Source organism: Pituophis catenifer, unplaced genomic scaffold, assembly GCF_029215685.1.
Source record: "Pituophis catenifer annectens isolate HBS135680 unplaced genomic scaffold, rPitCat1.0.hap2 SCAF_13, whole genome shotgun sequence".
Taxonomy (NCBI): Eukaryota; Metazoa; Chordata; class Lepidosauria; order Squamata; family Colubridae; genus Pituophis; species Pituophis catenifer.
In genome coordinates this window covers 15,412,965-15,556,290 of record NW_027256893.1, presented here as the reverse complement: position 1 = coordinate 15,556,290, position 143,326 = coordinate 15,412,965, and the positions used below count along the sequence as shown (strand labels likewise).

The window sequence follows — 143,326 nt, the reverse complement described above, 5'->3', positions numbered from 1 at the left end:
CCAAACAACCTGGGCAAGAACACTTCAAATGATGATAAGATGTGATTTGCCTAGAACATTCTCCCCCCCCTTCCCCTCCTCCCTTTCCCTCTCTCTCTCTTTCTCTCTCTCTATGTTTAATGTTAACCTAACCGGATCATGGAACATGGGGTGATTTTTATTTTTAATTTGCTGGTTGATTTTCTCAGTTCCCTAAAGGCGTTTTTGCAAATCACTCAATCCAGTTAACTGTTAGTGCCAGGCCGTGGTTGGCCTTCTCCGTCTGGACCTTGTCCAGGCTGTTCTGGAGCTGTTTTATGCATTTCTAGAAGCCCTCGGCTTCATTTTTTTTTTCTTTCCTCTGTCTAGAGATTTTTTTAATTGTAAATTCAGACTCAGGAGGGTTGTAAAACTGATATTGCATTTCAGTTTTTGCTTTTTCTTACCCGAACCCATTCCTCCCCGGCACCACATCAGCACTGTAGGTTCAGCATGCTTCACCACCACCCCGTCTCTCCCAGATGCTTTGCTGTCTGCAGGGCATCTTTGTAATGATCGAGCTTGTAAATAACTTTTTTTTTTTTTTTTACATTTTAATCTTCTTCTTTTTTTTCCCCATTTAAGAGGTTTTTTTGGGGTGGGGCGGGGCTTATAGTTTAAAAGGAAAAAAAAAAAACCCTGTCATTTTTAACTATTGCAACTAGGAATTATGCAGGAATTGGTACCGAATAAAATACTGGAACCTATCAAGTCAGTGGGAGAGCGCTACCTGGGTTAAAAGTGGTAGACTTCCACACCCCAGCTCACTTTCTTAGTACATGAACTTGGTCTCAAAGCGTGTGTCCCTTAAAAAGCGCCCTTTTGAGTTTCAAGTTGTCATAACTCTTTTCTTTGCTCTCTTTCTCTCTCTCTCTCTCTCTTTTTTTCAGGTGTGTGTGTGTTTATGAATTCTGTGTTTAAAAGCCAAGGTGTTAATTTGTAATAGGGCTTCCCAGCCCGTCAAAACCCAGGGCAGGAAATTTTACTAGGTCAGTGATCATAAAATTTGGGGGTTTAATTACAATTTAAAAAAAAATAAAATGAAATAAAGAATAATGTGAAATTTAAAAAAAATAAAATAAAAATGATGCCTGTATATCAGACCATCACATGTTAAAAACGCGTAAGCTTTTTATAGAGCCTCAAGTCTTGCTGATTTCAGAACCAAGAACTTTTGTTCTATGTATCGCTTTTAAGAGAGCTATCAGGTTAGCTATCCAATTCTAGGTTGATGCATTTTTGTACTTAGCTGTACTGTGTGATATTTTTCATTATTTTAGGAAACCAACATGAAATAAAACATCATAAAACGTATAATGGGGTTTGGACTATGGGAAGGAGAATATACTGCTGTACAGCTAATAAATAATAATGATTATCCTCTGGGTTCGTGAGTTTGTGTGTGCTTTCTAGTTTTTGTGGGCACTCAACAGGTGTGTGCGTGTCAATTTTAGCAAACATGGGACACATCTTGTTTTATTTGGGGTGGGAAGGAGAAGGTTTTTTTCTATTAAAGACACTTGTTTTTTTTTTATACATCTCAGTTTGTTGGCAGTTGCTTGTGCCTTTAGGGCAGCTTTGTATCTACAGTAACATGAATAAGAGCTGTGTATTTCTAGTTATGGAGATGTGCAGCGTTCCATGATTGCATGATATTCGTGCCAAAATGCAATTTTATATATAAAAAAAGAATACCTTAGTATGTAGGGATCGGCCATAAAATATCCGAAACCACCATTGAACCTGCAAACATCCTTGAATAACACATGTGAATCCCCGTTTAAAAAATACTGGTAGTTTAAACATCGACAAAATTTTGAGAGTCTCTTTCATTCCTACCCAAAACTTGCTTGAGAGGGCCAAAACCTTGCAAGATGATAAAAGTATAATAGGGTTCTTGAAACCGCGAGAGTGAACTGGTAGCAAAGGTAAGTGAAACCCACCCCTGCTACACACAGAGAGACTTTGGTTTGGGGCGATTATATCAAAACTTTGCTGTTCTTCACAAAAATCCAGTTGCAATTTCTATGCAACTGAAGCTTGTCTGCTTTATGGCTTCTTCACTTAAAACTGCTTTCAAGATTTCCTTACTTGCAGTGCATTGGACATGTGTTAATACAGAGGTCTCTAAATTGTCAACTTTAAGATTTACCCCAGTATGGCTGGCTGAGGAATTCTGGGAGTTGAAGTCCACAAATCTTAAAAGTTGCTAAGTTTGGAGACCCCTGTATTAAGAGATTGCCTATTTGAAGAATTGTGCTGCAGCTTCCGTTTTTTGCTGTCTGGAAGATCTGAGCTTTCTATTTGGTGGGTGGTGAGCTGGTCGGAAGAAATAGGCAAGATCTGTTGTGAACATCAATGTTGGACTTTTCTGAATTTCGTCATTTTATTTAAGAACCTGGTGGTATAGAATAGGATTAAAGTGGAGATACCATCATCGTCATCATTTTAGCTATTGTTTATCCACTGCAGGATGAAGGCCTCTTCCGCATATTTCCAACCAAGCTGTCGTTTACCAATTGGGCCTGGAATACTTGCTGACGTTGTTCCATCTTGTTTTAGGTCTCTTATGTGGAAATTATCAAGTGGGATCCATTCTGCAACTGCCTTGGTCCACCTGCATCAATCCTTGCTATGCGACCAGCCCATTTCCATTTCAATTATCTTAACTCTCTTGATATGTATACTTTCATCTCTTAATTCATGTGAAGATCTTTCTATCTTGTCTTGTAATGCCAAGCATGTATTTTACCATGGCTCTTTGCACTTAAGATATATTACTAGAATATTCTGGATCATTGAAAGTTAATTAACACTGTTTTCTAACGAGGTCGAAGTCTTTTAAGTCTGAGCCTTGCAAAACTAGAATGAATATGTTCCACAGATTTTATTCCCTGCATGCTTTTTGATACTATTCCTAATTCAAAAAAGGGTTGCATTTTTAGGCTTCTGCATTAAAAATCAAACAAGAACCCTAGGCTTAGAAATTTTTGTGCAAATTTTAAGATCGTGCTTGTTAATTTATTAATAACAGAAAATAAATATGCTCTCAGGACAGCTTGTGATTTGTTTCTATGAGTCATATTGTTGGGGAGCTTTGCAATAATTCCGTAACGGAAGATGAAGCTCAAAAGTAATCTTAATCCACTCCTTCACATTAGTTTATCATGTGAACCCCAGCCATTACAATTAATTCAATAAAGAGTGGTTAAACTTTTCAGAGCTGAATAGGATCTTTTGAGCCCAGCCTGTTCTGAGATTATGAGAAAAACTCTTCAGAGCTTTCCCTCTGGCTCCATGTAGACCGATGCTGAATGTTAACAGACTTGAGTGATGTATTAAAATTCACAATCTCTGTTCACTGGTTGTGTGAGGTTTGCAACTTAGCAAATTAAACATTCCATGTATCACCCACATTGGGGCTCAGCAAGTTTTTCAATAGACCTGTTGTGATTTCCTGTTTTGAACTTCAAAAGCAAATGTTTGGTTTCTAAGCATATATTACTACGCTGGGTATATAAGCATGAAATATAATCTTGCTAGATCAGACCAAAAAAATAGAATGTATTTTTCTACATTCGATCGTATGTCCTGGTTCTTGTATAACTAAGGCAAGGTAAAATTAATTAGCTTCATAGACTTATCAGTTGAAAGATCTCTTCTGGATTAGTCCACAGGTGTCCAAACATGGCAACTTTTGAAAGTTCTGGACTTCCAGAATTTCCCAGCCAGCCGTGCTGGCTGAGGAATTCTGGAAATTTAAGTCCACAAGCCTTAAAAGTTGCCAAGGTTGGACATCCCTGATCTAATCCAACATAAGGTTCAGTAGAGGAATTTATCTTGAGAGCATCTGGCTCCTGCTTGAAAATCTCCAGCAAAAGGGAGTTCACCACTATCTTAACAGACAGTTCCACTGCTTTAAAAAACATTTACCAGCATCAAATTATTTCATTTTCAGCCTGAATATCATTTCTTTTAAATTTACGCAAATCTATCCTGACTTTGGTTTCAGTAGAGTGGTGGTTGAGCCACTTGTGTGCCAACCACCTTTTAGAAAAATACAGACTAATGCAAAACTTTCACTCCTCTTTTCCAACTTAAAGGGGTCGTTTCTTCAACTATTATTTATATGGCTTGATTACCAGAATTATATACTAGATTACCAGTTTCCTCTGAGCTTACTCTGATTACTCTATCCTTTAAAAGGGTGCCATGAACTCTGCAGAGTTGAATGAAATTAAAACAAATTGTGTATTTGTAGGAATAATTTGTAGGGACACGGTGGTTCAGTGGCTAAGACGCTGAGCTTGTCTATCGAAATCCCTAGTGCCGCGTAACGGGGTGAGCTCCTGTTACTTGTCCCAGCTTCTGCCAACCTAGCAGTTCGAAAGCATGTAAAAATGCAAGTGGAAAAATAGTGACCACCTTTGGTGGGAAGGAAACAGCGTTCCGTGCGCCTTTGGCGTTTAGTCATGCCGGCCATACGACCACGGAGATATCTTCGGACAGCGCTGGCTCTTTGGCTTTGAAACGGAGATGAGCACCGCCCCCTACAGTCGGGAACAACTAGCACATATGTGCGAGGGGAACCTTTACCTTTACCTTAGGAAGTCTACAAAACAGTCAGGAACTAATTACTTTCCTATATTGTTCCCAGAGGTTTTCTAGAACTGTGACTCCCTAATTGTAGAAGCAGGTAGCCAGTGCTTACAGATCAACATCCCAAATGTTCTCCAGAAATGGAGTATCAGAACTGCCAAAAAAAAACATTTAGGGGAGGGAATGAAAGTTTGTCTTATTTGTTAATCTCTCCAAGCAGAACTAGGAAGCCTCAAATTTAAAAGGATTGAAACTGCTTTGTCAGTAATCCAGAGATCCACCAACCAGACCCTGAATCCAGATATGAGTTTTGAGAATTAAACAAGAGTCTACACCAACAGAACTATCTACGGTAGTAGCCAAAATTGTAGAAACCTTTTGGGAAAAGTGTATTTTCTAAAACTAGCTAATAACACCACTTTTTTTTTTTTTGAGTAGTACCATAAAATTATCTATCAATGGAAAGATAATTTAATCTGCCTCCAGGGGAAAACAAATTCAGTTGGAAGACAACAATCAATCCAGATTAGAATAGAATGGAATAACAGAGTTGGAAGGGGCCTTGGAGGTCTTCTAGTCCAACCCCGCTTAGGCAGGAAACCCTACACCACTTCAGACAAATGGTTATCCAACATCTTCTTAAAAACTTCCAGTGTTGGAGCATTTACAACTTCTGGAGGCAAGTGGTTCCCTGATTAATTGTTCTGTCAGGGAATTTCTCCTTAGTTCTAGGTTGCTTCTCTCCTTGATTAGTTTCACCCATTGCTTCTTGTCCTGCCCTCAGGTGCTTTGGAGAATAGCTTGACTTCCTCTTCTTTGTCGCAACCCCTGAGATATTGGAAGACTGCTATCAGGTCTCCCCTAGTCTTTCTTTTCATTAAACTAGACATAATTGGTAGTTCCTCGCTATGAATTTGGCTAATCTTACAAGGGCAAATTTCTGGCTTTCCAGAGGCTGTTGAATTACCTCAGCAACTTCCCTCAATAATGAAGGATGCTGGGACTTGTAGTTCAGCCATTTCTGGAGAGCCATTGCTCTTCCACCACTAATTGCTCTTGAAGCCTTCAACAGTTGGGTGAAGAAGAGTAGAAGGCAAGAGTTCATTCAGGTTGCTGTTTTGCAGGAGAGATGTGGGGCTTTCACAAGTCCTTGCTTTCATTCATCAAACGGGCTGCTTAATTAGTCATTTATCTTAATGCAATGAGCTTTTGACTTTTTCATAAGGTGTGTGGGAGGACAAGTAGATTCCCACCTCTGGTGCTCTGCTCTCCTTATTTGCTCTTACAAAATGCACCTGTGTTGTTTGCTTCCCTACTCAGGGCTTACTTTAAGTTGAAGTGACAAGAAGACAGGAAGAGGCAGTTCAAGGTAAGGGAAGGAAAAAAATTAAAAAAAAAAAGAGGTAGGCAACACGAACTGTCATCTTGTGCCCTGGTAACCTGCTGCCTGACGGAAACACCACTTCCTTCCAAGTAGGTCTCTGCAGAAGGTCAGAAGATGGCTGCCTCCTTCAAAGAGAGATCTGAAGAAGTGCATGGTAAGCAAAGTCCTCATTTCTTTGTCCTACTTAGCATGAGCCAAGAAGGCCAGGAGACTGCTACTCATTACTTAACATCTTCAGGATGCTTAGTCGGGCGCTTAGGAAAACTTCCCTCTATCTTTCTGGTGTCCCCGTTTGATTGATTTTTCAGAAATGGAGATTCGGAGCTTAGCTTTGAAGCTGACATATTTGGTGGGCCTGTTTATTAAGAAGTGTGCTCTTGTGTGTGTGTGTGTGTGTGTGTGTGTGTGTGTGTGAGAGAGAGAGAGAGAGAGAGAGAGAGAGAGAGAGAGAGAGAGAGAGAGAGAGAGAGAGAGAAGGAAGATGAGCAATTTCTTTCAAGCTAATCGAAGTAGTCCAAGAATCTATTTCTAATGTTCAGAAATGATGGTTGATGTTGGTTTCTCTTGTATTCTACAGCTAATAATTAACTCCGTAGAACTAGCTGGTTAGGTACTTTCCATAAAATATAAATGAACTAGATTAGGGGTCTCCAACCTTGGTAACTTTAAGCCTGGAGGACTTCAATTCCCAGAATTGGGAGTTGAAGTCCTCCAGGCTTAAAGTTGCCAAGGTTTGGAGACCCCCTGAACTAGATAATACCAAGGCTATCGGTTCAAGGCTGCCAAAACTCAGATGACCACTGGATGACATTAAAGAAATAATTCCAACTTTTTGCTACTAGCTGGTGGTCATTTGGATTTTTGTAAACTGGCTCCAGTAGCCACAGGCAACACAAATTTTCTATCTCTGTCTCTTATATGTACTGGGCGCTTGGCTCTCAGCCTTCAACAGCTCCTAGAGAAACTCAAAACAGAGAGATTCCGAAAGACTTAAGACCAATTCCATAATCACAAAAGGTATTTTAAGATCCCAGTGCAATGCCTTTCCCATAGAAAATATTCTGCTGTAGTACAACACCTGATTGTTGTCAAATTTACAACATGCGGGAGCGGAAAAAGAAATTGTGAGCAGTGTGCCAATTCCCTTTGATTGGCAATGGTTAATGTTCACTTGCATAAAACGAAGCAAAACAGGATATGGCGAATTACGGTGCATTCTCAGTTTGCAGCAGCTTTTATATCTTATGGTTAAATGAAGACACATAGTGTCCTGGTGGCTCTGGAAAGTCTAGAACAGGGGTATCAAGCCCTTGGGGTGCTTAGATCTGGCCCGTGGGGCTGCCCTGGAAACAGCGAAGGACTGGCCCGCAGTGCCTCTGCCAGTGAAAATGGAGGTCGGGAGGGCAGAGCTCCATTTTCACTGGCAGAGGGTTGCAGGAGGCCGTCGCATCTGAAAACGAATCTCAGGAGCCCATTTTTGCTGGCAAAGCACTAGGGCAGGGGTCAGCAACCTGCAGCTCTGGAGCCGCATGTGGCTCTTTCACCCCTCTGCTGAGGCTCCTGTCACTCAAAATATGTGTCACAACTGCCGATATGCGACACCCACTGACACACAATTTATTGAGTTTTTCAATAACCCTGGATATAATCGAAGAAAAGAAAAGTTTCAGAAGAAAACAGAACGTTTCATTCAACTACATAGGCTAGTTTTGTGGCCGCTCAAGAAATAGTCAGGCACGGGAAGGGTTTTGTGGCTCCCGGTGTTTTCTTTTGTGTGGGAAATGGGTCCAAATGGCTCTTTGAGTGTTTAAGGTTGCAGACCCCTGCACTAGCGCCACCACTGGTGCCCCCGACATTAGTGACGTCAAGCTGGCCATGCCCACCCTGACCACACCTACCCCGCCCCCCCCAACGTCAGACCCAACCCTGATGTGTGCCTCAATGAAATCGAGTTTGAGACCCCTGGCCCAGAAGCTCCTGATTCAGGTGGATCCCACCTTAGAGGTGTTTCAGAAGGCCTTTGGATAGGATGGGTATAATCCTCTTGAAGGACTAGGTGTGTTTTGACTGCTGCTGATTGTGCCATCCTTGCCTTGTCTTTTATTGCCTAGAGGTGGAGCTCTTGCCTCACAGACAGGAGGTTGTGAGTTCGATCCTAGGTAGAGGCAGATGTAAGGTCTCCTGCTTGGGCAGGGGGTTGGACTAGATGGCCTTCAAAGGTCCCTTCCAACTCTGTTAATCCGTTTTAGGTTTTCTGGTGAACCATCCAGAGCCATTGAGAACCAGGCAGTGTACAAACCGAATAATTTTTTTTTTAAAATGAAAACCACTCACTAGATCAGGGCATAAGTGGCAGGATTCTTATTTATGTTTTCTGACAATGTCGTGTGCTAACCGAAGGGAAGAAAGATAGCTCGAGATTTGTAGACCCAAATTAAGCAGGCTGCTTTTTTTAAAAAAATTTTTTTTAATTTTGCACATGTATTTGAATGCAAATTACATCCGCCTGAAGATTTGCAAGAATGAATTTTTCTCTCTTCCCATCGCTGCTGTTATCCTGGGATGCGTTTAAAAGATACGTGCAAGAGATAAACAGGATTTTGGGCTGGGCTCGCAAAACGCATTTCACCTGGTTCCTGAATTTGCATCCCACGCTGCATCAGCGTCTCCTAAACTTTCTGAACGAAGTCAGTCGTACAACCTGCTAAGTCACACCTAAAAGAACAGTTGTACAAAGGGCCAATTTTGGAGCTTGAACTTTTCAGGCTGAGCACAGCTAAACCACAACTCTATTCAGAATACAGAATAATAACTTTGGAAGGGACCTTGGAGGCCTTATGGTCCAACCCCCTGCTCAAGGAGGAGATCCTGGGCCTATGCCATTTCAGACAAGTGGCTGTCTAGTCTCTTCTTAAAAGCCTCCAGTAATGGAGCATCCACAACCTCTCAAGCAGTGGTGGGTTTCAAATTTTTTTACTACCGGTTCTGTGGGTGTGGCTTAGTGGGCGTGGCATGGCTTGGTGGGTGTGGCTTGGTGGGCATGGCAGGGGAAGGATACTGTAAAATCTCCATTCCTGTTGTGGCTCCGTTACCTGAGCCTGTGTCATCGGCAGGAGAGGACTCCGAGAGTGAAGGAGAGGAGCTGGCCAGGCCTCCCTCTCCAGGACCCTCCTCTCTGGCAATGCCTTCGGTGTCCGCCGAAGGGCAAGAGATAGGGCCGGGGCCAAGCACATCCACGCAGCCACAGATGGACAGTGATGAGGGTAATGAGTCTTGGCTGGATCCACGCCAGCGTCGCAGAGATAAGCGCGTGCAACAGAAGAAAAGGCGTGCCCGAGATTAGGCTGAGTCACTGGACCACACCCCACAGGATATAAAAGGGAGCGTGGTGGCCAGTCAAACCTTGTGACGAACAAAGCTGAAGGCTTCCACGCCATTCTGCATTGCCGGACTTTTTGCTATAGACTTTGCTGGATTATCTCTGGACTTGATTGACTCTGTAATTATTGAGCTGTTTCTTTTGATGTACCAGGAGTGGGGAGAAGTTATCTCTCCTCTTCGTAAATAATAAACTCTTGGCAGGCAGCCACTAGGTTGTTGCCAAGTTCCGTTATCATAAGGAAAAGGATTTTGCCGGCTGGTTTGGCCTTTAACTCTTAAACGTCTGTTGGTGTGTGTGCGTGTGGTTGGGGACAGAACACTGGGTAATGCAACATCTGTAAGAAAACAACCAAGCTCAGAGAGCACCAAGGACCCCACAGTTCAACTCTAAGCTATACAAATATTCTCTCCTATTAGTACTCAGAAAGCTGCCTAGGATTTAGCAATTTGTCTGTTGGTGTGTGTGCGTGTGGTTGGGGACAGAACAATTCCCTCCCCAATCCAGAGGAAGGTTACTGCAAAATCTCCATTTCCTCCAGATTAGCTGGGACTTCGGAGGCAGAGAATAGACGGGAGCGGGGCCAGTGAGAAGGTGGTATTTACCGGTTCTCTGAACTACTCAAAATTTCCGCTACCGGTTCTCCAGAACTGGTCAGAACCTGCTGAATCCCACCTCTGCTCTGAAGGCAAACATTATTCTTCCTATAAAAGAACAGTGCCTTCATACCATGCCTTCGTGACTGCATAATTGGGCTGCCACTGCATGATCTACCTGACCTACCTTTGAAGACCATTTGGGAGCTTCAGGCGGACAAGATGCAGCATCAGCGGGAAGGCGAGTTCCTTGTCCGCTTCTGAGCTCGATGCAAAATGGACATCTTTCTCAACTATGCAATGTTCCTCTTCTTTTTTCTCAAAACATTGAAAAATTGTGGGTTTTTTTGTATAGATTTAAAAATAAAATCCCAATTCCACTTGAGTTTATCTTTAAAGAAACTCAGTTGGCCAACTTTCCATGGCTGCTGGATTGTTTCCTTTGGAATAATTCTTCCACTTCTCTGAGATCATGGGTCTCAGAAGTGCTGTTCCCTCCAAATTCAGAATCTAGACATACATTTTCTCCATGGTAGCCCTTATCCTGGAGATACACCTGACCCCCTCACGGTTGACCTTCTACAAGGTCATCAAAATCGTTTTACTCTGACCTTCCTTCCTTCCAAAGGCTGGTGTTTGTGGCATTTGGTTGATTTTCTTCCTTTAAATTGCTGTTCTATGTCAGGTCTTTGTTATATGTTGACTTTTGGGGCTAGGCAGTATGCAAATAAGTGTCATAAGCAAAACATCCATCTAAAGAAGAAGAGGGTTGCCCAGCCCATTGTCCCATTCTTAGTTTTAGTTATAAACAATGACTCATGTTCTATGGTTATCTGTAAACCTGGCCACTTGATTTTAACTCAACCACGGTTAAAACAATGTAATAGCTTATCTTCGTATGAGAATTAAGAAGGTGAATTCTGTAATCCATACTGATTTCTGCCCATCTGAGGATTTTGGTTTTCAGTATGTAGGCAGTCCTTGATTTACGACCACAATTGAACCTAAAATTTCCATTGGTCAGCAAAGAAGTTGTGAAGTAAGTTTTGCCCCATTTTACGACCTTTTTTGCCACACTTATTAGATGAATCGCTGCAGTTGTTAAAGTGAATCATTTGGTCGTTAAGCGGATCTGGATGAGTGGTGCGGTGGCCTAGAGGCGGAGCTCTCACCTCACAATCAGGAGGCTGTGAGTCCGATTGTGGGTAGAGGCAGATAATTTCTCTCTCTGGGCACACTGAGAATATATGTGCTGGAAAAAAACTCTGCATTGGCAACAGGAAAAGGCATCTGGCCAGTAAATACTCAGCTCTATTTAGTTGTCCAGACTCCACCCCGCAAGGGATTATGGGGTTGTTAAAAGAGGATGATGATTAAGAATCTGGATCTCCCCCCCTCCCCCCATGGCTTTGCTTGTTGGAAGCCAGCTAGGAAGGTTACAAATGGACCCAGGACACTGCAACTGTCATAAATACTGTTGTGGCTTCGTTGCCTGAGCCTGGGCTATCGACAGATGCAGACTCTTGAGAGTGAGGGAGAGAGTTGACAAGGCCTCCCTCTCCAGGACCCTCCTCTCTGGCAATGCCTCCGGAGGACACCGAAGGCCAAACGATAGACTCAGAGCCAAGCACGTCCCTGCAGCCACAGGTGGACAGTGACGAAGAAGATAAGTGCTGGCTGGACCCGCAACAGAGGTGCAGGGAGAAGCATGCACAGCAGAAGGGAAGGCATGCCAGAGATTAGCTGAGTCACTGGACCACACCCCACAGGGTATAAATGTGGGTGTGGTGGCCGGTTCAGTTTGTGACGAGCAAAAACTGGAAATACTCCATGATCTCTGCGTTACTGGACTTTGCCTGCTTTATCGGACTGCATTTGGATTAATCCTTGTATTGTTGACACTCTGCCTGTTTTATCGGAATGCTTGCAATCTAATCTTTGTTTTGTGTGAGTAAAGTCTGAATTGGCAGCTAGCCACTGGGTTGCTGCCAGCTTTATCTTCAAAGAGTTTTGTCGTGTGGCTTATTAACTCCGGGCCGTCTGTGGGGGTGCTTGTGGGGTACGGGGACAGAACAAATACATGCCAGTTGCTAGTGCTCAAATTTTGATCACATGACCATAGGGATGGTACGACCATCGTAAGTGTGAAAAACAGTCAAAAACCACTTTTTTTCAGTGCCATTGTAACTTTAAACTGTCATTAAATGAACAGTTGTAAGTTGAGGACTACCTGTAGTTTATTCCTGCATTTCGTGTAAGTTTAGCCCGTTCTTCCAGGCCAGGTTTCTTTAGCATTAATTCCTCCATAAATTTGTTTTCAAGTCCTACTAGCTGCAGTTAGTTTGCAGAAGGCCTGATGAAGTTGTAGGCCCAAATAGGTGGAGGAGAACAATCACATTACCTAACCATACCATCAACTAGGTAAATTGTTGTGGTCCGCCAGCAGCCTGCGAAGCTGGCAGCGGAGTCGGACAGTGATGAGGCTGAGGAAGAACATGGGCCAGTCCTGGAGGCTGGGGAAGGCCCGGATGAGGGCTCTGCGTCAGAGGCAGAGAGGGGGCCAAGGCCATCGGGGAGTGATACACAGACTTCGGAGCCTCCAGAGGCTGACAGTAGAGAGGCAGAGGAACAGAAGGAGCCTGTTCCTAGTGCACATATGAGAAGAGCTGCCAGAAGGCAAGAGCAGTTAAAGCAGAGAGGACGACTCGGGAGTAGGGCCAAGAGATGATTGGCCCCTCCCATAAGGCTTAAAAGACCAGCAATGGCTCTTGGCCTCTTTGCCGGAAAACAACCGTTAAGAGATTTGCTTCGTGTTTGGCTGTATTTCTTTCTTGTCAGCGTCTTCTGTTCCTGAACTGTCGCCAAGAAAAGCCTTTGGCAGTTTGCCTAATTATCCCAAGGTCAGAGATAAACTAAAGAATGGTGTTTTGAGGACTTTGCTTTCATTTAATTTGGAATACGCTGAAAATGAGTTAATTCTCAGCTGTTTGAATAAAATCTGTTTGTTTTTTGGAACTGTTTTGCATTTAATATTAACTACGTGGGCCTGGATCACAACATAAATTTTAATAAAAGCCAATGCCGGATCTTCTCCCCTTTTCTAAGCCTTTTCTAAGAAGCCTTTGGAAGCTTATCTGTATTGTTTATTTGTAAGTGTTCTCCCAGTTCCATTTACCCCTTTATGTTTTTTTTCAGAAAGCATCACTAATTTCTTAGGGACCCAGGAGTTTGTCTTACTGGATGCTCAGTTCCACATCAAGTCCAAAGTAGAGGAAATTATCCTGGTATGTAAGCGTGGCTTATTTTTTTAATTCTTTGTCAGTTTGATGTGTGCATGGGCATAATTCCTGTGCGGAAACAGTCAACCCCATGGACTTTGAAGCCCTTGAAAAAATCGCTTTGGATTAACAGCAGGGATGTATAACGATTTTAACAGAAAGAACGAATGGGAAAAGCCCATTTGCATCTCACTGTTCAACTCTTGTTGCAATTCTGACACTTCTGTGGGTTTGTTTGTCTATTCCTGTAATATCTGCTCAGTGTGAACATGTGGTGGGTTTCGACTTACGACCGTAAGGAAGCCTGGATTTTCCATTCTAAGTCATAACGCTTGTAAGTCAAGACACCTGTGTGACTAGACCAGAGATGAAATGCTCCTGGTTTGGACCGGATCACTCGATCCGGTAGCGATAGAGCCAGGTGGTTTGGAGAATCGGTAGCAAAAATCCCCCCGCCCCCCCGCCCCCCGCCTGGCTGAGCCACGCAATCATCAGAGGCTTTTTTTTTAATTTTTAAAAGCATTTTTTCTAAAACCACTTCGGCAGAAAAAATGCTTTTAAAAGTAAAAGAAAAAAAAAAAGCCTCTGCCGATCAGGCAACTCAGCTGGGATCGTCAGAGCCTTTTAAAAGCATTTTTTTTACAACCTCTTCTCGATGAGGTTGTAGAAAAAATACTTTTAAAAGTAAAAAAAAAAAAAAGTTGGCCACGCCCACCCAGTCACATTACCGCCACCACCAAGCCACGCCCACAGAACCGGTAGTAACAAATTTTAGATTTCACCACTGGACTAGACCAGTGGTGGGTTGCCCCAGTTCGCACCGGTTCTAAATAACTGGTAGTAAAACCGGCAGGAGGTTCCGCCCACCGACCCTGGCGTCATCAGAACGCTTCTGCACATGTGCAGAAGAGCACGCGCGAAGCAAGCGCATGCACGCAGCCCCATTGCGAACCGGTAGTAAAGGTAAGTAGAACCCACCCCTGGATTAGATCTGATATTATTATTGTTATTGTTGTTGTTATTGTTATTGTTACTGTTATTTTGCAGTTATTAAGCAAAGCAATATATTCCTATGGGTGTTTTTAGCCAAAAATTAGCTGAAGAGGCCAGAACTGGCAAAAAAAAAAAAAAAAACCATTGTAAATTGTGGTCATGTGATTGCAGCAACTGGCCATAAAATTGAATCACTTGCAAAGTGCCCAAAATACAGTCGTGTATGGGTATTCAACGACCTGGAACTCCAGAACCAGTTTGCAATAGCTTGGCCGATAGGTGTCAAAACCTCAAATAATCACTCAACTAAGTTGTTGAGCGAGGAACGCCTGTGAATACATAGATTATTACAAAATTAACTCGTTTGGAAGTGATCCCCAAAATACCGTGCTGTATTTCCCCAGGTTTTTGTAAAGGGGAAACAATATTTGCAAAGTTTAAACATCCGGAATTCGAAAGCATCTACAAGGGATTCCTAGCAGATTTTACACGGAAAGTTAATCCGTCGCTCGATGGATTAACCAGCATGTACTGGTATCCAACGTAAGGGAAATATCGTGCCTAATTAAAACCAGGTGAAAGATCTTACTGTACCCTTTCCAATTTGATGGCAGTAAATTAGATTTGCAGGGAGACATTGGAATCTTCCTCCAGCGGCCCCAGCACAGACCAGGTTGTGAGTCACACCAAGCTCCGATTGTATCTGTTCACAAGGAGCCAATTACGTGAACACAATAGCTCCTATGCTACTGAGCTGTATAAATTATGGAGATACGTTATTAGGAAATATCACACCTTTCTCAGCTACGACTTAAGAACGGGGTGTCAAACTCAATTTCATTGAGGGTTGCATCAGGGTTGTGTTTGACCTCGGAGGGCTGGAGGTGTGGAGCGGCTTGGTGGCCATGGCCGTGGTGGCCATGACACGGGACTCGTGTCGGGGGCACCTGTGGTGGCCAAGTGCTAAGGCAGAACTTCCCTGAGACCCTGAGATCCTCCCTTACTCTTATTATATTCCTTCCTTCCTTCCTTCCTTCCTTCCTTCCTTCCTTCCTTCCTTCCTTCCTTCCTTCCTTCCTTCCTCTTCCTTCCTTCCTTCTTCCTTCCCTCTTCCTTCTCCTTCCTTCCCCTCTTTCCTTATTTATTCCTTCCTTGCTCTCTTCCCATCTTCCTTTCTTTTTCTTTGTCTTTCCTCTTTCCCTTTCTCCTTTTCTGTCCCTTCTTGCATGTTCAAATGGAAAAAGGGTAAACATTTCTCCTTTAGTTTTGTTTTTAGTTTGTTTTGATAGCCCACTGCCAACACAAATGGATCAGTAGCGGGTTGCTACTGGTTCGCCCCAAATCAGGCAAACTGGTAGCGGCGATGGCAGGACGCTCCACCCGCCCACCCATCCAGACACTTCTGCACATGCGCAGAAGCGTTGTGTGCATGCACGAGCATGCCCACGTCCACGAGCAAACCAGTAGTGATGGCTTTTGAAACCCACCCCTGAAATGGATCCTGTGTCTCTTTCTCTCTCTGTATAGGTTTTGATGCCTTGGCGAGCATTGGTGGTGATGGCAAAGCTTCCTGTCAAGGTACCTTAAGTCCTATTTTGTTCTTAGCCTTATTGACTTTTTTTTTTTTAATTTGATTTATATGCTGCCCTTCTCAGGGCGGCTTACAATGTGCTCAGCAATAGCCTTCATCCTTTTGTATATTTATACAAAGTCAGCTTATTGCCCCCACAAACTGGGTCCTCAATTTACCTACCTTAGAAAGGATGGAAGGCTGAGTCAACCTTGAGCCTTGGCGAGATTCGAACCTGCAGTAATTGCAGGCAGCTGGTCTTAATAACCAGCTTAATAACAGGGTGCCTTAGACCACTGTACTACCAAGGCTCTTCAAAGATTGCTCTTAGCAATCGGGTGCTGTTTTCTCAGCCTAGTCCCATGCAGCTGTTGGAAGGAAAATCCATCCGGTTCAGTTCCAAGCTGGGAGAAAGGTGCTGGAAACAACATGGAGGCTGATTAGAAAGAGAGGTTTATTGATGAAGCAGAAGCACATGTGATTCTGACAAAATGGAGTTGGGAGTGGGTGGGCTTTGTATTTGAGCTTCCTGTTCCTGTGCAAGAACATGTCCTTTAATATTCTATTGGCTGTTGTCACGTAGGGGTTATGTAGGGGTCATAGCTGGCTCTATAGGCAAAAGAGATGCAAATCCTATGTGTTTGTCTGAGCTAATTTTGCAGACCTTTTGTTTGTTGCTTATCTGAGTGTCTGTCTTGACCCAGTCTTTCTGAGCGGATTACCAAATCTGCATTTCTAAAAGCTGGCCTCCTCAGTTTTTGCTTGGGGCAGGGAAACTGAGGCTCTGAGTTTCTGTCTCCCTTAAGATTTTTTTTTTTATTGTTTCTCCTTTAGGGGAAATATTTTATCCTGCCTTTTTAATATTTCCCAAAATATTTCATTCTCCTAGGAGGGAGGTGTGGTTTCCCACAGAGTCACCTGCAGAAATACAGGTGCTGGCCCTACTATTAGTCAGGTGATCAATACAGTATTCCTTAGCAGAATAACAGAATTGGGAGGCACCTTGGAGGCATTTAGCTCAACAAGTGTAGACCAATATTAAACACGCTGCTTTTTTTTAATTCTTAATTTTGCACATGTGTTTTGCCTGAATGCAAATTACATCAGCCTGAAGATTTGCAAGAATGAATTTTATCTCTTCCCATCACTGCTGTTATCCTGGGCTGAGTTTTACAAGATACGTGCAGCAGATAAACAGGATTTGAGCTGGGCTTGCAAAATGCATTTCACTTGGTTCCAGGATTTGCATCGCACGCCGTATCAGCGTCTCCTAAACTTTCTGAATGGAATTAAGTTGCACAACCTGCTAAGCTGCACCTAAAACAACAGTTGTACAAAGGAAGATTTTGGATCTTGAATGTATCAGGCTGAGCACAGTTAAACCGCAGATCTATTCAGAATACAGAATGATAGATTTGTAAAGGACCTTGGAGGTCTTCTTGTCCAACCTCCTGCTCCAGCAAGAAACCGTATGCCAGTGCAGACAAATGGTGCCCAATTTCTTCTTAAAAACCTCCAGTGTTGGAGCACCCCACCTTCTGTAGGCAAATCAGTCCACTGATTACGGTATTTTTGGGAGTATAAGACGCACCTTTTTCCCCCCCTAAAAGGGGGTGAAAATTTAGGTGCATCTTATACACCGAATGTAGCCCCGCCCACCCACTGGCCCCCACCCTTTGGCCTCTGCCTCCCAGCAGTTTACCTCCTTGCAGCAAGCAGCAAGAAGAAACAGCTCGTTTCAGCTTCAGCACAGCCTCATTAGCACAAGTTGATTCTCCCTTGGCCTCCCGACTCTCAGCTGTTTTGCTCTCAGCTGTTTTGCACAGGCCTCTGCTGCTTGCTGCAAAGAGGTAAAATGCTGGAGCAGATTTTTTTTCCTTGTGCTAATCAAGCTATGCTGAAAACGAAAGTAAATCAGGCTGTTTGCTGCAAGGAGGCAAAATTGCTGGGAGGCAGAGGCAGATTTCTTTTTCTTCTTTTCCTCACCAAAAAAGGTAGGTGCGTCTTATAGTCCAGTGCGTCTTATACACCGAAAAATACAGGTAATTGTTTGAACTGTTAGGAAATTTCTCCTTATACATACAGGTAGTCCACGGCTTACAACCATTCATTTAGTGACCAAAGTTACAACAGAACAGAAGAAAATAACTTATGACTGGTATTCACCTTTATGACTGTTGCAGCATCACCCATGGTCATGTGATCAAAATCTGGGCACTTTTTTTTACAACCTCTTCGCCGAAGAGGTTGTAGAAAAAATGGTTTTAAACGTTTTTTTAAAAAATTGGCCACACCCACCCAGTCACATTACCCCCACCACCACCAAGCCATGCCCACAGAACCGTTAGTAACAAATTTTAGATTTCACCACTGTTCCAGATGGCTTCCGATAAGCAAAGTGAAGCCAAATTCTCTTAACAACTGCAATGATTCTTTTTTTTTAATTTTAAAAACAAACTTTATTCAATATAAAAAGATAAAAGATTGTACAAAACGTTCTTAACTCTAAAAAAGAAAATACAATTCTAAATTACATATATACTAAAACTAACAAACAGGATTCTCTATCTATAATATTTAAACATGTGAATATATATATACATTAACCTTGATTTCTTAATGACGGTGTATAGTATTACCAAATATGGGACAGATGGTATGAATGGACCAATCGATGGAAAAAAAAACTAAAGTCAAATACAGTAAGAAATTAAAGGTAACAAATACAAACAACTGCAATGATTCGCTTACCAGCCGTGGTACGAAAGATTGTAAAATGGAGCAAAACTCACTTAGCAACCGCCTTGCTTAACAACAGATATTTTGGGCCCAGTTGTAGTGAGTTGACGACTACCTGTGTAGGTTTCAGCTTTCTCTTCAAAATGTTTAGCTGTCTGCTTGTTACGCCAAAAGCAAGTATGGAATAGCATTCATACGTTTCTCTTTGCAGGTCCAAGTTAGCTTCAGCTTCCTAGCTGTGCAGTTGATCAAAATGAGAGAAGCTAAAAAGGTAAGTTGAGGTTGGGGGATGGACTGTGCCATCTGCTTCCTCCTCTATAAAATATGCTTTCCTCCCATCCCCGCTGGTTTATGCAGGGATGGGCTGCTGGGGGTTCACAGGGGTTCGGGAGAGCCTCTAGCTAAGATTCTGTGCAGTTCGGAGAACCCCCAAATCCCACTCCTTGCTGGCCCTGCCCCCCCTTCTCAGGAGTTCCCACACGGCCCGTTTTGGATGCAGGTAAGTGCAGGGCACACATGGAGGCTCGGGGAAGGTGAAAAATGGGCCTACTGGAGGACCTCTGGAGCCTGGGGAGGCTGTTTTCGCGTTTCCAGAGGCTCGAGGAAAGCCTCCAGAGCCTGGGGAGGGCAAAAATGCCCCCCCCCGGTGTTAAGGATGTTGTTGTGTTACCAACCAGCAGAGCGTAGAGCACAGAGAAACGTTGCTGAGAGCAATGAATAAGAGATATGCAAACTGGTTTATAAAAAGCTTACTTTATAGTAGAAAAACAATCTCATAGTCTTTAAACAAATTCCAAGTCTTTGCCAGTTAAATCAATCCAGTAGTTACAGAATCTTCTTACCAAACAAACATTAGTTGGTTAGAATAACAACCTCACTCTGGTTCACAAACCATGATGGTAGCAGATCCATCAAACAATGGCTTCGGTCAGGTCAGCTTTTTTTTTTTTAAATTTGATTTATATGCCGTCCTTCTCCGGAGACTCAGGGCAGCTTACAATGCGTTAAGCAATAGCCTTCATACTTTTGTATATTTATACAAAGTCAGCTTATTGCCCCCACAACTGTCAGCTTCAGGGTTGACAGTCACAAATAGTGATCACATGACAACCATCATCAATACATGTTGGTTGCAAAGCACCCGGATTTTGATTATGTGAGTGTGTAAGGATGCTGTAGCAGTTGATGTAGAAGGGCCGATCATAAGTCACAATTTTCAGTGGTGTTGTGACTTCAAACGGTCACTAAAACGAAAGGTTGTAAGTCAACTACGTGTACCTGCTTCTCATGTTTCTTCCCCTTCCATCATGTCCAGATTGTCATAGAAACGGATACCTCTTCCTTTGAGTTTGACTTCCTGTCATCAGACGATCTGGAACAAGCAGTCAGCCACATGATTACTTCCCTCAAAAAGGTTTTTCCGGGATCCTCACCTGGGTAAGGAGTTGTCAGGGATGATAAACCGGTAAAGATGTCCCAAAGCTGCTTTTTCCAAAAGGCAACTCAACTTCCTTGGGGTTTTATTTTTTTCCTTCTTCAGAACTTCTTCAGAAGCTTCTTGGATGAGAAGTTCTTGGATGAAAAAGCTTCTTGAGTTCTGAAGAAGTGAAGAAGCTCCTTGGATGAGAAGTGAAATGTTTTCAAGGGGGGGAGGGGAAACATGAAAGTCCAGTTGCTTTTTTAGGAAAAAAAACACCTTTGGGACAACTATGACCTGGATGATTGAGAACGTCCATAGACATAGGTAAAGGTAAAAGTTCCCCTCGCACATATGTGCTAGTCGTTCCTGACTCTAGGGGTCGGTACTCATCTCCGTTTCAAAGCCAAAGAGCCAGCGCTGTCCGAAGACGTCTCCGTGGTCATGTGGCCGGCATGACTCAATGCCAAAGGCACACGGAACGCTGTTCCCTTCCCACCAAAGGTGGTCCCTATTTTTCTACTTGCATTTTTTAACATGCTTTCGAACTGCTAGGTTGGCAGAAGCTGGGACAAGTAAGGGGAGCTCACCCCGTTATGTGGCACTAGGGATTCGAACCGCTGAACTGCCGACCTTTCAATCGACAAGCTCAGCATCTTAGCCCCTGAGCCACAGTGTCCCTTTACCTTTCTATAGACAGACAACCACTAAAAATGGAATCTAGGCGTTACCATTGATATCTTGGCTTTCTAGATCTTGCCGAATTACAGCTCTCGGCATATTTTAGAAAAGTCTATGCAAAAGCAATGGTTGAGATGTTGTGACTAAGATTGAATAGGATCGCTTTTTAATTGTTCAATACAATATTTATATATTCTGATATCAAAGCCATTGTGAAGGGATAGAAATATAAAAATAACATGTTTTTTTTTTTTTAAAAAGCAGTAGCTTCTGTCATCCAGCCAGCTCCCCTCTCCAAAGGAAGAAACTCTGAAATAAAATGTTATTTGGCACCTTTTTTTTCCCCTTTTGGTAAAGTTATTTCTTTAATGCTAATTTAATCACCCTCTTGATATTAAAGAGATCTCCTCCAGAACGCCTCTCCCAGCTTGCTTGCGAGAATTCAAGGGACGACCGATTCGTTGGAAGAAGCATGGAAAGAAAGTCCTTGTGGTAATTCAACTATATGGAAATTAATGGGGAGAAAACTATTCCGAGTACCGTATTTTTCGGAGTATTAGACGCACCTTTCCCCACCCAAAAGAGGGTGAAAATCTGGGTGCGTCTTATACTCCGAATGTAGCCCCGCCCAGCCTCGCAAATAGAGATTTCGGAGGCTGAAAGAAGCCTCTGAAAGAAGCTTCAGAAAAAAAGCCTCTGAAAGAAGCTTCAGAAAAAAAGCCTCTGAAACGAAGCTTCAGAAAAAAAAAGCCTCTGAAAGGCTTTTATCTAAAATAAGCAAGTGCGACTCTGAGATTCGAATCTATCTCCCAGCTGATCTTGAGACTATATCCGCTATATCCGCTACCAAATTGTACTTTTATTTAATGTGATTTTGTGGATTTTTAGATTAATTGATGGCTCTCTGTAAAGTTATGTCAACTCTTCCCCCGTCTTCTATAATATTTAGCATCTCCTCCTGCTTACAGGTGGATTCTCAGAGACTTACGCTGCCCTCTGCGATTACAGTGGCCTTTCTGTCCAAGAGGAAATCCAATGGGTAAGGTGGAACGCTAGGAAAGAGAGGAGTCATTTTTTAGCTCAGTTGCAAACATAAAAAAAAAAAAACTTTAGGCTTTGTAGAACCATCAACTTCAGTGTGTCGACGCACAATTCAGGCAAGGGCTGCAGCTAGTGAGATCGGAAATCCTACAAAGGAATCCTTATTGAGAATTTTTTTCAAAAGATTTGTTGTTGTTAGTTGCGAAGTCGCGTCCAACCCATCGCGACCCCACGGACAATGTTCCTCCAGGCCTTCCTGTCCTCTACCATCCTCTGGAGTCCAGCTCATTTCAAAAGATGGAGATGGTCAATTTGTTGCCTTTGGGTCTAACTGTGTCTTTACAACAAGTTCATTTGTCAACCAGTAAGTTCTTTGAAAGATTCTGTCAGAGTTTGTTGCAGAAAGCAAATCCAGAAAGCACACACAGGTAACCGATTCAGCAGGGTTCATTAACTTCTCTTTATATATAACAGAACATATGAAAATAAATATACAATGGCAACAGCAGAGGTGAGAACAGTTTTCAGTTCAGAGTTGCAGGCAGACTAGACTAGTTTCAGTTTCACTTCTCAGCACAGCACTCAGAGCTACAGAGCCACGCCCAGGCTCCTTCCTGTCTCAGCTCCTATTGGCTGACCTTGTTACTAAGCCCTATTCATTGGCTGACCTTGTTACCGTGTCTCTGCCAGTCATGAATTCTCTGACAAATTCAGGAATGGAAGATTTGTGGGTTGACGTTCCAAAATTGCTATTTTTTCCACAGATTTTTTTCGAGGTAAAGGTGGAGCGTTCGCTGCAAATTGCTGTGCTCGACCCAATAAGAAATTAGCTCCAGAATGTGTGTGTTTCACCCTCCTTTATTTACAGAAATATAAGGTGCTTGGTCTGCCACTTTTAGCACTTTCCCTACTACATTTTTAGCAATATGCCTGCAAACTAGATGTTCTCCCAGGCCTTCAGGTGGGTCCTTAAGGAACCCCGGCAGTTTTTACATTGTAGGGAGCTGGGATGTCCAAATGTATAAACTCTTCTCTTTTTGTTATTTTTAATTATTTTGTTATTTTATTTTAATACAAACAATCCATCTTCCATTAAACGGCGTGTCGTCTGGGTACAAATGTCTTGTGCAATAACAATTAAAATTTACAGCCATATTCATTATTTCTCTACTCATTCTCAGAGACTCTTCCCATCCTGCTTACAATCTTTTTGGACTGTTGCCTTCTGGCAGAAGATACAGAACAATTAAAACTCGGACCACACATTTTCTGAATAGTTTTTATCCCAGAGCTATAATTGCACTCAACAACGAACTAAAGGGCCACCATCAGTGAGCTGTTGGACAGCATTACTTGGTCTGTTGTGTAGATGTTTGGGTGGTTTAGAGGTGGGGAATTGTAGTGGGTGGGTGGGTGTTTGAGGATTGTTATGTGTGTTGGACCTGCTCTCTGAGTGTTAAGTGAATTTCGTTGTATGGGTATACTGTGTATACACGTACAATGACAATAAAGTTATTATTATTATTAATACTGATATGTATAGCATACAGTATCTAATACTGTAACAATCTTCCTCTTAACTTATCTAATTCTATTGATATATTTTCTATATTTCACTAATCTACTTTTATTTCTAACTTTCATATTTATTCTCTAACCATCGGTAGAATAGTTCCCATACAACATAATATTCAGTTTGTTCCTTCTCTTTAATTGCAAGTGTTAACCTATTCATTTCTGCACATTCTAATATTTTCCTAATCACATTCTCATCCGTGGGAATCTCTTCACTTTTCCAATTTTGTGCAAACACAATTCCATCTGCAGTTATTACATGTTATTTTTTAATTTTGAAGAAGGTCATGGGGGCAGTCATTTTCTCTCGGAAACAAACTTTGCCTTTAGAACTCAGGGAGGGAAGCATGGGCAGTATTAATGTAGAGCTGACTTGTATCTGGCAGCCGAGATGAGCCAGAGGAAGATGGAGAGAAAGTGACAAACAAACGATGGGATTCCACCTGACCTGCTTGAGTTCAGAACAGAATAACAGAGTGGGAAGAAACCTTGGAGGTCATCTAGTCCAACACCCTGGTCAAGCAGGAGACCTTATAGCACCCTTCCAGAAAAGTGGCTGTCCAATCTCTTCTTAAAAGCCTCCAGTGATGGAGCACCACTTCTGGAAGCAAACTGTTCTATTGATTAATTGTTGTCACTGTAAGAAAATTTCTCCTTAGTTCTAGGTTGGTTCTCTCCTTGCTTGCTTTCTATTCGTTGCTTCTTGTCCTGCATTCAGGTGCTTTAGAGAATAAATTGACCCCCGGCTCTTCTCTGTGACAGCCTTCCAAGTACCAGAACACTGCTATCAAAAGTCACAACTGGTCCTTCTTTTAAATAGAAAACTTTTTCTCAATTTTCCCTAGATCGTTTCAAAACACTTGGTGTCAGATTTCGGTGTCATCTCAAATAAAATAAATTGCACTTCCAAACAAATAGTCTTTGACGAAATATTTCATTTTATTAAGCATGACAATCTGTCCCCGATTGTGGTGTAGCCAACACTGACTTCCTGACCCCAAATCTTCCCTTTCTGTTCCCCAAATCTCTGCATCTCATTGGCCATCTTCCAAATCACTCTCCCCATATCTACTATTTCAGCTCCCAGGAATGTCCCCCCTTCCATCTCATCTCCTAGGGGATATTATCTTCAGGGAAAATAAGTAGGTGGGAAGTCAAGCGTCCTCTTGCCAACTGCCCCCTCTTCTCCTTCTTATGTCAGCACTAGAGTAAATGCAGGTTGAAGTGCTGACACTTGGGTACGCAGCAAAGATAGTGACCATTCACTAATCACAAATTCTTTTTTGTTATTGTTGTTAATTTTATGTATATATTTTCTCTTTGTATACAATAGGTGCTTAGCGAACAGCATACTGTCTGAGTCAGTTTGTTTACGTAACAATATTAAACTCCTAATTTCTACCTCTGATAGCCAACCATTGATAAAACAAATCCCAAGTTCAAAAATATTCTGTGTCTCCTTTTTCTTTTATCTTCAATATTAATCTGTCCATTTCTGCACAGTCTTAATATTTTCTTATTGGCCGTTAAAAGAAGACTTTTTTCCCCCCCTCCTAGGATGTGGATAATATTTATCACGCCCGGGAATGCAGAGAATTCAACCTCTTGGATTTTAACCACCTGCCCAGCCAGTGAGTTTATATAAAAGAATCCTGGGGGAGGGCTTGGATCTGCAAATTGTAGGCTGGAGTTTGTGTGACAGCAATCACGAAAGAGTGTTAAAATTGAAACACCTGGAACCCCCAATTCAGTGGTGAAATCTAAAATTTGTTACTACTGGTTCTGTGGGCATGGCTTGGTGGGGGGGTAATGTGACTGGATGGGCGTGGCCATTTAAAAAAAACTTTTAAAACCATTTTTTCTACAACGTCTTCAGTGAAGAGGTTGTAAAAAAATGCTTTCAAAAGCCTCTGACGATCCCAGCTGAGTTGCCTGATCGTCAGAGGCTTTTTTTTTTCTTTTAAATGCCTCTGCCGATCAGGCAACTCAGCTGGGATCGTCAGAGGCATTTAAAAGAAAAAAAAGCCTCTGATGATCGCGCGGCTCAGCTGGGCAAGGGGGGGCGGGGCAGGGATTTTTGCTACCGATTCTCCGAACCACCAGCCTCTTCTTAAAAACCTCCGGTGATGGAGCATCCACAACTTCAGGAGGCAAGCGGTTCCACTGGGTTAATTGTTCTCACTGTAGTTAGATGAGATTCTTCTTGAACTGCTATCTTAGCTACAACACTTTCCAACTGGCACTGAAATTATCTTTGTATGTTGCTTTTATTTTTCTGCAGAGATATCGCTCTTTGTGTGGCCAGCTTATCGTTTAATCAGTGGTTTACAAAGCTAAGTTGCAAAGACTTCAAACTGGTGAGTGCAGCAGCTAGCCAAGAGACCTAAAAAATCCCCTCCCATCTAAAGAGTAGGAACCAAAGCTGGAGGCAAGGACATAATAGAAATGGAGCATCGTGAATATGTTAAAGCATTCAGCTGTACAGCATTAAATGGGAGGAGTGTCAGGGTAATGATGATTTAAAACTGACCAGCCGCTGTAAGGCTGTGGACCGGGATGAGTTAGCGAGGTTATTGCCGCTTTAAGAAGATGTCTATATAAGGGAGGCCATGAGAGGGTGTATCTCTCTCTCCTCGTGTATCACTCTCCTCGTCGTGTTCTATCTGCATTGTAGCTCTCCGTGTAGAGGTGAAGAATGATTGCTTGCCTGGTATGTGCCTACCACTTGTATGTCTGTATATAGAAGTCTTGTATATAAACCACTGTTTGTAAGACAAACCTCTATGTCCTGTATTTTGCTCCTGGGTTGTCTCAACATATAGTCACGCTGTAAACACTCTGACACAGGTTTAACCCTAATCAAAATTTAGCACATTGTATAAAAGCATCTTAATGTGCTAAAATTATTGTGTGAGAAGCAGAGGTGAAATCCAATTTTTTTTACTACTGGTCCTGTGGGCGTGGCTTGGTGGGCATGGCAGGGGAAGGATACTGCAAAATCTCCATTCCCACCTGATTCCAGGGGAAGGATACTGCAAAATCTCCATTCCCATTCCACTCCAGGGGAAGGATAATGCAAAATCTCCATTCCCATCCCACTCCAGGGGAAGGATACTGCAAAATTTCCATTCCCACCCCACTCTGGGGCCAGCCAGAGGTGGTATTTGCTGGTTCTCCAAACTACTCAAAATTTCCACTACCGGTTCTCCGAACTGCTCAAAATTTCCGCTACCAGTTCTCCAGAACCTGCTGGATTTCACCCCTGGTGAGAAGGGTTACAGTCTGCTCTGGAATAAAATAGTTTTTAATGTTTCCATAACCAGGCCGGGATGAGATAATGGTCAGAATGGAAGATGAGAGAGAATAGATGAAGTTGGATAGAAATATAATAAGGCCTTTCAAAACTGATTATTGATTATTAACCTGCTGTAGACCACTAAAATGTCAAGAAGCGTCTGGCGATTCTTTGATCACAACTTTCATTCTTTTCCGTAACTTGGAAGGAGAACTTTTTCCCTCTGTTTTCGGTTTCTTATCTTTGTCTGTGTGTGGCTCTTTTCCTTATAACAGAATCAGGTTATTTTGGAGGAGATCCTTCTGGCCCTGAGAAAATCAGTGACTTTGAAAGAGTTGGAGCTGGAAAACTGTGGCTTAAAATGGTAAGCAAAGACCCTTGAACTACAGCTTCCTTAGAAATTTAAGAAATAAAATTCTAACTGTAGTAAAATGTGGAAGCTTTCTGACAATTGAGTTTGCATTAGAGTAGCCAACTATGAGCTCCAATAGTTTAAAGCAGTCTGCAGAAGAAACACTGCAGTTATTCAGAAGTGAGTAAACTATCTTGGAAAATAACCAAACGAAAGAACTCCAACCCACAAAAACAAAACAAAACAATTTAATGAAAGAGAATGAATCGTTGCTATTAGTAATGGTAGCAGTAAAATGTGTATACTGGCCGAGTCCCAATGACTCTGGGTAGTTCAACAAATTTGATTTGTTTTAAAACTACTACTTTTACATATAGTTACATTATAATTTCGGAGAAACCAAAATACTGTATTTTCAGTTATTCATATTGTGCACAAATGCAGCCCATCCACACCATTGAAAAACTCAAGCACTTATGTAGCCTTAGAAGGACATTCATAGTTCCAGATTGACTTTAGCTGTTTTTCTTTGTTGTTGTTATTTGCGAAGTCAACTAACCATCGACCCATTGCGATCCCATGGACAACGTTCTTCCAGGCTTTCCTGTCCTCCACCATCCTCTGGAGTCCATTTAAGCTCATGCCTACTGCTTTGGTGACTCCATCCAGCCACCTCATTCTCTGTCATCCTCTTCTTCTTTTGCCCTCAATCTTTCCCAGCATTAGGCTGTCCTTCTTTCTCATTAGGTGGCCAAAGTATTTGAGTTTCATCTTCAGGATCTGGCCTTCTAAAGAGCAGTCAGGGTTGATCTCTGCTGTTTTTCTAGGTTACATTTATACATTAATCAGAAGCCAAATCAGAAATCAGTCATATCCAATTGGACTGTGGTCAACAATTCTGCTCAACCTCCTTGTGACCACAAGTTCTCCTTCCACGTTTCCATTGAGTGTACACCAAACCGCAGGCTGTCTCTCAATCTCAAAGCTGGAAGGGAAGTCAGGGATAGTCCTCAAAGTTATACTTTATGCATGATTGTACGTTTGGTCTCCTTTCGTCCCTTTCTCTTCAACCCAGGCTGGGTTTCATAAATGTTTGATATACTTTGGAAAACCCATTAAATCCTGAATTGTTGTCAAACAGTTGAAATCAGAGGACTATCTCCCCCTCCATGGTGCTTGAGTTGTGTTGTGAAAAATATGTCATGGATAAGACACAGCACCTCAAAGGAGGGAGCAAACTCCAGACAACTACAAATATTTGCTCACAGCCTTGTTATATCTCTCTGCATGGATTCTTTGTTATTGTGTGAAATTGTCTTTTGTAGTGACTTTGCGCAGCAGATGGCCCTTGTCCTTCAAGAATATCCAGATTCTGCATTAAACAGCCTTAATCTCTCTAGAAACCTCCTGGAGGACCGAGGTAGGACATTCCCAATGTCTCAGCAGATGCTTTGAAGTAGGATTTCCCATAATCTGGCCATAAAAATTGGATTGGATTCATCATTATTGTTCAGTTTTTCAACTGTCATATGATTAAAATGGTATGATAGAAATGGATCTGAACTTACTGGTGGAATTATATAGCCAGGGCCATGGTGCCATCTTCCTGCACACGTTGGAGGGAGCCCACCATGGAAGAGACTGTGGAGAGTTGGTACCATGGTTAACATGTTGATCAGATCTAGGAAGATCCAGGTTCAAGCCCACATTTAGACATGGAAAGTTATTGGGAGAATTAGAATACAATATAATAGAATTCTTTATTGGCCAAGTGTGATTGGACACACAAGGAATTTGTCTTGGTGCATACGCTCTCAGTGTACATAAAAGAAAAGATACATTCATCAAGAATCATAAGGTACAACATTTAATGATATTCATAGGGAACAAATAAGCAATCAAATCATACTAGGAAATAGTCAATATAAATCGTAAGGATACCAGCAACAAGGTTACAGTCATGCAGTCATAAGTGAGGGAGATGGGTGGTAGGAGCGTTGAGAAGATTAATAGTAACGCAGACTTAGTAATTAGTTTGACAGTGTTGAGGGAATTATTTGTTCAGCAGAGTGATGACGTTCGGGAAAAAACTGTTCTTGTGTCTAGTTGTTTTGGTGTGCAGTGCTCTATAGCGTCATTTTTAGGGTAGGAATTGAAACAATTTATGTCCAGGATGCGAGGGGTTTGTAGATATTTTCACAGTCCTCTTTTTGACTCATGCAGTATAGAGGTCCTCAATTGAAGGCAGGTTGGTAGCCATTGTTTTTTCTGCAGTTCTAATTATCCTCTGAAGTCTGTGTCTGTCTTGTTGGGTTGCAAAACCAAACCAGACAGTTATAGAGGTGCAAATGACAGACTCAATAATCCCTCTGTAGAACTGTATCTGTAATTTAAGCCAATTATGGCAGAACCTCAGATGGGTGTATGCATCTGTATGAATTTGCTCATGAATCCTTCACAATAGAAACCTGTGATACAGTATAAGTGGAAAACTACTGGTATAAATGGTGGGTCACACCATCTCTATGACTTGTATATGGTTGACTTGCTCTGCCTACAGGTATAATTGCTCTAAGCCAGACCTTTGAGCAAAGGAACAAGGGTTTCCAGTCCTTGAACTTCGCAAGGACTTCTGTGACCCAGAAAGGTAAAATCCCATCCTTGTTCTTCTCTACAAAGTTTCTAATGATGATTCCACCTGTCTGAAATCCACAAACTCTTTTCTCCATTGGATCCCTATTGCTGTCCTACTGTGAGACCTATCACTGTGACTGGCGGCCTTTTACTTGCATAAACTATAGCTTGTTCAGTTTACGTCTAATCTAAATCCGACACTGTGCACATTCCTTCCCCAAGATTTTCTCTAAAATTATTTCTTTGAGAGGAGGACGTTCTGAAGGAAATTCTCTGTTGTGTAATTTGAATGAGGCCTGGATAATTTCTCTGCCCAGGTATACTCTTAACATTATATTTTTGACTATGTCTTGTTAGGTATGATGGCCTTATGTCAATCTTTCATCAACAATGGACAATTCAGAATCAGCTTATCCCACCTGGACCTCTCTGGAAATCCAGGAAGTTTGTTGGCTGAAGGTGGAAATGTAAGTGTGAATGACTTATGGCAGGGGTCAGCAACTCGTGGCTCTGGAGCAGCATGTGGCTCTTTCATCCCTCTGCTGAGGCTCCCTGTCGCTCAAAATATGCGTGACAAACGCATATTTTGCGATACCCAACGACCTGCAATTTATTGAGCTTTTCGACCTCAATAGGCCAACCATGGATAAATCCAAGAAAAGTTTCAGAAGAAAACAGAAGGTTTAATTCAACTACATATGCTACTTTTGTGGCCTCTCAGGAAATAGTCAGGCATGGGAAGGGTTTTGTGGCTCCCGGTGTTTTCTTTTCTGTGGGAAATGGGTCCAAATGGCTCTTTTGAGTGTTTAAGATTTCTGACCCTTGTATGGGAGCAGTTTAACGAATAACCCTGCCTTCTTCACTCCTTAAAACAGAGAGAAACAGATAATCCCAGTTCCCATGTGAGTTTTGTTAAATGTGTTAAGTGAGTTTTGCCCCATTTTATGACTTTTCTTGCCACATTTGTTAAGTGAACCACTGCGATTGTTAAAACTAGTAACATCGTCGTTAAGTGAATCTGGTTTTTCCATCGGCTTTGCTTTTCAGAAAGTCACAAAAGGGGATGCTGCAACCATCATAAATGTGTTATGTTATGTTATGTTTATTGTATTTGTATACCGCCCTTCTCCCGAAGGACTCGGGGCGGTGAACAGCCAGCAGATAAAATACAGAAAATACAAAATATAAAACAATATTAAAATCCAATTAAATTAATTTGGCCCACAGTTAAAACACCCCTATATTAAAACCCATAATTTAACAATTTAAAATTAAAACAATTTAAAAAGTTAGGTCAGGTCAGCTCGGCTTGATGAAACAGAAACATCTTTAAGGCACGGCGGAAAGTGCGCAGATCCGGGATCCACCGTATCTCCGGGGGCAACTCGTTCCAGAGGGTATGTGCCCCACAGAGAAAGCTCTCCCCCTGGGGGCCGCCAGCCGACATTGTTTGGCCGACGGCACCCTGAAGAGACCCTCTCTGTGGGAATGTACTGGTCGGTGGGAGGCTACTGGCAGCAGAAGGCGGTCTCGTAAATACCCGGGTCCTAAGCCATGGAGCGCTCTAAAGGTGGTAACCAATACCTTGAAGCGCACCCGGAAGACCACTGGGAGCCACTGCAGCTCGCGCAGGAGAGGTGTTACATGGGAGCGCTGAGTCACCCCCATCACCACCCGCGTGACCGCATTCTGGACCAGTTGGAGCTTCCGGGTGCTCTTCAAGGGGAGCCCCATGTAGAGAGCATTACAGTAGTGATGTGAACCTTTAGTCAGGCCATCTGAATGTAAATCACATGACCATGGGGATGCTACAATGGTCATTAAGTGTGAAAAATGGTCATAAGTCACTTTTTTCAGTGCCCAGACTGTTGTAAGTCGAGGACCACTTGTAATAAGGATTAGATGGGAAATGAAATCTGTGTGATGAAAAGATAAATTAAGTCTATGTTATGTGGTGATTTGCTTTGTTGGTGGCAGTTAAATAACTGATACACTTTTGTCTGGTTATAGCCAAAGGCTTTGCAATTCAAGCATGCGAAAGGAGTGTTAAAATGCAGAAGCATTTCAGTTTAATTGCTCTCAAACCAATAAAAGTAGATTTCAAAACATAAAGCCATTTCACATACTCATATCCTTTGCAGTCAACTGTATCCCACAAGAGAAAAATTGCTTTCCATTTTTCTGGCTATTTCAGCAAACTTTGCCACCAGCTCAGTGACTACATAGTTTTCACCCATCAGAGATTTTATGACTATCAGCATCTGAGGAGCCGTTCTAATTGTTGACAAAATGTTCCTTGTAGAATTGACACATAATTGGTGAAAGAGTAAATAAGGCAAAATATTTGCTGTTTCCCCCAATGAAAGAGATAACATTCACGGTTCACTAATTTTGCTTGTACTCCTGAAACAATTTCCCTACTAATTAAATAGAATTGTGGTGGGAGATATAACTGGCATGGATTTTTTAAATGTTATCTTTGAATCTGAATTTGGATCGTGAGTCGTTTGAGCAATGCTGTGATATTTTTAATATTGTTCCACCAGCTACCATCCTGCTTACCTAGGTAAGATAGTGGAGTGAAAGCCTACACTTTGTTGTGTGACACAGTCCATATTTAGTTCACTCCTTACAAGTAAAGGGGAATATTTTAGTGAACTAAAATAATGTTTTAAGGCTCCCTTAAAAATCGGGCTTTATAAGGCCAAGTGCTTATTTCAGGGTTCAGGGTGTCCTCCTGGATTCACAGCTATCTTTAGAAGAGCACATGACGGCCGTGGCCAGAGGGACCTTTTATCAGGTTCGCCTGATCCACCAGTTGTGTCCCTTTCTGGATCGGGACGCCTTGCGCACAATCACTCATGCCCTAGTCACCTCCCGTATGGACTACTGTAATGGTCTCTACATGGGGCTCCCCTTGAAGAGCACCCGGAGGCTCCAGCTGGTCCAGAATGTAGCTGCACGGGTGATTATGGGCGCAGCTCATTGCACCCATGTAACACCTCTCCTGCGTGAGCTGCACTGGCTCCTGGTGGTCTTCTGGGTGCGATTCAAGGTGTTAGTCATCACCTTTAAAGCGCTCCATGGCTTAGGACCTGGGTCCCTACGAGACCGTCTTTTGCCACCAATAGCCTCCCACCGACCAGTTCGTTCTCACAGGGAGGGAATACTCAGGGTACTGTCAATCAAAGTATGCCGACTGGCAACTCCCAGGGGGAGGGCCTTCTCTGTGGGGGCTCCAACCCTTTGGAATGAACTGCCCCCGGAGATACGGAATATCCCTGATCTCCGTGCTTTCCGCCGTGCCCTCAAGACCCTGATGTTCCAACAGGCGGGGCTAAACATATGAAGATGTGAATGATTTTTTAAAATGTTATCTAATTCTGGGTTTTATTTAATTGGCCAAACTAAGTAATAATTTTAATTAGCAATTTTATGATGTTTGTGTGTCTATATTTTTCTTGGCTGTACACCGCCTTGAGTTCTACGGGAGAAAGGCGGTATAGAAATATAATAAATAAATAAATAAATAAAATAAAAAAATATAAGACAGGGAAACACGGTAGAAGTTCTTGACAAGAGCAGAGTAGCAATTTCTCTCCTGACTCTTTTTTTTCCAGGGCTTGTTTTCCTTCCTGAGTCAGCCAAATGTTTTGGGTCATCTCAATCTCTCTGGGTCAGACTGTGCTCTGGATATGGTGAGCAACTACCATAGCAACCATTGTTTCCGATCCTCCTGGAATGTGTGACATCCTGTCCTTTCCTCTGCCTCGTTTTGGTGAAGTCCATCATGACTGCAAAGAATGTCATGAGCACCTGCAGTGAAAGGACAGGGAAGCCTCCTATGTTAAGCCAGGCAGCTGCTCCATGAGTTGACTTGTATCTCACAATCTTCCTGGCTATTTTTATTCCTCTTGCCAGCTCTTCGGTGCCTTGGCTGGTGGATGCTGTGTCAACCTGACTCATCTGAATCTCTGCAAGAATGTTTACTCTCACAAGTAAGAGCCTGAAATGTTTTACTAAACTTCTGCGGCTGCTGGGGAGGGGACAGGTTGGTGAAGGGGGTGGGAAAGCTAGGTTCTCTGCACTTGCAAACACACACCTGCTTTGGGATTGTTGTGGCCCCGCCCTCTGAGCCTATCTCATCGGAGGACGAAAGCTCCGAACATGAGGAAGAGGAGTCAGCCAGGCCTCCCTCTCCAGGCCCCTCCCCTCTGGCACTGTCTCAGGTGCCGGCCGAGGGAGAGGAGATTAGCCAGGAGCCAGGTGTCTCGGATGAGAGTGAAGGAGAGCCGTCATTCCTGGATGCACGCCAACGAAGGCGTGATAAACGGTTGCAGCAGTTAAGGAGGCGTACTAGGGATTAGAACTGAGTCACTGGACCACACCCCAGAGACTATATAAGAGAGGGTGGTGGCTGGTAAAACTCCGTGACGAACAAAAACAAACTTTGGCTAGTCACTTGAACAACATCTGAAGCTGCTGAAAGGGATATTGTTTTTGCTGGACTATTTGCAATGCGTATGTAATTTATGTTATCTGTTGCAGTAAAAGCTCTTGGCAGACGGTGATTATATTGCTGCCAAGTTTGAGATAACGACCTGTGTGCGTGCCAAGTACTTTCTTAACCCTCGGCTGGCTGTGTTTGTGTGTGTGTGGACGGGGACAGATCAGGGATTTGCTAGAGGAACAAACACCATTGGCACAGTGGTGGGTTCAGTCCGGTTCTATAGAACCGGTAGTAAAACCGGCGGGAGGCTCTGCCCACCCGCCACAATGTCATCATGGGTGATCTGCGTGGTCCTGTTGCAAACCAGTAGTAAAGGTAAGTAGAACCAATCCCCATCTGTCAATTGCAAAAGACAGCTCTATTTGGAACAGTTTACATCCTACAACGATACTTTTAATACCATTGAATGACAACATCTGCCTCTCCCAGATCCTTTGGGAAGGATGCGACAGGTGGATAATTCTGCCAAATCTAGTCTGAACATCCCGGCTGGCTGATGAACCACAGTAAATTTTCCTAAGGACTTGGAATCAAACCACATCTGCATATCGCAAGTCCTTGGGAAGGACTCTGTTGGGAAGGATACAAATGCCAGATTCACACGAAACATCTGGCTAACTGTGCAAACAACCACAATAATGAATAACGAATGAATAGTGAATAAATAGTGAATAGTAATAGGCGCCTCATGCAAGCCCAAAACATCTGGAGCATCACTTCAATACCATCAGCATTGACAAAATCCCCAACCGTCAATTATAAAAGGCTGCTTGACTTGTAACAGCTTAGATCCTGGCAACACTATTTTTAATACCATGAAACAGGAACACCTGCCTATTCCAGGTCCTTGGTTAAGGACTCGAGAGGTGGATAAAAATGCCAAATCCAGTCTTTTTGCAGTATCCTTCCCCTGCCATGCCTACCAAGCCACCCCCACCAAGCCACCCCCACCAAACCACGCCCATAGAACCGGTGGGAAAAAAATTTGAATCCCACCACTGGCTAGATCACATATGGTCCATAATTTTGAAGCAGGATGGAGGTGCTTTCCATTTTAAAATTACTTCTGGCTTCCGAGAGCTCTAAAGGGTTAAAACTGGAGATGAGGCCAAAAAATTATTTCGGAATTTTTAATCAAACTGGCTCTCTGCTGCATAAAAGATTTGCCTGGTTCCTGATGCAAGCTGAAGTCACGATCTTGAGGATGTAATCATTGTACGTGTTTGTAATTTAGATCTTGAGGATAATCTCTGCCAGAATTTGCATTTGCACATTAAATCTTGGGAGGCCCAGAATCATTTCTGTCCTCAAGACACAGCCTACAGTAGCAATATTTCTTCTACACAGCCTCACGCAATGAACATCTACATGGTTGTTACTAGCCTTTCGTGCTTCGCAGGGAGCTGTCCAGCAACAGTTGACAAACTGCCTTATTAGTGAGACCAAAAAAAAGGGCTGTTCTCTCCCCAGATTGTTAAGCTAGAAGCAACTCTGTGCAAGATACTGCAACAGCCACCAGGCTGCAAAATTTTAAAAAGTGATGGATGAATCTATTCGTTTTTATTTCCATCCTTTTTCCTCCATTCTTCTTTTGATCTAGTTAGAGCATCCGTTGGAGAATTTGTGATGTGTTTTTAAAAGAAGAGAGGGGAGGGGAGGGGAGGGGAGAGGAGAGGAGAGGAGAGGAGAGGAGAGGAGAGGAGAGGAGAGGAGAGGAGAGGAGAGAGAAGAGAGAAGAGAAGAGAAGAGAAGAGAAGAGAAGAGAAGAGAAGAGAAGAGAAGAGAAGAGAAGAGAAGAGAAGAGAAGAGAAGAGAAGAGAAGAGAAGAGAAGAGAAGAGAAGAGAAGAGAAGAGAATTCTTTATTGGCCAAGTGTGATTGGACACACAAGGAATTTGTCTTGGTGCATATGCTCTCAGTGTACATAAAAGAAAAGATAAATGCGCTTATGTCTGCAAGCAATAGAGAGCATTTTATATCATACTTTTCCTAATAAATACAAGGAGAGCTTTTTTTTAAAAAAGCCTTAAATTATTTTCACATCTATTTTAAAACAATTGAAGCACCCCACAAAATTTAATCCCAGTTTAAAAATATTCGGGATCTGCAAAAAATAACGAAATAAATTGTGGTTGCTGGTTCAAAAGTGCAAAATGCCTTTCGCTGGAGAAATATTTGAAATATTTGACAGAACCAGTGGTAAAGAAATTTGAATTTTACCACTGGTTTGTGGCACTCAATTACTGCCATTTCCTGGAAGAGATGTGATTGCTTTCCAAAATTTGGTGGGTCCTCACATAAAATTTAGGAGTCAACCTTTTTTTTTTCCCCCTCAGAAAATCCAGAGGTGATCCTTTTGCAATCGGCCAGTTCCTCAGCCAAGCCTCTGCCCTACAACACTTCTCCCTGTCTGGAACCAAGCTTCCACCAGAGGCTTTAAGGTAAAGGAGAGGGAGAAACGTTAAGCTGAGTCTTCCAAGGGGAGAGACAGAAAGATGAACTATGGCCACGATATGGGACAAAATACATTAAGGAATGTGTCAACAAGAGAGTTGGCTAATTCATTGCTTGTTTCCTTTTTGGTTTTCCTCAGAGCTTTACTTCAGGCTTTAGCCAACAACACCCAACTGAAGAATCTTCATCTGGACCTCAGTAGCTGTGAGGTAAACAGTGATTTAGAATAGAATAGAATAACAGAGTTGGAAGGGACCTTGGAGGTCTTCTAGTCCAACCCCCTGCCCAGGCAGGAAACCCTTCACCACTTCAGACAAATGGTTATCCAACATCTTCTTAAAAATTTCCAGTGTTGGAGCATTCACAACTTCTGCAGGCAAGTTGTTCCACTTATTAATTGTTCTAACTAATTTCCTAATTTCCTAGGAAGCACATCTGATTGATGGTACAAGAGCCAGTTCCAGAAATTTGAAGCGAAGAATCTGGAAATACACAGGGAACACAGTATTACAGTTCCCCCTCTCCCCTTGAGATTTCATCAAGGAGAACAAGGGGAAGTCGTTCTAAATGTCTATGGAGATTCTCAGTCCTCCAGGTCATGGTTGTCCCAAAGGGACAACCCACTTTAAGAGGCAACTGGACTTTCTTTGGTTTTTCTTTAAAAAACATTTCATTCTAAATGTATTTCCTGTCACTGAGAAGACTGGGATTCCAAGATTCCATTATGCAGATATAATTTTTTTGCAAAAATTGCATACCGATAGCCTTTTTTGCATTTAAACCAAGCCAAACAGAATAAGCTTGTTTAGAAAGATTGTGTTTTAGTCAATTTTACTAATTTTTTTTTTTAATTTGATTTATATGCCGCCCTTCTCCGGAGACTCAGGGTGGCTTACAATGCGTTAAGCAATAGCCTTCATACTTTTTTGTATATTTTTTTACAAAGTCAGCTTATTGTCCCCACAAACTGGGTCCTCAATTTACCTGCGTTAGAAAAGATGGAAGGCTGAGTCAACCTTGAGCCTGGCAAGATTCGAACTTACTAATTGCAGACAGCTGGAATTAAATTACAATGTATTAGTCTGCTGAGCTATCCAGGCTCCTGGATAGCTCAGCAGCTAATTAAAGCAACCACATCTTTTTTTCAGGTTGGTCTGAAAAAAAGTGTGCCTGCTTTAATGAAAAACAATAAAAAGAAAAGCTATGTTTATGCAAGGTTAAGAGCTTTGATGGTGCAGCGGACTAAGTGGTATTATGTAGCACTTAGCTGCCAGCTGCCTGCAATTAGTGCAAGTTCAAATCTCACCAGGCTCAAGGTTGACTCAGCCTTCCATCCTTCCGAGGTAGGTAAATTGAGGACCCGGATTGTGGGCCAAAGCTGTATAATTCTTTTAATTGGTTTTAAATTTTGTATTGGTATGTTTTTTATCCTTGGCTGTGCACCGCCCTGAGTCCAATAGGAGAAGGGCGGTATATAAATTGAATAAATAATAATAATAATAATAAAATCTCACCAGGCTCAAGGTTGACTCAGCCTTCCATCCTTCCGAGGTAGGTAAATTGAGGACCCGGATTGTGGGGGCAATAAGATGACTTTGTAGAAACACCGCTTATTAGGGGCCAAAAGCCCTAATAATCAGGTATATACAAAAGAATGAAGGCTATTGCTATAAGTGCATTCTAAGCCGCCCTGAGTCTTCGGAGAAGGGCGGCATATAAATTGAACTAATAAATAAATAAATAAATAAATAAATAAATAAATAAATAAATAAATAAACAAGGTCTACAACGCTTCATTTGAATCAATTGTAGGGGGCTACTTCTGCCATGAGAAAAAGAGACTAGTTGAATTTGGAACATCTGTTCTGTGTTTCCCCCAAAATAAGACCGGGTCTTATATTAATTTTCTCTCCAAAAGATGCATTATGGCTTATTTTACAGTTAGGTCTTATTTGGGGAAAATACAGTACTAAATGCCTCCGTTGCTGATGATCTTAACTGGGGCTTATTTTTGGAGTAGGGCTTATATTACGGACATCCTGAAAAATCATGCTAGGGCTTATTTTCCGGTTGGGTCTTATTTTTGGGGAAACAGGGTATTTTGTTCCTAGTCAATAATTCCGTGCAACCTCCATGTTGGGAGATATCTGTCAATAGATATAAGCTGCTTTCAGTAGCTACAGAGAAGATATATTGATTCTAGAAGCTTCTGAAGATTAAATGCGTCGTGGTTTTTCTGAATAGTTCAACGTTACTACAACAAAACTATCTGACCCTCACTACTATGATCTTTATTTCATAGCTGAGGTCGGCAGGAGCACAAGTGATCCAGGATCTGATCTCAGATGCCAGTTCGATCTGTGACTTGAATTTGTCAGACAACGGTAGGTCTATTTGTTCTCACCCAGCCTGTTGAGAAAAAGGGGAGAGTGATGTTTCCTACATTTGACATTAACCCAAGCAGTTGTCGCTGTATCTGGATAGTGGACAGTACAATAATCTCTCTGGCTTTCAATTAGGGATATTTGTGGGATATCCAGAGTGCTCATTCAGTTTATCACCAAGTTTGCGGGCACAAACTTCCCAAAAAGAAGCAGGTGGGGTCTTGCTAGGTTTATAGCATCTAAGTACTGCTTTGTTTGCAAGACCTACCCCTCCCCTTTTTGTTCAGCCTATGTCAGTGATGGCTTTTTGCTGTTGCGTGCCAAAAGTGGGGGGAACACATAGGGGTTGTGGGCATGCGTGCCCATAATTCAATGCGCCCTACCCATGCACACATGACCCCCCCACGATCCCCCCACTTGTGGCACGCGATGTGTGTCCAATCTCTTCTTAAAAACCTCCAGTGTTGGAGCATCCACAACTTCTGGAGGCAAGTTGTCCCACCGATTAATTGTTCTCACTGTCAAGAAATTTCTCCTTAGTTCTAGGTTGCTTCTCTCCTTGATTAGTTTCCATCCATTGCTTCTTGTCCAGCCTTCAGTGCTTTGGAGAATAGCTTGACTCCCTCTTCTTTGTGGCAGCCCCTGAGATATCGGAACACTGCTATCATGTCTCCCCTAGTCCTTCTTTTCATTAAACTAGACATACCCAGTTCCTGCAACCGTTCTTTGTATGTTTAAATCTCATCTGCTTACTTTCTGGGAATGGGAGGGGAAGGGAAATCTATTTATTTTTAAATGATCATGTCCTTTGTTCCTTTAATGTCTCTTGCTGGCTTCCAAAAAATTCAATAAAAACCTAAGAGTAAAATCTCATTTAAAAAACCCACCCTAAAATACCAATAATAAGCCTTGCCATTTTGCGAACAGTCCTTCTCCCATAAAAGCCATTGGTGAGAACAAGTCCATTGCATGCCCTCAGCATTTCCAGGGTGTCCAAGGGCTCAAAACATTTACCTCCTCCTGAATTAGACACCTGGGGTTCCTGTCTGAACGCCTCTTTTCTGCAGGCTTTGATTCTGACATGGTGACACTGGTTTTGAGCCTCAACCGAAGCAAATCCATTAAGCATGTCGCATTAGGGAAGAACTTTAACATCCAATCTAGGTAAGCATTCAACACTCTCTGGACATTAAAAAAAAAAGCAAGCCCAAAATAAGATAGCATTGCTCTGCTTTTGGTAAGAGTAGATCCATCTACAGGATAGGCATTGTAATTAAAAATGGTCTGCTGCTGATGAGAATTTGAAACAAAGATCCGATGCTCAACTGAACATCTGGTCACATCGCAAAAAAGTCATCTCTATTGCACTCAATTGTCCAGGGTTCTAAAAGCAGGGGTCGGCTTTAAAAATTTTAGCAAGGGTTCTCTACCCGGTTGCTGGGTGGGCGTGGCCATGGTGGGCGTGGCGTTTTCGGCCTCCTGCACCATGGTGGGTGTGGGGCATTTTTGCTCTCCCCAGGCTCCGGAGGCTTTTCTCGAGCCTCCAGGAGGGCGAAAACAGCCTCCCTAGGCTCCAGAGGCCCTCTGGAGGCCGGAAATGAGCCCGTTTCCAGACTTCCTGAACTTCCAGTAGGCCTGTTTTTTGCCGTCCCCGAGCCTCTGCATTCGCTCTGCACTTAGCTGCATCCAAAACGGGCCATGTGGGGACTCCTGGGAGGGGCGGGGTTGGCGGGACCAGCCAGGAGTGGGATTTGGGGGTTCTCTGAACTGCACAGAATCTTAGCTAGAGGTTCTCCCGAACCCCTGTGAACAGAGGTGAAATCCTCCTGGTTCTGACCGGATCGGGCGATCCGGTAGCGATCATGGTGGGTGGTTCAGAGAACCAGTAGCAATGGCGGAGCAAAGCTCCGCCCACCCACCCGAGTATCTTCATGCGCATGTGACCCCTGTCTAAAAGTGTAAGTTTTAAAGGCAGAAAGGTTACAGCACTTGGAAGATTAGAACAATTTCAGTTCCTCTAGTCCAGGCAGAAGATGTTTTATAGCACTTGAAGCTTCTCCGTGAGATCAATCTACTGAGGCAATTGGAGACCTCTTACAGGAGATTTAATTATATGAATTAAAGCTCGTGTTGCCAAATTCTTCTTTTTTATATATATATATTCCCTTAGAGAGACTCTCGTTGACACCTTGCACCGGATTGTTCAACTCACTCAGGATGAAGATTGTGTAAGTGAGACTTTAAAAAAAAAGAAAGCTTCATTGTTTATAGTACCTCATCATCTCTGGGGCAAACTTATCAGCATCCCTATTTTTATAAATTTGAAGTTCTTACAAAGGTCCATGTCTATTTGATAGCAGGCTGATAATTAAAATATAATCTGCTTTCAACGTTTGAGTCACAGACCAGATCAATGTGCTAGACCAGGGGTGTCACGGAGGCGTCATGTGACTTTTCTCCCTTCACTAAACGGGGCACGGGCGTGGCCAGTGCGTGATGCATCCGGCCCGCAGCCCACGAGTTTGACAGTCCTATGCTAGACTAAGCTAAAATGTGATTGGGTAATGTACCGTATTTTTTGGAGTATAAGATGTGCTTCCCCCCCCCACTAAACGAGGGTGGAAATGTTGGTGCGTCTTATACACTGAATATAGCCATTTTTGGCCTCCTGAAGCTCCACCCCGCTCGTCCCATTTTTGTGATAAAATAAAGTAGAGCTAGTTCTTCTGGATGTGTTTCTATTCTGGACTACCTTGCAAGGCTGATACTGTGTTAGATAAACTTGATTGTCCGCTTCAAGCTGTTTATGAACAGCGCATGCCATATGAGCTACGTTTTAACCTAGTTTAGTCAGTTGCATAACCTCAGCCACTGAGTCAGTGGAAGAGACCCAAACCTAACTCTAAAGGAATATTATTTATTTATTTATTTATTTAAATATAATAAGTTATGAAAACACAACCGTTGCTTTTGAGTTCGGCCTTGACAAGGCTTAGTACGTTGTGTGTGAACCAGCCCACTTATTCCTTGCCCTCTCTGATATGACCAAGATGGACGTTAGCTCTTAGAAGGGTTCTCCTTTGTTTTTCCCTGGTTTTATTTCAGTCACTTGAATCTGTATCAGTGGCCGAATCACGCCTGAAGCTGAGAACCAGCATTCTCCTGGATGGTTTAGGAAGCAACAGCCATCTTGTGGCCTTGGATATCAGCGGCAATGCCATGGGAGACCTGGGTGCCAAAATACTGGCCAAAGCTTTGTCCGTGAATAAAACTCTGAGGTGTGTTGGGCTTCCTCTCTATCAATTGATGAACTTGTTAGAATAATTTTTTGTTTGCCAAGGAGATAGTCAAGCTTTGTCTCTGATATGTCAAAGTAGAAGAATTGGGGGTGAGGGGGGCAAGTCTATCTCCCCAAAAGGTAAATGACTGAACAGGCTGAGTTCAGAAGCCTGAATAGGGCTGAGGACTTTGTAACATGGATGGAACACCAGCAGAAAACCTCAAGGCTATGGTGGTTGTTGCTGTTAGTTGCGAAGTCGTGTCCGACCCATCGCGACCCCATGGACAACGTTCCTCCAGGCCTTCCTGTCCTCTACCATCCTCTGGAGTCCATTGAAGCTCACGCCAACTGCTTTGGTGACTCAATCCAGCCACCTCGTTCTCTGTCGTCCCCTTCTTCTTTTGCCCTCCATCGTTCCCAGCATTAGGCTCTTCTCCACTGAGTCCTTCCTTCTCATTAGGTGGCCAAAGTCTTTGAGTTTCATCTTCAGGATCTGGCCTTCTAAAGAGCAGTCAGGGTTGTTCTCCTCTAGGACTGACCGGCTTGATCACCTTGCAGTCCAAGCGACTCGCAGAAGTCTTCTCCAGCACCATAGTTCAAAGGCTTCAATTCTTTGGCCCTCATGCTTTCTTATGGTCCAACTTTCACAGCCATACATTGCAACTGGGAACACCATAGTCTTGACTATACACACTTTTGTTGGCAAGGTGATGTCTCTGCTTTTTAGTAAACTGTCTAGATTTGCCAAGGCTATTGTAGAGGGCCACAAAGATCATCTTGAGAGAAAAAGTCAGAAGTTGTTTCAGAAACAACAAGGGCAAGAAACAACAAAGGCTTGGGAAAGGAGAGAGTGTAAGAAGGAGGTGAGCTCCTTCTTGACTTCTTGGAGTATGAGAGGCAGGGGAGGAAAAACACAATGTCAACTTGCAAAGCTTTCAAGTTGCCATGAGCAGGAGGGAGGGAGAACTGGAGTGAATTCCATACATTCTTCCTGACCACAATCAGAAGGAGGGTGTTAGGTTTCACAGCCAGCCAAAGTGGTTAATTGGAGAATGTGATTTATGACATGGCAAGAGAAGAGGGGAGAGACAGGGTCATAGGGGAACGTAAATCTACGTAGGATCAGTCCTAACTGCATCCGAGTATTGCCGGAATGTTGCTCCTAATAAATGACTGTATTTCCTTTGAAGTTTGGATCATGGCTCATGAATTAATTAGGGCCTCTTTCGGAAACTTGACACACAACCTATCTTGCAAGATTCTGTTACTATGGTTTAGCTCCCAAAAGCCTAGTTCTAATCTGCATGTGGGGTTGGTTTCTTGATCTGGACAACCTAGAAAGGTTGATAGCCATCTACCCTGGATTCAAATGCTGAAAAAACATCATAGAAGAAAGTAGTGAAGTATTTTCAGGAGAAGTGGAACAGATATTTATAATGAGGGAAAACTTAGAAGATGCACCCAATTGCTTGATGTCTGCACCAAGTCTATTTTTTATTAGATGTTTATCTGTTCATAGGACTCTAATATGGGATAGAAACAACATAACCTTATACGGATTTCTTGATGTGATTTCAGCTTTGGAAAGGTGAGTATCTTTATCTTTTTTTATAGTGGTAGCCAAGAGCTAAAAAAAAAAAAAATACAGAAAATAAGGAACATTTAGCAACTTCAAGTTATCCCTAACTTTTTTCTTACTAGCATCCAAGCATCTGAGATAATAACTACAACGTCAACATAAACTGGAGAGGCTGGGTCAAATGGCATCTTTCGCAGGATGCAATTTTTATGCGTTGGAATTATTTTTAAACTTGAGTTTTGATGATGCTTAATTTGTTCATTAGCAGGATGCAAAGCCTGAAACTGAAACCCATAAAAGTGCTTCAGGCTACACAAGGCAATTAACTAAGTTAAAATTAAATATTTTTATGGGTTATAAGAAAAGGTTGGACTCAGGGGTGGGCTTCAAAAATTTTAGCAAGGGGTTCTCTGCCCGGTTGCTGGGTGGGCGTGGCCATGGTGGGCGTGGCCTAGTTGGCCTCCTAGTCAGCTTCCTCAAGCCTCCGGGAGGGCGAAAACGGCCTCCCCAGGCTCCAGAGGCCCTCTGGAGGCCGGAAACAGGCCCATTTCTGGCCTTCCCAAACTTCCGGTAGGCCCGATTTTTGCCCTCCCAGAGCCTCCATGCGCACCCTGTACTTACCTGCATCCAAAACGGGCCATGTGGGGGACTCCTGGAGGGGGGGGCCAGCCAGGAGTGGGATTTGGGGGTTCTCCAACCTGCACAGAATCTTAGCTAGAGGTTCTCCCGAACCCTTGAGAACCCCCAGTAGCCCATCCCTGGTTGGACTCATAAATTCATTCCATAAATTCATTCTCATGTCAGAACTTTGAAAATCAGTCATAAATACCTTTTTGGCAGCCTGTCGTAACTTTGAACGGTCCCTAAGCAACCAGTCATTAAGCGAGGACTACCTGTAAACCCTAACCCATTTGTTTTTTGCACAGCATGCTAAATCACAATAAAGATTGAAGGAGCTTGCACATTTACCACAGAATACATCTTCTATCTGGCGAAGGAGAAGGGCGGTATAGAAATAAAATAAAATAAAATAAATAAAATAAATAAATGATCCCCTTTTGCGACCTTCTTACAAGCAAATATCAAATGGGGAAGCCAATTCATTTAACAACCGTGTTACTGACTTAATTACAGCAGTGACTCATTTAACAACTGTGGGAAGAAAGGTCGTAAAAGGGAGCAAAATTCACAACAAGTGTTTCACTCAGCAACAGAAATGTTGCTTACAATTGCAGTCGTAAATCAACCATATAGTTTTGTGTCTGGTGCAAATCCAGCCAATTGTGACTTAAAACCAACCACAATGAAACACCTGAGTTGATGCGTTCAGCAACTACTTCATGTTCCTGCTGAAGAAATCTGAGTGCTAGAAAGCTCATGCTACATTAAACGTGTTAGTCTTTTGCTGAATTAACATGAGCAAACTCCCCAAGGTAAGTGCTGACTTTCATATTTTCTGCCTTAATGCATCTTTCTGCAGTTGGAACTGGAAAACAATCCTGAATTAACTGGCATCAAAACACCGAACATGTGTCATATGTAGCCCAGTGGTGGGTTGGTCCCGGTTCAGGCCGGTTCGGGCGAGCCGGTAGTGGTGATGATGTGATGTCACCGAACCGGTTTTCTTTGACTGGGAGCTGGGTCCTCCCGCCCGCCCCCGTGTTAAACTTACCTTTATTTCTCGTTTTTTAGCCCAGTTGATAGGCGCGGCAGAGGGGATTGCCGCACCTCAGCTGGACAGGAACCTAATGTGCTTGCGCAGAGCAAAGCACATGCGCAAGATTGTATAAGATACAATTCGGTCAATACTCTGTTTATAAAATATGTATGTGAAAGAAAAAAATCAATAAAACGTGTTTTTAAAAAAAGAAAGAAAAGAAATGTTGGGCTCGGTTTAGACCAGCGTTCCACCCTTCTTTTCCATCTGAGCGTACAAGTTGGCTAGAACTAACCACAATGTTGAAGTGTACAATTCAGAAACTTGAATAAAAGCCAATGTATTTAAGCATAGTTCTCAATATCTATGGACTTGTAGACATCGATATTAGAATTGCTTTGCCCCTTCTGTGTACCCCAGTGGTGGGGCCAAGCACACCACTGCCCTGGGACAATGTCCTGAAGAGGTCATTGTAATTTGGGTCGTCTAATGAATATGGTGCCTGTTCTCCAGGAATTTCATCCTCACGAAAATGCCTTTGCCCATAAACGACATTGCTGTGGCTTACCGGAGTCATCCAGAGAAAATGGAGGAAATTGCGCACCAGGTACAAAGGGGGAAGAGATGTTGAAAGAGAAAGGGTAATCATTTAACCCAGGGAGCAATCTTCTTCAGCTTGGGAGCCTCTTTTGAATGTTCAGGTTCTGCCAAAGGATTTATGTACGATCTTTATGTAATGGTGCATGTTCCAAGATGGTGGGCATATGATACCTATTTTTTGGCTGCTTTTTTAGGTAGAAGGGAAAGGGCATATCTTATTCCTTCTGTATGTGACGTGCCTGTTTGTGTGTCTACAGATACAGTCTTACCTTGCAAGAAATCAGATTCAAGCAAACCTGCTCAAGGAGAAAGGCCAGCTCCAGCTCGACAGTCAAGCCAGCTCTTCTGAACAGGTGGGAATACCTGGAACCCTCCTATCTTTCTTGCTTTGCATCTAGCTTGCCCACATGTTCTAAGGGGACGCGGTGGCTCAATGGCTAAGGCGCTGAGCTTGTCGATCGGCAGTTCAGCTGTTCGAATCCCTAGTGCTGCGTAACGGGGTGAGCTCCCGTTACTCTCATATTGACTACTGCAATGCTCTCTACATGGGGCTGCCCCTGAAGACCACTCGGAGGCTTCAGCTGGTGCAGAATGCGGCCGCGCGGGTAGTGATGGGAATGTCCCAACACTCCCATGTTACACCTCTCCTGCACGACTTGCATTGGCTGCCGGTTGCCCTCCGGGTGAGATTCAAGGTGCTGGTGATTACCTATAAAGCCCTACATGGCCTAGGCCCAGGATATTTGCCGGACCATCTGCAGCCAGCAACAGCTTCCCATCGCCCGGTGCACTCCCACAGGGAGGGCCTACTCAGGGTGTCGTCGGCCAGATAGTGTCGGCTGGCGACCTCCAGGGAGAGAGCTTTCTCTGTGGGCACACCCATCCTTTGGAATCAACTCCCTTTGGAGCTCCGGGTGGCCACCAACCTTCGCTCTTTCCGCCGTGGGCTGAAAACTTGGCTATTTCACCTGGCCGCCTTGGACTGATGGGGGTTTTAATCTGGGTTTTATTGAAGTTCTTAATTTTAACTTGGACTTCTGTTTTAATGGTTTGTCTGTTCTGTTTTAATTGTTGTGAGCTGCCTTGAGTCCTGTGGAGATAGGGCGGCATACAAGTCCCAACAAATAAATACTTGTCCCAGCTTCTGCCAACCTAGCAGTTCGAAAGCACGTAAAAATGCAAGTAGAAATATAGGGACCACCTTTGGTGGGAAGGGAACAGCGTTCCGTGCGCCTTCGGTGTTGAGTCATGCCGGCCACATGACCACGGAGACGTCTTCAGACAGCGCTGGCTCTCTTCGACTTAGAAACAGAGATGAGCACTGCCCCCTAGAGCCAGAAACGACTAGCACACATGTGTGTAGGAACCTTTACCTTTACCTGCCCATGTGTTCTAAGCAAAGGCAAAAGATATTGCTTAAAGTCAATTCATCAAAATGCACATCGGTTGGCTGGGAATATTGAGAGTTGATGTATATAGGGACATAAAACAAATGAAGAATAGCTGCAGGATTTTGGCTATGGCTAGTCTAGAGAAAAGGAGGACTAGGAGGGACATGATAGCAGTATTCCAGTATCTGAGAGGCTGCCACAAAGAAGAGTGGGGTTGACTTATTTTCCAAAGCATCCAGAAGGCAGGACAAGAAACAATGGATGGAAACTAATCAAGAAGAGAAGCAACCTAGAAGTAAGGAGCTACCACTCATTAACAGTGAGGACAATTAACCAGTGGAACAGCTGGCCTTCAGAAGTTATGGGTGCTTCATCACTGGAGGCTTTTAAGAAGAGACTGGACAGCCACTTGTCTGAAATGGTATAGGGTCTCCTGCTCAAGCAGGTGTATGGACTAGAAGACCTCCCAGGTCCCTTCCAGTTCTATTCTGAAATTCAGCACCTCTACAAGATGCTGCTTGGAGAAGGCAGATCCAAAGATGATGAGCTGTTCCCAAGAGGTCCATGAAGGCTGCCAGAAATGAGAACAAAATCGTAGAACAAGTCAACTGCTTCCCAGTTGTTATCTTCCTGGACTTAGAACAACACCGTGAGGTTATTTTTATGATCCAGAGCAGATGGGGATCCCAAAGTTCAAGAACATTTCTGAGTCCATGTTTGAGGGCAGTCTCCTCAACGAAATATGTCCCCTTATTCTCAGCCTTGCAAGCCTCCACAGTGGCAGCCCTCCAATTCAAACTGGGATGCTGCTGGTACAAATTAAATGTTATAATCTGCAATAAGGGGGAAGGTGCTATTTATGTTTCGCCAAATGCTAGACTGTTCTGGAATCGGAAATGTGACGACGCCTCTTGGGAAATGTCTCCCCCGTATCGCATTCAAGATGGGAAATAATCAATGCTTCATTGGGATGTGAATTTGCCCCAAAATACCAGATTCTGATGCTGACCCTGGTTGGCTTATATAGCCACCAAATCAATCGATAGGCATGCCTGCCTCACTATGAATTGAATCCAATGGGCCCATCCAGTTTACAGTATATAGTGGCAGAATTCCACCTGAATTCTGACTAGTCTTTGTAATTGAAAGTGTAAGGGTACAGAAGGCGATGGAAAGTTTGAAAACCATATTCCCCTTTTCCATCCATTTTCTCTTTAAGTCGGGACTATAGAAGGCTGGACAATTCGGCTTCACTCACACTGACCGAGAACTTCTAGAATTCTATAAGTCTACAGGTCCCACACTAGTGGTAAACAATCATCAAAGGATCTCTTTTTGTTTTCAAAAACTATTAAGCAATATTTTCCCCAATGTAGCATGCTTACTCAGAGCAGCCTTTGGTTAATAGAATAGAATAGAATAGAATAGAATAGAATAGAATTAGAATTAGAATTAGAATTAGAATTAGAATTAGAATTAGAATTAGAATTAAATACAATACCAATACCAATACCAATACCAATACCAAATACAATGCAATGCAATGCAATACAATACAATACAATACAATACAATACAACACAACACAATTCTTTATTGGCCAAGTGTGATAGGACATACAAGGAATTTGTGGTGTATATGCTCTCAGTGTACATAAAAAGACAAGATACATTCATTAAGAATCATAAGGTACAACATTTAATGATAGTCATAGGGTACAAATAAGCAATCAAATCATACTAGGAAACAATCAATATAAATAATATATTATATATACAATATAACAAGTTATAGTCATTCAATCATAAGTGGGAGGAGATGGATGATAGGAACAATGAGAAGATTAATAGTAATAGTAATGCAGACTTAGTGAATAGTTTGACAGTGTTGAGGGAATTATTTGTTTAGCAGAGTGATGGCGTTTGGGAAAAAAACTGTTCTTGTGTCTAGTTGTTTTGGTGTGCAGTGCTCTATAGCGTCATTTTTAGGGTAGGAATTGAAACAATTTATGTCCAGGATGCGAGGGGTTTGTAGATATTTTCACAGTCCTCTTTTTGACTCGTGCAGTATAGAGGTCCTCAATGGAAGGCAGGTTGGTAGTAATTGTTTTTTCTGCAGTTCTAATTATCCTCTGAAGTCTGTGTCTGTCTTGTTGGGTTGTAGAGCCAAACCAGACAGTTATAGAGGTGCAGATGACAGACTCCATAATTCCTCTGTAGAACTGAATCAGCAGTTCTTTGGGCAGTTTGAGCTTCCTGAGCTGGCGCAGAAAGACCATTCTTTGTTGTGCTTTTTTTATGATGTTTTTGAAGTTCTGGAAGTTGAAATCCAGTACACCTGGTGGAATCAGTGTAGAAGAGGCTACAATGCCTTGATAGAAGAGAAAATTTATACCTCCGGGTTGAACTGTGCGGTCCTTGCTCCTCTCTGAGCCTGGTGGTTTTCTCACAGACATTTCTTTACCAAACTAGGTAACATCATCAGTATCTTGAACCATAAAACTTGAATTTTATGTGGGACAATTGATTTTATGGGCAAAGGAATAAAGGTACAACATCATATAGATTTTCACTAGAAACATGTCCTGTGCATGTCTATGCTACTCCAGTAGAAGGCTACAAGTCCTATTCCAGCAAAAGTACTCCAGGTAAAGTACTTAAAAATGTTTTTCAGGGATCAGATATCTTTCGGTTTCCCTTTCCCTTTCTAGTGCCGACCTATTGTTGCGACATTGTCTTGGAACATCTAATGATCTTGCTTTCATTGTTAGGCGGTGAAAGATGCTTGCCAGACTGTGCAGAAGTACATCGGGCTGCTGAGCTGTGTTCAGGATGTGGAAGTTAAGGCTGATCTGCTTTGGGCTGAGGAAGCCATTAAGGATGCAACCCTCTTCATGGATGTGGGTTATTTTCCCCTTCATTGTGTTCATTACTTTCCGTTTTGATGGCTTCTCTTGATTTGGATGGGAGAATAGAATAATCAGAATCAGAATCAGAATCAGAATCAGAATCAGAATAGAATAGAATAGAATAGAATAGAATAGAATAGAATAGAACAGAACAGAACAGAACAGAACAGAACAGAACAGAACAGAACAGAACAACGGAATGAACAGTAGAGTAGAATAGATCAGAACAACGGAATAAAGAGTAGAGTACAGTAAAGTAGAATAGAACAGAACAGAAGAAAAGAGAAGAGAACAACAGAATGAAGAGTGGGGTAGAGTAGAGTAGAACAGAAGAGAACAACGGAATGAAGAGTAGAGTAGAGTAGAACAGAACAGAACAGAACAGAACAACGGAATGAAGAGTGGGGTAGAGTAGAGTAGAACAGAAGAGAACAACGGAATGAAGAGTAGAGTAGAGAGTAGAGTAGAGTAGAATAGAATAGAATAGAATAGAATAGAATAGAATAGAATAGAATAGAATAGAATAGAATAGAATAGAATAGAATGAGTTGGAAGGGACCTTGGAGGTCTTCTAGTCCAACTCCCTGCTCAGGCAGGAAACCCGATACCATGTCAGACAAATGGTTGACCAATCTCTTCTTAAAACATCAGGAGTTGGAGCATTCACAACTTCTGGAGGCTGGTTGCTCCATTGATTACCAGGTAGTTTCATTGTCCAGCCTGATTTCGCCATCACACTAAATAAAAGTGGTTTTCAGAGTTAAGTTCAGAATGGCTATGTGAATCCAGCCATTGTGACTTGATGCTGAGCATCCGAACGATTGCATTCAGCCAACAGTGATGAAGATCAACCACGCTTAGACTTTTGGGGGAACCTATTCTCAGTTTCATTGTAGAGGTCATGCCAGGTGCCCCTATAACCATAAGGATGTCGCTCCTGACATGACATTCTCATATAAATGGTATGTCAATTTTGTAATTCATATCATTTGTGCAATGATGTGCACAAACCTCACTTTCTCATCCCATTGATGGATGACAGTGTGTAGCAGAAGAGTTAAGGTTATGCTGGAATCTTCTGATATCATGAATAACTTTCCTTGAGATAGGCCTTAAAATGTTGGCTTTAAGTGCTGCCTGTTTGTTTAATTCCAGTGTTTTATTTTTAAAAAGTAAGAAGAACATTTGGTCCAATAAATATGTTCCTCCAAATTTATTGATGAACAACAACTCCTAGAATTCCTGCTCATCAGCCTGCTGGCAGTGGTAGGAGTTGTAGATCTGATCTGGAGAGTGGAAAGGTCCTCACCCTTGCTGTTCTCCTTCAGATGTTGTTGAAGTCCACCTCCTTTCATTGTTGATCACCAAGACCATGCTGGCTACTTGGGAAAACTCTACCCATCTCTTTTCCACCAGATTTTGCCCGTTTTGTACGAAGTGGGAAGGGCTTCCTACCAGAACTGCAAGCTTCAGCACAAATTGGAAAAACTAATTGAGGAAGTTTCTCGGACCTACAGCAAGGAGATTCAGGTGAAATTGGGCTTTGGTGTTGTTGCGTGGAGCTGTTGATCGCAAACGTCTTTTTCTCCTTGATCTTTTGGGAAACTCCTGTAGCTGCAGAGAGCCTATATCAGTGATGGCTAACCTTTTTGCCATCGCGTGCCAGGAAGGGGGGGCGGGGGAGGTTCGCGAGCGTGCACGTGCCCACACTCATAATTCTATGCCCCCTGCCCTGAGCATGCATGCATGTCCCCGCCCCCCGCTTCTGGCACACAATGGCCCAGTAGGCCCATTTTTCTTTCTCACCTGGGTCCAGATCCTCTCTATGCATCTGGGGAGGGCAAAAACAGCCTTCCCAAGCCCCTCGGAGGCCTGAAACGGCTTGTTTCCCAACTTCCGTTGGACACGAAGTGACATTTTTTGTGGTCCCCAGCCTCCAGAGACTACTAGAGAGGATGAACTGGCGTGCCAGGTGACATGGCTCCGTGTGCCACCTGTGGCACGCGTGCCATAGGTTCGTCATCACGGGCCTATATTGAACTAGATGAAGAGACTTTCTGCTTTAGAAGAAGACAACTTCCTTCCTTCCTATGTTCTTCATCTAACATTTGTACTGCAAAAGCCTAGCATTTGATGTTGGCCTGGAACTTAGTGTCCTGGTAACCTTGCTTTAATTGCTTTTTAAAAATGAACAATATCTACTCCAAATGATAGAACAATATGTCCAAGAACATGTCACTTAGCTTTTGCCATTCTGATGCCATCTGGCTATGTGGAAATGGAAATACCAAAACTGTCCACTCGGTCCATTTGAAAAGTTTCAGGTGAAGAAGGATTACTTTGGCCATATCTTTGAGAATTCACAAACATGTCCCTCTCTCTGACTATGAAAAGCTGAAGATAAAGGAAATTTTTGTAGCTCAGAGTTGAATACGGGGTCTCCTTGGTACTCTCTGAGCTGATTGTTTTGTTGCACACATTTCATTACTCAAAGTAGGTAACTGGGAGCAAACCCCACACCTTACTAGCACTGATGATGTTACATACAGCAGTGGCCAAAATTGTGGGAACCCTTTGGGGAAAGTGTATTTTCTAAAACTAGCTAATAACACCACTTTTTAGGGGTGGGGGTAGTACTATAAAATTATATACCAATGGAAAGATAATTTAATCAAGAATGTAGTGCAATAACTTTTATGAAGGATTTGTTATTAGAATAGCAGTTATAAAGAAGAAAAGTGAAATGAGATATACAAAAATTACCACCATGTCAGTTAATACTTTATTGGGTAACCTTTAGCATGAATTATGGCCTTACAACGTCTTCCCATGGAGTGAACCAAGTCTTTTCATTCTGCAGCTGTTACAATGTGAAACCAAGATCGAATGATTGCTTCTATTAACTGGGTTTTATTGCTGGGTCGCTTCTGACTAACAAGTGTCTTTAGTCGGCTCCATAGATTTTCAATTGGGTTAAGATCTGGGCTATTCCCAGGCCATTCCAGCAGTGGAATAGGATTATCTTGAAACTCCCAAAAAAGAGGTGTTATTAGCCATCAAACCTTTGCTCAAACATCTCCTTGGTGTGTAACCTTGTGTCAATTAGCCATGGAAATGTAGGATACACCCAAAGGACAGGATCACCTCTGCTACTTGCCCCACTGACTACTACTTACAGTGTCTTCTAATTACCATTGTGCCAAAATATCACTAATGAAGATTGGCTTTTAACAATGACCAGGGGATGCCATGAAGATGCTGGAAGCTACTAGTGAGGAAAGATTGAATCAATTTACCCCAATTCCCAGAAGTGATACTCACTGAGCTTTCCTTACAGGCGGTTGTACAATCCCAGCTGGATGCTACGCAGAGTTTGCACCCTCAAATCTTGCAGAGAACAGATTTCTTGAAGCAATTATTCTGCGATGCATCAGAAACAACCTTCCTGGACCAGTTGCTGACTGAGGTGTATGACAAGGTCATGTAAGTAGCAGGCTTAATCCACCCCCTTCAAGCCTCATCAGAAGGGTGGAAAGTAGCCACATGTGTACTTACATATATGTGTATTCATATATACGATGGAGGCCATGCTGCTCTTTCACACGCCACTAACCACTATTAAACCACGTTGCACAACACCTCTGGCTTTGGTACAAGCTCTCACTGGGTTTCTCTTCTCTCTGGTCTCTCTAGTCACTCTGGCCTTCTCTCTGGACTGGGCCCATAACCTGTTAGAGTGTTTACAGCGTAACTACTATTTTGAGACAACCCAGGAGCAAAATACAGAACACAGAAGTTTTGTCATTACAAATAGTGGTTTATATATAAGTCTTCTATATACAGACATACATGTGGTAGGCACATACCAGGCAATCAATCAATCTTCAACTCTACACGGAGAGCTACAATGCAGATAGAACACGACGAGGAGAGAGATACACGAGGAGAGAGAGACGCTTTCTCATGGCCTCCCTTATATAGACAGTTTCTTAAAGTGGCAATAACCCTGCTGACTCATCCTCAGTCTTAAAGCGGCTGGTCAGCTTTAAATCTTCATTCCCCTGACAACATCCTTGCGGGTTTTGCCTGTAAACTGTTTTCTCCTTCAGATTTCAGCATGCCTGGTGGCCCAATGTGATTGGGTTGAAGAAGCAAGAGGTCCTTACCTTCTCTTACTATCTACCCCACACCTATATGGGTACTTGCTCAAGGAGTTTTGAGCAATCCTCTCTCTTGGCCTACTCAGCTTCCATATTTCATTCTTCCTGGCCCACCAAATCTTCTTGTGCTCGATAGGAAGATCCAACTATCAATTACGGAGGCCATGACCGGTATTATCACTGAGAAGACATTGGAAGAGTTAACCACCATTCAAGACAGGCTGGTGAGTAGATTGGCCAACTTGCAAAGACATTAATGGTCCCATAGGAGTTTTGTATACAGGTAGTCCTTGACGTACGACTGCAATTGAGGCCAAAAATTTCTGTTGCTCAGTGAGACATTTGTTAAGTGAGTTTTGCCCCATTTTGTGACCTTTCTTGCCACACCTGTTCAGTCAATCCCTGCAACTGTTAAGTTGGTAACACCGTTGTTAAATGAATCTGGCTTCCCCATTGACTTTGCTTGTCAGAAAAGGGGATCACATGACCCTGGGACACTGCAACCGTCATAAATACGAGTCAGTTGCCAAGCATCCAAATTTTGATCACGTGACCCTAGGGATGCTGCAATGGTCATAAGTTTAAAAATGGCCATAAGTCACTTTTTTCAATGATTTTCTAACTTGGTCACTAAATGAACTGTTGTGAGTTGTACTGCTGTTTCCTTCCACCCTTCCACTTTGTCAGTAGATTTGAACCCCACACTAAACTAGGAAGAACAATCTTTTGCTTCTGAGCAAACTATTTGTAAGATCGCACTGTATTTCTTTTGTATACTGTGACCCCAAATTTCCACCCTATCAAGGCAGCTGACAATATAAGAGTCCTCAGGCAATATTATGCCAAGAAGAAGTAATTTATGCACTCTGAAATTCAGTTCCTGCAAAAGAAAAGTCTGTTTTATAACTCCTTCTTGGGATGAATCATTTCTTTTGATAACATGTTTGATCTTGTTTTGACACAATTGGCCTAAGCTGTGGATTGGTTTGGTTTGGTTTCTAAGACTTTGTCACTTGTTCCTATTCTGAAAAGGGCCAATGGGATGTTTTCCATTGAGGTATAGTCAGAATTTCTTCTGAATTAAAAAAAAAAAAAAAGTAGAAGAGGACACTTTTCTATGAATAAGAAGAAATGTTTGGCACAGCGCAAAATAGAAACGGACAAAGCAAAAGCGACGTCAGCCAGTCCAAAATAAAATGATGTGCGGTGTCATTGAAAAACAACAGATATAAAATCTGACTTGATGAAGTATTCTAACCACTGTTTGAACAATGGCTCGCTTCAGCCCCAGCTGAACTCTTCCAAGTGATTGAGATTCTTGCTGAAATATAATTTCCACCAGCCGCAGCCAACATGGTCAATATTTGGGATGCTGGGAGCTTGATCAAAGCAACTGCTGGAAAACCTTAGCGGGTGGCAGCCTCAAGTTGACCTTGATTGATCTTAAAATTTAAGCACGACAGCTCCTCATCCTTACTGGGGTGGGGGACTCCTTGGAGATCCAAGAGCTGTTGGCTGAAAAGCCAAAACAAATCGTAGAGGAAGGCAATGTTGCCACATGGTCACTAAGAGTTGGAAATGATTTGATGGCACCTGTCAAACCCGCCACTACTTAAACCTCTAAGTAAAAACACCCCTTGGCTCCATTCGTTGGGAAAGAAAAAAAATTATTAGAAGTCAAATATATTGCCGTCAAACATAGGCAGATCTGAGAACTGCACACCAAAAGCTACCTCCCCTCGCTGACATACACACACCCCAATGACCAATCAGGTTCAAGCAAGATGTTTTCAGAATGGTCACTTCCAAAGTAGGTTGGTATGCTACTGCCTTCTTCTTCCAGCGGGGTGACCTTGAAGCAGCATCTCAGGGAGATACAGCAATTACTTTCGTTTCCCTCCAAACATCCCTGCTCCCATCCATCCTCCCCAGAGTTCATGGCAGACTGTCATCGAAGCAAGCGTGACAGCTGACAGCACATACTTCACGTGCTAATCTCTCCTTAGCCTTTCCTCTCTGTAGGACCTCCAGGTAACCAGGAGGGATCCTACTTGCCTTCTAAGCCTTGACGAGTTCAGCCAGATGTTTCTGCATGCTAACATCTGCCTTACTCCCTTCACATTAACCAGACCTTCCCCTCTCTTAAAAATTTATTCTTATTTATCCCTTTCAGCCTTGACTTTTCTCATGCCTTTCTTGGTTCTGTACTTAGCTTGCATCTGCTCAGCATAATGGAGATTTAAAATACTGTTTCTTCTATCCATAGGTGGCTGCCCAATGGAGACACACTTGCTCTCTGAGTCTTCTGCCAACACCTAGTTTAAATGGTAAGACTTGTTCTATTTGAGTGGAGCAGGAAACCTAAACCTTGACATCGCATTCAGGTCTGTCCATTATTTTCCATGCTGGAATTGCCAAAAATCAATGGCACATCTTTAATGGAAAAGGGTGTTTTAAAAAACAAGCTTGCAAAAGTTTCCTGCAAAAAAAGGAACATGAGCAATATCCTGGGAACAACATAATCCCATCAACTCTATATGGTTGTCCTGCCATCTCTCGCTCTTAACTGCTCGAAAGAAATTCTGACCACCAGCCACCAAAATATTGTTGTATTTGTTAGGAAGTTATTTCAGCAAACCTGAAACATACAAATTGGACAAAACCCATAAACTCTGAAAGCCAAAGAAAATTAATCATGCTGATTTAAATTCATGGGATCTAAATAATAACCACACTATAAAAAATACGTTGAGACTCTAGAAAGAGTGCAGAGAAGAGCAACCAAGAGGATTAGGGGACTGGAGGCCAAAACATATGAAGGACAGTTGCACGAACTGGGCATGGTTAGTCTAGTGTAGAGAAGGACCAGGGGACACATGATAGCAGTGTTCCAATATCTCAGGGGCTGCCACAAAAAGGAAGGGGCCAAGCTATTTTCCAAAGCACCTGAAGGCCAGACAAGGAATAATGGATGGAAACTTGAGTCTTGAGTCTTCGGAGAAAGGCGGCATACAAGTTGAACAAATAAATAAACTGAACAAGGAGAGATTCAACCTGGAAATAAGGAGAAATTTCTCTGACAGTGAGAAGCATCCATCAATGGAACAGAAGTTGCCCTCAGAAGTTGTGGGAGCTTCATCACTGGAAGCTTTCAAGAAGACACTGGACTGCCATTTGTCAGAAATGGTGTAGGGTCTCCTACTTGGGCGAGGAGGTTGGACTAGATGACCTACAAGGTCCCTTCCAACTCTGTTTAATCTAATCTAATCTAATCTAATCTAATCTAATCTAATCTAATCTAATCTAATCTAATCTAATCTAATCTAATTGAACCAGATTGATTCTTTTGACCTCAGTAGGACTTAAGCACAATCATTTTTTTTCCCCCTGGCTTTGGGGCAAAGTGGTTTAGGATCCATACTCAAAGTGGTTTAGGTGCATGTTCTGGAGAGAGAGAAGTTCTCTGTTGATGGCCTCCAGCACAACCCCGGAAGCTTGGAAATATAAACCCTTTTGGTCCTGGGTGACCGACCCAGATGGCATCCTGCAACATTATCCTAGGACGTGTATATTTTCTTTCATTCACAAAATGGTTTAATTTCTGGACCCATCTGAAGATGCGCTTCAATATTGCTTGGCCTGCGTGGAAGTCTACTTCTCAACTCTTATCTCTCTGACTCTGCGTGAAGCGGAGAACCCAGGCTGGTCCCTTCCTCATCAAGGGTCAAGGGAAGAGCTGCTTTTAGAGAATGCCAACCCCTTTTCTCTAGTTTATTTCCCAAGAGGGATCTTGGCAAGAGAGAGATGAGAAAAGGAGGAAACAGCCATCGATTTGTCTCTCTTGTGCATGTATACATGTTCTAAGAGCTGAATCCTTCTGGCTTGGACCTCAGAGACTTGAGTTTCTCTCTGGACTTGCTTCTTCCTCCTTACTGGGGCAAGGCAAGCTTCTCCTGTCCATTCCCTTCCTCCAGAGCCTGGTGGCTAAACACGCCTTGTCAGTTTAGTCGCCTGCTCTGTAACAAGCCTTCAGGTGACAAGAGATGTTGCTGTGCGGCAGAGAGGGGCAGTCTGCTGTCTGCCTGGCAACTCTCCACCAACGCCCCCCCTTCACCTCTTTTTTCCTCCCCCTCCCTCCCTCCCTCCTTCCCTGCCTGCCTGTCTGCCTCCCCTTCCTCTTCCCTCTTCCAGGTCTGTCAGAACTGGCACTGAAGGTAGGAGCCGAAGATAACAAGATTGGGAGTCCCCAGCCTGAGCTGTCACTCAGCCGTGCCTCCGCGAAGTCACGCCCTGCTTCCACAAAGGATGCTGAGCCTGGGAGCGGGCTGCTGCTGCCGCTGCCGCCTTGCACAGAACCTGCATCCGCAGCATCCCTTATGGACCTGCCGACTGCGGGGGAGAAATTGGAGCATTACACCCGAGACAGGCCCAGGCCGAACCGAAGGAACAGGCAACCTCCCAGCAAGTCGAATGTAAGAGCTTTCCTATCCGGGGGGGCTGGGGGGGGTTGCTGGGGGGGGGTGTTGGGTGTTGTGTCGGGGGGGGAAGAGGGCTGTATTTTTATTTACGTGTGGGGTGGTGCATGCTCTCCAGCGGGTGAGGTGAGCAGATCATCAGCCAGGTGCTTATTGCAGCAGGCACAGTGGCAACCCTGGAAAAGGAGAAGGAACCGGGGCAGCAGATCTTCGATTATGCGCCTGTTCAGCTGGGCCACTGGTCATCTCTGCGCAGAGGACAAGCGAGTTAATATCGGAGGGAGGCAGGGTAGCTGGCATCTTGGCTGCTTGTGTTTATTTACTAGGGATGGGGAATCGTGGCGGATTCCTAATCTGCAACAACTGCAGGCATTGGGAAGGAGGAGGGGGGGGCGAGTATCCCAGCCCATTGACATGCATGTACTGACTTCCTTGTCGTGTGTTTATGAAAATCCTGCTCCCATTTATGGAAGAACAAGCCTCTCATTTGCTTGTGTTCTTCCTGGAAAGCTGCTTCCTGCGTTATCGTACATGATCTATCTTAACTGCGCTCTGCCTGATGATTGTTCTTCTTTATTTATTTATTTTAAATAATAATAATAATAATAATAATAATAATAATAATAATAATAATAAACGGTGTGCTGCTATTTATATCCGCTTTATCTGTGAACTGGGGAAGGTCAGGTCTTTCCTGTTCAAAACCTTTGGGGCCAGTGGACTGGATTTGGTTTCTCAGGTGAAGGGAGATGAGATCAGCATCTGATCTGGGTGTCCTTTTGTCAGAAAAGGGACCCGTTGATGGAAAATAAAGCCCTTGCTTGTGGTGGGGAAATAAGTTCTTGGTGCAGGCAAACCGTAGAACTGAGAGGTAGGGTGGAAAATCCAGTGTTTACATAGGATGTGATGGAGTGTATACAGGAGAGAAATAAAACATGTAATATGGATTCTGATAATAAAATCCCTCCAGAGTAAATAAGGTGGGACTTGATATGGCATCATCATTATTATTGTTGTTGTTGTTGCTAATTAGACACTGTGGCCTTGAAGGGAAGGCTCTAAACCCTTTCTGACCATGTCGTTTAATAAAATCTCAATCCAGTTGCAAAGTGACCAGCGCTAGGGAGAAGAAGGGGGAGACAGAAGGAAAGAGCTTATTAATTATCCAATTAGGGCATAATTATTGATTACCACTAGGAATCTGCAGAATATGAGTTGAACTTTGGAGCTCAGGCACTGAGGATCATCCTGGATTCGAAGGGGCATCCATTAAAAAAAATAAAAAATGACTGTGGGAAATGAAGGTGGAAGACACCAAAATGCATGGTTTATTTTTCCTTTTTCCTCTACAATGGATACCTCTCCCCTGGCATCAATATCTCAAGGCCTCTTGTAAGATCCATCCCGGAAGGTGAACAGAAAGGGGTGTATTACAAATCCTAGGCTCATTTTTCTTCCAGTGCTCCAGTTTTTCAGCACTTTTCAGAGTAACACTTTTTTTAAAAAAACTCCATTAAGATGCAAATGCGTTGAAATATTCAACAACCTACCACACTCCTGAAATACAAGAAAATTAGCATCCAGAGCTCCGTAAAGCTCTTTTAAATACCCCAAAGGATACCTTCAAAATATAAGCAATAATGCTGAGGATGAGTGTTGTTATTTTTGCGCTAGGATTTTTTTTGTTAACCTTCTTTATGCCTCTGATTTGCATTTTTCAGGTTAGCTTTTATCTCAGTGGGCCTATGACTGGGTGGGCATATAAATCCAGTTAATTACTTAATTAATAACATGATATTTGCAATCCCACCCACACTTATGAGGGTGGGAGTAAGCAACCCTTACCAAATCATCTTACCAAGGATTTATAGCAGAATTTCTGAACTATTTCTAATATAGTAGGAAGCAAAATAGAAACAGTATGTTAAAGCATGTTGTTATGACTTAGCGTGTTGTTTTACTTTAAAATTTCACTGCCTCCCCAACATACATTACTCCAAATTTAACAACAATGCCCACTAAATGACAGACAACTTCAACAGCATCTTTTTAGTTGGTATCCCTAATATTACCAGATCTCTGATTTAAAGAAAAAAAGAATCCCTTCTGCAATTTTTTTTTTTAAAAAGACTCGTCTGAACCTGTATTAAGTTATCTGCTTGATATTAGTTGACCTTAATTATGTCTAAGCAATCATGCAACTACCTTGGATCTGCTGTGTAGATGTCATATCTAGTCATGTCTCAAGAGTTTCATCCCAACTGTTGACAAACTCCAGTATAAGCAACTTCTGATTTTTTTGGAGAATGGACTTGGGTGGGATGTAGTCCTTGTGTTTGGACTGCATATGTGTGCAAAATGCACTTACCGTATTATTTTCCACCTGGTTTCAATTAAGCAAAGTGATGATCAGCTTTCAGACTTCAGGATCTACTCAGCTGTTCACCAGAACTCCAAGATTCCCCAATTAAAATCCCACGTCCGCTAACTGGAACTCAAGATGCAGGTTTAATGTTATCTCCTGTGTGTGTTTGGCATTGGACAGACGTACAGTATATGTATACAAATAAGTGAAGACACGCTTATACTTGGCAAATTATTCTGCGCCATTCAACAGACTCTGAAAGCTGGTGGCCAGCAAAAGTTGCTTTCAGTTCAAGTTCACTGCTCATCCAATACAGGAATATATGAATTTTATTTTATTTTTATTTTATTTCAAATTTATATACCGCACCTTCTCCCGAGGGACTCAGGGCGGTGTACAGCCAGATAAAAAACATACAATACAAACATTAAAAACAATTAAAAAGATATATATTAATTTGACCCCAATTTAAAATAACAAACCAATTAAAAATATTTAAAAAATATATTAAGCCAGCCCAGTTTGCTGAAAAAAGTAAGTTTTAAGGGCACGGTGGAAGGCACTGAGGTCTTGGATTCTCCTTATCTCTGGGGGCAGCTGATTCCAGAGGAATGTTGGGGTAATCTCCACCCTTGTTAATAGAGCATTTGTAGCATTGCCACAGGTTCAGATCAATGTTTAATATTATAATCTGAACCTATTTGGTGTATCGTTGCTTACAACTTATCCTTTTAACGTACTGTATGGAGTTTGCAAGCAGCTTCTTAGCAACACAGTTGTTTAAGGGTGGGCTGCATTCTTGTAGAGTAAGCGTTTTATAGGAAGGAGCGATAATTCATTGTTGAGTGCGTCCTTCTCGTTTAGCAAGTTCTAATTCCATTCTTGTTATTTTTAGATGGACGTGAATATCAGCCTGGTTGGATCTAACTTAATGGAAGGCAGCTTGTTGATAGTCTCTCTTAGGGTGACTAAATTCTATTGTGGATGGTTTCTTTGTCAAATTATATTATGCATGATAAATTGATAGTCATCCATTAGCCATAGTAGCCAAAGCAGGTATAGAGAAGTTCCAGGTTTCAGTTGTAAGAACTGGTCAATGATATTCCCAAGGGCAACACTGGTTATCCATCTTTCGTTGGCCCAGATAATTCCTCTTTGGTCATATACTCATGAATATCTACTAAGAGGAGACGCAAGGATAGTGTCTAAGATTATCAAGGGAGGCAAGAAAGAGAGGTCTACAATAAATCGGATCCTGTAGTTCCCTATAATGTTCCCTGAATCAACATTAAATGAGTCTGATCCATCCATAGAACGTTGTTTGTGCAAATTATCTATGCTAAAAGTGGGAATCACTCGGAGGCTGTTGCACTTTGCAAACCTGATTTATTGTAGTTTGGTGAGCACCCCTGATCTCATAACTTGGCTTCTACATCAGAAAACCAGTGGAACAAAGGAAAGGAACAACTGAGTCATGTCTAATAATTAATAGGAGTTGAGGCAGAGGGGAAAAAATTGTGTACCTCATCCCATTTTATTAAGGGAACCAAGTTCCATGCCAATGCACAAGCAACCACCAATCATGATCGTTTCTTCTGAGAAGTAACATTTCAAGATGCATGCTGGTTTAAGGCTTGGAGATCAAACTTATTATTCATTTGTCTTTTTGTATCCATTGGAATGGACTAAAGTGGAGGAAGAATTTAATTATTTAACGGGAGTCACCCGTATTGTAATGAAACAATTGAAGAAATTATCTCAATCAGTCATTCATGGTGACCCATTAGAAATGAAATATAAACTTTCCAGCAAAATAAGTATCTTGTAGGTCACTAAACACGATAGGTAGGTGGACATATCTGAATGCTGAAGTGTCCACATTTCTGTCCAAATATGTTCACTTTCCTTTATCACTACATGTAGTTGGTGAACCTAAGGGCCTTTTCATGTGGTTTCATTTGTGTGTGTGTGTGGATAGATAGATAAATAAATAGAAAGATAGATAGATAGATAGATAGATAGATAGATAGATAGATAGGGAGGAGAGAGAGAGAGAGAGAGAGAGAGAGAGAGAGAGAGAGAGAGAGAGAGGCAGGCAGGCAGGCAGGCAGGCAGATAGCGATGATAGATAGATAGATAGATAGATAGATAGATAGATAGATAGATAGATAGATAGGCAGAGAGAGAGAGAGAGAGAGGCAGGCAGGCAGGCAGATAGCGATGATAGATAGATAGATAGATAGATAGATAGATAGATAGATAGATAGATAGATAATGCATGGATGCATGGATGGACGGACAGACGGACAGGAGAGAGAGAAATGATTGATTGAGAGATAGATATTTAAAAACAAGTGTACCTAAATATACAGGCACCAAGGAGCCTTGGTGGCGCAGCAGACTAAAGTGCTGTTAAGTAACACCAGCTGCCTGCAATTACTGCAAGTTCAAATCTCACCAAGCTCAAGGTTGACTCAGCCTTCCATCCTTCCGAGGTAGGTAAAATGAGGACCCGGATTGTGGGGGCAATAAGCTGACTTTGTATAAAAAATAACACCGCTTGGAGGGGGGGGGCGAAAGCCCTACTAAGCAGGTATATACAAAAGTATGAAGGCTATTGCTTAACACATTGTAAGCTGCCCTGAGTCTCTGGAGAAGGGTGGCATATAAATCGAACCAGTAAGTAAGTAAGTAAGTAAGTAAGTAAGTAAGTAAGTAAGTAAGTAAGTAAGTAAATAAATTCTAAGCTGCTACCTCAAAATGCTTGTATCAGACATTCATATCTGAGAGTTGGACTCTTGAACAAATTATCCAGATTTGTCCCTGTGTCCTGGATAAATTAGCCTTAGATCTGAGGGGTCCTTGGTGCTCTCTGAGCTTGCTTGTTTCCTTGCAGACCCTAACTAGGTAACATTATCAGTGCTAGTCTGATGATATTACCTAGTTAGGGTAATGAAACACCTGTAAGAAAACAAGCAAGCTCGGAGACCACCAAGGACGACCCCTCATTTCAACCCTGAGCTACAAATATTTCCTTTATTGGTAGCCTTGCATCTAAATAGTGCCAGCTAACTTACTATAAGCAACTTATAATCATGGGAATCTGACTTATACTGAAGCAGACTTAAATTCATGTAGCCTGCCATTCTCTACCACTGGGCTGTTGGGAGGCTCAATCAAGTATCTTTTCCTTTGATCTGGTTTTTCTCATTGGAACCGAATCGCGGATCTCTGCATATAAACCATCACGGTATGAAATCAGCGCAGCCAATGTCAACTCAAGGTTATATGGTGCTTCTAGTCCACCTTGGCTGATGGCATCACGTATGACCCAAGCAAAGGGTTGCGTCTTTAGAATGATTCAGAAGGAGAGCTGATGTTGAGAAGCCCTTAAGTTCCTCCTGAGACGAGTAAGTTCAGAAGAAGGAGCGCCAGTCTTCCCTACTCTTCTAATTCACAAGAGCTCCAATTTCACGGAGGTGTCAAACTTGTTAAAACTCTCCACTGTCGCCATACATCTACGGGTGCCTCAAACATATGCAGAATTAAAATTTGATTTCCCTAAAATTTCCAGTTAAAAAAAAAAGCTCTCGGGGAATATGACAGCCTCCTTCAGGGTTTTTTTTTTGGGTGGTTTTCTTTTTTTTCAGTCGGTTGACAAATCTGTGTAGATACTCCTTTAATTCACAAGGGTGAACGACAGTCTGTGGTGTAATTTCAGGGAGGCTCAAATTGGCATTAAACTTGGGAAAATAGCCAACGCCTCCTGTGTGTGCTGATTTTTTTTTTTTTAATTAGAGGCAATCTGGGTTGCCAGAGAAGTTATAAAGCTCAGAACATCCTCTACAGATATCCATGGAAGGGAACAATGATAGAACATGATCTGAAGTGTGTGTGTGTGAGAGAGAGCGAGAGAGCGAGAGATGAAATGAGAGAGTTCAAGTACTGGTGTTAACATAGAACTAGAAGCAGTGGTGAAATCCAGCAGGTTCTAAATCATCATCTCCTACTCCGGAATATGTGTTAAAGAGAGAGCCTCTGAATTTCTTACTTACTAAAGTACATCACAGTACATTAACCGAAGAATTTAGAAGTAGATATATTTACATGCAGAAGAAGTTGCTGTTTTGGCATGCTAATCGTAGCCACCTCTGCTCTACTACTTAATGGGTTAAATACAACAAGGATTAACTCAGATTTTCTTGGGGAAAACCTTTGTAATTCTCAGATTTCAGTGAATACCAGGTGTTAATTTAAAGGGCTTAATTCTACGACTTAGTGCATGATCTGCGGCTTTGTAATAAATTATATTGCCTCCTTTGCTTATCTGTAAGACAAGACAGTGTTGTCCTGCTTCAACTTACAGAGAACAGAATTGCCAAAATCACTGAAGTCTGCCTTTGCATGTATGGTTAGTCCTCAAGCAATGACTACTCATTTAGCAACCATTTGAAGTTATGATGACATGAAAAAAAGCGATTTAAGACTGGTTCTCTCACTTATGACCCACTTGTGCAGCATCCCCATGGTCATGTGATTAAAATTCGGGTATCTGGCAATCAGCATGGTAGTTGCAGTGCTCTCAGATCACGTGATTGCCCTCTGGCCTTCCAGTCTTTGCTTAGGACAGGGGTCTGCAACCTTAAACACTCAAAGAGCCATTTCCCACAGAAAAGAAAACACCGGGAGCTACAAAAGCTGGGTGGGCGTGGCCAACTTGACATCACTCACTTCCACCAGTCACATGAATCCCCTAGCCACACCTACCCAGCCAGTCATTAGGGCAGAGAACCAGTTGTTAAAAAACACTGGGAACCACAAAACCGTTTTGACATATCTCTCTCTCTCTCTCCCCCCTCCCCCTTCTCCCTCTCTCTTCCCCTCTCTCTCTGTATCTCTCTATGTCTCTCTCTCTCTCTCTCTGTATCTCTCTATGTCTCTCTCTCCCTCTCTCTCTGTATCTCTCTATGTCTCTCTTCCCCTCTCTCTCTGTATCTCTCTATGTCTCTCTCTCCCTCTCTCTCTGTATCTCTCTATGTCTCTCTCTCCCTCTCTCTCTGTATCTCTCTATGTCTCTCTCTCCCTCTCTCTCTGTATCTCTCTATGTCTCTCTCTCCCTCTCTCTCTCTATCTCTCTATGTCTCTCTCTCCCTCTCTCTCTGTATCTCTCTATGTCTCTCTTCCCCTCTCTCTCTGTATCTCTCTATGTCTCTCTCTCCCTCTCTCTCTGTATCTCTCTATGTCTCTCTCTCCCTCTCTCTCTGTATCTCTCTATGTCTCTCTCTCCCTCTCTCTCTGTATCTCTCTATGTCTCTCTCTCCCTCTCTCTCTCTATCTCTCTATGTCTCTCTCTCCCTCTCTCTCTCTATCTCTCTGTCTTTGCCCTGGCCACTTCTCCATCCCCCGCTGTCACCCTTACTTTCTCAGGCCAGGCGAGGAGTGACTGGGAGGGTGAGAGGCTGGGCCAGTCAGTGGTGGGATCACCTGACAGGGAGCCGCAGCAGAGGGCCCAAAGAGCTACATGTGGCTCCAGAGCCGCAGGTTGCTGACACCCAGTTTAGGACAAGCAAAGTCAATGGGGGGAAGTCAAATTCACTGAATGACACCATGTTTTGCTTAACAACATGGGGGAGGGATAGGTCATACAACTGAGCGCAATTCAATTACCTCCTTACTTAGCAATAAATGGTAAGTTGTGGTTGTAACTCAAGGAGTGCCTGTATGGGACAAAATGAGGCCAATTTTTATGGAGTGACCATATTATGAACACCTTCTCAATATCTGGACTAGGCGATGTTGATACGGAGACCTGTCTCTTTCAATCACGTAGTGCTGTGTCCTTTGTGGTTGTAGATGGTGACCCAAATGATGCTGAATTATTACTGAAATCAATGCAGCAAATTGTCAGAATTAATTTATGTCTTATTGATTTTAATAGGGTTTTAGCGTGGCTTGGATTTGTGCCACATAATATAGTCACGCTAAAACCCCACTGAATCGGGGACCTTTAGGTTTAGTTCCTGGGGCTGTGTGCTGTTTATAAAAACAAGTCTACAAAGTCCACTTGACTAATTTTTTTTTATTTATTTTAAATTTAGCAGCTTGTTTCAATATTTAACAATTTACCTGCATCAGTCACACAATACGATTGATGCAAGTAAAATGTTATTTAGTTTAGGGAACCAAACAAATAGCATTCACATTTCATTCAACACTTACTGTATTTTTCGGAGTATAAGACGCACCTTTTTCCCCAAAAAAAGAGGGTGAAAATCTGGGTGCGTCTTATACTCCGAATGTTGCCCCACCCAGCTTCTCAAACGGAGGTTTCAGAGGCTGAAAAAAGCATCAGAAATGAAGGTTTAGAAAAAAAAGCCTCCAAATAGAGCTTCAGAGGGTTTTGTTTTTTTTTCTGAAGCTCTGTTTCAGAGGCTTTCAGAGGCAGGAAAAAAAGTTTTTTTCTGAAACAGAGTTTCAGAAGTTTCAGAAGCAGAAAGAAAAGCAAAAAAAAAAAAAAAAAAAGCAAGGCACAGAGCTCACAACCAAGGAACCTGTTGCCAAAATTCACCTCTGGGAACAGCTGATTGGGGGTATTCCGGGAGGCCAATCCACCTGCCAATCAGCTTTTTTCTTATTTTCCTCCCCAAAAACTAAGGTGCGTCTTATACTCCGAAAAATACGGTACCTGCTCTTCTTGGTCCTTGGTCAAATGCTCACGTAAGGTTTAAACTTTAGCATTATTTTCTTCTGTTATCCCTCCTACATCCTTTGGGCATTCCCGAGGCGCGCAGATTGGTGTGATGCAAAGTGCTATTCCATGTATCTTCTATCTTGTTTCCCTAAAATATCCCAAGAGCCCTAAATGGAGGAAAGGTAACGGTGATTCTTCTTCTAGGTCCAGCCGCCTGTGCGTGAGAATACAGAAGACAGAAGCATTGCCAGATTGGATGAAGGCTTAGACGAATTCTTCACCAAGACGGTGATCCACGAATGTTTACTGTAAGTAAAGACTCCGTTGAGGCAATTCCAACAAGTGATAAAAGGGGGGGTTAAGGCAAAGGCGGTGACTTTCCACAGAATGGGGGACGGGAAGAAGGGGTAACTTTGAGGAACCGGAGGAAGAGCTTCAACCAAAACAATATTTAGATCAGAGGTGTCCAACCTTGGCAACTTTAAGACATGTGGACCAGAGGTGGGTTTCAGCAGGTTCTGACCAGTTCTGGAGAACCGGTAGCAGAAATTTTGTGTAGTTCGGAGAACCAGTATTAAAAATTCTGACTGGCCCAGCCCTCATCGATTCTCTGCCTCCCGAGTCCCAGCTGATCAGGAGGAAATGGGGATTTTGCAGTAACCTTCCCCTGGATTGGGGAGGGAATGGAGATTTTACAGTATCCTTCCCCTGGAGTGGGGTGGGAATGGAGATTTTACAGTATCATTCCCGTGCCACACCCACCAAGCCATGCCATGCCCACCAAGTCACACCCACAGAACTGGTAGTAAAAAAATTTGAAACCCACCACTGATGTGGACTTCAACTTCCAGAATTCCCCAGCCAGCCATGATTAGGTAAAAACAAGGCTCGTTGGCATATAATGCTGATGATAAATGTTGTTATTGTTGAAGTCCTTTGATGTAGGAGAAAGGATGGCAGAAACTAGAGGCGGAGTGAAAAGGGAGATCAGCCTTATTGTTGTTAGTTGCAAAGTCGTATCTGACCCATCGCGACCCCATGGACAACGTTCCTCCGAGCCTTCCTGTTCTCTACCATCCTCTGGAGTCCATTGAAGCTCACGCCGACTGCTTCGGTGACTCCATCCAGGCACTTCGTTCTCCGTCGTCCCCTTCTTCTTTTGCCCTCAAACTTTCCTAGCATTAGGCTCTTCTCCAGGGAGTCCTTCCTTCTCATTAGGTGGCCAAAGTATTTTAGTTTCATCTTCAGAATCTGGCCTTCTAAAGAGCAGTCAGGGTTGATCTCCTCTAGGACTGACCAGTTTGATCAGCCTAGAATCCCTATGTAGTCATAAATGAGTTTAAGTCCAACTCAAAAACATGTTTCCCCAATAGTGACAGTATCAAGCCATATAATGGAACAAGGAGAGCAGTTTGCCTGGCTTCTACTGTATAAGTAGTAAAAGTCTATGTTTTGGGGCTATGTATGCAAAGCTAGTCTCCTTACTACCTAACCCCCCACCCAGACCTTTGTGAATGGAGAAGTAGGGTTGAATTAGAAGATCTTCAAGATCCTTCCAACCCTAAGATTCTATGTTCTAATCCCTGTCAGAAACAGGTTGATCATATTCAACCTTAAACTGTCTACCATGGACCTCACCCTATTCCTAAAAGGTCCGTAAAGGGGGCGTGCATAAGCGCACCAGCGTGCCTACCATCCCTGTCCTACTGTCCCCATTTATTTGTACTCATTCCTTGTTCATGTCCATGTTTATACTCTTATCTGTTATCTAGTACATGATCAACTAACTAACTAACTAACTAACTAACTAACTAACTAACTAACTAACTAAATAAATAAATAAATAAATAAATAAATAAATAAATAAATAAATAAATAAATAAGTACCAATCTTGTTCTTTTTCCAAATAGTACCTGCAAAACCTTATGGACATATTTTTGGCAAGGGTGACCTACCTGTAACCTCTTGATTCATTCTCCCCACCCCATATAATATTGCAAGTAATTCCATGCTTCCTTTCCTTCCTGCAGTCCTACTTCCTTGGAAACCTCTCCCACGGCCGTCGCATCACCATCTTCTGGTTCTCGGACCTTAAAAAAGAAAATCGGACACTTCTTTGCCTTCAAGAAGCCAAAGTCAAGTCGGGGGGCCAAGTCCGAGAAAGACTCAGAGGGTAGTCCCTCACCAGCAAGGGGCAGGAAGCTGATGCTCAGTGACATTTTAAGGACCCCCAGCAAAGCCAGCGACTCGGCCAAAGCGCTAAGCAAATCTGAGGAAGGAGGGCTGGCTGGGGAGAACAGAGGCTACCTGGAGCAAAGCCAGACCCCAGATAGCGCCCGTAGGGCCAGGCCAAAGTACTCCAGAGAAGGGAAATCTCAGTCCTTGATACTCTTGTCAGGAGAAGAGACAGAGGGACTTGGTGTCAGGCATGAGAAGGTGAGTCTCTTCTTGGATGTCATCGGTAGCTCTGCGGTTATTTGTTCCTTTTTCCTTCCACCATGGAACAGCAACAGTTCTGACCTAGGCTTCCCAGCATGAACCAGACTATTTGTCCCAGACTTTTTATTAAGTTACTGTGAATTCTTCTCATTCACATCCAACAAAGTCTTTCAAGGGAGAATTTACAGTCACAGACCTTATCTGGCTTGGAGAGCTGCCAGGCCGATATCTTCAAAACTGGGCAAGGAGTCTCGGAGAGTCACGAGCCAATTAAGCGAACTAATTGTCTCCTGAAAACTCCCCTCCCCTTTCTCTTCTCTTTTATTCCCTCTGGAAGGGGCCATTCACTGTCCACCTGTGGCTTTACTCCTGAGTCGACCCTTGTTCTTTAGCTGTTCCCTTATCCTGGCAGCTCTGCATATGCACACACTGAGAACAGGCTCTTGCTGTTCTTCTGCCCCACTGATGTCTGACTCCTAAGGCAGCTGACAACTGTCAGACGGCTCTGGCCCCCTCTCTGCCTCCGACGCAGAGCCCTCATCAGAGCCTTCCCCAGACTTCAGGATTGGCCCATGTTCCTCCCCAATCTCCTCACTGTCTGAGTCTGCCAACCAGCTCTGCTGGCCACTGGCAGGCCACAACAGGAACTCAAGGTGAAGAACTCACTGCATTTCAAGGAGGCTTCTTATTCAATAAGGCAGGGAGGACAGGGTTGAACTTTCAGAAGATGCCCTGGAATTATCATCTCTGCTTAGTACAGGAAGAGTCCATTTTCTCTAAACAATGGAAAGTGGGAAATTTTTGGCAGAGGGGACTTGTCAATGATAAGTTGGTAGATTCACCCACCAACCCAACTGGACTTCGCTGGGTCTACGGTTTTGTGTGGTGGTTACTTGGGAGTCACTGGAATGTGTCCTTTTGAGGGTGTTGATCTTCTGGCTGTATGTGAAGGAGATCATGTGGACATGCAACAATATTTAGGCAATTAGCCTGAGATGATCATTTGTCTATTTTATGGAGGAGCTGTAGGGAAATTGTGGGGGAATTGTCTTCCCTGCCTGGTCATGTCTTAGGAAACGGCAGGTATGGTGAGAGCAGCTCCACGTTTACCGAACAATGCTTACTGTAGAGACAGAAGAATGACATTTCTTGGTGTCTCAAAACGGGGAACAAAAGTGGACGGAGTTGAATGTTATCTGGATGGCAGCAATGATGGTTTGTGAAAGAAGCCACCTAGTCTACTTTGGCTTAAAAAGGAGAATATTTGTAGCTCAGGGTTGAAATGAGGGCTCCTTGGTTGTGTCCGGCTTTGCTTGTTTTCTTGCAGATGTTTCTTACTCAAACTAGTGTCACTAACACTAACACTGATGATGTTACCTACTTTAGGTAACGAAACGTCTTCAAGAGAACTGCCCGGTTCAGAAAGAACCAAGGATTCCTGCTTTGGCTTGTGTTTGTAGCAGAATCCCAGAGGGATGATTTCAGAAAAGAACTCCCCTGAAAATGAAAAATTTTTTTTAAAAAAATCAGTGTGGCAGTTATATTAGTGGGTGTGACGTAACTACGGCTTCTGATATGCGAATCGAAGTAATATTTATCATGGGGAGGATGATTAACATTCCATGTTTTGTCCTACAGAAGCGGTCCTTTGAGAAGAGCGATGGTGAGCTGCCTAGTTCCTTTGAACAGCGTGTCCATGTCATGCTGCATCGGATTGGGGTCACCAAGGTGTTGTCTTCTGAAGGCAAAAAGAAACAGGTAAGCCCAGGGGTGGGCTTCAAACATTTTAGCAAGGGGTTCTTTGCCCGGTTGCTGGGTGGACGTGGCCAAGGTGGATGTGGCCTAGTCGGCCTCCTGCACCACCGTGAGGGGTGAGGCGTTTTCGTTGCATACAGCTCTCAAAGGATCACCCCCTGCAATCTACACTACATAAACATGACAAAATAAATAAATACAAAATGATGCATATACCCACATATGTGACACAGAGAAACAACACAGTCTAGTTCGGATGTGTACATGTACACGACGAGAGAAACAAATCTTGCGAGTTTACCAGACGGATGGCCTAGGGAACAAAGCTGCTCCAGAATCTGGTAGTCTTGCTAGAAATACTTCCATAAAGAAACTTGATTTAAGTGCCACACTTATATCTCTTTGGCGTGGTCCAATTAAAATATGGTTTTCGCTTTTCTTCATCTGAGAGCTTCTCTACTTTCAGGCCCAGTTGTGGGGACTTTATTTCCCCTGTTTTGGGATGTAGTTTATTTTACAAGTAAAACGTTTTCTAGAAAATATCCCCCCTGAGTATTACTTTGCATTCTTTTGCAGAGCAAAGATGGGGAAATCAAAAAGGCCGGTTCTGACGGTGAGTAACGATCGATGCTCTTTTCCCCCTTGGTTTACTACCTCGAGTTCAAGCTTTTACTGGAAGCTTAAACAGCCGATACCCATCGAAGGGGCCCTTGATGTTCCTTTATGTGTTGAAACGGCAGCCACAGTGACCCAGGATTCCCCTTGTGAACTTTCTAGCAAGAAAAGCCCACCTTTCAAAACTTTATTTTCAGTTTTTAAGCTGCGATGAACACAAGTCACCTTTCTTTCCCCCCCCCCAGTGCCACTCTAACTTTTGAACGGTCATTAAATAAAACGGTTGTAGATCGAGGGCTATCGGTATTGAATAAACCCGTTAAAGCAACGTGAAGTCCCAGGCCAGATTTTAGTATTAGGCATGTTAAGCAGTGGTGGGTTCCTCCCGGTTCAGTCCGGTTTGGCCAAGCCGGTAGCGGTGACGATATGACATCACCGAACCGGTTCTCCCCCCCTGCCCTCCCGCCCCCCACGTTATTCTTACCTTTTATTTGGTCCCACCCCCAATCTATTGCTGCCTCCTAAGTCCCAGCTGATGACTAGAGGGAAAAAAACTGTTTAAACTCTTGCCGCGGGGCTTCAAAGGGCCGCCCTACAGCTGATCAGTGTTAAAAGCAAACAAATGAGTCGGGTTGTAAGTGCGAGGACTGGTCGTAAGTGCGAGGACCTTCCAGAAATGACTCTGACCAGCTAGCCACGCCCACCTAGTCACATGACCTCCAAGCCACACCCACAAAGTAAGCCACGCCCACAGAACCGGTAGTAAAAAAATTTAGAACTCCCCCAATGTTAAACATGAATCCAGATCTTAAGCGACGCTGGGTTGCAGGTGGGTTGTGGGTAAGACAATATAACCAGCTTGTAGGAACCTAACCAAGGGCTCTTTAAAGGGATCAGCCCCGGATGTCGAACCCAACACTGATGCGGCCCTCAATTATATTGAGTTTGACACCCCTGGTGTAGACAACTAATACTTTGATCGGCTTTCAGATAGATTGCCAAAGATTTTCTTCTCTCCTGCTTGATTCATCCCACTCCCTGAATTATGACTGTTTGATTTTTTTTATTTTTGTTTTTTAGGGGATATCGTCGATTGTTCTGCAGAGTCTCCTCCATGCTCTTTGAAATCACGAACACACTCCATATCCACAGGTGAGCTTGGGAGACGGAGACCATCTCCAGGGGTGGGCTTCTAACTACCTTTACTACCGGTTCGCAACGAGAGCGCTGTTAAGGATATTGGTGCTGTGTTACCAACCAGCAGAGTAAATGCAGAAGGAAACGTTGCTGAGAGCAATGAATAAGAGATATGCAAACTGGTTTATCAAAAGCTTACTTTATAGTAGAAAAACAGTCTCATAGTCTTTAAACAAATTCCAAGTCCTTGCCAGTTAAATCAGTCCAGTAGTTACAGATATCTTCTTACCAAACAGACAGTAGTTGGTTAGAATAACAAACTCACTCTGGTTCACAAACCACGATGGTAGCAGATCCATCAAACGATGATTAGCAGATAGCAACTCCTCTCAATGGTAGCATATCACATCATCTTCATACACAATGGCAGCATATCATAGCAGCAACTGAACACGTTACAATAACTTGCTTAAATACTCTCACAACCAGTGATTACCTAACTACAGCATGACTCAGCATTACCATGAATCAGCAAGAAAACTTTAAAGTCACATAATACATTTACAGATTAAAGTTACAGTACACTTATATTGCCTGGACAACTTGTTAGGCTCAAACCATATCCTAACACATGCGCAGAAGCTTCTGCGCATCCACATATCATCAGTGATGACATCTGGACAGATGGGCGGAGCCTCCCGCCGCTTTTACTACCGGTTCCATAGAACCGGACAGAACCAGGAAGCAACCTACGACTGACCATTGGAGTCCCCTGGTACCTAATTTTTTTCATTCTCTCTTCTTTGCGGAGCCTCTGGCTTCAGCTGCTTGCTAATGAACCCTTCCTTGCAAACCCACAATCCCAAAGTAGATTGTGAGCCATTTAGGCGGACTGGTCAATGTAAATGCCAATTTTAATGAAGCAATTTAATTAAATTTGTTCCCACCGAACTTACTGCACTCCCCGAACGATTAAGCATTTGACATTTGAGTTTAGGCATATGTGCAAAACCCAGAAATCAAGGATAGGCCAGCGGATGGGGGAGAGTGTTATAATTCTTTAAGTGTTATGCTTGGGGCTTGATGGATATTGTGGTTTAATGGGAATATAAATAACCATATGTGCAGCAACCATCCCCAACTTTGCCTGTTTTGGTTGGAGCTTCAGAGATGAATAAAAGCTGAAGTACATCATGACTACAGGAGCAATGGATAGGGAACCATCCTAGTATCTTGGTTCATCTTGGTCACCACAATACAAAAAAGGTGTTGAAACTCTGGAAAGAGTGCAGAGAAGAGCAACAAAGATGATTAGGGGATTGGTGGCTAAAACATATAAAGAACGGTTGCAGGAACTGGGTATTTCTAGTTTAATGAAAAGAAGGACCAGGGGAGACATGATAGCAGTGTTCCAATATCTCAGGGGCTGCCACAAAGAAGAAGGAGTCAAGCTATTCTCCAAAGCACCTGAGGGCAGGACAAGAAGCAATGGGTGGAAACTCATCAAGGAGAGAAGCAATTTAGAACTAAGGAAAAATTTCCTGACAGTTAAAACAATTAATCAGTGGAACAACTTGCCACTAGAAGTTGTGAATGCTCCATCACTGGAGGTTTTGAAGAAGAGATTGGACAGTCTGAAATGCTATAGGGCAGTGTTCAGCACCGAATGCCGAAAAGGGAGCCCGTTTACATGCACTCTCGCATGCGGACCAGAAACCGGTTTCCGGCACGCACATGTGCACCAGCCACCTGATCTTCTGGTTTCTGGCGTGCATGCATGTGTGAAGACCAGCTGGCCATGTACATGTGTGCTTGCCCGAAACCGGAAAAGCAGCCGCCCAGTGTGCATGTGCGTGCCAGGAAGATGATCTTCCGGTTTCCAGCACGTGCATCAGGGGTGGGTTCTACTTACCTTTACTACCGGTTTGCAATGGGATCGTGTGCGCACGCGCTTCACTTGCGCATGAGTCATGTGCAGATCGCCGATGATGACATCCGGGGCGATGGGCGGGGCCTCCCGCCGGTTTTACTACCGGTTCTTGCGAACTGGTACGAACCGGGGACAACCCACCACTGACGTGCATGTGCACTGGCCACCTGGTCTTCCGGTTTCTGGCGCGCATGTATGTGCGAAGACCAGCTGGCCAGTGCGCCGGAACCCAGAAAAGCAACGAGCGAGGGCTTGCGGGCCTAGAGAGATGGCTCTGTGTGCCACTACCGGCATAGGTTATTCTGGTAGGGCAACTCAAGCAGATGTATGTGGTGAAGTGGGAATGTCGATCCGGGTTTTTTATGAGCTTGAGAACCCCTGCTGTTCTATTGCAGATCCTTCCGTACGCACGGGATCTGTGGATCCCATTGGCCGAGCAAGTACGGAGCCAAGCAGTGGATCCCTTGAGGGCCGACTTTCGTGGAAGGTTCTCGGGAAGCAGCTGAACGCCGAATTCAAGGGCAAGTGTTCAGAACTCAGCCCTTCGCCAAGAAGAGGTTTTGCCAATCAGGAGCCAGCTGGGCCCCGGGAGCCAAAAGGGAGAGAGAGCTGGAGCAGCAGTTTGCCCAGGACTGGGAGAAGTACGGCTGCTCCGCTTCCCCTCAGAAGGACCAGCAATGCGGGTGAAGGACGGGCGTCTGTCGAACTGCAGAATTCCTTCGCTCACTTGAACACGATTGCTGGAGGTAGGTGAGGTGGAGGCTGCTGATTTTCAACTTACCACTGCTTGTTTAGCGACCAAACTTATGACAGCTCCCCGTCTCCCAAACGGTACGGGTAGTTGAGTGGTGAAATCTGAATTTTTTTACTATCGGTTCTGTGGGCATGGCTTGGGGGCATGGCAGGGGAAGGATACTGCAAAATCCCCATTCCTACCCCACTCCTGGGGGAAGGATATTGCAAAATCCCCATTCCCACCCCACTTCTGGGGGAAGGATATTGCAAAATCCCCATTCCTACCCCACTCCTGGAGGAAGGATATTGCAAAATCCCCATTCCTACCCAACTCCAGGGGAAGGATACTGCAAAATCCCCATTCCCGCCCCACTCCTGGGGGAAGGATATTGCAAAATCCCCATTCCTACCCAACTCCAGGGGAAGGATATTGCAAAATCTCCATTCCCACCCCACTCTGGGCCCAGCCAGAAGTGGTATTTGCCGGTTCTCCGAACTACTCAAAATTTCCGCTACCGGTTCTCCAGAACCTGTCAGAACCTGCTGGATTTCACCCCTGGGGTAGTCCTTAACTTACCACCACAATAGAGCCCAACATTTCTGTTGCTAAGGGTGAGATGTTTCTTAAGTGAGTTTCCCATTTTGCGACCTTCGTTGCCGCTGTTGTCGAGTAAATCACTGCACGTCGATCAGTTTAGTAACAAGGTTGTTGAGCGAATCTGGCTTTCCCCTTGATTTTGCTTATCAAAAAGGTCGCAAAAATGGGGATCACAGGACCCCGGGACGCTACAACCGTCATAAATATGAGTCGGTTGCCAAGCTTCTGAATTTGGATCACGTGATCATGGGGCGGCTACAAAGGTTGTTAAGTGTGAAAAATGGTCATAAGTCTCTTTTTTTCAGTGCCGTTGTATGTTTGAACAGTCGCTGAATGAACTGGTATAAGTCGAGGATTACTTGTATTTGCAACCTGGCTTTGAACTTCCGGCATCTCCTTCCCCAAACCATAGTCATGGGACTGCATTTTGAATGTTTGGCAACCAGCATGCCTTTATGGCTACTTGCAGCAGTGTGTGTGGGTGTTGACAGGTAGTCCTCAACTTACAACCATTCATTTAGCGACTGTTTGAAGTTGCAAAGGCTCTTACAACCTGTCTTGGCACCTATGACTCTCACAACATCCTCATGGTCATGTGATCATAACTGGAGTGCTTGGCAATTGGCATGTAGGTACGACTGTTGCAGTGTCCCAAAGTGATGGGATCACCTTTTCTGGCTTTGTGACAAAGTCCGTGGGGAAGCTAGTTTCACTTCACAACCACGTTCCTAACTTAACAACGGCAGCCACTCGCTTAGCCACTGTGTCAAGAAAGGTCATAAAACGGGGCAAAACCAGGGGTGAAATGCTCCCGGTTCAGACCGGATCGCCTGATCCGGTAGTGATGGTGGTGGGCAGTTCGGAGAACCGGTAGCAAAAATCCCTGCCCCCTCCCCCCCACACACACACACCATGCCCAGCTGAGCCGCACGATCATCAGAGGCTTTTTTTTTTTTTACTTTTAAAAGCATTTTTTCTACAACCTCTTCCGACGAAAAAATGCTTTTAAAAGTGAAAAAAAAAAGCCTCTGATGATCATGCGGCTCAGCTGGGATCATCAGAGGCTTTTCAAGGCATTTTTTTTCTGCAACCTCTTGGCCGAAGAGGTGGTAAAAAAAATGCTTTGAAAAGTCTCTGACGATCCCAGCTGAGATGCCTGATCGGCAGAGGCTTTTCAAAGCATTAGAAAAAATGCTTTGAAAAGTTTTTTTTTTAAAAAAAGTTGGCCACGCCCACCCAGTCACATTACCCCCACCACCACCAAGCCACGCCCACAGAACCGATAGTAACAAATTTTACATTTCACCCCTGGGCAAAACTCACTTTTAGCCGCTGTCTTGCTGAGCAAGTTGTGATCGTTAAGTCAAGGACGATACGTACATTCGGGTGTGAGCAGGGCTGGGTTCTACTTACCTTTACTACCGGTTCGCAACGGAGCCGTGCGCACTTCTGCACATGCACAGAAGCTTCCTGATGACGTCGGGCTCGGTGGGCGGAGCTTCCCGTCGGTTTTACTACCGGTTCTATAGAACCGGTCCGAACCGGGGGCAACCCACCACTGGGTGCGACTCAAACTTAACTGCCTGGCAGTCGGGAAATTGTTCTCTCGACTGTGGTTGTTAAGTCAGGAACTTCCTCTCTGCCTCAATTTGCTGGATACCGTTAGTTTTTTTTGCAAATGTAGCCACCCGAATTATTTAACTGCAATGGGGTTGATGCTTGCCTGAACATCGTCATGATTTTATTGGCTTCCGCTTTTCAGACAATCAGTTCAAACCCAAACCTCGTCTAAAGCCAGCGGTCAACCGAAGGGCCATGTCCGTTCATGAAGAGCAGCTCAGGGACCAGGCTTGTGCGGCCGAGCTTCACCGTAAGTAAAGACTGACAACCGTCTTCTCTCCACAAGGAAGAAACTCTTATCTATCAAATTCAGTGTTTCTCAACCTTGGTAGCTTGAAGATGGGTGGACTTCAACTCCCAGAATCCCCCAGCCAGAGGGGGAAGAATGCAGATTCCCAAAAATCTGGGATGGAATTCCCTTTCCAAGTCAATGTTTCTATAAATCATTTCAGATTTTGTTAACGTTTAAGAAGAAATGTCTATATTGCCTGAAAGTTGTACTACAACAAATGCTTCCTTGTAATCATGCAAAAAAAAAAAAAAAGGGGGACGCGCTGGCTCAGTGGCTAAGATGCTGAGCTTGTCGATCGAAAGGTCGGCAGTTCAGCGGTTCGAATCCCTGGTGCCGCGTTAACGGGGTGAGCTCCCGTGACTTGTCCCAGCTTCTGCCAACCTAGCAGTTCGAAAGCATGTAAAAAAAATGCAAGTAGAAAAATAGGGACCACCTTTGGTGGGAAGGGAACAGCGTTCCGTGCTGGAAACAAAGGCTTTGCAGCGCAAGTATAAACCTAGAAAAATACAGAAATTATGTCCATTATGAAGAAACGACAGCACAATTCTACTTCAGCAAAGTATTATAGGGTCTGATCTGCAGCTGCTGCTGTAGACTCCAAGCAGGAGCCCATTTCCCAGAAGGTAAAAATGAGGTATCTTGCCACCAAGAGCTCTGCTGAAGCATGGTTTACATCACCGTCTGCCCTACATCCTGAATATTATACACAGTGCAGTACTGCCGGTTGCACTTTTGTTCTGGATTGGGAGGTGTCTTTTCTAGATCTGGTTATAAACATGGTGTGAAGTTTCCGAAAGATGCCCTAATTAATTCATGAGCCATGAGCCGAACTTCAAAAGAAATGCAGTCATTTATTAGGAGCACCATTTCGGCAATATTCGGATGCAGTTAGAACTAATCCCACGTAGATTTACGTTCCCCTATGACCCTGTCTCTCCCCTCCTCTCTGGCCATGTCATAAATCACATTCTCCAATTAACCACTTTGGCTGGCTGTGAAATCCAACACCCTCCTTCTGATTGCGGTCAGGAAGAATGTATGGAATGCACTTCAGTTAGGGAAATCAATCAGCTCTTTCAGTTCTCCCTCCCTCCTGCTCATGGCAACTTGAAAGCTTTGCAAGTTGACACATGGCCTGTATTCCTTACAGATGCAAAAATCCCTCTTTGTTTGCAACGCTCCCCTATTCTGAAATGGAAGACTAAGCCCAAGTTGCTGTTGGAGACTGGACTGTCTGCACCCTTGGATTCTCTAGGTAAGAGAGAGAGAAGTACCCCAACTTTACTCCTCCTAGATGTAAACTCATCTTCTGAATTGTAAACATCTCCCGCGTTCATTCCAAAGTTTAAGGACAGGACAAATTTGATCATTGTTAATAGCAATAGCACTTAGACTTAAATACTGCTTCACAGTGCTTTACAGTCCTAAGCGGTTTACAGAGTCAACCTCTTGCCCCCAAACAATCTGGGTCCTCATTTTACCCACCTCGGAAGGATGGAAGGATGAGTCAACCTTCAGCCTGGTGAGATTTGAACCGCCAAACTGCTGGCAGCCGGCAGTCGGCAGAAGTAGCCTGAAGTACTGCACTCTAACCACTGCACCTCAGTGGCTCATAATCAAAGCTTAGGGTTAGAATCACATAGAATTTACGATGCTCAGCCAACCTCCATTTAGTGCCTATGTTGTTTGAAGAGCATTAAAACATCTTTTACATGAGGGACTAGAGCAGTGATGGCAAACCTTTTTGGCACCGAGTGCCCAAACCGGAATGTGCATGTGCGTGCCAGAGCGCTGGAAACCCGAAGACCAGCTGGCCAGCGGGTTTCCGGTGCTCCGGCACACAGGAAGACTAGCTGGCTGGCACGCATGCGTGCGCCAAAAGAGCAGCTAGCGATGGTGCGCATGCCCACACGCGTGCCATAGGTTTGCCATCACGGGACTAGAAGTGCTCTCAATTCTGATTTCTTGGGGTCCTCTTGCTTCTGGGAATTGGGCTGTTGTCAATCAATCCAGTTGTGTTGACCATTTGCGGCGACTTTCTTCTAGGCCCTCCCCAAGAACAGAATGTGGTTGCCTCCGACTCAAGAGCAGAAACAGAAGAAGAGCTGCCCGAAGCTATAGAACAAACTCTAAAGAACGCACAAAATACAGCGTTAGACCAAAGAACTGCTGTGCCCCTCTCCAAGTCTCCAATACACGAGCATTGAATGATTCTGCATGATGGCCGCTCCATTGAAGGGAGGACAGAGTAAAGGCTTACGGTTTGAAGCAACAGCCGAGCGGGTGAGGGTGCGAGTTCTTTGGTACAAGGATGAACAAGGGATCGGCCCTCCCATCGCTCCTTGGCTGTAAGAACTGGGATTTCCAGTGATGGATAGTGGCATCTAATCTCCTGCACGTCTTTCTGGATCGCCCCGTTTCATCTTTTCATCCTTGTACACGCTCATCCAAGTGCCCAGTATTCTAACGGTTTGTGTGAGAAAAAGCCAAAATCTCAAAGTCTGCAGGAAACTGGTCTTTTCCAGCGGAAGTTGTACAGTTGGTACCAGATGTGACAAATGTTATAGTGCCAGAAACTGAGAACCACCAGCAGGCGGGATGGGGGGGGGGTTATTCTACATACACTAAACTTGCTTGCCTTGTATTGTATGTTTTGGAAGTTTGAGACTAGGCTAGCTTGTGGTTTGTAGGAGAGCTTAAAAGAAGGCACTCAGTTAAACCAGGTATATGTCTCTCGTAACAAACTTACTCCGCTGCTATCCTATACCATATCTGTCCTTAAGGTCTTCTTTCCTTCTGTCCACATCCTTTTCTAGTCTAGGAAAAATACTCTCATGCTAGAACAAAATATTTGCCGGCACCGACGAGAGGCTTGGCGTGAAGAAGGTAGGAGGGACACCGAGTATCGTAGCAGCTTTCAGCCAGGCTAACCCAAACGAGGTCGCTAGTTCCTCCTGTCCACGATTAAGTCTTCGAAATTGCCATTGTTCCCATTTCGTTTATTCTGGTGTTATCAGGCCTCTCCTCTCAGCTCCCTTTTAACATTGCTACAAAATTGAGCAGTGCTTTGCTGTGGCAAGAGAAGATGGGAGGAATGGAGACGATTTTTCATCTATCGTGGGAAGATGTGAGGGCATCACACCAAGCTTGGCGTTTCTGTTCAAACTCGTTGTGAAGACGCTTAGCCCGTAGTCTTGTCTCACGAATCAGGATTTGCAGCCTTCCCCTTAAAGCAAACAGCTTACCCTCCAATCCATCCATTGGCTTTTAAGGAGGCTCTAGGAAATAGTTAGTTTTTACAATATGAATCGCTTAACTTGTTAACGGCTCCTTACATCCGAAGCACTACTAGCACATAGACGAAAGGGTAAGTACATATTTCTCCACACTGATAGCCTGCAACTAAAACACTGCGTTAAATATAGTTATGCAGCTGTTTCGTAGAGTATTCGGTACTTTCACCACTAGCCTTTTTTCAAGACACTGGAAGGAAAAAATATGTGGGTGCTCGGCTAATCTGTGTGATATTCTCCCAGAGGACTGGAAAGGTTATACAGCTTTCAGTTGAGAGGTTCCCAGCCAACGTGGAAATCCCATCCTCTGAAGGCATTCTTTTAGGAAGACTGAAAAAAAGCTTTTGCTTCCGGCTATCGGTGAATTTGGATTGAGACAAGGAAGAATTATGAACCAACCACACCAGTTGAGATAAAGGAGGATATACGCAGATGCAGAGTTCGCACGACAGTGTCTACTAGCGCAACGCCACATATACACAAACCTGTTTCCACACAGATAACATTTTGGCATAATTTCCAAATACCAATCATCCTCAACCACAAGAGACGCTCAGTGGGGGCTGAGCTCCTTGTAACTGTACTTGGGTATCTGCCATCTATTACCAGATGATTATTGCATGCATCTTTAAAAAAAATATTCTAGCACAAACAGCCAACTTATTTACATTAAGGTCCTTATTTTAAAGCAAAGAACCACAGAATTTTATTTTAACTTTCAAACTATGTTTGAGTGACTGTGCTCGAATTTGGAAAATTGGCACACAAGGTATATTTTTTATCGAGAGCTGTGCTGTTGTATTTTTCCTAATTTGTTTTAATTTTCAAAACATTTTATCAAGCATGTAAGCTATATGAAGTATTTTGTAATTAAATGAAAGGAGGAGATGACAAAAATAATTAAAAATAAGCATTTTAATTCATATGGATGTTGGCATACAATTGTTTACTACTTTTATGGCATTTTTTTTTACAAATATATACAGCTGTGGAAACCATCACTTACAGCAAGAAATGTTTAATTTGTGTAGCATTTCACTAGATGTATTTCTATTAGCGTAATGAATGTTTTACCTTCTTCCATATGGTCTTTCTCGATGCCACACTCAAGTTACTTAATGACACATAGCATATATCTGTCTCCTGAAATGCTCTACAAATTTAGTATTGCTTTCCTGCATAGTTATCTAATGAAACTGATAGTAGAGAACAGACAAAGGAAGTTTTTAATACAATTCTGAACTATGAAAGCATGTTAGGGTCTAAAATGTAAGTCTCTTAAGAGAGAAAAACGGACCAGCTTAAAGGCACGTAGGCTACAGTTCCTCTCTAACTTCAAAAATGGATACGCTCCTTAAAATGCCTGCAAATCCCTCGTTGCAGATAAAATTACAGGTTTTGTATGTCAGGGCACACTATCTTAGGAATTGTAGTTTCCTTATGTCAACTTTTAAAGACTAAAATTCTTTGCATTGTATTTACAACCAACTGTAAAAAAAAAAACCTAGCTTCCCTGTACTTAAAAATAACTCTTTATCTTTATGACGTACAAGACAAGCTGTAATGGTTGCCAGTTGATTTTAACAAGTTATGAAACAAAAGCATACAAACAGGTTTGCATTTATAGCTGAGTCCCACTTACAGTTTATATAAATAGGTGCATTATGTCTTGTGGCATTGTCATTCTGTCATTCTTAAAAGAAGCAGGTGGCACATCTTTGTTATCAAAAATCAAAGCGAATCTTTGCTCGAGACATCCAAACAACCTTACAATGAAAAAAGGTGATAGGTTCCTTTCTTTTCTGTATAGTGAAATCGGAACAACATATCTATCTTCAGAAAAACAGTATATATAAAATAACCAAACAGTTTAAACCGTAACGAAAGCATCGAGGGTAATTCAACCTGAGATCAAGGAATCTTTGGGAAGTTTATTGCTTCTCTGCGTTGCTGAAAACCCAGCGTGCCCATCCCAGTAATGCTCTTGAGATCCTGAGAGATCAAAAACAAGAAACATGAAAAGCACCAGACCTGAAGGTAAGCAAATATTCAAATGTGCTGGGTCTCGGGAGCGAAAATGTTAGGTTATTATAAGCATGATTTTATGGAAAACAGCAGTCGCTGCACAAACTGTTCTCCATAAATGGATTGTTTCTTCTGGCCCAGCAGATGCAACATGGACCCTTTCCCATGATATTTTAAATGGAAATTTTAAATTTGGTTTTAAATTATTGGGGTTTTAAATTTGTTCAGCCAAATCATTTAATTCGTTTTATTTTATTTTAAATTTTGTATTTATATGTTTTATTCTATGGCTGTTCACCGCCCTGAGTCCTTCGGGAGTAGGGCGGTATACAAATTCAATAAATAAATAAATAAATAAATAAAATAAATGATATGTGTGACTAGCTAGGAAAGAGACTAACCTTACAGACTGCACTTGAGTGCAGAGCTCTGGTGTAGGTGGGTTGCGTATAAAGTGAAAACCGTCTCCTTTTGCATTCTCCTGAGAAAGAGAGAGAGAGAGAGAGAGAAAAGCAAAATGAATCCTTGTTGTTTTTAAAAATTCTGGTCATATTTAAATCACTATTGGAGGATGAGAGAAGAGCTAGAACAGGGGTCGGCAACCTTAAATACTCAAAGGTCCTAACCGGAAGCCTCCCATTCAATTCTGGAGCCAACAGGAAGTCCAGTTCCCCCACCATAGAGTCTCCTCCTAGCGTGGCGTCCTTTTTCCTCTACTTGTCCTAACCGAAAGCCCTATCAATTGTGGAGCCGATTGGCAACAGGGAGCGGCGGCAGAGGGAAGAAAGAGCCACATGCGGCTCCAGAGCCACGAGTTGCTGACCCCTGAGTTAGAAGGTGTTGAGTAAGAAATCAGCAATATGGTTTCCCCCAGGTATCCAAAGTGTGCTTTAAGTCCCACCCAAATTCAACTACAGATAGTCCTCGACTTACAACAGCTCACTTAGTGACCGTTCAACATTACACTGGGGGAAAAAAGACAAGCGTTTTTCATGCTTACGACCATTGCAGCATCCCCATGCTCATCCCCATCATCAAAATTCGGACGCTTGGCAACTGGTTCATATTTATGACGGCTGCAATGTCTCAGGGTCACGTGATCACCTTTTGCAAGCTTCTGACAAGCAAAGTCAATGGGGAAGCCAGATTTACTCAACAATTGCAGTGATTCACTTAAGAAATGTCTCAGCAACATACATTTTGGGCTCAACTGTGGTCGTAAGTTGAGGACTGGCATTCCACAAATGAGAAAAGCTTATGTTTAAATGTTGCCACCCTATGGTTTCTCACTAGATCCAATTACAAATAGTCCTAAATTCACTACGAGTGGTTTAGTGAATGTTTGAATTAATGACACCCCCCCTCTCCAAAAAAAGGTACTTACAATCTTATTCTGAAATTCTGACAACTATTTTGGGTGCTTGGCAACCAGCCAGCATTTATGGCCGTTGGCAGGTGTCCTGTGGTCACACAACCCCGATGTTTGATGTTTTTGCTGAAAAACCAGGATTTATTTCCGATTCCTAGCAAAAATCCATCCTTAGTAAACGATGAGTTCAGTTGAAGGACCCACCTCGAAAAAGTGGTAAAATCTAGTCGGTCATTTGCCAGGCTCAATTATGACAAAGTCAAGGATTACCTGCATTGGCCATGTTTTACTGATTGAATATATTTCCCTTTGCAACATGTCTCTAATTCCGCTCTGACTCTGGTCACGAAACAAAGCTATAGAGAAATTTATTATTTTCCTCTGCTCAGATGGCAGATTTACCTTTTGTTGAATTCGCTTTGATTTCCTGGTGACGATTCCCATTGGTTCCTGCTTGCTTCTTTCTTCCAGCTGTCTCTCTGCGCAACTGCAACGCTCAAACACCTGTGACTGCTCATCCCGAATCTCCTCTAACCGCCTTTTCTTGGGGGTGCTTGACAATTTTAAAGGAAGGTACCGATTTACACGTCTCTTATTTGGAGTACTAGTTTTTGTAACGGTCTCAGTAGAGCAGTGCCCTACAGCTTCCAGACTACTACTACTACAAGTTGGAGTAGAAGCCTCAGAAGGTTCTCCTTCATTTGGCACCCGTTTCCTTTGAGCTGACATGTATTTCTCAGCTTCAAAGTATTTCCATCTATCTGTCATCCCTTTAGCTCCATGGGCAAGGGATGGACAATCCTTCCTATTTTCAGACACCGGCTCCGAGGAGAAGTCGCCCTCGTTGGAATGACGAACAGGAGAAAAAGGAAACCCAGAACTCTGAAGGTAGGATTTATTTAATGGCTGGCCACAAGGGAGGCTGTCTGCAAGTTCGCTGGCCTGGCCTGATGTGGTTGACGTCACCAGGTCCGGTTTCTGATTGGCCGTTTCGATGAGAAATTCACGGTTCTGAAAATGAAAAAGCGACGGAAACTTCCGCGGTGCAGTGTGCGCGGAGCAACGGCGAGGCGTATTATCACAAGGCTCCAGGAAATGTGAGATGCAAGTGTTGGAGTCTGGGTTTGTTTCTTCAGCAGGACTGGCTAAAAGCATTTGCTGCATCTGGGGAAGGCCATGGGATGTGCCAGAAGCATCTGTCGAAGTGCAAGAAAAGAAAAGAAAAGAAAAAAGAAGAGAAGGGGAGGGGAAAGGAAAGGAAAGGAAAGGAAAGGAAAGGAAAGGAGAAAAGAAAAGAAAAGAAAAGAAAAGAAAAGAAAAGAAAAGAAAAGAAAAGAAAAGAAAAGAAAAGAAAAGAAAAGAAAAGAAAAGAAAAGAAAAGAAAAGAAAAGAAAAGAAAAGAAAAGAAAGAAAAGAAAAAAAAGAAAAGAAAAAAAAGAAAAGAAAAAAAAGAAAAGAAAAGAAAAGAAAAGAAAGAAGAAAGAAAAGAAAAGAAAGAAGAAAAAGAAAAGAAAGAAGAAAAAGAAAAGAAGAAAAGAAAATCAATTGTTTTGCTTCTATTGTTATAGAAAAATAGTGATGAAAAGTGATGGTTAGCTTTTGATCTCACTCACCACTGGAGGTGCTCAAGGTTATTCCAGGAACTGCATCCCAGGGATTTTCTAACGAACCATCCAAACTTGCAGAATCTGCTATGTAAAGAAAAGCAAATCAACATCTTCCTCTCAACATTCCTTAAAAAGGTGGAAGAGGTCAGAATAAGGTCATAAAGAGCAGCAATATTCAAACATTGCAAAGGATTATAGGAATCCATTCCGACCCAAATGCTGTCGGGATCTCAAGCAAACGGTCCTGTGTTCGGAATGAATACAGAAATAGGAAGTAAATTCACCTAAATTCATGCAAAATTTGATTTAGGAAGAAGGTCTTCTGAATAGACTTCATAAGCAGTGTTAGGTTTTGAAAGTAAGAATTGCTGGTCTGTATTACAATACCTGGATTCACAAACCCAATATTGTTGCTTTTATTCATTTGATATCCAGCTGCACCTAATTCTTAATACTACTTCCTCCTCCTATTTTCCCCCTAAACAGCAGCCCTGGGAGTTGACTTGGACTGAGAAAGATTGAATGGCCCAAAGTCACCCAGTGGCTTTCCTGTCTAAGATGGGACTAGAACTCATGGTCTCTCGGTTTCTGGCTCAGTGCCTTAATCACTAGACCAAACTGACTTATCATACGGTCTCCTTATACTCTATATATTTATTCATTATATCTTATACTTTATGTCGTCCATTAGGCTCTCAGAGAAGAGAGAGAAACAGATGTCACATTATGTCATGCTCCCTACATTCAAGGTTTTACATGAGGTCACCACTATTTCCTTTGGAAGAGGAGGATAGCGAACCTGGTTGAATGGTGCCTCCTGGCGGTCAATGCAACTAAAAACATTACACAGGATACACACAGTGTAAAAAACAGGGGCAGGTGGAAATCACGTGACACTCTGTACGCGCGAGCATGGCAAAATGTAATATTCGAGCAACTCTGTCCCTAAAGGCTTAAGGGAGATGGCCCATATAAATCATTCTGCAACCATCCATATCACCTTTTTTCTGAGAGATACAATAGTGCAAACTTTGAAGTTGAATTAGGCAGTTGCCTAACATGCAGGAAGCCCAAGTTCGAATCCGACTAAGGGTATGGCTAGCTGATGAAAGCTAAAAAGCTCGAAATAGATCTATACTAGTCTTCCTTTATTTCTTTATCAGCAAAATATAAATTTGGTGAGCTCCCGTTACTTGTCCCAGCTTCTGCCAACCTAGCAGTTCGAAAGTACGTAAAAAATGTTGGGAACGACTAGCACATATGTGCAAGGGGAACCTTTACCTTTTATATATATGTATGTATATGTATGTTTGTATATATATGTGTGTGCGTGCGTATATATGTGTGTGCATATATATATATGTGTGTATATATGTATATGTATGTATAGATGTGTGTACAGATGTGTGTGTGTATAGATGTGTGTATATATGTGTATATATGTGTGTGTATATATGTGTGTGTATAGATAGATAGATAGATATAGATGATAGATAGATAGATAGATAGATAGATAAGATGAATGAATCAGAAAAAAAGAACTGAAAAAATGAAAGATCAAAAAGTGCAAAAAGATAAAAGTGCAAAAAGAAAAAAGATGAGAACAGAAACAGAATGACTTTCTTTGGCATAGATATGAATAAAAAAGTACATCAAACACTAAGGATAATTACAAAATATTGATTGGCCTGTGCTAATCAACCTTTGTGAAAGCTTTTCTGAATGTTGATTCCTGAGCCTTTGGGGTAATATTCCCTTTTGTAAAAAGGAAGTTTAAAATGCACCAATTCACCTGCTCGTTCACCAGAGACGGCCAATGGTACTCACCACTGAAGAAGGATACAGTACTACGGTCATCTTCTTGAATGTTTTCATCTTCTTCAGGAACAGCTTGAAGGGTATCTGAGAAAAAGAAGAGCTTAGCTATCAGCACCCACTCCCTACCAAAGGATATTACGTTAGATCAATCCACACGAGTAAATTTAGGGACTTGTGGCTTTGCAACAGCCAATGTTGGAATCCAAAATAGGTACTAAGGCATACTCTGCAGGTTCTTCAGGAACAAATTAAAGGAATACAATATAGCTTAATTTTTCCAACCGTAGCAAGGGAATTGCTTTGTTTTGTCTAAGCCTATACTTTTGTGATATCCAACATTGATTTAAGAAAGCTACTTAAATTGCTAGCAGCCAGTGTTTTCCAAGTATATCCAATTCTCTTTACTTTTTCTTTTTATTCTTGATTTTTTTCAAAAGAAAAATTATCCACGAGATACTCCTATAACTGAATCCACAGGATATACATTCCTCTTGATTGCTAAAGACTGCAGGATGTGCCTCAATAAAAACTACAAAAAGTTCTTGTGTACTTAAAATCTAGCCCATTTATACTATTATGTCTGGCTGTCCTATATAAGCTGGAAAATGGGTGCAAGCAAAATTTCAGCTTCAATTCCAAGTCTGATTTATGCCACTCCTTGCCAACTACCATTACAATTGTGACATTTAACAACAGTGCTTATATACAGGTAGCCCTTGACTTATGAGCACAATTAGGCCCAAAATTTATGTTGTTAAGTGAAACATTGGGAGGTCTACCCTTGCTTGCCACAATTGTTAAGGGAATCACTGCAGTTGATCAGTTAGTAACAAGGTTTTTAAGTGAATATGGCTTCCCCGTTGATTTTGCTCGACAAAAGGCTATCACACAACCTTGGGACACAGCAACGGTCGTAAGTACGAACCAGTTGCCGAGCAGCTGAATTTTAATCACGTGATCCTGGGGATGCTGCAAAGATCGTCAATGTGAAAAATGGTCATAAGTCACTTTTTGCAGGGCTGTTGTAATTTTGAATAGCCACTAAATGAACTGTTGTAAGTCGAGGTCTACCTGTAGTTAGAAATCAGGAATACTGCTTTAAGGGGGAAAAAAACTTCCAAGCCAACCCATTTTCATCCATAAATCTGGCCCATGATTCTGGCACTCACTTGCTATGTAGGACTGGGAAAGTGCTGCCTCATTTTCTGCACTGATCACCAGGTATTCAGCTGGAACTGTGAAGATATCTTGGTGCATCTGAAAATCAAAACGTTTCATCTGTTTCTGCTTTACCCAAGGAGAATATATAATATATATATAATATATAATATAAGCATTCTCAGCTGCTCTTTCACAGCCAAATGCCAAGTTCTTCCAATTTCCCCTGCTTCAGTGGTGAAATCCAATTTTTTTTTACTACCGGTTCTATGGGCGTGGTTTGGTGGGCGTGGCAGGGGAAGGATACTGCAAAATCCCCATTCCCTCCCCACTCTTGGGGGAAGGATATTGCAAAATCTCCATTCCCACCCCAGTCTGGGGCCAGCCAGAGGTGGTGTTTGCCGGTTCTCTGAACTACTCCAAATTTCTGCTAGGTTCTCCAGAACCTGCTGGATTTCACCTCTGCCCTGCTTTCATTCTTAATTTAGGAATCAAGTAACCTAAAAATAGTTCTTAAAAAAAAATAGTCCACTGTTTTGAGAAGTCAAAGCCTCATTCAGGGAGTCTCGATTTAAGACCACAATTAGAACTGGAGCTTCTACCGTTAAGCGATGTGGTTAAATGAGACATGTCTAATTTTATGACTTTTTTGGCCACGGTCCTTAAACGAACTCCACAGTTGTTAAGAGAATCCAGGTCTCCCCATTGATTTTGCTTGTCGGAAGCCGCTTTGGAAGATTGCAAATGTTGATCCCGGGACCCACTACAACTCTCCTAAATACATGCCAGTTGCCAAGTCCCTAAATTTTGATCATGTGACCACAGTAACTCCTGTAGTTAGGAATAAATAAATGAATGAATGAATAAGGAATAAATGCTAACAGATTTCCTTCTTTATGTTTCCTAATTTTCCATTATCTATTCCTTCACCAGAAATATTTTCTGAATTACCTTCACTTTCAATTACTGTATTTTTTGGAGTATAAGACGCACCTACCTTTTTTGGTGAGGAAAAGAAGAAAAAGAAATCTCCCTCTGCCTCTGCCTCCCAGCAATTTTGCCTCGTTGCAGCAAACAGCTTTACTTTCATTTTCGTTTTCAGCATAGCTTGATTAGCACAAGGGGAAAAAAAATCTGCTCCAGCAATTTACCTCCTTGCAGCAAGCAGCAGAAGCCCTGCACAAAACAGCTGAGAGCAAATCAGCTGAGAGTTGGGAGGCCGATCCAATCGACTTGTGCTAATTAGGCTGTGCTGAAGCTGAAAGGAGCTGTTTCTTCTTGCTGTTTGCTTGCAAGGAGGTAACTGCTGCGAGGCAGAGGCCAAAGGTGGGGGCCAGTGGGCGGGTGGGGCTACATTCAGTGTATAAGAGGCACCTAAATTTTAACCCCCTTTTAGGGGGGGGAAAGGTGTGTCTTATACTCCGAAAAATACGGTAATTACGATGTCATTACCAGGGCACAGAAGATGTGTAAATACAAACCTTATTTTGCTTCCGTTCCAGTTGCCATTTAGTGTCAGGATACACGGCCAGTTGCTCAGAATCCAACAGTTTGCTGGTGCCTGATAAGTTGAGACAATCCTTAGCGTTTTGCTTCAAAATGTTCAGCTGATCATAGTTTACATCTATCAATACTTGGGAAACCGACTGCGATTTTTGTCCTGAACAAGAAAAAGCACATTTGTAAATAGACAATCGGCTTACAAGCAATATCCCATAACATTTCACTTTAAGACTGAATGATACAGGACTAGCGATATTAAACTGTTTTTTAATCAAATGTCATTATCAGAAATATATTTTTGTGAGTGGTGCGGTGGCCTAGAGGTGGAGCTCTCGCCTCACAATCAGGAGGCTGTGAGTTTGATCCTAGGCAGGACCGATATTTCTCTGGGCACGATGAGAATATATCTGCTGAATATGACTCCGCATTGGCAATAGGAAGGGCATCCGGCCAGTAATCACTCAGCTCCATTCAGTTGCCCAGACTCCACCCCTCAAGGGATTATGGGATCATTAAAAGATGATGATGATGATTGCCATCGTTTTTGTATCTATTCTGGCCTAAATGTAAACATCTTTTGAATCTATCTCACAAGGTGAAAAAGTTACGCTATGAAGAAAATACAACTTTAGGAAGGAGTTGTGTTATAAATGTTTTAGCCTTTAAGTGGCCTGAATGAATTCTCTATTGGGGGGTATAAAACACAAATAAGATTTGTTCCACAATGAAATATAACATAGAAAATCAGAGGAACCCACTTAATACTGACCCCACTTTTCACTAAATTTCATTTAAAAAGCTGCCAATATTTAAGCTAGCATACCTGAGTTGAACCACATCTGTGTCGCAAAACCTTTCCTGAAATATATAATCAAACAGCATCAAGAGTTAAGCGTGACAGTAACTTGTCAAGCCTTCAGACTTCTTGTTTGGTTTACATCATGAATCTCTCTACACACATTTCTTTTTATTTCTCCCAAGCTTCTTCTACCCCAATCTCAACCTTCCAAGAATGTAACTTTTTGAGATGTTTCTGTTCTCTCCTCAATGGTGGCTCATCGGGATGGGTATCCATCATCAACAAGTAAAAATGGTACGTGGAGGAGAGACGTGAAGGAACCCAGGTCAAGAGGACCAACTCTGAACATCAAGGTACATTTCAACTGCCAACACAAGCTATCGATTAGCTGACTAATTTTGTACTTTGCTTTAAGCCATGGGCAGTCAACCTTTTGGCTTGTGGGCCAAACTAAGTGAAGAGGAATTGTCTTAGGCTGCATATAAAATATATAATATAACTTACGTATATAAATAACAAACTTCCTTTATTTTTAAATATTTTTGTTGTGGGACTACATTATTAGCTGTCCTGGGCCACAGATGGACTGTGGCCTGCAGGTTGGATACGCCTGCTTTAAACTATGTTTAAACCAAGTTCTTACCAAATAAATGAAGTTTGGCTGTGGTTTTACACTAAGTTATGCCCTAAAATCACAATTTACTAATTATAGCCAGGTGCTTCTTAGAGCTAAACCACATTTTGACTTGTAAATTGTGCTAGATGGGGGGGTGGGTGGGAAATCCTTTATTTTCCTTTTTAATCAAAATGAGAACAGCATTCCAAACAGCAATTATGAGTCCTAAATTATGATGTTATTACTAATTTGTCATGAGAATGGAACTAAAGTAGTTTTGGTGGGTCAGCTAATGTTGCGTTTCTTGTGGAAATGGAAAGCGGGTTAATGAATCTGTAATGTCTGGAACCAAGGACTATCCTGCTTATTATTGACTTATTCATTAATTATCCATTAATTATTATTAATACCACAATAAGAAAATGTCCGACTGCTTTTCAAGTATGAGAAGGCAGGCTGCCATTCACATAATGCATAATGAGGTCAAATACAATAAAAAGTTAAAGTCTCTTCCTTGTATGATGTGTTGAAATTTATGTGAGAAGAATATGGAATATTCTAGGATACATAGGAAGATTTTACAAAGTTTATAATGTTGCTGTGAACATATCTGAATTTGAAACTGCTAGTTTTAAGATCGCTCATAGAACAGAATCAACATACTTACTGCCATAGGTCCTTTATCTTTTGTATGACTGACAGCTCCCGATTGCTATACAAAAAGACATTTAACATCCTCAGTTTTTTATCACAGTAGAAAAACTCATGTAATAAAACTACATCCAATCAGTTGGTCAGTGAAACAGAAGCTGATTGTTGACATATGTAGAACCTCAAGCATCTCATCGATTTGGTAAACATTTTATGACATAAACATTATTATAAACCAGTTTATGACATAATATCAAATGTCATAAGACATTTCCTGTGCTGATGTTTTGCTGTGCTCTATACTTCAACATGGGATATCTTCAGATACATCTCTGAATGTATCCCAGTTTTTCCAGTGAAGGCAGTACATCAAAAGCTCTGCCACTGTTTTCAGGAATCTGGTAAGGAAATATCTCTGAAACTACTACCCAGCGGATTATGGGTTGTTCAGTGTCATTATAAAAATCAACTGAATCAGATAATGACAAAAAGAATAGTTCTCTTGAGGACGTAGTTCTTCCATTTTAATCCCTAGGTAAAGATGCTAGTCAAGAGCCTTGGTAGTACAGTGGTCTAAGGCACCCTGTTATTAAGCTGGTTATTAAGACCAGATGCCTGCAATTACTGCAGGTTTGAATCTCGCCAAGGCTCAAGGTTGACTCAGCCTTCCATCCTTTCTAAGGTAGGTAAATTGAGGACCCAGTTGTGGGGGCAATAAGCTGACTTTGTATAAATATACAAAAGAATGAAAGCTATTGCTTAGCGCATTGTAAGCCGCCCTGAGTCTCCGGAGAAGGGCGGCATATAAATCAAATTAAAAAAAAAAATTTCCCCCTCAAGTTCAAGTCAGCTGCTGGTGACCATGGACACATCTATGTTGTAGAAACAGAAATGCCGTCTTCTGGCAGAACATATTTCCAATCTCTAATCGACAAAGTTGGGACCGGTGTGTGATCTTTAATCCAAATATCAAATCTCACCAAACTTAGCTTTTTGAAAATCGAAAGGGCTGCTGTAATGTTTAACCTTTCCCCTTCCAAAACTTGACTATTTTTAAATGTGTAAGTCTGCTCAACTCTACAGCAAGAGTTGGACAGTCAATGACAGATAACAGCAGGTATTGAACTGCAGTTAAATGTTTATAGAGAATTCATTCTGTTAAATTTCCTAACCCTGATTAAAACGGGATGCATGCTTAGATGGGAGGCAGACAATTCTGCGATCTTCAGGGTTTGAGTTTAGGCCCCTGTCTTCTTCCCAGTAGGTACCCCAACTACACAACGGAGATCAGTGTTCTTGTGGGTCTCACCAATTTTGCAGACTCTTCCCCTCTCTCTTCATGGACATGACCTGGAAACACTCAAGGGTGAGGTAAAATCGACAATCTTCCTGAAAAGAGTGAAAAAAACAAGTACAGTCAATGATGCTCAAGGAGAAATATCAGACCCTACGTGATCTCGATGATGGGGAGAAAGCAGCATGGCCTGTGATAAAAGCCACCCAAGCACGCTTCTCCAACTGAGGTGCCCTCCATCAGATGTGTGGAATTCAAGATCCAGAATATATTGATGGTTAAAAGGGTGGGATTTGAACTCAGGGTTCAAATCCCCACTTGGATACAAAGCTGCCTGGGTGACTTTGGGCCAGTCCAGTGGTGGAATTCAATTTTTTTTAATACCGGTTCTGTAGGCATGGCTTGGTGGGCATGGCATGGCTTGGTGGATATGGCAGAAATCAAAATCTCCATTCCCTCCCCACTCCTGTGGGAAGGATACTGCAAAAACTCCATTCCCATCCCACTCCTGGAGGAAGGATACTGCAAAATCTCCATTCCCTCCCCACTCCTGGAGGAAGGATACTGCAAAATCTCCATTTCCTCCCCACTCCTGGGGGAAGGATACTGCAAAATCCCCATTCCCACCCCACTCCTGAGGGAAGGATATTGCAATATCTCCATTCCCACCCCACTCTGGGGCCAGCTAGAGGTGGTATTTGCCAGTTCTCTGAACTACTCAAAATTTCCGCTACCAGTTCTCCAGAATCTGTCAGAACCTGCTGAATAGCATCCCTGGGCCAGTCCCTGCTTCTCAGCCCAATCCATCTTTATACAAAGAGGTGTCAAGGATCAAATCAGGAGACTTTTCAAACAGAAATGAAGATTATAAATGCCCTAAATCAGGAGGTGAGCTACTATGGATCCGTGGACTCTCAGAATTCCTGAGCCAGACCTGAGGAAGTGGAAGAATTCTTTGAGAAGTGGAAGGCACCCAAATGAGATGCTTTAAACTTATTATGCCACCCCCACCCCCAAAAAGATGAACCTAAACTGCAAACAGCAAGGGGGCTTCTCTCTCCGTTGCCTTCAATCAGGGAAAGAAGCAAGAAAAATCAACTGGAGACATTTTGATGCTTGGAAAAGCGACCCCTTCAAATGATGCAACCCGTTCCCACATTTAGGGGCTCCCCCTTCCCAGTGAAGCCCCTTCCTCTCTCTCTGGCAGTAAAAAAATAAAACAATAAAAGGCCCACAAGACTGGTTGTGGCGAATAGAGTAGGGTAGGGTAGGGTAGGGTAGGGTAGGGTAGGGTAGGGTAGGGTAGGGTAGGGTAGAATAGAATAGAATAGAATAGAATAGAATAGAATAGAATAGAATAGAATAGAATAGAATAGAATAGAATAGAATAGTTGGAAGGGACCTTGGAGGTCTTCTAGTCCAACCCCCTGCTTAGGCAGGAAACCTTATACCACTTCAGACAAGTGGTTGTCCAACATCTTTTTAAAAACTTCCAGTGTTGGAGCATTCACAACTTCTGGTGGCAAGTCGTTCCACCGATTAATCGTTCTAACTGTCAGGAAATTTCTCCTTAGAACTAAGGAGAAGAACTAAGTTGCTTCTCTCCTTGATTAGTTTCCACCCATTTTGAAAGGCAAAGAGGCTTTCCAGGATATCCAAAGTTTTCCCTTGGAGGGAAATGGTGTGCCTGAAACTCACAAAAACCCCACTGGAAGGGAGGAAGAAAAACAGCAGTGGGTTTTGTGTGGGTTTGCTTTGTCCTCCTTTTCCTCCCTTTAAGGAGGAAGATTTTTATGGCTGCTAAGCAGCATTTAATGGCGGCCGAGATGTTCCCTCAGAGAGGCTACATTTCAAGCCAGAAACCACTGGCGAGTTAAAACATCGGAGATTGCACGTTTAAGGATACATATATTCCGCCTGGCAACAGGCCTACTTTGGGGGAGACCTCAAAACGGGTAGATTCCCTTCCCTCCCCCCAAAAACACAGGGGATAAATTATTTTATCCATTTTAAAGAATAAAGTGACTTGCTGTGGCAGGGAGTATCTGTCAAGATTCAAAAATAGGGCAAATTGCCAATGAAACCAAGGAGGGGAAAAAAAGAAAAGCCTCAAATAATTTGGTCAAAGATGGCCCCGTTTCTTTATCGGAGATATTTTACAGGCTTGCCGTACGCTAAATAAATAAGTAATATTTTGCAGGCTATCACCATCACATTGTGAGATAGGCAGCAAATAAATTTAACTGACAACCAAATATTGTGGTAGGGGAGGGATGGAATTTTCATACAGGGAGTCCTCGTTTAGCAACTGCCTCCCTTAGCGACTGTTATCTGAAATGTAAATAACTCTGCAGGAAAGCTGTAAATCAATATATAAATCAATATGTAAATACATCTAAAGGACAGCTTTTGGACATAAAGGATTGTTTTACATACACACACAAACACGATCACCGTTAAGTCAAAAACACAACAGTCCGAGAATCATAAAAATGTCCTCGATAACTGACAGAAAATGAGCTCTATCCCACATCCGGGACCCCAGGCACAAAAGGGCCATAGGGTTGGGACCAAGGTAAAATCAAGTGAGATATAAATTTAATAAATAAAGAAACAAACCTATTTTTTTTCCTTATGAAACTCCTTCAGGTCTGACCCTTTTTCTTTATTTTTTTTTTAAAAGTCTGGTTGCCATAATTAAGCCCCTCCAGTGATTTCCAAAAATTGATAACGAATTTTAATTTGTAACATGATAGAAAGGGAGAAATGGAAATTCAACAGAATTGCAGGGTAATCATTACAATTGAATGCTTCTTAAATTTAAATGATATGCCACTCCAGTGCTAAATATTATCGTCAGTACAGGAAAAGTGCTTAGCAACTTTTAAAAACCTCTGTTATTTAAAAAAAAACGCTAGTTTGAGTTAGTAAACTGTATGATTTCAGCCATTATCAGTCCAAAGAAAACACTACAAGAGCATTTTGTGCACCTTACCATTTCAGCTGCTCTTTTAAAATTGACTCTATAATTCTGCAAGACAATGAACTGGCCAATAATACCAGACAATCCATTCTGAGCCATAGATCTGAAAAATAGTAAGGAAGGAATGTATTGGCAAATCTGAAAAGTATCAAACTGCCTCCTACAGCTAAGGCTGATATTTTTCCATATTGATCTGCAAAAAGAAGGATTCTGTACACAATTTTAAAAGATCCACAAGCTTCTTTAGAGTGCTGGGAATCCATTTTTATCAACATATATTCTCACAGCCTAACTTCCTCTGTCAGCACATATAAAAAAGGATTACAGCCCCCCCCTCGTAAATTGTTTTGACCATCTTGTAGAATAGATTTTCCGAAGAAAAGATAACTTTGAAACTGCATGTAAAAAGTTGGCAACTTTAAAAGAAAACATAACCGTTAGTTCCAGAATCCAAAATACTAGTTCAAATATAGCTCCCCGATAGAGATGTAACAAATTTTGGATACGGGATTATCAAATCCCTAGAAGATTGGGAGTGGGGGGGTTGATCTAATGATAATTTATGTAGAAGCACAAAATTTCTAAATTAATCCTTATGGATGATATATTACAAATAGTCCTTGATTTACAACCAATTCATTTATTGACTGGCTGAAGTTATAATAGCACTGCAAAAAGTGATTCGACTGGTTTTTCCACACTTATGACCATAGCAGCATCCCCATGGTAACATGATCGAAAGTCAATAAGTCATAAATCAAGGACTACCTGTTTATCAAATATTTAACATTTATCAGACATTCTAGTGGAAACATGTAAACGAAAACGGAAAGAGAATAAAAGGAATAAAGGAGTAGAAACAAATGAGTAAATAAAGGATTTACAAATATAGAGATTAGAATTTTCTAGGGTATTAATAGGGTGTGAATGAAAGCATACATTATATTATTACTTAAAGTTCTCTATTAAGCTCGAAGCGGCATAGATGTCAAAGATCATGGTAAACACACCATAAATCATAAAACTTGTTTTATTATAAAGTGTGGAATAGGTTTTATACATGGTTAGAAAACAGAAATCAAATTAAGAAATAAGAATATAAAATGAAATTTGAGATTAACATACTGGATATAAATGTAAATAATGATCCTGCTAACAAAACAGTTAATTATGAATATTTAAAAATAAAGAGAAGGAGCAGGAGGATAAAAGCTAAGAGTAAAGACAAAAGTCGATGCAGAAAGTTGTAAAATTGTATATATCTGTTGTTAGTATTGTATTTTAACGTCTGATGTGCGTGTTTTTGTTTTTTGTTTTTTTCTCATGATTTCTTTTGCTATTATGTTTGGTTTTAAAATGTAAAATATTCAATTTTAAATTATTTTTTAAAAAATAATCATAAAATGAAATTATGAATTGCAATAAATTCTGATCCTAGCAATACAGAGGTTTTGTAAAATTATATAGAGTTCATGGAAGAGAAACATAAATTTTGGATGCCATAAAAATCCATATACTGAATTGTAATCCAAAATAAATTCAAAGTAAAACTTACTGTTTTGACATTTTAGCAGCTTTGCCCGCAACCACCACTTCAATATAGTGAAGTCCATCTCCAATATGTAGAATTGTTTCTGGTTCCTGCTCAGCATCTTGGTAAACCCTTGGTTCATTCAAAACCTGGAGAAGAGGCAAAAAAAAATTACACCATAATCAACATATTTGGAAACCAAGTTTATTGGGTAATGTGGGCCCACTATTCTCCATCAGTGTAAAGCAGAGATGGGCCAAAGGATATCACAGACACTACAATATCTGCAGATAGTTCTTTGGGCTGTATATTGGGTTCTTCTATCTGTCTGTCTTAGTTTAAAACAGAAAAAGAAGCATTGGAACCAAGCCCAGAAGAAAGAAAAGAAGTTTTGCAATCTTTAACAACCAGGATGCTTCATGGGGACTCCATAATAACTATTAGAAGATGGAAATGATAGCCCAGTGCAATCTGGAGTTTTTTTTCCACAGAAAAAAAGAACATGGTGCTAAGCTAGAAAAGGAAGCTCCCTGGATATCTACAGCAATGTTTGTCAACTCCAGCAACTTTAAGATGTGTGGACCAACTTCCAGAATTCCCCAGCCAGCTCTAGAAAAACTGCTGTTGAGGAAGCAGCAGGAAATAAAGACACCAGGTTCCTGTATTTTGCAATTAGCCAGGCCAATGACAGCAGTCATTTTATAATGAAAAAAACCCTTCCTTATGCAATTTTTGTAGTTGTGTGCAAGACACACTCTCAACATTCCAAACGTTAAGTCTATTATTGCTCTGAACTGTGCCTAGTCCCGTGATGACGAACCTATGGCACACGTGCCACAGGTGGCACACGGAGCCATATCAGTGAGCACACGAAGGTTGTCCTAGCTCAACTCCGGTGTACATGTGCGTGCCAGCCAGCTGATTTTCGGGTCTTCCAGACCCACCGGAGCCTTTCTAGAAGCCTGGGGAAGGTGAAAATGGCCTTCCCTACCCCCACTGGAGGCCCTCCGGAGGCTGGAAACGGTCCATTTGCTGACTTCCGGTGGATCTGGAAGTCCCATTTTTTGCTCTCCCCAGGCTCCAGAGGCTTTCTAGGAGCCTGGGGAGGGTGAAAATGGCCTTTCCCACCCCCAAACCCAGGGGCCCTCTGGAGACCGGAAACAGCCCGTTTGCCGACTTCAGAATGTGTGTGGGGGGCACACTGAATTATGGGTGTGAGCACACACATGTGTGTCCCGCTTTTGGCACACGATGGCAAAAAGGTTAGCCATCATTGGCCTAGTCTGTTGCAAAGTAAAAACAAACTAACAAAGCAAAGATATGCAGGACAGATCTGCATTCCTAGAGTTGAGTAAGGGAGAGGAAGGACAACATAAATAAATAAAGTTTGAAAGTCCACCTTCAGGACATGTCCAAGCTGTCCATCTGTTTTGATTATGGATTCTTTGTACTCCAACAGAAGACTCACAATCCAAGGGTCCAAATACGATGAATGATGTCTATTGTTGCTGGCCAGGCTATATTCAGTGTCTAATCTGGGGGGGGGGGGGGGGGGGAAAGTTAGCAAAGTCAAAAAGCGTCTGAAAAAAATGGTGAGAAGGAAATATCAATTGAACTCTGCATCATCCGGAAAGGAGGATAGGGAAAAACCACAGTACTACCCACAATGATAAATCACTCTAAGCAAAATAACCTTGTCTTATTAACAATGAGATGCGAACCTATGATTGTTTGTTATTATTAATTGGGGGGATAAAAGTCAGCTTTTATTTCAGGCAAATGGCTTGGATTAGTGCTTACAATTTTCTTGGCAATTTTTTTGGGTAGTATTTAATTGTTGCCTTCTTCCTAGGGCTAGGAGAAAGTGACCGGCCTAAGCTAGCTCCCCATTCTAAAGCAGGACTAGAATTCGCATCCTCTCTAGCCTGATACCTGAACCACTTCCCCAATCTGGTTCTCTACTTAGTCCACTATACTGTATGAATCTACTTGTTTAATAAACCATGATAAATTAAGATGATGACCGGTATATAAATCCTGCCATTCTACTCATTCAAATATCTGGCTACCTCTAGATGATCTTCTTTCACCATATACGGACAACCTGCGGGGGGTCAAGATTTCTTGCTTGCTCTACAAGCCAGGCAAGGAGAAGCTTGCATTCAACCAAGATCTGAGTAGAAAACTTGTAGAGACATGCCCCAGGGTACATGCCACATGAGTGAAGGCACCCTTAGAAACTTGTTTTCAACAGCTCCTCCCCTCTTTAAGAATCAATAACCAGCAAAAACTATGACATCTTTCTGAGGTCACAATAAACTCAATAATACACTGAGCAAGAAGGCGTGTATTTCCTAATAAAACTTGCAACCAAGCAAGCTTGTCCCCCAAAAAAGTCCGGTTCGGTATGCAATCATATGCAATGAACCCCACAAGATCCCAGTCTCTAATCTTTTAAAACTTTTAAAAACTTTTAGACTTTCAAGTAGGGTTGCCAGGTCTGCTTCCAAAAAATAGCAGACAAGCGGTGTGTGTGTGTGTGTGTGTCTTTGTGTGTGTGTGTGTGTGTTAAGTAGTAAAAAAATTTAAAAAAAATTACAATTATATTATATATTTTCTTACAAACATTTTAACTCGTATTAAAATAATCACTTCAAAACTTTACTTAAAATTCAAAACATCAAATGTATTATAATAATATGTAAAATATTAAATTACATTTTACTTTGCTGTCGTGTGTATTTTTTATTTGACCGCGCAGCTTTGATCAATTCTTTGCGTTTAAGGAATAATTCTTTAATTTCAGTACAACGTTGAGAAATATTAAAAAAATATACAAAGTTTTGAATAAAAAAAAATGTCCACTATTTTGTGAAAAAAAAAAATAGTGAACATAATGTGAAAAAAGTGGACTGTCCGCTCAAATAGTGGGTGACTGTGAGTTTCAAGAAAAGCTTGGACTGCCATTTGTCAAAAATTGTGTAGGGTCTCCTGCTTGATCGGAGGGAGGTTGGACTAGATGACCTACAAGGTCCCTTCCAACTGTGTTAATCTTTATTCTGGTGACTCAAGTGTATTTTGGGACCTTACAACAACAACAACAACAACAACAACAACAACAATAATAATAATGCCGGCAACAACAACAACAATAATAATGCCGGCAACAACAACAACAATAATAATGCCGGCAACAACAACAATAATAATAATAATGCCGGCAACAACAACAATAATAATAATGCCGGCAACATTATTATTATTATAAACAAGGAGCCTGGTTTAGCTCAACAGACAGAAGCACTCTAATTTAACACCAGCTGTCTGCAATTAAAGTAAGATCGAATCTCGCCAGGCTCAAGGTTGACTCAGCCTTCCATCCTTTCTAAGGTAGGTAAATTGAGGACCCAGTTTGTGGGGGGCAATAAGCTGACTTTGTATAAATATACAAAAGAATGAAGGCTATTGCTTAACGCACTGTAAGCCACCCTGAGTCTCTGGAGAAGGGCGGCATATAAATCAAATTTAAACAACAACAACAACAACAACAACAACAATAATAATAATGCCGGCAACAACAACAACAATAATAATGCCGGCAACATTATTATTATTATAAACAAGGAGCCTGGTTTAGCTCAACAGACAGAAGCACTCTAATTTAACACCAGCTGTCTGCAATTAAAGTAAGATCGAATCTTGCCAGGCTCAAGGTTGACTCAGCCTTCCATCCTTTCTAAGGTAGGTAAATTGAGGACCCAGTTTGTGGGGGCAATAAGCGGACTTTGTATAAATATACAAAAGTATGAAGGCTATGGCTTAACGCACTGTAAGCCACCCTGAGTCTCTGGAGAAGGGCGGCATATAAATCAAATTTAAACAACAACAACAACAACAACAACAACAACAACAACAACAACAACAACAACAACAACAATAATAATAATAATGGCGGCTGGCAGCCAATAATAATAATAATAAAATAGTAATAGTAATAGTAATAGTAATAGTAATAGTAATAGTAATAATAATAATAATAATAATAATAATAATAATAATAATAATAATAATAATAATAATAATGGCGGCTGGCAGCCAAGCCATCCTCTGCGGCCACCCCAGGACCAGGACCCAGTCGACCCCACCCCGACTTTAAAAAGTGATTTGGAAGAACCCCAACAAAGCGAAAGCCACTCCAGGCAAGAGCGACTTGTTGGGAGACAGAAAGGCGACCACAGACCGGGGCAACGTGGAAGACCCCCCACCCATTTCACCCACCCCGATCCCAGAAGCCCCAGGGATGGCGGTAGGTAGGGAGCCCTGGACAGTTGGGGAGACTGCGATCTCCCCGGGCAACGAAGGGCCCTTTTGCAACCTCTCCGCCCCTTCTGCAAAACTCACCGGCCGGGCTGCGCGCGTGGCGGCGATCTCCTGCGGCGGAACCAATACGGCGCCCGGCTCTGGTCCATGCGGACGAGAGCGGCTCCGCGGGCCTAGGCCGCCCCGTCGTCCCTTTTGCTGTGACTTGAGAAGCCGCGTCAGGGCTCCGCCTTCCCACGAAGCCAGCCGCTCTCGGGGAGGAGAAGGCGAGGCGCGGGCGGAGCGTTTTGGCGCGCCGCGTCCTGGCCAAACGGCAAAGCCGAGCGCCCAAAAAAACGGGAACAAAAGGCGCCTTGCAGCCGAGCCCCTTCGCTTCAACGGCCGCCGGCGGGGTTTGGCCAAGGCTTGGGCGCGCCTGCCTGCCTGCCTGCCGGCCTCTTGCAAACCTTAACCCGCAGGCGGATTGTATTTTTTTTTTAGTCCCGATGTAAAGAGTTTTGGGGACGCGCCAGGATCGGAAGCGCTCAGCTGAGCGCGGCCGGGAAACGATGGAGGAGGAGGATGGAGTGACCTGGCGTCGACCTCAGTTGCGCTCAGCCTGCAGTCTATTCTGCAGCCTGCAGAATAGACCAGGGCTTCCCGAACAGAACAGAACAACAGAACAGAACAACAGAACAGAACAGAATAGAATAGTTTATTTGATTTATATACAGCCCTACTCCTGAAGGAATAGAATAGAATAGAATAGAATATAGTAGGGTAGAGTAGAGTAGAGTAGAGTAGAATAGAATAGAATAGAATAGAATAGAATAGAATAGAATAGAATAGAATAGAATAGAATAGAATAGAGGGTAGAAATGGAATAGAATAGAATATAGTAGGGTAGAGTAGAAGTAGAATAGAACAGAACAGAACAGAACAGAACAGAATAGAATAGAGGGTAGAAATGGAATAGAATAGAATAGAATAGTTTATTTGATTTATATACCGCCCTACTCCTGAAGGACTAGAATAGAATAGAATAGAATAGAATAGAATAGAATAGAATAGAATAGAGGGTAGAAATGGAATAGAATAGAATATAGTAGGGTAGAGTAGAAGTAGAATAGAACAGAACAGAACAGAACAGAACAGAACAGAATAGAATAGAATAGAATAGAATAGAGGGTAGAAATGGAATAGAATAGAATAGAATAGTTTATTTGATTTATATACCGCCCTACTCCTGAAGGAATAGAATAGAATAGAATAGAATAGAATAGAATAGAATAGAATAGAATAGAATAGAATAGAATAGAATATAGTAGGGTAGGAGTAGAGTAGAATAGAATAGAATAGAATAGAATAGAATAGAATAGAATAGAGGGTAGAAATGGAATAGAATAGAATATAGTAGGGTAGAGTAGAATAGAATAGAATAGAATAGAATAGAATAGAATAGAATAGAATAGAATAGAATAGAGGGTAGAAATGGAATAGAATAGAATAGAATAGAGGATAGAAATGGAATAGAATAGAATAGAATAGAATAGAATAGAATAGAATAGAATAGAATAGAATAGAATAGAATTCTTTATTGGCCAAGTGTGATTGGACACACAAGGAATTTGTCTGTGGTGCATATTCTCTCTGTACATAAGGAGAATAAAATACATTCATCGAGAATAAAAAGATACAACACTTAGTGATAGTCAAGGTTACTAATAAGCTATCAAATCGTACTAGGAAACAATAAAACAATATAAATCGTAGAGATACAAGCAACATGGTTATAGTCATAAGTGGGAAGAGATAGATACTAGTAAGGAAGAGAAGAATAATAGTAATACAGTCTTAGTAAATTATTTGACAGTGTGTGAATTAGTTGTTAAGCAGAGTGATGGCATTCGGGAAAAAACTCTTCTTGGGTCTAGTTGTTCTGGTGTGCAGTGCTCTATAGCCGTGATGGGGAAGGATATTTTAAAATCCCCATTCCTACCCAACTCCAGGGGAAGGATATTGCAAAATCTCCATTCCCACCCCACTCTGGGGCCAACCAGAGGTGGTATTTGCTGGTTCTCTGAACTACTCAAAATTTCCACTACCGGTTCTCCAGAACCTGTCAGAACCTGCTGAATTTCATCCCTGGCTCTACCATTGTTGAAGGCATTCAGGAAACTGATAAGAAAATATGACCCAACGGATCACGGGTTTTCTAGTTGTGTTTCAACCCAGCCATCCTAGCATGTAATAAACCATAATGGACCATAGTTAGTTTCATCTTATTGCACAACGGAAACACATCCACTGTTGTTTGGGAACTGTGGTTTATGATTTTGCAACGCTAGACGTTGCAGTTAAATTGTGGCTTAACCTAGTGGCTGAAAGAGCATCTGGCGTGTCTTGAAAAATATGCTTTTTATTACGAGCAGTGCACTGTTGTACTGAATTTTACTGAGCCACCTTGCTCATTTTAAAACTAGCTAGCTTTGGGCATGGGAGAAGGAAGGGGAGGGCCCCTTTTGGGACGAAGTGGCACCCAACCATAATCCATCATAATTCAGGGCTCGGCCATCATGCTGAGTTACCAAATGGGATGCAAAGGCCACCGCTACCAAATCGTGTATCAGCTGCTAAAAATTATATTAAATCTTTTAATAGAGTTTACCCTCGCAGGATGGCCCTGTGAACTGATGTGAGTAATTGGAACTGGCAGGATGTGTATTGTGTACAGCAAGGTGCAAATCTATTAACTGAAGAGCTGGAGGCAAGGAGACGCAAAGGTTAAGTTTATGCCTTTCAATAAAATTGGTTACTCAGGAAAGGCGCCATGGACCTCCGCTGGATTTTCGCCACCCTAGATTAATACAGTTCACCCCTACGGCCAGGTTTATAGAAATATCAGTCGCTGTGGATGAATGCAGGGGTGAAATGCTCCCGGTTCGGACCGCATCACCCGATCCGGTAGCAATGGAGGCAGGTGGTTTGGAGAACCGGTAGCAAAAATCCCTGCACCCCCCTCTCCCTACCATGCCCAGCTGAGTCGCACGATCATCAGAGGCTTTTTTAAAAATATATTTTAAAAGCATTTTTTCTACAACCTCTTCCCCCGAAAAAATGCTTTTAAAAGTAAAAAAAAAAAGCCTCTGATGATCGCGCGGCTCATCTGGGATCGTCAGAGGCTTTTCAAAACATTTTTTTCTGCAACCTCTTCGGCCGAAGAGGTGGTTAAAAAAATGCTTTGAAAAGCCTCTGACGATCCCAGATGAGTTGCCTGATCGGCAGAGAGGCTTTTCAAAGCATTTTTTTTGCAACCTCTTCGGCCGAAGAGGTTGTAGAAAAAATGCTTTGAAGTGTTTTTTTTTCTTAAGTTGGCCACGCCCACCCAATCACATTTCCCCCTCCCCCCACCAAGACACGCCCACAGAACCGGTAGTAACAAATTTTACATTTCACCCCTGGATGAATGGCTGGCTGCATTTGTCATGTCGCCGTCAGAGGTCTCTAGAATGGGGGAAGGGCAGTATATACAGGCAGTCCTTGACTTACAACAGTTTGTTTAGTGACCGTTCAAGCTCACAACGGCACTGAAAAAAGCGATCGATGACCGTTTTTCACAGTTACGACCTTCGCGGCATTCCCAGGATCATGTGATCAAGATTCAGAGGCTTGGCAACGGGTTCAGATTTATGACCGTTGCTGTATCCCTGGGTCACGTGACCCCCTTTTGCGCGACCTTCTGACACGCCAAGTCAATGGGGAAGCCAGATTCACTTAACAACCAAGCTACTAACCTATCAACTGCAGTGATTCACTTAACGACTGAGGCCGGAAAGGTCGTAAAAAGGGGCAAAACTCCCTTAACAAATGTCTCACTTAACAGCAGAAACATTGGGCTCAATTGTGGTCGTAAGTCGAGGACTACCTGTACACGTTTTAGCTTCTCTGCTTTTCACTCTTCAAAAAGCACATCTTATTACCCGTCCATGGCAAAGTGGATGAGGGAATTGTTTTATTCTAAAATTAGGGAATAAATACTTTAATAAAACTGTGGAATTATAAAGTTCCCAAAATAAATACAGAAGCATTCTAGTATTTTCCTTTCCCTCCAAAAAAAAAAAAAAAACTAGAACCAAAAAGAATTGGAACTGACAAAAGGGTTGATGTGGGTCTTTTGCACAATAGTTTTTGTCTAGTAAGAAAGGCACAAGGAGAGAAACTGGGAGACTGTGAGTTCTAGTCCCACCTTAGCGATGAAAGCAAGATGGGTGACCTTGGAACGATTCCTCTCTCTCAGCCCAACTCACAGGATAATTGTTGTGGAGATAATAGGAGGATATAAGATGCATTTTAAACAAAAAAATTTGATTTATATGCCGCCCTTCTCTGGAGACTCAGGGCGACTTACAATGCGCTAAGCAATAGCCTTCATCCTTTTGTATATTTATACAAAGTCAGTTTATTGCCCCCACAAACTGGGTCCTCAATTTACATACCTTAGAAAGGATGGAAGGCTGAGTCAACCTTGAGCCTGGCGAGATTCGAACCTGCAGTAATTGCAGGCAGCTGGTCTTAATAACAGGGTGCTTTAGACCACTGTACTACCAAGGCCTTGAGTTGTTTATAAAAAAATTTTTTTTTTAATTTGATTTATATGCCGCCCTTCTCCGGAGACTCAGGGAGGCTTACAATGCATTAAGCAATAGCCTTCATACTTTTGTATGTTTATACAAAGTCAGCTTATTGCCCCCACAAACTGGGTCCTCATTTCACCTACCTTAGAAAAGATGGAAGGCTGAGTCAACCTTGAGCCTGGTAAGATTCGAACCTGCAGTAATTGCAGGCAGCTGTGTTAATAACAGGGTGCTTTAAACCACTGTACTACCAAGGTGGGATATGAATAAAAAATAATCCCTTCTCCCTGGAATGTGTTGTTGGCTACCAACTGGAGACATTTATGGGAGTCTTGGTCATCAGTGGTTCTTAACCTTGATGGCAGCCTCTGCAAGCCATCTCCTGGGAAACCTTGGGCTTCCTTGGGCAGTCGGTTGGCCACTATGAGAATGGACTGCTGAAATACATTGGCCAGGGGTTCAATGCTGCGTTTTTATTTGCAGAATCAAAAGTGTTCACGGCTTTGATATAAAGGGCCCACAGCCTCACTGGGAATCTCCCATTTAGACATACACAACATTTTTGCATTCATCAGTCTTCTGAATTTCCACTACCCAAAAAGAAATTGTTTCGCCTTCCTGCATACCAAGATCTAATCTGATCCTCCGATGCCCTCGGTACGCACTCAGTGAGAACAACATTTCGGGGAAGAACTTTTGAAGCTGTTGCAGATATCTGCTAAGTTGCTGATTAAGAGCAGACGGAACATCTGGCAGGGCAGAACATGCAAACATGCTCAGCACCAGCCTGGTGACATAAGATAGCCCCCTGGGTTTTCTGCAATTCACATTCTCGGCAGAAGCGATAAGACCTTGGACAAATTGCCAAGAAGGAAGGACGGTCTTCCATGTTTTACACCCAGCTCGGTTATTGAAAAATGTATCGAGCAATAAAAAAAAAACCATCAGCCTGGTCAGAAGATAATGTTACTGGCTAAACATGAAAAAGTGGACGGTCTCTCCTGAATTCTGCAGGCAGAAACCGGAGGTAGGCAGATCCAGCCGCAAAAATCAGCTATTTGGGACACAATTTATTTATTTATTTATTTTATTTATTATATTCCTATACCGCCTTTCTCCCGTAGGACTCGAGGCGGTGTACAGTCAAGAAAAATATAGACACACAAACATCATAAAATTGCTAATTAAAATTATTACTTAGTTTGGTCAATTAAATAAAACCCAGAATTAGATAACATTTAAAAAATCATTCACATGTTCGTATGTTTAGCCCCGCCTGTTGGAACATCAGGGTCTTGAGGGCACGGTGGAAAGCACGGAGATCAGGGATATTCCGTATCTCCGGGGGCAGTTCATTCCAAAGGGTTGGAGCCCCCACAGAGAAGGCCCTCCCCCTGGGAGTCGCCTGTCGACATAATTTGACTGACGGTACCCTGAGTAGTCCCTCCCTGTGAGAACGAACTGGTCGGTGGGAGGCTATTGGTGGCAAAAGACGGTCTCGTAGGTACCCAGGTCCTAAGCCATGGAGTGCTTTAAAGGTGATAACTAACACCTTGAATCGCACCCGGAAGACCACCGGGAGCCAGTGCAGCTCGCGTAGGAGAGGTGTTACATGGGCGTAACGAGCTGCACCCATAATCACCTGCGCGGCTACGTTCTGGACCAGTTGGAGCCTCCAGGTGCTTTTCAAGGGGAGCCCCATGTAGAGAGCATTACAGTAGTCCATACGGGAGGTAACTAGGGCATGAGTGACCGTGCACAATGATCCTCACCCACCGCGAAACCACAAATATGCCAACCCTGTAGCAGAACCATTATTTGTGCTCCTCTCCATCACAAATCATGGCACTCAGGAGACTGATGGATCACTGCAACATCACCATTCATTCATTGGCTGGTTATACACAGTTGACACTTTCCTTTGGGGCCTCAATCTACCTCCAGAATCTAGTTCAGCAAGTAATCTCAATTCAGCTCAGTTGACGGAGGAGGCTTCTTTGTTATATAACAGGACTGCAGGAGAGTTTAAGGTAAAGGTTCTCCTCGCACATAGGTGCTAGTCATTCCTGACTCTAAGGGGCAGTGCTCATCTCCATTTCAAAGCCGAAGAGCAAGTGCTGTCCGAAGACGTCTCTGTGGTCATGTGGCCGGCATGACTCAACACCAAAGGCGCACGGAACACTGTTACCTTCTCACCAAAGGTGGTCCCTATTTTTCTACTTGCATTTTTTATGTGCTTTCGAACTGCTAGGTTGGCAGAAGCTGGGACAAGTAACGGGAGCTCACCCCATTACCTGGCACTAGGGATTCGAACCGCTGAATGCCGACCTTTCGATCGACAAGCTCAGCATCTTAGCTACTGAGCCACCGCATCCCTAATACAGGAGTTAAGTTACGAAGCAGATTCAGAACCCGGGATCCTCAAGAAAGGGAAATAGCCAGGAGCCATCAGACAAAATGGCTAGAACTTCAGACCAGCTACCTGATGCAGTGGCTTTTCAGTGAAGCACACATTGTCTTTCAACCCTCTATTTAATTGATGTGCAGAGAAAACAAGGAAGTGATCTGTTTTCCCAATGTTCTCCAAGGAAAGAATTTCCTCATGAATTTCTCAGCGCCTGGGTCGTTTCAGAAGAGCAACTTTCTTCTGTGGTACTGAATAACTTGAATAGTTATTGAAGAAACTCACCAGAGAATGAGTCACTTCATTAGAACTTTCCTGGAGAATTAATGGAACGACGGGGAGCTTGCAAGATTGTAGATCACTGGAGAGAGGATAATACAACAAAGACAGGATGTTCAGACATGGTCTTTCACAGTACTGAATAAATACACCTCAAAAATTTTGTATAAGTATCTTCTTTCTAAACATTCTAAAGCAAATTCTATTTCTGCAAATTGGGTGAAAGTTGCTAGATCATTTTTCTACCTGGCGTTAGTTATTTCAACTTATTTTTATGGTGGCACTATGTGCAGAGGAGAGCAACAATGATGATTAGGGGATAATTGGGTATGTCTACTTTAATGAAAAGAAGGACTAGGAATGTCATGATAGCAGTCTTCCAATATCTAAGAGTGGGGGTCAATTTATTCTCCAAAGCACCTGAAGGCAAGACAAGAAGCAATGGGTGGAAACTAATCAAGGAGAGAAGCAACTTAGAACTAAGGAGAAATTTCCTGACAGTGAGAACAATTAATCAGTGGAACGACTTGCCTCCGGAAGTTGTGGATGCTCCAACACTGGAAATTTTTAAGAAGATGTTGGACAACCATTTGTCTGAAATGTATAGGGTTTCCTTCCTGCCTGAGCAGGGGCTTCGACTAGAAGACCTCCAAGATCCCTTCCAACTCTTCTGTTATTCTGTTACAAAGGTTTTGAGAAGCTCCATCTTTCCACAATTGCATTGATGTGTCTCTGGTCTACAATTGCATTGATACGGCTCTGGTGCATCCTTCTACTCATTCTGCTTTGGCAGAATTGAGCGTGCACTGCTTGGAGCTATGAAAACAATTTGGCCTAATGGATACGGTGCTCGATTTCAAACCAGGAGACCGTGAGTTTAGTCTTGCCTTAGGCACAAAACCAGATGGATGATGATGGACTTAGTCACGCCCTGTCAGCCCTAGGTAAAAGGTACCAGGAATGTTGCCTACAAAAATTAATACTATTATTTATTAAATGTATATGCAGGGACCGGTCCCTGTTGTCACCAGTAATCAGGACTGATTAAAGCAAGGATGTAATAAAAGAGGACTGAAGAACATTGGAAACCCAAATTACCTTTTCAAAGCATAGACGGGGGGGGGGGGGAACTACAGCTCACTTTTTGCATCTACTCACTATCAGCTGGACCAGCTGGTCATAAATCCTGCAGGGAATAGACCAAAACGTTCTCGTTTATGTTGAATCACCAACAGTACAAAGCCTCCTTAGGAAGGCACTCCTTACAAAAGGAAGGTTAAGCCAGCTAAGGACACCCAAAGAAGGTGCCGCAGAGCAAAATTAGTAAAGGCCTCCCACACATTTAAAAAAAAACAACAACAACTGGGATTTTTGAATGGGCAAAGTATACCCAAAAATGGTCAGACCTTTAAAAGATGACAGCCATAGCCTTCTTCTTAAACAAGTTGCTGGGCATTGTCAGAACTCATTTATAAAGGAAGTAAAAGGTGCAGGGATAGAATTACTGATACATGAATTTCAGTGGTGGGTTTCAAATTTTTTTACTACCGGTTCTGTGGGTGTGGCTTGGTGGGCGTGGGAGAGGAAGGTTACTGCAAAATCCCCATTTCCTCCCAATCAGCTGGGAATTGGGAGGCAGAGAATCGATGAGGGCGGGGCCAGTCAGAATTTTTACTACCGGTTCTGTGGGCGTGGCAGGGGAAGGATACTGCAAAATCTCCATTCCCACCCCACTCCAGGGGAAGGATACTGCAAAATCCCCATTCCCTCCTGATCAGCTGGGACTCGGAAGGCAGAGAATAAATGGGGGCGGGGCCAGTCAGAATTTTTACTACCGGTTCTCCGAACTACTCAAAATTTCCGCTACCGGTTCTCCAGAACTGGTCAGAACCTGCTGAAACCCACCTCTGATGAATTTATGTGTGATCAAGAACTATTGGACAGACATTTTTTTCCTTTCACTCACATTTATTTGTATCTCATCTTTATTATTTTTACAACTTACTCAAGGTAGAGAACGTATTCAACACTTCCTCCCACCACTAGACCAGGGCTGTCAAACTCGCGGCCCACGGGCCGGATGCATCACACGCTGGCCACGCCCACGCCTAGTTTACCGAAGGAGGGGAAGTCACGATACGTCACATGACGACACCGTGATGACACTGTGACGACGCGGGTTTGATACCCCTGCACTAGACCATAATAGTAGAATTTATGCTCACCAGTGAGTGAGCAGTAGTAGCAGTAAAATTCAGCTCAAATAATTTGATTTCTTCAAACAAATTAGTGCTACAAGGTGTTACTTGCTTAGAAGTCTTCAAAATAATTTATTATCTTGGCATGGAAAGCTTAAGTGCTATCTATCACTGCATATCAGTTGCTGAGGATAAAAACAGAGGAGAATGTATATTTAATCTATGTTTAATAGCTTGCTTATAGGCTTTCTACAAACACTGTATTAGTCTCTGCAGGCTTCATTCAAAATAGCTTGTCCTACATTCTTAAAAGAATAAAGATAAAAAAAAATGGTAAAATACTTTGAACACTGGCCGAATTGATACATAAGGTTCATGTTGTTTTTACCAGCTCCTGCAAATTTTAATCCAAGCTCAAAGATTCCGTTAACGTTATTTTTCAAATCTATGAAAATAAAACATAAGACTGCAAAAAAAAAAAAAAAAACCCCTTCCAAATTTAAAAAGGTTGTTTCTAATCTCTGTGTTAGAAAAACTGGGCAAAGAAAAAAATTCTGAAGTCTTTAATCCACAACAAAGAAAGCATCAAAGAATGTTTTTTTCGACCTTAAATATGACATGGGGGGAAAAAACCATGGAGTTTTGGAAGAGTGGATTTACTCAAGGTTTCGAAGGCTTTGCACTCTTTACTTTCTTTCATTTCTGTTTTTTAAAGTTGCAAATACCAAAGGCAATTGTGCCAATGCTGGTTGGGGAATTCTGGGAGTTGAATTACATCTATTTTTTGAAGTTACCAAGGCTGAGAAACATTGTGGCTTTAGGCAAACATATATGAGCTTCTTCTACCTGCATTACTTTCAGCTGTAAAGCGCTACAATTTTTAATTGTCCTGCCTATCCTTTTAAGAAACAGTGGGCAAAACAAAATCTAGAGAGAATAGGTTCTGAATGGTCCCTTAGCCCAAAATAACTTCAAGAATAATATAGTTAAAACAGGGAAACGGAACTGTTTTTAAAATCATTCCTAAAAATAGAAAGGGGGAGGGGGCAGAGCAGCCTCTAACCATGATTTAATTTAAGTAAGTAACTCCTGCAAAATTCAGTTTTTCAGTTTTTCCTTGGTAACCATTATAAGTTGCAGGAAACTTTTTATAAAAAGCTCCAAAACGGCACCCTTTGCTTAGTCTAAAAAGGAAACTAAAAGTGGGGTCATTTGGGAAGGCAGAATTATCCAGCCCTTTAGTAAATTCGCTCAATTTTTAAAAAAAAATCAATTCGGCGAGTGAGCTTTAATTAAATCCTCACATGTAACTCCATCCTTACTTGACAATATTTAATTACAAATATGCAACAGTGTAATTATTTTATTAGATTTCAGGGACAACTCCAGTTCAAAAATAGAAAGAAACGTACATCCATTTGCTCCCAGGCACTTCTACCTGTCTGAATATAGTTGGGACAGCTACAGAGAATAAGGCAGCACAAGTACGGCCACTGATGCACTGAGCAACATTTCAAAACTTTTTAAAATGTGTGGCTTTCAACTCCCAGCATTCCCCAGCCAGGAATCCTGGGAGTTGCAGTCCACACATCTTAAAGGGAAAGGAGAAAGGGCACTTCCAGATCCAGATAAGGACGATAGGCATCAGCTGCGTTTTGCGCTACATGCTTCGCGGTAGGAATCTAACCATACTAGTGAGTTAATCTGCTTGCTACCCTGAGCTTCCACACAATACGGATCATTCAAATAACTAGGTTGTACTGCATCTCTTGTTGTGGACTCTCAGTCTCGGTGTGTGGTTTGGGGAGAGGAAGGTTTCTCTGCGCCCAATCAATTACTCCAAGGGGCCACTCATCATCTGATGCGCCCCCTAAAAGGCACCCCCAGCCCCGTTTGCCCCCCCTTTTTTTAAAAAAAATTGATTTATATGCCGCCCTTTTTTAAAAAAAAATTGATTTATATGCCGCCCTTCTCCGGAGACTCAGGGCGGCTTACAATGCGTTAAGCAATAGCCTTCATCCTTTTGTATATTTATACAAAGTCAGCTTATTGCCCCCACAAACTGGGTCCTCATTTTACCTATCTTAGAAAGGATGGAAGGCTGAGTCAACCTTGAGCCTGGCGAGATTCGAACCTGCAGTAATTGCAGGCAGCTGGTCTTAATAACAGGGTGCTTTAGACCACTGTACTACCAAGGCTCTGTGGCCCTTTCTTGACCACATCTCTGCTTGGACAGAAGAAGCCGAGGGGTTCAAGCCTGGATCCCCGACGGAGGATGCTCGCTTTGGCTTCGTCTTCCTCGGCAGCCTCACGGAGGCTTCCGAAAAACGAGCAAGCCGGGCTTACAGAGAACACAAAGGGAAGAGGGTAAATCGCCTCCTTCTTAGCACGGGAAGGGCTCAGGTTAACAGTAACAGAAGTTGGAAGGGACCTCGGAGGTCATCTAGTCCAACCCCATGCTCACGCAGGAGACCCTATACTAGGGATTCGAACCGCCGACCTTTCTGATCGAGAAGCCTTAAACCACTGAGCCACCTAATCTAGCCAGGTAAGGTTTTTTTTTTTTTTTTTTTTAATTTGATTTATATGCCGCCCTTCTCCGGAGACTCAGGGCGGCTTACAATGCGCTAAGTTTCCCTGCCTCCCTCCCTCCCCCGCCCCCCAAATACCTCTCTCCACTTTCCTTCCTGCCCGGCGAAGAAGCCAAGCGAGCCTTGACCGACGCTTGAACGGCTTAAAAAAACTCCCTTTGATCTCACGCCGCGCGGGGATACACCTTGGACCACCTCCCCCCCCCCCCCGGAGCCCGGTTACCTAGACGACGTTGTCAGCAACGTTCCATCCGAACGCCGCGGAGGTTCTGAACCCGCCCACTTCGGCCCCGCCTGAGCCAATGGCGAGGCCCCTCTCCGACTGCTGGGGTGACGTCATAATCGGTGAGGTTTTTTTTTTTTTTTTCTCCTCCCCTCCCTCCCTCCTGTCTTCTTCCTCCCCCCCCCGTCTCTCCCTTCCCCTCCCCTCCTGCTGGCTGTCCCCGTTCGGCGGCGGCGGCGGCGGAGCAGCAGCAGCAGCAGCAGCAGCAATAATAGCCGGCGGAGGCGGAGGCGGAGGAGGCGAGACACCTTCGGGGCGGTCGAGGCAACCCGGCCCGGCCGGCTCAGCATGGCTAAGCACCACCGCACACCGGCGCGCAGCTCGGAGCCGGTCATCGAGGTCAAAAGCAAGGTGAGGGCGGCTTTTGCAAAAGAGCGCAGACGGCTCGGCGGAGGAGAAGCCGCTCCGAGGGAGGCTGCGGCAATTTCCCACCCCCGCCAGCTTGCAAAGCCAGAGCCGCCGGGCCCAGGCAGACGCAGCGGCGGAATGTTGGAGGAGGTCCGGCTGGGATGATCGGGCCCCGCGCGCAGCAGGTGCACCGGGGAGCAGCCTCCTCTTCTTCCTCCTCATCCTCATCCTCATCCTCCTCCTCCTCCTCCTCCGCCTCCTGCCAAGCGGCCCCTGGGTCTCGAACCTGCGATCTCTTTGCCTGGGAGGGAGGGAGGGATGCGCCGGGGCTCTTCAGCCCGGCCTAACGGGTGGAGGTAGCCCGGCTGATGGTTTTAATATCCCCGCCTCTCCCCTCCCGCTTCCCCGCCAGCGGGTCCCTCGGCGGCCAGATGGGGGGATTATTTGCTGCGATCTGGAGGGATTTCCGCGCTGCTGCAGCTGCAGCCTGTACCGGGAGAGAAGAGAAATCGCCCGGAGTTTTTCCCCCTTGGTGGAAAACAGGCACACAACACAACACAACACAACACAACACAACACAACACAACACAACACAACACAACACAACACAACAACACACACACAAGACAAGACAAGACAAGACAAGACAACACACACACACACACACACACACACACACACAAGACAAGACAAGACAAGACACACACAAGACAAGACAAGACAAGACAACACAACACAACACAACACAACACAACACAACAACACACACACAAGACAAGACAAGACAAGACAACACAACACAACACACACACACACACAAGACAACACAACACAACAACACACACACAAGACAAGACAAGACAAGACAAGACAACACAACACAACACAACACCACACACACAAGACAAGACAAGACAAGACAAGACAACACAACACAACACAACACAACAACACACACACAAGACAAGACAAGACAAGACAAGACAACACAACACAACACAACACAACACAACACAACACATAGTGCCTTCCGCCGTGCCCTTAAAACCCACTTTTTCCAGCAAGCCGGGCTGGCTTAAGAAGAATTTTTTTAAATTTTTCAATGTTTTAATTGGTTTGTGATTTTTAAATTTGGGGGCCAAATTTATATATATTTCAATTGTTCTTAATATTTGTATTTCATGTTCTTAATTCTGGCTGTGCACCGCCCTGAGTCCTTAGGGAGAAGGGCGGTATATAAATTGAAAAATAAAATAAATAAATAAAAATAAACACAACACAACACACAACACAACAATACACAACACAACAACACACAACACAACAACACACACACAAACACACACCCCGCCGCTGGCGGGTTATGCAATAGTGCGGGGTTTGGAAATGGGGAGGGGGTAGCTGGCGGCTGAGCTTGAGGTCTCGGTGGGGCAAATTGCGCCCCCCCCATCACCACCAAGGATGGGGAGGGGCGGTATATCCCTAATCCAGGGATGCTGTTGGCTTTGCTTCTTCTGGGACCCCTTCATATAAGGGGGGAGTTTTATCCTTTGTTGTGGATACCACAACCCGTGAAAATATCACAAGGCATGAAAAACGGGGTGGGGGATTTGCCTTAGAATTGGGTTGGAAAAGGGGTATTCCCACCTTGGACGGAAGGAGGGATCAGGTATCCCGGCTCTGCCATTTCCTAGTCAAGGTCTTAGGATAGTGTTTCTCAACCTTGGTAGCTTGAAGATGGGTGGACTTCAACTCCCAGAAACCCCCAGCCAGCAGCGCTGGCTGGGGGATTCTGGGAATTGAAGTCCACCCATCTTCAAGCTTCCAAGGTTGAGAAACACTGCCTTAGGAGCTTCACCCTAAGTAGCTCAGCCCTGTAAATTCATGCAAAAATGCGTCTTGGTCATGAAAAAACCAGACTTCCCCCATCTGGAACCCACAGAGGTGCAACTGTGTCTCCGGTCCTCTTCAACCAGTACAGGTAGTCCTCCAACTTACGACCACAATTGATCCCAAAATTTAAGTGAGAAATTTGAGTTTTGCTCCATTGGACGACGTCGCTTCCCCGCTTCGGCTTTTGTTGCTAAGTGAATCACTGCCGTAGTTCAATTAGTCCCACGGCTGTTAAGTGAATCTGGTTTCGCCGTGGACTTTGCTCGTCAGAAGGTCGCAAAAAGGGGAACGCGTCGCGACGCTGCGGCCGTCGTAAACGGGAGCCGGTTGTCGAGCGTCCGAATGTAAATCGCGTGATGGTGGGGATGCTTGCAAGGGTCATAAGGGAGAAAAATGGTCCTGAGTCACTTTTTTTCAATGCCGTTGTAACTTAGGGCAGTCACTAAACGAACTGTTGTAAGTCGAGGACTGCCTGTGTTAGGGTTAACTATATTGGTTGCAATTAATGGAAGCTGCATTTCCATATTTCTAGGAAAGGCTGTCGCACTGTGATCTGGTTCACACAACCATTCCAGTGGCTTGCTTGAGTTGATTTTAGCATATTGGATGAACTGAGAGACTCGGGTGGTTTGTTTTATTTATTTATTTTATTTATTTTTGATTTGATTTGATTTGTATACCGTCCTTCTCCAGCAGGACTCAGGGCGGTGAACAGCCGAGATAAAACAGAGGATACAAAATTTAAAAAAACAGTTTAAAAGGTAATTAAATAATTTTGGCCCACAATTTAAAACAACCCAATTAAAACCAATTTCAATTTAAAACCGAAACGGATGGGATCAAGCCAGCCCGGTTTGATATGTGGTGCCAAGCAGGGGTGGGTTCTACTTACCTTTACTACCGGTTTGCAACAGGGCCGCGCGCGCTCTCTTCTGCGTATGCGCAGAAGCATTTTGATGACGTTGGGGTCGGTGGGCGGAGCCTCCCGCCGGTTTTACTACCGGTTCTATAGAACCGGTGCGAACCGGGGGCAACCCACCACTGGTACCAAGCAACTGTGGTTTGTTCAAATGCAGCAACGTTAAACAAATCACGGTGTAGTTTAGTATAGCTTGGTATTTGAATACAACCTGTTTGGCCTTTTTTCCTTTCTAACAGCTAGCAAGCTCTAACTGCTAGGTGGGAGACCTAAATAGATCCATTTCTAGCTCGTTTGCTTTCATCAGTAGGCCACACCCATATCTTATGTATACTCCCTGTAAAGGTACAGTATCAATTTTCTTACTTCTTCGTAGGGTTTATGTGTGTTTTTCTTCTAGCCAGGTTTTCCCTACGTAACCAAGGTTTTTTGTATGTATATATATATACATACATATATATACATATGTATGTATATATATATACATACATATGTATATATATATGATGGCAAATATGTATATATAAAGGAATGACTTTATACTTATGGACAATGTAATCATATTATACCATGGTGGCAGGATTGTATATTTTATTTGTGTATTGGTGAAAAAAAAAAAGAATGTTGGGCTGTTTGTAGGGGAAAAATAAACTTTAAATATTGAATACAACCTGTTTAATGAATGCTGTTCCTAGCTGTTGTTATTGATTGTTGTAGTGATTAGAAGTAGCACTGAATAAGGAACGTAGTTTTGTATGGTATTAGCTTGGAGGAGCTGAGACCTTGCATGAAAAACTTGCATGCTGTCAGTTATTGTAATAATGGACCATATGTTGCTCTTTGTTCATATTTGTCTTTGGAGAGCATAAAATTAACTTCTTCCAACAGAGGCAGGCAAAACCTATTTTAAAAGGAAAGTCTTCTGCTGTTTGGATCCTCCAAAGTTCTCCAGATTTGGGGAAAAAAAATTACAATCTTCATAATGAAAGAGACACAAATGTAACCGTAAATAGTATAATAAAAACATTTCATAATTAGGACAAATAGCAAGGACGGAATGTGATTGCTTTCAAGAAGATAATGTGTTAAATCAGGCGAATCCAACATTTTGGCTTGCCTGGTCCACGCTGAGTGAAGAGGAATTGTCTTGGGCCGCGTATAAATTATAAAATATACAGGTTTATGAATTTGTGGGGCTCCTTTACTAGGACCTCATGTGGCGTGTGAGTTGTGGGTTGGCATGCCTGTATTAAATGTTGGATAACCATTTATCTGAAGTAGTGTAGGGTTTCCTGCCTAAGCAGAGGGTTGGACTAGAATAACTCTGTTATTCTATTCTATTCTATTCTATTCTATTCTATTCTATTCTATTCTATTCTATTCTATTCTATTCTATTCTATTCTATTCTATTCTATTCTATTTGGTTGAAAAGTATCCGTGCGCTTGAAGAGAATGACTACGTAAAACTTGCCTGGGTAGTTATTGTAATGGGCTTTTCAGAACCTGGGGAAGAGCCTGCTGATTTGTAAAATATTAAAGGTATATGGATAATGTGTTTTTATTTGGAAAAAGAGTTGCTATCTAACCCAGGAGTGAAATGATCCCGGTTCGGACTGGATCGCCTGATCCGGTAGCGATGGAGGTGGGTGGTTCGGAGAACCGGTAGCAAAAATCCCTGCCCCCCCCCATGCCCAGCTGAGCCGCGTGATCATCAGAGGCTTTTTTTCTTTTAAAAGGCTCTGACGATCCCAGCTGAGTTGCCTGATCGGCAGAGGCTTTTTTTCTTTTAAATGCCTCTGATGATCCTAGCTGAATTGCCTGATCAGCAGAGGCATTTAAAAGAAAAAAAGCCTCTGACGATCAGGCAACTCAGCTGGGATCGTCAGAGGCTTTTGAAAGCATTTTTTTACAGCCTCTTCGCCAAAGAGGTTGTAAAAAAAATGGTTTTAAAAGTTTAAAAAAAAAATTAGCCACGCCCACCCAGTCACATTATCCCACCACCACCAAGCCACGTCCACAGAACCGGTAGTAACAAATTTTAGATTTCACCACTGATCTAACCCCAGGAAATCAACAAGTGGTTAGCAAGAGGATCAAGAAAATCCCTCGCAAACTTAGAAACGAAACGACTGCTAATGCAAATGGATCCATTTCCCAAGACTTCTTTTACCGATTACCCTTTTTCCCTTTCTATATGCAGGTAGTCCTCAACCTACGGCCACAATTGAGCCTAACGTTTCTGTCGTGGGACATTTCTTAAGTGGTTTTGTCCTGTTTATTTTTGCAGGCATCCGTCTACTCATTTGTTTTTGGAGGCACTGGTCTACCCATTTGTTTTTGCAGGCACCAGTCTACTCATTTGTTTTTGGAGGCATTGGTCTACGCATTTATTTTTGCAGGCATCGGTCTATTCATTTGTTTTTGGAGGCACCGGTCTACCACCACACTGCCTTTTAACACTGATCAGTTGTAGGGCGGCCCTTTGAAGCCCTGCGGCAAGAGTTTAAATAGTTTTTTTCCTCTTAGCCGATCAGCTGGGACTCAGGAGGCAGCAATAGATTGGGGGTGGGGCCAAATAAAAGGTAAGAATAATGCGGGGAGGCAGAACCGGTTCGGTGATGTCATATCGTCACTGCTACTGGCTCGGCCGAACCGGGCCGAACCGGGAGGAACCCACCACTGATGGGGATGCTGCAAAGGTTGTAATAGTGAAAGACGGTCATAAGTCACCTTTTCCAGTGTTCTTTTAACGTTGAATGGCGACTAAATGAACTGTTGTAAGTTGAGGGCTACCTGTGTCTAATTTTAGCTGGTAAGCAGCTGCTAAAGCTTGACAGGTGCCTTCCAGGTGTGTTGGAAGTATGACTTTTCCAAATTACGAGCAGTTGGCTGTGGATTCTCAGAATACAGCCCTAACATATCCTCAGGGCATTAGTTAGGAAAGCTTTTCGTCAAGGAAAAAAGAAAAAGTTTCTTTTCCATTTCGGTGATTCTGTTGATTGCCGGACTCAACTCAGGCTGGGAAGATCAGAAATTCAAGGCATGAATTCGCAGTTAGCTGAGATTAAAATCAAAGGTTTTGAGAGCAGGAAATGAGCTAATTCTAATAACATGCCCAGCCACTGTATCCATTTTTCCATTTAAGCAGTAAATATAAAAGAGAAGATGCTGTGTTGTACATATTTGCTGTCTGAGAACAACTTTCGTTTTCTTCCTTGAGTACAAGATCATGTATCTATTCAAAATTGACTACTGTATTTTTCGGAGTATAAGACGCATCTTTCCCCCCCCCCCCCCAAAAGAGGGTGAAAATTTAGGTGCATCTTATACACCGAATGTAGCCCCGCCCACCCACTGGCCCCCACCCTTTGGCCTCTGCCTCGCAACAGTTACCTCCTTGCAAGCAAACAGCAAGAAAAAACAGGTCCTTTCAGCTTCAGCACAGCCTAATTAGCACAAATTGATTAGATTGGCCTCCCTACTCTCAGCTGTTTTGCTCTCAGCTGTTTTGTGCAGGGCTCTGCTGCTTGCTGCAAAGAGGTAAATTGCTGGAGCAGATTTTTTTTTCCTTGTGCTAATCAAGCTATGCTGAAAACGAAACTGAAACTAAAGCAGGCTGTTTGCTGCAATGAGGCAAAATTGCTCAGAGGCAGAGGGAGATTTCTTTTTTTCCTCACCAAAAAGGTAGGTGCGTCTTATACTCCGGTGCATCTTATACTCCGAAAAATATGGTACATGTCTGTTCAGGTAGTCTTCAACTTACGACCACAATTGAGCCCAACATTTCTGTTGCTAAGCGAGATGTTTGTTAAGTGGGTTTTGCCCCATTTTATGACCTTTCTTGCCACAGTTAAGTGAATCACTGAAGTTGAGAAGTTAGCAACAAGTTAGTTGTTAAGTGAATCACTGCAGTTCTTAAATTAGTAAGACGGTTGTTAAGTGAAACTGCCTTCCCCTTTGACTTTGCTTGCCAGAAGGTTGCAAAGAGTGACCCTGCAACCGTCATAACTATGATGCAGTTGCCAAGCATCTGAATTTGGATCACGTGACTATGGGGAGGCTGCAACAGGTGTTTAAGTGTGAAAAATGGTCGTAAGTCACTTTTTTCAGTGCTGTTGTAACTTCGGTCACTAAACGAACTGTTGTAAGTCGAGGACTACCTGTATAGTATTTAGCAGAAGCCCCAAACTCTTAAAACAATTCTGAACAGCAACAGCACTTGGACTTATATACCGCTTCACCGTGTATTCATTGACAGGTAGGATGTTTTAGCAGATCATTTTGTGTACTACGCTTAGGTCAGACCGATGCCGGCGTAGTTCTAAATTGTCTAATCCCAAAATTTCGAGCCTTGTGGCATAAAGTATTCTGTTGTGAGCAGAGAAGTAGAGGATACTTCTTGTGAAATATCTCTGGACTCGCTCAATTGTATTAATGTCCAATATACAGTGTGGGTTCCAGGCAGATGAGCTGTATTCAAGAATTGGTCTAGCAAAGGTTTTGTATGCCCTAGTTTGCAGTACAATATTACCGGAGAAGAAGCTTCGCAAGATTAGGTTAACAACTCTTAATGCATTTTTGGCAATGTTGTTGCAGTAAGCTCTGGCACTATTTGAGATGAGTACTCCAAGGTCCTTGACAGAGAGAGGGTCGTCTACGAGGTCGTGTCCGCCCAGTTTGTATTTTCCCCAAGACCAGGGTTTTTTTTTTTCCTGCCTTGGTCGAGCGGCTTTTATCGGTTAGGCTATTATTTTGTGTCTTGAGACTGTTTTGTCTTCCTGGCAGTTCGAGGCTGAGTTTCGCCGTTTTGCCATGAAGAGGTCCAGCGTGGGTGGTTTCCAGGAATTCTATCAGCTGATCCAGAGGGTGCACCAGATCCCTTGTTCGGAGGTCCTCCTGGGATACACAGACATCCATGGAGATCTGCTTCCCATCAACAATGATGACAACTATCACAAGGCTCTTTCCTCTGCCAATCCTCTTCTCCGGATCATCATCCAGAAGAGAGGTAGGACAAACCTCGAGGATTAACCCCCTCGCTTATGTTTTTTCTATTTCCGGTGAGGTATGCTTTTTTTTTTTTAATTTATTTAACGTAAAGCATTTTTAGAGAGTAAAAGTGAGGGTAATTGCTTCAGGTCTCCATCGAATGCTGAGAAAGGTTGCTAACTTTCATTCAGAATCGTAAAAGGAGTGGCCCAGTGGCCTACAGGTGGGACTCTCGCCTCACAATCAGGAGGCTGTGAGTTCGATCCTAGGTAGAGGCAGTTATTTCTCTCTCTCTGGACACACTGAGACTATATCTGCTGAACAAAACTCCGCACTGGCGACAGGAACGGTATCCGGCCATTAAAACTCTTTGCTAGCTCCATTCAGTTGCCCAGATTCCACCCCACAATGGATTATGGAGTCGTTAAAATGAAGATGATGATGAATCAGAATAGTAAAATAAATCAATTATTATGTACTGAGAACAGTATATAAACAGGACAGGTACAGATTCCAACAGATAGTTAAGACTGCGGAAAGAACAATTGCATTCCACAGAAGACCTATATTACGCAGGTCAGAAGGAGGGCTCGGATGATATCTGCAGACGCTTCACATTCTGGACATAAGTGGTTTCAACTCTTCCCCTTGGGATGGCGTGATGGGCCATTAGATGCCGAAAAAGCTAGACACAGGGACAGTTTTTTCCCTCGTGCCATCACTCTGCTGAATACTTAATTCTCACAGTGCTGTCTATGTGTATTTACCCATGTAATATGGCTGTAGTATTATCATTTATCCTTCCTTCTGTGATCTTCTTTACTCCCTCCTCTTACTATTAAGATTATCATTGTTCTGCACCAGAGACAAATTCCTTGTATGGCTAATCACACTTAGCCAAATAGAGTGTTCGGTTCAATTCAGTTTTAACATTTTGAATTCAGACAGATGAACACAGTTGGAAGGGACCTTGTAGGTCATCTAGTCCACCCCCCCGCCCAAGCAGGAGACCTTACACCATTTCTGACAAACGACAGTCCGATTTCTTTTTGAAAGCCTCCAGTGATGAAGTTTCTTTGCCTATTTGCAGTCACTAGGCTATTGACTGTAGGAGAAGAAGAAGAAAAAATGGATTTCACCACTGCCTCACCTCCATTCTTCACCCAGAACATAACACAAACAATACCAGGCTGTTGGCCTTTAAATGTTCCAGTATATTTGTGAGAAATAAAAATCCAGCTAATCGTAGATTAACAGGATTGTATAAACTTCTTCTTCTTGTGCCATATCCGTCGTCATGTTGGCAATCCCATTTTTGTCAACAGCCGCATGAAAAAGTGCTGCGGAATTTTGTCCAAACCAGTCCCTTAAGGTTTTGAAGCCATGATCTTCTTCTTCTACCTGGACCTCATTTGCCTCCGATCTTTTCTCTGGACGATTAAGTGAAGGATGCCGTATTTTTCTGGGTGTCGCATCACCTGTCCAAAATATTCTAACTTTTGCTTTTGAATGGCTTTGATGATTTCCCTTGGCTTTCCCAGGTGGCTTATCACCTCTCATTTGTGATTTTGTTAACCCAGCTTATACGTAACAGCCGTCTGTAAATCCACATTTCAAATGCTTCGAGTTTCTTCAAGTGTTTTTTTTTTTTTTTTTGTCAGAGACCAACTCTCTACTCCGTAGAGCACGATAGCAAAGATGTAACATCTGTATAAACTACAGGTCTGAAAAATAGTTTGTAAAAAGAGGATCTGGAATAGACGATGGTGACAGAACATAAGGCTGAGCAATGAGAACTTGGCAGATGCTGGCGAAAGCTGCTGGCAAGTCTCCCTGCAGTTAAGTTTTGATCTCATTGGTCGGCTGTCATCCAGAAGCAGCAGTAAAGTTTATGAGACTGTTAATATGATTTATTTGGAATCAGGGCGCATACCAGAGATGGCTACGGCCAACAACTGGCCGGAAACCAGCTTGTGTTTTCATCTCTCTTTTCTTTCATTCTTCCCGTCTTCTCAGAGCCCCCAGAGAGAATGGAAACTGTTTCTAGCCTCTTGGGTGTGATGGTACATACTGAGCTGAGACATGATAGGGAGAACAATACCCGCTTGCAATGGGAGTCCCATGGAGCACAGCTTGTCTAAGGCTCCTACAAAACCTGGAGTTGATGTAACTTGGACCACTTCCTGGGGGAGAAAGCTTCTGTTGTTCAACCCAGGCTCCCAGGCTAAAAATAAGCTGTTGTACCCAAAACACAGGATGATATTTATAACTCGGGATCTGGGTCTGCCAAGGTGCTCCATTTAAGCATGGCCATCTGGAAAGGCCTTTTCCTTTTCCTCTCTCTCTCTCTCTCTCTCTCTCTTCTGTTTTGGGGATTCAAAAATTGCATATGACAGGCTCTGCTGAGAGGTTTCCAGGGGTGGGCTGCTGGAGATTCACAGGGGTTTGGTAGAACCTCTAGCTAGGATTCTGTGCAGTTCGGAGAACCCCCAAATCCCACTCCTGGCTGGCCTCGCCCGCCCTGCCCCTCCCCTCCCAGGAGTCCCCATGTGGCCCGTTTTGAATGCAGGTAAGTGCAGGGTGCACGTAGAGGCTCGGGGAGGGCGAAAAAAATTCTTCCATTTTCATGTAGGTCCAGATGTGAAGGCCACTTGCTTTCCAGCTAAGGCAACAACCTGTTCAGACTTGGAAGATCCGTTTTCTCCCCAGGCAACATAAAATTTGTCACAAATACTCCTCTTGGGCTCAGGTTGAATAACCTGGCCTTCTACTTAACACTTGGAGAAGAAAAAAAGAATTGCAAACAGCAGGAGAGTCAAAATGAGACCTATCTTCCATCTCTTGGGGACGGTATCGCCTACGGTCCCTTAGCATTAATTTTTCTAGTTGGGCTGAGTCAGATGGCACCTCGGGTGTGTCATTTGTCTACTCTTAATATGGAGATGTCTGGATTTCTGTTTCAGTTTTACACAGTGATAATGAACCTTTGGAGGGACGCGGTGGCTCGGTGGCTAAGACACTGAGCTTGTCGATCGAAAGGTCGACAGCTCAGCGGTTCGAATCCCTAGTGCCGCGTAACGGGGTGAGCTCCCGTTACTTGTCCCAGCTTCTGCCAACCTAGCAGTTTGAAAGCAGGTAAAAAATGCAAGTAGAAAAATAGGGACCACCTTTGGTGGGAAGGTAACAGCGTTCTGTGCGCCTTTGGCATTTGCTTTAGTCTTCAGTCCCTTAATCAGTGGTGGGTTTCCCCCGGTTTGCACCGGTTCTATAGAACCGGTAGTAAAAGTGGTGGGAGGCTCCGCCCACCGACCCCGATGTCATCAAAACGCTACTGTGCATGCGCAGAAGAGCGTGCGCTTGCTTTGCTCGTGTCCGCGGCCGCGCTGTGAACTGGTAGTAAAGGTAAGTAGAACCCACCCCTGCCCCTAATCCTCTTGGTTGCTCTTCTCTGCGCTCTTTCTAGAGTCTCAACATCTTTTTTATAGTGTGGTGACCAAAACTGGATGCAGTACTCTAGGTGTGGTCTTACTTAGACTTTATAGAGTGGTATTAGTACCTCCCTTGATCTTGATTATATCCCTTTGTTAATGCAATTTAGGACTGCATTGGCTTTTTTGGCTGCTGCTGCACTCTTAGCTCATGTTTAATTGGTTGTCCATTAAGACTCCAAGATAAGTGTGAAAAACTATCATAAGTTTTCAGTGCCATTGTAACACTAACCGAACTGCATGTCTTCATCTTTGGAGACATCCAGCCAGAGCATTCTTAGGCTTCAAATCCACGTTATGATATAAGAGAGCCCTTAACCCAAACCTGCCTCTCTGTTGTTTGTATGTGATTCTGTCTTTGGCTTAATACCGAGGACTCATTCATAAATTGTATCTTACCCTTATCTCGGGGGCTGGTCGGTTTAAGAAATATTCCAATCTTTATCACACAAGGCTGCTTCTTTTGGCTACATGTTATTTCTCTGTGGGACATTTAGCTCTTTCTACCATCGGGGACGCGGTGGTTCAGTGGCTAAGACGCTGAGCTTGTCGATCGAAAGGTCGGCAGTTCAGGGTTCGAATCCCTAGTGCCACGTAACGGGGTGAGCTCCCGTTACTTGTCCCAGCTTCTGCCAACCTAGCAGTTTGAAAGCATGTAAAAAATGCAAGTAGAAAAACGGGGACCACCTTTGGTGGGAAGGTAACAGCGTTCCGTGCGCCTTTGGCGTTGAGTCATGCTGGCCACATGACCACGGAGACGTCTTCGGACAGCGCTGGCTCTTCGGCTTTGAAACCGAGATGAGCACCACCCCCTAGAGTCAGGAACGACTAGCACATATGTGCAAGGGGAACCTTTACCATCTGTTTTGTTCTCAAAACCAGTTCAGCTGTAGGTTAGGCTGGCAGAGAGAAAGAACCATTCAATTTATATATCGCACTAAGTCATAAAGATGGATAGGCTCCTTTCTGTTCCTGTCTCCAGAGTTCTTCATGGATCAGCGGGCCAACCTTCTCCATTCTGACATCCTTCGTATGCATTTGATCACACCTCTCAAAAACTAACCGTGACTGCGAAGGTTGGGCGACGGCCATTGTAGTTCATCTACCCACCAAGGCATGGAAAATGTGAAGTGACGGGTCCCTGAGGCTTCTGCCTGAAAAGCAGCTCTTGTGTCCTTCCTTATCAGGAATTCTTTTACACGTAGCCTTCAGGCCTTGCCAGCTCCTTTGCATTCTGGCATCCCTCTCTTCTGAGGACATATGGTATAAAAACTGGCAGAAGCGCGAGAGTTGTTTATGTTTTCCTTTTGCACCTTCCCATTGCTTTGGAGGGGAGCAAGGCTACAAAGGGATGTGTACTTGGTCTTGTTGTTACCTTTTGGCAAATTATACTTGGGTGAGTTACGAAACAGATGACTCTCTCTTCTCCTTCCACAGCCCTTAACAAAATTACAGAGTTGGAAGGGACCTTGGAGGTCTTCTATTCCAACCCCCTTGCTCGGGCAGGAAGTCCTTTACATTTCAGAAAAATGGTTGTCCAATCTCTTCTTAAAAACTTCCAGTGTTGGAGCATTCACAACTTCTGGAGGCAAGTTGTTCCACTGATGAATTGTTCTAACTGTCAGGGAATTTCTCCTTAGTTCTAAGTTGCTTCTCTCCTTGATGAGTTTCCACCCATTGCTTCTTATCCTACCCTCAGGTGCTTTGGAGAATAGCTTGACTCCCTCTTCTTTGTGGCAGCCCCTGAGATATTGGAACACTGCTATCATGTCTCCCCTAGTCCTTCTTTTCATAATTGGTAGTCCTTGCTATGAATTTGGCCAATCTTACAAGGGCAAATTTCTGGCTTTCCAGAGGCTGTTGAATTACCTCAGCAACTTCCCTCAATAATGAAGGATGCTGGGACTTGTAATTCAGCCATTGTTCTCACTGTCAGGGAATTTCTCCTTAGTTCTAAGTTGCTTCTCTCCTTGATGAGTTTCCACCCATTGCTTCTTGTCCTGCCTTTAGGTGCTTTGGAGAATAGCTTGACTCCCTCTTCTTTGTGGCAGCCTCTGAGATATTGGAAGACTGCTCTCATGTCATCCCTAGTCCTTCTTTTCATTAAACTAGATATCCCCAATTCCAGCAACTGTTACGTATTACCTTCCAGTCCCCTAATCATCTTTGTTGCTTTTCTCCGCACTATTTCTAGAGTCTCAACATCTTTTCCACATTGTGGCGGTGACCAAAACTGGATGCAATATTCCAAGTGTGGTTTTACCTTTGTGCACTCAGTGTTTTGTTTTGTTTTTTAGTTACCATTGGAACATGTCAATTCTAAATAATAATTTTCATGAATGTGTGTATTAGTGTCTTTTACTCCGCTTAAATGCTAATATGTAGATTATTTTCGATCAGCAAACGTTTAACCAAGTCATCCTATGGCATTATGGTACAAAACACCCCTCCCTCACCCCCTTTTTATCCCCTTGTTCAATATGGAAGAATTGGCAGCCTAAACGTGTGTATTTTGGGAGCTTCGGGGAAGGTTATTTCTAATGAATTCTTGCAGGATTCAAACACATTGGTTGCCTTCTTTGTCTGGGGCTCTGGCTGCGGTGATGGTTAAGCGCTGTGGCCCCTTTGTGTTCTGTAGCTGAGATCTACAGAATAATGCCTGCGGGGCATAACTCAAAGTGTGATTAAAACTGAATTATTCATACCCCTGTGTAATCCTCCCAGGCTGTGCTCTGTAATCTTAGAAGCAAATGCCACTCAGAAGTAGGGTGAGAGGAAGGAGGCAACCCTTCTGGGCAGGATAAAATATTGGATTTATCTTCTAGTGCTTATAGCACTGTTTCTTCAACCTGAGCAGCTTTAAGACCGGTGGACTTCAACTCCCAGAATTCCTCAGGTTGGCCATAGTATGGTCAGTATTCCAGAGTGTAACTATAAAAGCACCCCATTATCAAAACTCAAGTTTTTCTTAATCCCCGCCCCAAATCAGGCAGGTTTCCACAAAGAGAATAACTCATGTTCTAACATTCCATTATGTAACATAGATAAGAGGCTTATCCTTGGGTGATTAGGCCACGCCGCCTGGTGCTGTCCCTTGCTGAGACAAACTCAAAAATGTCACATCTGGTTGATATTTCTCCTTGCCAGCCGTGCACCACCTTTGCCTACAGATATTCCACATCCCAAAACGCTAAATCATTTTTGCATCACTAAGCCATACAGCACAAGGGACGCGGGGGCTCAGTGGCTAAGACGTTGAGCTTGTCGATCGAAAGGTCGGCAGTTCGGCGGTTCGAATCCCTAGTGCCGCGTAACGGGGTGAGCTCCCGTTACTTGTCCCAGCTTCTGCCAACCTAGCAGTTCGAAAGCACGTAAAAAAATGCAAGTAGAAAAATAGGGACCGCCTTTGGTGGGAAGGTAACAGCGTTCCGTGCGCCTTCGGCGTTGAGTCATGCCGGCCACATGACCATGGAGACGTCTTCGAACAGTGCTGGCTCTTTGGCTTTGAAACAGATGAGCACCACCCCCTAGAGTTGGGAATGACTAGCACATATGTGCAAGGGGAACCTTTACCTTTAAACCATACAGCACTTTCAAAGTATTCAACGTTGGGAGAAAGACAGAGCTGTGAAAAGATCCGATCCACTTGGTGATCCGAAGACACAAATGATTGCAAAAGAGTGTATCAAGAGATGGAAACCTAGAATTTAGCTCCTAATATTGCTGGGTAGCCAGTTTGTAAATGGCAATTTTGTTTGTAAATGGGTAACATAGGTATGTTTGTGTAGAAATATACATGCATGTATGTATACACACCACATGGGAGGTATCTGGAAAGCTATAGATTTGGGATCTGTGTTAAAAAAAAGTGACATAAAAGATCATTATAGATCGTTCTCTACTTACAACTGTAATGGAACCTGCCCACATAAATTGTGATGGCCATAAAATGAGTCACCCATGTGACCGGCTCAATTTTATGACCTTTTTTTTGTGGTGGTCGCTAAGCAAATTAGCCCTCTGAGGTCCCTTCTAACTCTTGTTATTCTGTTATTCAAATGCTGCGGTTATTAAACCAATTGTTTGTTTTTCAGCAATAATAATAATAATAATAATAATAATAATAATAATAATAATAATAATAATATTAATAATAATAATAATAATAATAATACAGAGGCATGTGATTGTTAATTGCAGCAAATATTGGTAAATGTGGGCCAGTTGCTAAATACCTGAAATGCGTTCACAGGACCCGGAGGGTAGCTATAAGAACTTTGGAACTGGGTCGTAACTACACAGGGAGGTCCGTTGCAGGGGTGAAATGCTCCCGGGTCGGACCGGATCGCCTGATAATTGGCCACTCCCTTAGCCTATTTAAGTCACACTGCGGTTAGTAAGTTTCTTGCTGGAAACAACTTGTAATTATCATCAGAGCATTTTTGGAAAAGTTTTATCGTATCTTGTTTTCTGGGCTGGTTGCCAACTTTTTTTTTTTTTTTTTTAATTTGATTTATATGCCGCCCTTCTCCGGAGACTCAGGGCGGCTTACAGTGCGTTAAGCAATAGCCTTCATCCTTTTGTATATTTATACAAAGTCAGCTTATTGCCCCCACAAACTGGGTCCTCATTTAACCTACCTTAGAAAGGATGGAAGGCTGAGTCAACCTTGAGCCTTGGAGAGATTCGAACCAGCAGTAAATTGCAGGCAGCTGTGTTAATAACAGGGTGCTTTAAACCACTGTAGTACCAAGGCTCTTGGACTTTTGCCGGACTTTGGTTTATTCTTGCTACTTAATAAATTTGATAAGGACCGTTGGTGTGTGTCTATATCCTCGGGAATCTGGAGCTGGGGCAGAACATTTACATTTCACCACTGGTCCGTTGTCACATCGGCAGCTGTAAGTCAGGGACTGTCTGTATGTCCCAAAGGTGCTTTTTCATATCCTTCCCTAACCATCCAGAGCTGAAGAAGCTTCTTTGATGAGAAGCGAAACGTCTTCGAAGAAAAACCAGGAAGTCCAGTTGCCTCCTGAAAAAGCACCTTTGGGACAACCATGACCTGGATGACTGAGACTCTCCATAGACTTAAGATTTACTGTGGTTCAAAATAGGGAAAAGCCAACAAGGAGCTCAGGAAACCCAGGGGTGAAGCTGAAGGACGCTATCGCTGGAGAAGAGAACTTCCTCTTGTGACACCTTCTCGTTTTCTTTTTCCTTGCAGCAGAAGCCAACGCCAGCGTCTTTGCCTCCAACTCACTGCAGCGGAAGAAAAAGGGACTGCTGAGGCCGACGCACCAACGGGCCAAGCCACACCTGTTGATCGGCATGCCTCAGGACTTCCGCCAAATCTCCTCCATCATCGATGTGGACATCTTGCCCGAGACCCACCGGCGTGTGCGGCTCCATAAACACGGCTCCAACAAGCCCCTGGGCTTTTATATCCGGGATGGGGTCAGTGTGCGAGTGGCTCATCACGGGGTGGAGAAGGTGCCCGGTATCTTCATTTCCCGCTTGGTCAAGGGAGGTTTGGCAGAGAGCACCGGACTTCTGGCCGTCAACGACGAGATCCTCGAAGTCAACGGCATTGACGTGGCGGGCAAGTCGCTGGACCAGGTCACCGACATGATGGTGGCCAACAGCCACAATCTCATCATCACCGTCAAGCCGGCCAATCAACGTAATAACGTGATCCGCAGCAGCAAGGCTTCGGGGAGTTCCGGCATGTCCACGGACAGCACGCCCAGCCAGCAGACGCCCAGCCCGGCTTCCCAGTACCTGAGCAACTGTAGCACAGCCGAAGGGGAAAGCGATGAAGAGGGAGACCTGGTCATTGAGAGTGACTTGCCTGCCAGCTGCCCCAACGGGGGTCTTCTTGACAGCCTCCAGCATAGCCTCTCGCTCTATAGCTCCCAAGGCTCCCTGCCTTCCCTGAACAGTCACAGCGGCAGCGGGAGCCCCATGCGGGGCAGCCGAGCGGGCAGCCTCCAGGAGGATGGCACCATCATCACCCTATAGCCTTTGGTGCCGGAGTCCCTCCTTCCCGTTCTACTTGAAAAACATTGTTTCTGAGGTCAATGGAAGAGCCATGCCATCCTTGACCATCGGACGTCAAATCTAGAGATTGGAACCAAGGTTCGCCCTCGCTGACCTGGACTTGCACATCCCCTTCATGCTCCAATGGTGCTTCTTGCAACCAAGTTGACAGTGGCCGTTGGAAGGAGAAGGACCGGTCCACCTTCTCCCAACCCTTGGCTGCCCCAGAGGCTCTCTCCTTTCCGTGTCCAGGGAGCTAAAGGGATGGGCCTCCTGTTAATTTCCCCCTTTCGGCCACTACCTACCTGTATTCCAGGTAGGGGGCTGGCCTCATTCATCCCCCAAGCTCTGCCTCCCACCAACTTCTCATGAAGTGTTCGATTTTAGGTGTTTTTATGATGACATGTGTCACAGTTAATATATTGCAACAGACTATTAAACCATGGCTTCTTTTTTTTTTAAAGTAGTGCTCCTTCATATTGTTTTATTTTTTATTTTATTTTTTTGAAAGAAACCGGCAGGAGGGATAGGAGGAGACGGCAGCAGAAGGAAACCATCCTGAGAGAGATAAGCTACTCTGCCTCTCTTGAGAGACGGGCACCTGTCTCCATTTGAAGTGGCGGCTTGGCAAATTTCAGCTGAGGGGAACCTCCCCCCCAGTCACGCCCCTTCCTTGGTCTCTATGACAGGCAGATTGGGCGAAAGGGGATCCCCTATTAACACTCCCATGTGGGACCCAGTACCTCAGTGGCTAAGACGCTGAGCTTGTCGATTGAAAGGTTGGCAAGTTCAGCGGTTCGAATCCCTAGTGCCACGTAATGGGGTGAGCTCCCGTGACTTGTCCCAGCTTCTGCCAACCTAGCAGTTCGAAAGCAGGTAAAAAATGCAAGTAGAAAAATAGGGACCACCTTTTGTGGGAAGGCCACAGCGCTCTGTGCGCCTTTGGCATTGAGTCATGCCGGCCACGACCACGGAGACGTCTTCGGATAGCGCTGGCTCTTTGGCTTTTAAACGGAGATGAGCACCGCCCCCTAGAGTTGGGAACGACTAGCACATATGTGCGAGGGGAACCTCTACCTTTATTAACACTCCCAGGGCTTTTAGCAAATGAGCAAAGAAATCTGCCCAAGATCATACAAACTACGTGGCTTATGCCAAGACCGCATTGGTGAAGATCCCAAAATGGTCTAATTTTCTCCCATGATGCTATCTATGAAACACCTGCTGGTAGGAATTGGGTGTATGTTGGAAGGGCAGTAGACAAAGGGGATTTCTTCCATGAGCTAAAGCAGTGTTTCCCAACCTAGGCAGTTTGAAGATGTGTGGACTTCAGCTCCCAGAATTCCCCAGCAGTGGTGAGTTGCCCCGGGTTCGGACCAGTTCTATAGAACCGGTAGTAAAACCAGCGGGAGGCTCCGCCCACTGACCCTGACGTCATGGCAAGCGATCTGCGCATGCACAGAAGCTTGTGTACATGCACAGAAGCAAGGCCCATGTGTGAGCGAAGCGAGTGCGCACGAGTGATCCCGTTGCAAACCAGTAGTAAAGGTAAGTAGAACCCACCCCTGTTCCCCAGCCACGCATCTTCAAACTGCCAAGGTTAAGAAGAAACACTTGGGCTAAAGAGTGGCTTTTATTTTTGTCTTTTAGAAGGGGATCCAGGGTGAACTTCAGTAACAAGAGAGAACCTCCTAGCACCGTGATGGCGAACCTATGGCACGCGGGCCACAGGTGGCAGGCAGCACCCACTCTGTGGGCACACGAGCCGTCGCCCCAGTTCAGCGCACATCTCCTGCCGGCCAACTGGTCGTCGGGTCTCTGCTGCACATGCGTGGGTGGCGGGGCATGTGCAGGGGGGCCGTGCATACATGCACGGAGGGGGTGGGGCATGTGCAGGAGGCATGTACACATGTGCAGGGGCAGGGTACATGCGGAGGGCATGCGTGCATCCGCAGGGGGTGGGGTGCATGCAGGGGGAGTGCGTGCATGCGCGGGGGCAGGGCACATATGCAAGGGCCACACGCACATTGCATTTTGGGGGTTCGGGTGTGCGCCCGTGTATTTGCACACGTGCGTGCGTCAGTGGTGGATTCCTCCCGGTTCAGCCCGGTTCCGCCGAGCCGGTAGCGGTGATGATATGACGTCACCGAACCGGTTCTGCCCCCCCCCCTGTACCCCGCGTTATTCTTACCTTTTATTTGGCCCCATCCCCAATCTATTGCTGCCTCTTGAGTCCCAGCTGATGGCTAGAGGGAAAAAACCTGTTTAAACTCTTGCCGCGGGGCTTCAAAGGGCCGCCCTACAGCTGATCAATGTTAAAAGAAAACAAATGAGTAGACTGGTGCCTGCAAAAATACATGAGTAGACCAGTGCCTGCAAAAATACATGGGTAGATCAGTGCCTGCAAAAATACATGAGTAGACCGGTGCCTGCAAAAATACATGAGTAGATCAGTGCCTGCAAAAATACATGGGTAGATCAGTGCCTGCAAAAATACATGAGTAGATCAGTGCCTGCAAAAATACATGAGTAGATCAGTGCCTGCAAAAATAAATGGGTAGATCAGTGCCTGCAAAAATAAATGGGTAGATCAGTGCCTGCAAAAATACATGAGTAGATCAGTGCCTGCAAAAATACATGAGTAGATCAGTGCCTGCAAAAATAAATGGGTAGATCAGTGCCTGCAAAAATACATGAGTAGATCAGTGCCTGCAAAAATAAATGGGTAGATCAGTGCCTGCAAAAATAAATGGGTAGATCAGTGCCTGCAAAAATACATGAGTAGATCAGTGCCTGCAAAAATACATGAGTAGATCAGTGCCTGCAAAAATAAATGGGTAGATCAGTGCCTGCAAAAATACATGAGTAGATCAGTGCCTGCAAAAATAAATGGGTAGATCAGTGCCTGCAAAAATACTTGAGTAGATCGGTGCCTGCAAAAATACATGGGTAGATCAGTACAGCTCAGTTAAAAGCCTGGTAGACCAGTACCTCTGCTAAATCCTAAATAATTGTCACATCACCATCAAGCCATGCCCACAAAATAAGCCACGCCCACAGAACCGGTAGTAAAAAATTTTAGAACCCACCCCTGGTGTGCGTGCTTTGGGCACTTGGTCCGGAAAAGGTTAGCCATCACTGTCCTAGTACATTAAAGACTGGCCTTGTATGTCAGCCATCCGCCAGGTGTAGCAGTTCCGTCTGTCTGGAGGGCACCAGGTTGGGAAAACTATCTTATTTCCCATTAAAGGGACAGATTTTGATGTACACATTGTGTTCTTGATGTACGTATGGCTCTTTGCGAGGTGGAAGCCTCCCTATCGTGCTAACCGTCCTTCTACTGTCTTTTCGCTAATGATTAGGAAATGGTTGCCACCCACTTACTTAAATCTCCTTCAGCCAAACAAAATGAAACAAAACTGAAGAAGAGACGTATCGATGCTTTCAAGCGAAACCGACTGTATTGATCGTAGCGAGTCAGGGCTGCTTCTCTCCTACAGCCGGCTAACAGCACTTGAATGACTGGTCATGCAGAAATTTCATTTACTTTTTAAATGACAGACACTCAAGATTCCTCTTGTTCACTTAAAAAGCTCAACCAGCAGAGACACGGCCTGCAGGTTTTGGGTACTTGCTCTTTTGAGTCATTCAGACCTAAGCGAAATGTGGCCAAGCATCCATATCTGTCTGTTGTCTGTGTTTCTCTCTCTCTACATCTATCTATCTACCTATCTATCCATCCAATCTACCATCTATCTATCTATCTATCTATCTATCTATCTATCTATCTATCTATCTATCTATCTATCTATCTATCTCCAGTATCTATCTATCCATCCAATCTATCATCCATCTCCATCCATCCATCATTCCATCCATCATCTACCTATCTCTATCTACATCCATCCATCCATCCACCCACCCACATCCATCCATCCATCCATCCATCTTTTATCATCTTATCTATTATCTAATCTATCTATCTATCATCTATCTATCTATTATCTAATTATCTATCTATCATCTCTATCTACATCCATCCATCCATCATCACCCACATCCATCCATCCATCTATCATTTATTTATTTATTTATTTATTTATTTATTTATTTATTTATTTATTTTTCATATTTGTATACCGCCCTACTCCCGAAGGACTCAGGGCGGTGAACAGCCATAATAAATACAAATACATATAGAAGTTAAAAACTATTAAGAAACAGATTAAGTAATTTAGGCTCAAAGATTAAAAAACATCCAAATTTATCTAAAGAGGTTTAAAACCCAATTTAAAAGCCAATTTAAAAGCCAATTAAAAAGGGAGAGTTAGGCCAGACCAGCTTGTTGGAATAGAAATGTTTTCAGGGCTCGGCGGAAATTGCGTAAGTCTTGGATGTTTCGTAACTCCGGGGGAAGCCCGTTCCAGATGGTAGGTGCCCCCACAGAAAAGGCTCTCCCCCTGGGGGCCGTCAGTCATCTTATCTATCTATTATCTAATCTATCTATCTATCTATCTATCTATCTATCTATCTATCTATCTATCTATCATCTCTATCTACATCCATCCATCCATCATCCACCCACATCCATCCATCCATCTATCATTTATCATCTTATCTATCTATTATCTAATCTATCTATCTATCTATCTATCTATCATCTCTATCTACATCCATCCATCCATCATCCACCCACATCCATCCATCCATCATTTATCATCTTATCTATTATCTAATCTATCTATCATCTAATCTATCTATCTATCTATCTATCTATCTATCTATCTATCTATCTATCTATCATCTCTATCTACATCCATCCATCCATCCATCCATCTATCATTTATCATCTATCTTATCTATCTATCTATAGAAATGAGGAGGAACTTTCTGACAGTGAGAACAATCAACCAATGGAACAGGAGTTGCCTTCAGAAGTTGTGGGAGCTTCATCACTGGAGGCTTTCAAGAAGAGACTGGACTGCCATCTGTCAGAAATGGTGTAAGGTCTCCTGCTTGAGTGGGGGGTTGGACTAGATGACCTAGAAGGTCCCTTCCAACTCTCTGTTAATCTGAGGTGGTCTTTATTGCAAACCGTGGCCTGGTGTAAACAGAAAATGCAATGGGTAGCAGTTGTCAGCTTAAGTCATGCCAGGCTTGCCAAGGGCCATTAACCTCAGAATAAACCCTTGGCTTGTTTTAATTCTTTGTGTGCAGTGAACTTTCTTCAAACATTTATCGGACCCGTCGGTAGATGGCAGCACAAACCAGATCAACGAAGTTGAGATATAAATTTCTCAGAGGCTGAGAAATCCGGCAAATTCCTGCCACGAGTTCTTGTTCCGAAGGAGACATCTGGCCGTAGTCAACTTGATGCAGCCAATTCACCACGGCTAAATCACCGCGGAACAACTTGCATCAGGACCATTTAACCATTCGATTGAATTATTTAAAAGAAAATTTAAACATAATTTTCATTTTTGTCATTCACGTTTCCTTCTGCCCCCTCCTTTTGCATCCTTTAATGATTCGATTCCACCGTTTCTTTGATATTAGTGTTAACACTTGTCCTGTGGCAGGTTGGCCGTGGTGAGTTGCCAAAAAAAAAAAAAAAAAAAAAGGTACTTTGGAAAGTTTCTTTCAAAGGAGAAAATTAGCTTAATTGAAATTTGCAATTAAGGGGCAACTTTTTGATGCATTGAAGAAAGAAAAAAAAAATACATACCGTATTTTTCGGTGTATAAGACGCACTGGAGTATAAGACGCACCTTAATTTTGGGGGAGGAAAACAAGGAACAAAGTATTTTACCTCTGCCTACCAGCATTTAAGGTGGCGCCGCCCTCCTCTTCCTCCTGCAAGCGAGAGGTGCAGGGACTACTCGCTTTCCCCCAAAGAGACCCCTAGCATGCTCTGGGGAGAGGGACAGAGCACAGCCTGAGGAACAACCCTCCCTCTTCGGGACAATATGGGGGGGTGGAAAACTGCCCAGCAGCTTTGGGGAACAAGGCAGGTGCCACGATTTGTGGCTGGTCACCCCTCTGGCCGCGCTAACTTCACTCCCTAGCAATGTGAGGAGCCGCCGCCACCGCTGCCTAACCCTCTCTGCGCCCAGGAGCCAAGCCGAGCTGAATGGGAGCCCCTAAAGGGAAACGTTCCTCCTTTCCAGCCATCGCTGCCCGGATTCCAAAATGCAAACCTCAAAGAGTCGCGTTTCGGGTGGCGGCCAGTTCCCCTGCAATGTGCAGCGGAGAACTGGGAAGTGCTTTGGATTCGGGGAGGAGATTGTAGCGCTGACGCCTAAAAGTGTTTTTCTGCACATTGCAGAGCCGTGCGCCCCCGTCCTCCTCCTCCTCAGCAGACTCAACTTCTCTTTCCTCCTGGCCAGATCCGCCGCCTGAAACACGGTACACTTTTTTTTTGTCTCTGCACAGACCCGTTTGGAATCGGGAAGGGGATCGCGGGTCTGCCGCCCGAACCCGCGATCCCCTTTAGGGATTCCCCCCCCCCCCACTGTCCCGAATAGGGAGGGTTGTTCCTCAGGCTGTGCCCCGACCCAGATCCCTGCCGCCTGGAACTAGCCGAAAATGGCCGAAAGGTGGGGGCCGGTGCTACATTCGGCGTATAAGACGCACCCAGATTTTCACCCCCTTTTTGGAGGTAAATACACCAAAAAATGCACCGAAAAATACGGTAAGACTGACACGGCCAACGTTGAAGAATCGTTCAGAATGACTTAGGAAGGCCCTCACAACTTCCAACTTAGCTTACAAAACGTGCTTTATTTGTTTAAAACTGTCCAACCGTTTTCAGTTAAAAATGCACATACTCCTCTAAACTCATGAGAATGTGTATTTTTTTTTTAAAAAAAATAATAAAATAAAGCTTCCCCTTTGCTTGAAAGAGAAGACCTTCTTGAGAAAGTTGATGGTATTTGGGAAACATCTCTCTTGGCCCGTCAAAAGCTCTTGGGTTCCAGCTTTCATCATCCCAGCTCTTGACCCTTACTGCTTGCATTAGTTTCCCATGCTGACCAAGACACGCGGATTTGCTTCGGACATGCTGAAAAGAATCAGGGCTTACAGCAAGAACAAACGGACAACGCCACAAGACAAACCTACATTGTGGGAGCCACCATGTGAGGAAACAAAGCCACCTGGGACTTGAGTGCAAGAGGCTGGAGAGGCTGGAGACAAAATGGCCTCCGTGCTTAGGAGTCCAACTTGACGAAGACTTTGGGCCGGGAGAAGATTTTGAGGGCCTCTTCGATCTGCGACAGCTTCTTCTCTAAAGAAACTCGCCGGGTTTGGACGCTCAGGGTATCGATTCTCACGGGAAGCAACAGGAGTTCCTTCAAGAGCTTCTCTTGGCCTACAGAGAAGAGATGGAGGGAGAAAAAAAGGAGCACCATCAGTGGACAATTCTGACAGCCAGTCTTCTTCAGCGCCCCCCGGTTGACCCATCAACGTGTTGCACCAAACCATAATGGGGTTTATTTGGTTCTAGTGTTGTTGGTTGTGTCAAACCCCTGCTTAGGCAGGAAACCCTACACCACTTCAGATAACCATTTGTCTGAAGTGGTGTAGGGTTTCCTGCCTAAGCAGGAGGTTGGACTAGAAGACCTCCAAGGTCCCTTCCAACTCTGTTATTCTATTCTATTCTATTCTATTCTATTCTATTCTATTCTATTCTATTCTATTCTATTCTATTCTATTCTATTCTATTCTATTCTTATTCCATTCCATTCTCCTCCTCCTCCTTCTGTCCTGTCCTGTCCTATCCCATCCTCCTCCTCCTTCTGTTCTATTCTATTCTATTCTATTCTATTCTATTCTATTCTATTCTATTCTATTCTACTCTACTCTATTCTATTCTACTCTACTCTACTCTACTCTACTCTCTCAGCCATTTGGATCTGTGAGCCAGAGAGAGAGAGAGAGACAGAGAGAGAGAGAGAGTGTGTATGTGAGTGTGAAGTCTATAAGAAGACAGCTTCAGAAGGTTTCCCCTAAACCCTTCTTACTCTCTTTGAGGTTCTTGAGGGTTTCTAGGCGCTGGCTCTCGGGCATCATGGTATGGCCAGGTGGCGTGTCAGGATCAGGTGTATTACGCAGGCGTTCCTCGGCTTCTTTGCGCCAGTGGTCCTTCCGCTCAATCAGGCTACAGAGAGCAGAAAAGTGGAAGTCACTTATAAGAATAGTACAGCAGAGACCACATGGGAGGGAGGGAGGGAGGGAGGGAGGAAGGAAGGAAGGAGGAGGGAGGGAGGGCAGGAGGAAGGGAGGGAGGAAGGAAGGAAGGAGGGAGGGAGGGCAGGAAGAAGGAAGGAAGGAAGAAAGAAAGAAGTAGGGAGGGAGGAGGGAAGGAAGGAAGGAAGGAAGGAGGGAAGAAGGAAGGAAGGAGGGAGGGAAGGAAGGAGGGAGGGAGGGAAGGAAGGAAGGAAGGAAGGAAGGAAGGGCCTTTTCCCAGCCAAAATGCTTTCTCTTTCTGGCATGCTCATCAACCCAACCTTTTAGCAATGGAACTGAGAGACGGCCACAGCTACAAGAAAACGTCCGGTCTGTTCTGAAGCACCTTTTGGAAACCGGATCCAAAAGTACAGATTTTAATTTCTAGCACTGATATAGTTAAACAGGCTGTAAGACCAGAAGAATCTCACCTTCACTGGTTTGCCAATACATGTTTCCAGACCGTATGTTTCCAAAGCTGAATTTGACATGCTCTGAGCCATTGAAGTATCCGAGAGGAGGGGCTCTCTAAAATTTCCAGGAGGCGGCTGCTTACCCTTTGCCGGTGGACAGCACAGCCGTTCCCAACCTGCCACCCTCTAGATTGGCTGGCCTGCGGGCAGCCCGTATCACCGAGCCCGAGCTTACTAGTGGGGCACATGGCCTTTCTGCTTGGAGTTGTACTCTTCCAGATCTTTCTGCTTCTGCTCCAGGACTTTGTTGATGGACTGCAGGGAGCGGGAACGTTGCATCGTGGCGCGTTTCGCATTTTGGGCATTGTGGCTGACGAAATCCACCGTACTGCTGTTCTCTGGGACCTGGAGTAGAAAGAAAGAAGGCTACGATAAAATCAAGCAGAGGGCTTCAGGATGGTGGCAAACCCAGAAATGGCTAGATCCACCCACTGGGCCAAGGCATGATTGATTGATTGATTGATTGATTGATTGATTGATTCGATTTATATG

General features: G+C 43.2%; 5 protein-coding genes and 1 long non-coding RNA gene across 11 annotated transcripts in view; 4 read left to right on the top strand and 2 right to left on the bottom strand.

The window, feature by feature from the left end:
* Positions 1–1,396, top strand: part of CTCF (CCCTC-binding factor) — a 20,797-nt gene extending 19,401 nt beyond the window's left edge. The window contains exon 13 of the mRNA XM_070952743.1: positions 1–1,396. This exon is cut by the window's left edge and continues 328 nt beyond it. The gene's annotated coding sequence lies outside the window, so the exon portion shown is untranslated.
* Positions 1,397–57,942: 56,546 nt separating this feature from the next.
* Positions 57,943–79,092, top strand: CARMIL2 (capping protein regulator and myosin 1 linker 2). Its single transcript, XM_070953209.1, has 9 exons — positions 57,943–58,039; positions 58,665–58,945; positions 68,209–68,312; positions 70,036–70,441; positions 72,083–72,202; positions 72,776–72,812; positions 73,895–73,966; positions 76,277–76,627; positions 78,977–79,092. Exons 1-9 carry the CDS (start codon positions 57,943–57,945, stop codon positions 79,090–79,092), a joined length of 1,584 nt encoding a protein of 527 aa, XP_070809310.1.
* Positions 79,093–83,316: 4,224 nt separating this feature from the next.
* LOC139323580 (adrenocortical dysplasia protein homolog) lies at positions 83,317–104,468 on the bottom strand. Of its 5 annotated transcripts, XM_070952991.1 has the most exons (15): positions 104,175–104,468; positions 101,173–101,308; positions 99,798–99,922; positions 98,255–98,345; positions 95,275–95,354; positions 93,982–94,026; positions 92,723–92,757; positions 91,878–92,056; positions 90,408–90,495; positions 89,248–89,322; positions 87,427–87,504; positions 86,216–87,009; positions 84,846–84,925; positions 84,325–84,411; positions 84,133–84,221 (listed from the first exon to the last, which is right to left on the bottom strand). In XM_070952991.1, exons 1-14 carry the CDS (start codon positions 104,240–104,242, stop codon positions 84,351–84,353), a joined length of 1,935 nt encoding a protein of 644 aa, XP_070809092.1. In that variant the 5' UTR covers positions 104,243–104,468; the 3' UTR covers positions 84,133–84,221; positions 84,325–84,350. The 5 variants fall into 5 exon arrangements, with proteins under 5 accessions (XP_070809087.1, XP_070809089.1, XP_070809088.1 ...); XM_070952986.1 differs by lacking the exon at positions 84,325–84,411 and having other exon boundaries at positions 83,317–84,221; positions 104,175–104,467; XM_070952988.1 differs by lacking the exon at positions 84,325–84,411 and having other exon boundaries at positions 83,317–84,221; positions 84,846–84,922; positions 104,175–104,467.
* Positions 104,469–116,638: 12,170 nt separating this feature from the next.
* On the top strand, positions 116,639–134,598 carry PARD6A (par-6 family cell polarity regulator alpha). 2 transcript variants are annotated; one of them, XM_070952665.1, is made up of 3 exons: positions 116,639–116,812; positions 124,408–124,630; positions 133,327–134,598. In XM_070952665.1, exons 1-3 carry the CDS (start codon positions 116,750–116,752, stop codon positions 134,115–134,117), a joined length of 1,077 nt encoding a protein of 358 aa, XP_070808766.1. In that variant the 5' UTR covers positions 116,639–116,749; the 3' UTR covers positions 134,118–134,598. The 2 variants fall into 2 exon arrangements, with proteins under 2 accessions (XP_070808766.1, XP_070808765.1); XM_070952664.1 differs by having other exon boundaries at positions 133,324–134,598.
* A 2,676-nt stretch (positions 134,599–137,274) lies between these two features.
* Positions 137,275–139,338, top strand: LOC139323353 (uncharacterized). Its single transcript, XR_011600984.1, has 2 exons — positions 137,275–137,762; positions 139,009–139,338. It is a non-coding gene; the product is annotated as an uncharacterized lncRNA (long non-coding RNA).
* Positions 139,339–140,895: 1,557 nt separating this feature from the next.
* Positions 140,896–143,326, bottom strand: part of ENKD1 (enkurin domain containing 1) — a 15,035-nt gene continuing 12,604 nt past the window's right edge. The window contains exons 6-8 of the mRNA XM_070952663.1: positions 143,010–143,179; positions 142,157–142,293; positions 140,896–141,504 (exon numbers count right to left, since the gene is read on the bottom strand). Coding sequence (XP_070808764.1) covers positions 141,344–141,504; positions 142,157–142,293; positions 143,010–143,179 — 468 coding nt within the window. The 3' untranslated portion in view covers positions 140,896–141,343. The remainder of the gene's footprint in view (positions 141,505–142,156; positions 142,294–143,009; positions 143,180–143,326) is intronic.

What these genes read in the sequence shown, in the direction of transcription:
- PARD6A (XM_070952664.1), top strand. Translation starts at nt 116,750, where the DNA reads ATGGCTAAGCACCACCGCACACCGGCGCGCAGCTCGGAGCCGGTCATC. An exon ending in TCATCGAGGTCAAAAGCAAG is followed by an intron (nt 116,813 to 124,407) that starts GTGAGGGCGGCT and finishes TCTTCCTGGCAG; the next exon opens with TTCGAGGCTGAGTTTCGCCG. An exon ending in GATCATCATCCAGAAGAGAG is followed by an intron (nt 124,631 to 133,323) that starts GTAGGACAAACC and finishes TTTTCCTTGCAG; the next exon opens with CAGAAGCCAACGCCAGCGTC.
- CARMIL2 (XM_070953209.1), top strand. Translation starts at nt 57,943, where the DNA reads ATGGCCTCCAGCACAACCCCGGAAGCTTGGAAATATAAACCCTTTTGG. An exon ending in CTGAAGGCAAAAAGAAACAG is followed by an intron (nt 72,203 to 72,775) that starts GTAAGCCCAGGG and finishes ATTCTTTTGCAG; the next exon opens with AGCAAAGATGGGGAAATCAA. An exon ending in CTTGAACACGATTGCTGGAG is followed by an intron (nt 76,628 to 78,976) that starts GTAGGTGAGGTG and finishes TCCGCTTTTCAG; the next exon opens with ACAATCAGTTCAAACCCAAA.
- LOC139323580 (XM_070952986.1), bottom strand. Translation starts at nt 104,242, where the DNA reads ATGGACCAGAGCCGGGCGCCGTATTGGTTCCGCCGCAGGAGATCGCCG. An exon ending in TTAAAAGAGCAGCTGAAATG is followed by an intron (nt 95,355 to 98,254) that starts GTAAGGTGCACA and finishes CACTCTTTTCAG; the next exon opens with GAAGATTGTCGATTTTACCT. An exon ending in AACCTTGAGCACCTCCAGTG is followed by an intron (nt 87,010 to 87,426) that starts GTGAGTGAGATC and finishes GCACTTCGACAG; the next exon opens with ATGCTTCTGGCACATCCCAT.